This window comes from Bufo bufo, chromosome 2, assembly GCF_905171765.1.
Source record: "Bufo bufo chromosome 2, aBufBuf1.1, whole genome shotgun sequence".
Lineage (NCBI taxonomy): Eukaryota > Metazoa > Chordata > Amphibia > Anura > Bufonidae > Bufo > Bufo bufo.
The window spans coordinates 356,621,080-356,765,258 of NC_053390.1; the positions used below are offsets into that span (position 1 = coordinate 356,621,080).

A 144,179-nucleotide genomic window follows, 5' to 3' on the forward strand; every position below is an offset into this window, starting at 1 on the left:
GGAGACGTTATACTGTATGGGGGCGGCTACAACAAGGAGACGTTATACTGTATGGGGGCGCCACAAGGAGACATTATACTGTATGGGGGCAGCTACAAGGAGACATTATACTGTATGGGGGGCAGCTACAAGGAGATGTTATACTGTATGGGGGGGCCACAAGGAGATGTTATACTGTATGGGGGCAGCCAAAAGGAGATGTTATACTGTATGGGGGGGGCCAAAAGGAGATGTTATACTGTATGGGGGCAGCCACAAGGAGATGTTATACTGTATGGGGGCAGCTACAAGGAGATGTTATACTGTATGGGAGCAGCTACAAGGAGACATTATACTGTATGGGGGCAGCTACAAGGAGACATTACACTGTATGGGGGGCAGCCACAAGGAGACGTTATACTGTATGGGGCCAGCCACAAGGAGACGTTATACTGTATGGGGCCAGCCACAAGGAGACGTTATACTGTATGGGGCAGCTACAAGGAGACATTATACTGTATGGGGCAGCTACAAGGAGACATTATACTGTATGGGGCAGCTACAAGGAGACATTATACTGTATGGGGGCAGCTACAAGGAGACGTTATACTGTATGGGGGCAGCCACAAGGAGACATTATACTGTATGGGGGCAGCCACAAGGAGACATTATACTGTATGGGGGCAGCTACAAGGAGACATTATACTGTATGGGGCAGCTACAAGGAGACATTATACTGTATGGGGGCAGCCACAAGGAGACGTTATACTGTATGGGGGCAGCCACAAGGAGACATTATACTGTATGGGGGCAGCCACAAGGAGACGTTATACTGTATGGGGGCAGCCACAAGGAGACATTATACTGTATGGGGGCAGCCACAAGGAGACATTATACTGTATGGGGGCAGCTACAAGGAGACATTACACTGTATGGGGGGCAGCTACAAGGAGACGTTATACTGTATGGGGGCAGCTACAAGGAGACGTTATACTGTATGGGGCAGCTACAAGGAGACATTATACTGTATGGGGGCAGCCACAAGGAGACATTATACTGTATGGGGGCAGCCACAAGGAGACGTTATACTGTATGGGGCAGCCACAAGGAGACGTTATACTTTATGGGGGCGGCTACAACAAGGAGACGTTATACTGTATGGGGGCAGCCACAAGGAGACGTTATACTGTATGGGGGCAGCTACAAGGAGACGTTATACTGTATGGGGGCAGCTACAAGGAGACATTACACTGTATGGGGGGCAGCTACAAGGAGACGTTATACTGTATGGGGGCAGCTACAAGGAGACGTTATACTGTATGGGGCAGCTACAAGGAGACATTATACTGTATGGGGGCAGCCACAAGGAGACATTATACTGTATGGGGGCAGCCACAAGGAGACGTTATACTGTATGGGGGCGGCTACAACAAGGAGACGTTATACTGTATGGGGGCAGCCACAAGGAGACATTATACTGTATGGGGGCAGCCACAAGGAGACATTATACTGTATGGGGGCAGCTACAAGGAGACATTACACTGTATGGGGGGCAGCTACAAGGAGACGTTACACTGTATGGGGGCAGCTACAAGGAGACGTTATACTGTATGGGGGCAGCTACAAGGAGACGTTACACTGTATGGGGGCAGCTACAAGGAGACATTATACTGTATGGGGGCAGCCACAAGGAGACATTATACTGTATGGGGGCAGCCACAAGGAGACGTTATACTGTATGGGGCAGCCACAATGAGACGTTATACTGTATGGGGCAGCCACAAGGAGACGTTATACTGTATGGGGGCGGCTACAACAAGGAGACGTTATACTGTATGGGGGCAGCCACAAGGAGACGTTATACTGTATGGGGGCAGCTACAAGGAGACGTTATACTGTATGGGGGCAGCTACAAGGAGACATTACACTGTATGGGGGGCAGCTACAAGGAGACGTTATACTGTATGGGGGCAGCTACAAGGAGACGTTATACTGTATGGGGCAGCTACAAGGAGACATTATACTGTATGGGGGCAGCCACAAGGAGACATTATACTGTATGGGGGCAGCCACAAGGAGACGTTATACTGTATGGGGGCGGCTACAACAAGGAGACGTTATACTGTATGGGGGCAGCCACAAGGAGACATTATACTGTATGGGGGCAGCTACAAGGAGACATTACACTGTATGGGGGGCAGCTACAAGGAGACGTTACACTGTATGGGGGCAGCTACAAGGAGACGTTATACTGTATGGGGGCAGCTACAAGGAGACGTTACACTGTATGGGGGCAGCTACAAGGAGACATTATACTGTATGGGGGCAGCCACAAGGAGACATTATACTGTATGGGGGCAGCCACAAGGAGACGTTATACTGTATGGGGCAGCCACAAGGAGACGTTATACTGTATGGGGCAGCCACAAGGAGACGTTATACTGTATGGGGCAGCCACAAGGAGACGTTATACTGTATGGGGCAGCCACAAGGAGACGTTATACTGTATGGGGGCGGCTACAACAAGGAGACGTTATACTGTATGGGGGCAGCCACAAGGAGACGTTATACTGTATGGGGGCAGCTACAAGGAGACATTACACTGTATGGGGGGCAGCTACAAGGAGACGTTATACTGTATGGGGGCAGCTACAAGGAGACGTTATACTGTATGGGGCAGCTACAAGGAGACATTATACTGTATGGGGGCAGCCACAAGGAGACATTATACTGTATGGGGGCAGCCACAAGGAGACGTTATACTGTATGGGGGCGGCTACAACAAGGAGACGTTATACTTTATGGGGGCAGCCACAAGGAGACATTATACTGTATGGGGGCAGCTACAAGGAGACATTACACTGTATGGGGGGCAGCTACAAGGAGACGTTACACTGTATGGGGGCAGCTACAAGGAGACGTTATACTGTATGGGGGCAGCTACAAGGAGACGTTACACTGTATGGGGGCAGCTACAAGGAGACATTATACTGTATGGGGGCAGCCACAAGGAGACATTATACTGTATGGGGGCAGCCACAAGGAGACGTTATACTGTATGGGGCAGCCACAATGAGACGTTATACTGTATGGGGCAGCCACAAGGAGACGTTATACTGTATGGGGGCGGCTACAACAAGGAGACGTTATACTGTATGGGGGCAGCCACAAGGAGACGTTATACTGTATGGGGGCAGCTACAAGGAGACGTTATACTGTATGGGGGCAGCTACAAGGAGACATTACACTGTATGGGGGGCAGCTACAAGGAGACGTTATACTGTATGGGGGCAGCTACAAGGAGACGTTATACTGTATGGGGCAGCTACAAGGAGACATTATACTGTATGGGGGCAGCCACAAGGAGACATTATACTGTATGGGGGCAGCCACAAGGAGACGTTATACTGTATGGGGGCGGCTACAACAAGGAGACGTTATACTGTATGGGGGCAGCCACAAGGAGACATTATACTGTATGGGGGCAGCTACAAGGAGACATTACACTGTATGGGGGGCAGCTACAAGGAGACGTTACACTGTATGGGGGCAGCTACAAGGAGACGTTATACTGTATGGGGGCAGCTACAAGGAGACGTTACACTGTATGGGGGCAGCTACAAGGAGACATTATACTGTATGGGGGCAGCCACAAGGAGACATTATACTGTATGGGGGCAGCCACAAGGAGACGTTATACTGTATGGGGCAGCCACAAGGAGACGTTATACTGTATGGGGCAGCCACAAGGAGACGTTATACTGTATGGGGCAGCCACAAGGAGACGTTATACTGTATGGGGCAGCCACAAGGAGACGTTATACTGTATGGGGGCGGCTACAACAAGGAGACGTTATACTGTATGGGGGCAGCCACAAGGAGACGTTATACTGTATGGGGGCAGCTACAAGGAGACATTACACTGTATGGGGGGCAGCTACAAGGAGACGTTATACTGTATGGGGGCAGCTACAAGGAGACGTTATACTGTATGGGGCAGCTACAAGGAGACATTATACTGTATGGGGGCAGCCACAAGGAGACATTATACTGTATGGGGGCAGCCACAAGGAGACGTTATACTGTATGGGGGCGGCTACAACAAGGAGACGTTATACTTTATGGGGGCAGCCACAAGGAGACATTATACTGTATGGGGGCATCCACAAGGAGACGTTATACTGTATGGGGGCGGCTACAACAAGGAGACGTTATACTGTATGGGGGCAGCCACAAGGAGACGTTACACTGTATGGGGCAGCCACAAGGAGACGTTATACTGTATGGGGGCAGCTACAAGGAGAAGTTATACTGTATGGGGGCAGCTACAAGGAGAAGTTATACTGTATGGGGGCAGCCACAAGGAGACATTATACTGTATGGGGGCAGCTACAAGGAGACGTTATACTGTATGGGGGCGGCTACAACAAGGAGACGTTATACTGTATGGGGGCGCCACAAGGAGACGTTATACTGTATGGGGGCAGCTACAAGGAGACATTATACTGTATGGGGGGCAGCCACAAGGAGATGTTATACTGTATGGGGGGGCCACAAGGAGATGTTATACTGTATGGGGGCAGCCACAAGGAGATGTTATACTGTATGGGGGGGGCCACAAGGAGATGTTATACTGTATGGGGGCAGCCACAAGGAGATGTTATACTGTATGGGGGCAGCTACAAGGAGACGTTATACTGTATGGGGGCAGCTACAAGGAGACATTATACTGTATGGGGGCAGCTACAAGGAGACATTACACTGTATGGGGGGCAGCCACAAGGAGACGTTATACTGTATGGGGCCAGCCACAAGGAGACGTTATACTGTATGGGGCCAGCCACAAGGAGACGTTATACTGTATGGGGCAGCTACAAGGAGACATTATACTGTATGGGGCAGCTACAAGGAGACATTATACTGTATGGGGCAGCTACAAGGAGACATTATACTGTATGGGGGCAGCTACAAGGAGACGTTATACTGTATGGGGGCAGCCACAAGGAGACATTATACTGTATGGGGGCAGCCACAAGGAGACATTATACTGTATGGGGGCAGCTACAAGGAGACATTATACTGTATGGGGCAGCTACAAGGAGACATTATACTGTATGGGGCAGCTACAAGGAGACATTATACTGTATGGGGGCAGCTACAAGGAGACGTTATACTGTATGGGGGCAGTCACAAGGAGACGTTATACTGTATGGGGGCAGCCACAAGGAGACATTATACTGTATGGGGGCAGCTACAAGGAGACATTACACTGTATGGGGGGCAGCTACAAGGAGACGTTATACTGTATGGGGGCAGCTACAAGGAGACGTTATACTGTATGGGACAGCTACAAGGAGACATTATACTGTATGGGGGCAGCCACAAGGAGACATTATACTGTATGGGGGCAGCCACAAGGAGACGTTATACTGTATGGGGGCGGCTACAACAAGGAGACGTTATACTGTATGGGGGCAGCCACAAGGAGACATTATACTGTATGGGGGCAGCCACAAGGAGACGTTATACTGTATGGGGCAGCCACAAGGAGACGTTATACTGTATGGGGCAGCCACAAGGAGACGTTATACTGTATGGGGGCGGCTACAACAAGGAGACGTTATACTGTATGGGGGCAGCCACAAGGAGACGTTATACTGTATGGGGGCAGCTACAAGGAGACGTTATACTGTATGGGGGCAGCTACAAGGAGACATTACACTGTATGGGGGGCAGCTACAAGGAGACGTTATACTGTATGGGGGCAGCTACAAGGAGACGTTATACTGTATGGGGCAGCTACAAGGAGACATTATACTGTATGGGGGCAGCCACAAGGAGACATTATACTGTATGGGGGCAGCCACAAGGAGACGTTATACTGTATGGGGGCGGCTACAACAAGGAGACGTTATACTGTATGGGGGCAGCCACAAGGAGACATTATACTGTATGGGGGCAGCTACAAGGAGACATTACACTGTATGGGGGGCAGCTACAAGGAGACGTTACACTGTATGGGGGCAGCTACAAGGAGACGTTATACTGTATGGGGGCAGCTACAAGGAGACGTTACACTGTATGGGGGCAGCTACAAGGAGACATTATACTGTATGGGGGCAGCCACAAGGAGACATTATACTGTATGGGGGCAGCCACAAGGAGACGTTATACTGTATGGGGCAGCCACAAGGAGACGTTATACTGTATGGGGCAGCCACAAGGAGACGTTATACTGTATGGGGGCGGCTACAACAAGGAGACGTTATACTGTATGGGGGCAGCCACAAGGAGACGTTATACTGTATGGGGGCAGCTACAAGGAGACGTTATACTGTATGGGGGCAGCTACAAGGAGACATTACACTGTATGGGGGGCAGCTACAAGGAGACGTTATACTGTATGGGGGCAGCTACAAGGAGACGTTATACTGTATGGGGCAGCTACAAGGAGACATTATACTGTATGGGGGCAGCCACAAGGAGACATTATACTGTATGGGGGCAGCCACAAGGAGACGTTATACTGTATGGGGGCGGCTACAACAAGGAGACGTTATACTGTATGGGGGCAGCCACAAGGAGACATTATACTGTATGGGGGCATCCACAAGGAGACGTTATACTGTATGGGGGCGGCTACAACAAGGAGACGTTATACTGTATGGGGCAGCCACAAGGAGACGTTACACTGTATGGGGCAGCCACAAGGAGACGTTATACTGTATGGGGGCAGCTACAAGGAGAAGTTATACTGTATGGGGGCAGCTACAAGGAGAAGTTATACTGTATGGGGGCAGCCACAAGGAGACATTATACTGTATGGGGGCAGCTACAAGGAGACGTTATACTGTATGGGGGCGGCTACAACAAGGAGACGTTATACTGTATGGGGGCGCCACAAGGAGACGTTATACTGTATGGGGGCAGCTACAAGGAGACATTATACTGTATGGGGGGCAGCCACAAGGAGATGTTATACTGTATGGGGGGGCCACAAGGAGATGTTATACTGTATGGGGGCAGCCACAAGGAGATGTTATACTGTATGGGGGGGGCCACAAGGAGATGTTATACTGTATGGGGGCAGCCACAAGGAGATGTTATACTGTATGGGGGCAGCTACAAGGAGACGTTATACTGTATGGGGGCAGCTACAAGGAGACATTATACTGTATGGGGGCAGCTACAAGGAGACATTACACTGTATGGGGGGCAGCCACAAGGAGACGTTATACTGTATGGGGCCAGCCACAAGGAGACGTTATACTGTATGGGGCCAGCCACAAGGAGACGTTATACTGTATGGGGCAGCTACAAGGAGACATTATACTGTATGGGGCAGCTACAAGGAGACATTATACTGTATGGGGCAGCTACAAGGAGACATTATACTGTATGGGGGCAGCTACAAGGAGACGTTATACTGTATGGGGGCAGCCACAAGGAGACATTATACTGTATGGGGGCAGCCACAAGGAGACATTATACTGTATGGGGGCAGCTACAAGGAGACATTATACTGTATGGGGCAGCTACAAGGAGACATTATACTGTATGGGGCAGCTACAAGGAGACATTATACTGTATGGGGGCAGCTACAAGGAGACGTTATACTGTATGGGGGCAGCCACAAGGAGACGTTATACTGTATGGGGGCAGCCACAAGGAGACATTATACTGTATGGGGGCAGCTACAAGGAGACATTACACTGTATGGGGGGCAGCTACAAGGAGACGTTATACTGTATGGGGGCAGCTACAAGGAGACGTTATACTGTATGGGACAGCTACAAGGAGACATTATACTGTATGGGGGCAGCCACAAGGAGACATTATACTGTATGGGGGCAGCCACAAGGAGACGTTATACTGTATGGGGGCGGCTACAACAAGGAGACGTTATACTGTATGGGGGCAGCCACAAGGAGACATTATAAACCAATTAAAGGACGGCTCTGCCTCCTGATTTGGGATGGGAAGGTGCACCTATCTGATGTCGCACTCAAAGCACCGGGTAATAATGAAAAAATGAAGATGGGCACTCTAATATCCGGAACCACCGGGTAATATATTTAATGTTTAATAGAATTGATATCAATAAATAATCACAATAGCATAAACACAATATCATAAAATATGTTAAAATTGAACTAATGACAAAATGTAATAAATCTTATATATATTAAATAGCCACTAGACAAAGTTGAGGTAGATAGGGTTAATAGTAGGCTGCCTGTAAGACAAATTCCAATTGCAATAGTTAAATACATCGGGTAAGTATTCAGTGAGTGTTCAGTGAGCACCTGCAGATGCTCATCGCCAGGTGAAGTGGTACATAGAAAGAAAGTTTATAAACGTGACAGGTCTTTCAAATGAAGTACAATCCAAACAGTAAAAAATATGAATATAAGAATAAACAATGGTGATCACTTGCAAATCGTGCAAAGAAAAAATAAAAAAAAATATCAATTTGTGCTGTGAAGTGTTCCTTTGTTACAAAAATAGGAAATAGTCAAAATGTGTATACTACCCGTATTCAAGAGGGGTTTTTCAAAAAACCCCTCTTGAATACGGGTAGTATACACATTTTGACTATTTCCTATTTTTGTAACAAAGGAACACTTCACAGCACAAATTGATATTTTTTATATTTTTTTTTATTTTTTCTTTGCACGATTTGCAAGTGATCACCATTGTTTATTCTTATATTCATATTTTTTACTGTTTGGATTGTACTTCATTTGAAAGACCTGTCACGTTTATAAACTTTCTTTCTATGTACCACTTCACCTGGCGATGAGCATCTGCAGGTGCTCACTGAACACTCACTGAATACTTACCCGATGTATTTAACTATTGCAATTGGAATTTGTCTTACAGGCAGCCTACTATTAACCCTATCTACCTCAACTTTGTCTAGTGGCTATTTAATATATATAAGATTTATTACATTTTGTCATTAGTTCAATTTTAACATATTTTATGATATTGTGTTTATGCTATTGTGATTATTTATTGATATCAATTCTATTAAACATTAAATATATTACCCGGTGGTTCCGGATATTAGAGTGCCCATCTTCATTTTTTCACAAGGAGACATTATACTGTATGGGGGCAGCCACAAGGAGACATTATACTGTATGGGGGCAGCTACAAGGAGACATTACACTGTATGGGGGCAGCTACAAGGAGACATTACACTGTATGGGGGGCAGCTACAAGGAGACGTTACACTGTATGGGGGCAGCTACAAGGAGACGTTATACTGTATGGGGGCAGCTACAAGGAGACGTTATACTGTATGGGGCAGCTACAAGGAGACATTATACTGTATGGGGGCAGCCACAAGGAGACATTATACTGTATGGGGGCAGCCACAAGGAGACGTTATACTGTATGGGGGCGGCTACAACAAGGAGACGTTATACTGTATGGGGGCAGCCACAAGGAGACATTATACTGTATGGGGGCATCCACAAGGAGACGTTATACTGTATGGGGGCGGCTACAACAAGGAGACGTTATACTGTATGGGGGCAGCCACAAGGAGACGTTACACTGTATGGGGCAGCCACAAGGAGACGTTATACTGTATGGGGGCAGCTACAAGGAGAAGTTATACTGTATGGGGGCAGCTACAAGGAGAAGTTATACTGTATGGGGGCAGCTACAAGGAGACGTTATACTGTATGGGGGCAGCTACAAGGAGACGTTATACTGTATGGGGGCAGCCACAAGGAGACATTATACTGATTGGGGGCAGCTACAAGGAGACGTTATACTGTATGGGGGCGGCTACAAGGAGAAGTTATACTGTATGGGGGCAGCTACAAGGAGACATTATACTGTATGGGGGCAGCCACAAGGAGACATTATACTGATTGGGGGCAGCTACAAGGAGACGTTATACTGTATGGGGGCGGCTACAACAAGGAGACGTTATACTGTATGGGGGCGCCACAAGGAGACGTTATACTGTATGGGGGCAGCTACAAGGAGACATTATACTGTATGGGGGGCAGCTACAAGGAGATGTTATACTGTATGGGGGGGGCCACAAGGAGATGTTATACTGTATGGGGGCAGCCACAAGGAGATGTTATACTGTATGGGGGCAGCTACAAGGAGATGTTATACTGTATGGGGGCAGCTACAAGGAGACATTATACTGTATGGGGGCAGCTACAAGGAGACATTACACTGTATGGGGGGCAGCCACAAGGAGACGTTATACTGTATGGGGCCAGCCACAAGGAGACGTTATACTGTATGGGGCCAGCCACAAGGAGACGTTATACCTTATGGGGGGCCACAAGGAGACGTTATACTGTATGGGGGGCTACAAGGAGACGTTATACTGTATGGGACGGCCACAAGGAGACGTTATACTGTATGGGACGGCCACAAGGAGACGTTATACTGTATGGGGGCAGCCACAAGGAGACGTTACACTGTATGGGGCAGCCACAAGGAGAGGTTATACTGTATGGGGGCAGCTACAAGGAGAGGTTATACTGTATGGGGGCAGCCACAAGGAGACGTTATACTGTATGGGACGGCCACAAGGAGACGCTACTGTAAGGAGTCAGGACAACAATTTTTGAAGCCCCCCCTCCTCAGTATAATAGTCTTGTGGCCATCATACAGTAATGTATATTTCTTCTTGCCCTAATGCCTGCTTTTAGAGATCAATGTGCAGCTTGCAGGCAGGAAGGGAAGGACCAGGGCCATAGAAGACAGACACTATCACCTTTAGAGGGACTCGCTCCTGGCAAACACAGCTCTGCTGCAGTGAATGCAGTGGAGCAGACTGTGATGTAATTACAATGTATAGTTATTGCAGGGACTCAGAGAATCGTCTGAGAGTTTATTAGTTAAAAGAATCGAATGAGTCAGAGACTGTGTCACCGAGTCCCTTCCTGCTCTGCTACATGCACCCTGTACACACACAGCCCCACTACATGCTATGCTAATAATGCCCCCCCCTTCCCCCGGACGGACTTACAGAGAGCCGCAGAGCAGGAAGCCTGGCAGGGACTCGGTGACACAGTCTGTGACTCATTCGATTCTTTTAACTAATAAACTGTCAGACGATTCTCTGAGTCCCTGCACTGTGAGTCAGTGCTGGTTACCTCTGATTGGTTGGAGGGCGGGGCAGAGCTAGCTTCCACTGTCGGCTCCTATTACACAGTGCCTGCTGCTGCCTGTGAAGCTGTTAGCTGTGCGAGGTGCAGGGGCAGGCCGCGAACAGACACAGAAGCGGCGCACAGGTATCGGCAGTGGTATCGGGGACATTTGCACGAGTACATGTACTCGTGCAAATGCCCGGTATCGGTCCCGATACCGATACTGGTATCGGGACATCCCTAATATTAGGTATCGCCGCATCCGTATCGACTGGCTCTATAAACATATCACATGACCTAACCCCTCAATAAAATAAAAACTGTGCTAAATAAACAATTTTTTTGTCACCTTACATCACAAAAAGTACAACAGCAAGCGATCAAAAAGGTGTTTGCCCACCAAAATAGTACCAATCTAACAGTCACCTCATCACGCAAAAAATGAGCTCCTACTTGAGACAATCGCCCAAAAAATTTAAAAACTATGGCTCAGAATATGGAGACACTAAAACATCATTTTTTTTGTTTGAAAAAAGCTGTTATTGTGTAAAACTTACATAAATAAAAAAAAACTATACATATTAGGTATCGCCGCGTTCGTATCAACTGGCTCTATAAAAATATCACATGACCTAACCTCTCAGATGAATACCGTAAAAAAAAAAAACTGTGCTAAATAAACCATTTTTTGGCACCTTACATCACAAAAAGTGTAATAGCAAGCGATCAAAAAGTCATATGCACCCCAAAATAGTGCCAATCAAACCGTCATCTCATCCCGGAAAAATCATACCCTACCCAAGGTAATCGCCCAAAAACTGAAAAAATTATGGCTCTCAGACTATGGAAACACTAAAACATGATTTTTTTTTTTGCTTCAAAAATGAAATCATTGTGTAAAACTTACATACAGTACAGACCAAAAGTTTGGACACACTTTCTCATTCAAAGAGTTTTCTTTATTTTCATGACTATGAAGGCATCAAAACTATGAATTAACACGTGGAATTATATACATAACAAACAAGTGTGAAACAACTGAAAATATGTCATATTCTAGGTTCTTCAAAGTAGCCACCTTTTGCTTTGATTACTGCTTTGCACACTCTTGGCATTCTCTTGATGAGCTTTAAGAGGTAGTCCCCTGAAATGGTTTTCACTTCACAGGTGTGCCCTGTCAGGTTTAAGTGGGATTTCTTGCCTTATAAATGGAGTTGGGACCATCAGTTGCGTTGAGGAGAAGTCAGGTGGATACACAGCTGATAGTCCTACTGAATAGACTGTTAGAATTGGTATTATGGCAAGAAAAAAGCAGCTAAGTAAAGAAAAACGAGTGGCCATCATTACTTTAAGAAATGAAGGTCAGTCAGTCAGCCAAAAAATTGGGAAAACTTTGAAAGTAAGGGCTATTTGACCATGAAGGAGAGTGATGGGGTGCTGCGCCAGATGACCTGGCCTCCACAGTCACCGGACCTGAGCCCAATCGAGATGGTTTGGGGTGAGCTGGACCACAGAGTGAAGGCAAAAGGGCCAACAAGTGCTAAGCATCTCTGGGAACTCCTTCAAGACTGTTGGAAGACCATTTCAGGTGACTACCTCTTGAAGCTCATCAAGAGAATGCCAAGAGTGTGCAAAGCAGTAATCAAAGCAAAAGGTGGCTACTTTGAAGAACCTAGAATATGACATATTTTCAGTTGTTTCACACTTGTTTGTTATGTATATAATTCCACATGTGTTAATTCATAGTTTTGATGTCATGAAAATAAAGAAAACTCTTTGAATGAGGTGTGTCCAAACTTTTGGTCTGTACTGTAAATAAATAAAAAGTATACATATTAGCTATCGCCGTATCCGTGACAACCTGGTCTATAAAAATATCACATGATCTAACCTGTCAGATGAATGTTGTAAATAACAAAAAATAAAAACGGTGCCAAAACAGCTATTTCTTGTTATCTTGCCTCACAAAAAGTGTAATATAGAGCAACCAAAAATCATATGTACCCTGAACTAGTACCAACAATACTGCCACCCTATCCCGTAGTTTCTAAAATGGGGCCACTTTTTTGGAGTTTCTACTCTAGGGGTGCATCAGGGGGGCTTCAAATGGGACATGGTGTCAAAAAAACCAGTCCAGCAAAATCTGCCTTCCAAAAACCGTATGGCATTCCTTTCCTTTTGCGCCCTGCCGTGTGCCCATACAGCTGTTTACGACTACATATGGGGTGTTTCTGTAAACTACAGAATCAGGGCCATAAATATTGAGTTTTGTCTGGCTGTTAACCCTTGCTTTGTTACTGGGAAAAATGGAAAATTTGCAAACAAATTTAAATTCTGAAATTTCATCTCCATTTGCCAATAACTCTTGTGGAACACCTAAAGGGTTAACGACGTTTGTAAAATCTGTTTTGAATACCTTGAGGCTGGGTTCAGACCTGAACGTACGGGATGGAGCGCTCTGTATGCGCATTTACAGACGCGGCTCCGGAACAAGCGAACGCCCATTGTCGCGTGTTCCCGCTGAAGTCTATGTACGGGAACGCGCGACAAGACGCCCCATAGAAGCTCCTGTACTTCTTGGGGCGTCGGGCGTTTTACAGCGCGATCGTACGCGCTGTAAAACGCTCAGGTGAGAACCATGCCCATAGGGAAGCATTGGTTCTTGCCTGTTGAGCGTTTTACAGCGCGTAGGAACGCGCTGTAAAACGCTCAGGTCTGAACCCAGCCTCAGGGGTGTAGTTACTTAGATGGGGTCACTTTTATGGAGTTTCTACTCTAGGAGTGCATCAGGGGGGCTTCAAATGGGACATGGTGTCAAAAAAAACAGTCCAGCAAAATCTGCCTTCCACAAACCGTATGGCATTCCTTTCCTTCTGCGCCCTGCCGTGTGCCCGTACAGTAGTTTACGACCACATATGGGGTGTTTCTGTAAACTACAGAATCAGGGCTATATATATTGAGTTTGGTTTGGCTGTTAACCCTTGCTTTGTAACCGGAAAAAAATTATTAAAATGGAAAATCTGCCAAAAAAGTGAAATTTTTAAATTGTATCTCTATTTCCCATTAATTCTTGTGGAACACCTAAAGGGTTAACAAAGTTTGTAAAAATAAGTTTTGAATACCTTGAGGGGTGTATAGAATGGGGTCATTTTTGGGTGGTTTCTATTATGTAAGCCTCGTAAAGTGACTTCAGACCTGAACTGGTCCCTAAAAATTGGGTTTTTGAAAATTTCTGAAAAATTTCAAGATTTGCTTCTAAACTTCTAAGCCTTGTAACATTCCCAAAAAATACAATATCATTCCCAAAATGATCCTAACATGAAGTAGACATATGGGGAATGTAAAGTAATAACTATTTTTGGAGGTATTACTATGTATTATAGAAGTAGAGAAATTGAAACTTGGAAATTTGCAATTTTTTATAAATTTTGGGTAAATTTGGTATTTTCTATAAATAAAAATGATTTTTTTTTACTTCATTTTACCAGTGTCATGAAAAAACTATCTCAGAATGGCCTGGATAAGTCAAAGCGATTTAAAGTTATCAGCACTTAAAGTGACACTGGTCAGATTTGCAAAAAATGGCCAAGTCCTTAAGGTGAAATAGGGCCGAGTCCTTAAGGGGTTAAAGTGCTAGATGACATCCATTCCGGAGAGACGGATCTGTTCGTGCAATGCATTTGTGCATGCAGATTGCCGGATCCCTCTGCCGCAAGTGTGAAAGTAGCCTAACTGTAAATGATAATGTAGACTGTTGCTCTGTTAGGCTATGTTCACACACAGCAGAAGTGCAGAATTTTCTTATCTGATCCCTTATCATTAGCCTGCGCCCTGTACGATGTCACGGACGTGCCGGTAAACGCCGACGAGGACGCAGCGCTCGCATGAGTGCACCAGATCGACACGGATGCCGGAAGTGGGGCCCCCACCTAAGGATCAATGCCAGAGAACCCCTTTAACCAGGGCATGTTCTGATGATCTGCATTGTGGGAAGTGTTTGGTTATTCCAGACCTTGTAGAGCAAATTGCAATATAAAAGATGATGTTAGGGATGCATCTGATGACAAGCTTGCTGACTGTTTCCAGTAATAACCAGCAGACTTGTGACTACTACAGTCTATAGGTCCCACGACGCTCTAGAAGCCAGCAGCCCATGCTGTAGTGGTGGAGCCCCGGGCCCGTACAGCTGACAGGAGCACATGTCACCCTGAAGGACACCAGGAGGTAGACGCCGTCCTAGCTCCCCTCCCCCATGACGCCTGTCACTCCCCCGGGTGACCGGCTGACAGTACACGCCGCCATGTGCTCGCCTCCCATGTCACTCCCTCCCCCGTCAGGTGACCCTCCGCTCATCGCCGGCTCCAGAGCGGGCTGCCTGTTTTCCCGGATCATGCAATCCGCGGCCGAGCCGGATCACAGAGACGTGTGGAGCGGATGCAGTGAGAGCGTGCTCGGGGGCGCCGCCTGCCGCTCCAGCTCCTCATCTTCACGCCGCCCGCTGCCAATCCAGCTGCCGCCGCTGCTATAAGGGAGCGTCTGTGGGGCTGCACGTCTCCTCTGCCGGCCCGGATCAAGCGCCTTCAGCCCGGAGCTAACGTTCGGAAGCCGGAGCCAGCGACCTGCTCGGGCTTTCCCCGGGTGTCCTCCCCCTCCAGCTGGCTCTCTGCGGGGTGCATCGAGATGAACACGTCCTGCTCGGGGTTTGTGCTGTTGCTGCTGCTGCTTGGCACCTGCTGTCTGCACCCGGAGCAAGGCTGGGTTCATGGTGAGTCCTGCCGGGCATGGCTCTGCCCTCAGGTAGTCATGCTTCTGCTGCAGGGAGGGATGGGGCCGGCTGCCAGGGTTAATGCAATGGTATTATGCCTGTCACTGGTGACGCGGGGGTTAATAAGCTCTTGCATTGTGCCACCTCCTAGATGGTAACATGCTGCCTTCACCCGGCTGGCACATTGAGGCTTGCTATAAACGGCTCTGTATGCAATCCTCATTCATCTCTATTAATAGTAGGCAGAAACCAACCTGGTGGCATATGCCAGGCTGGCGAGGGGTTTGGTAAAGGGCAATGCTTGTTCTCAATGGCACTACCAGCTCTGGAGTGAGGGCTCTCCTTTGTCAGTGTTAGGATAGTATGTGTGCCCCCTCTGCCACTGATGGTGCCATACTTTTGGTCTGTACATGTCCTCACCTTGTGGGTAACGGGGGAGCTGCAGTGCTTTGGTAGGATTGGAGAACTTGACCTATAACCGTTGGTGGGCGCTGGAAGATCCACTAATCCTGGTTCTTCAGCTCCTCTAGTGGGTTAACCGTCTGCCTCCCAGTGAGGCTCCAGCCACCTCTCCCTTTGTGTTCTCCATCCTCGGTCTGTCACAGGTTGAGAAGAGGCTGACAATCCAATATATTGCCTCTCATTTGGCTAACAGGCTCCCCCAAGGAGCTGGCCTTTCTGATGACTCGGGCTTGATTCACTATGCAATGGTCAGGTGGTGTCCTACATCCTCACTAATACACTCAGCATCCTATTGTCTTGTGGAAACAATCACCTGGTCACTCCTTCTCTTCTGTTGGGCCTAGCTTTACCAAGTATTATCCATGGTTGGTTCAGGCCAACAAGCCTACAGTTCTTAGAAGACCCGGTTTCAGATCCCTTATTGGGGATTCTAGATGAGAGGGGCTCCCCATTCTGTATCTATCGACCAGAGTGGCTACAAACGACATCTGGAGGGCCCAACATGTCTATGCATTACATGGGGACTGTTTAACCCTTCATTTTCAGGCCCATTTTCTCTGCTGATGGTTGGTATGAACCCCTGGGCATCTTATTGAATGGGGATCCTTATAAAAGAACCACAATATGCTTTTGTATTATGGCAATCTCTATGGTTTCTTAGACAGTCATGTGCTTGTATATCCTGAAGGTTCAACATAAATGAGTAGTCAGAATGCTAATTTACCTATGGAAATGAGAAACGGTTAAAATGTCAGTTCCAGTCCTAAGAGATCCCTGGCTTAGTGATGCCGTAATACGTGGGAGGAAATTCCCTGGAGTCCCTACAACTACGGCCGTGATCTCTTGTGAACCAGCATGGGCCAGGTTACAAGCTCGTTTAGCCAGTCTATAATAATGCATCTGGTTGTCATATGGCGCTTCCTAGTTTGGCTTTTCTGGCAGAGAAGGACAATATTGTAGTGGTGGAGAGCCTTTGAGTAATGTTTATTGTAGGAATGTCAAGAATAATGAAACGGTATCAAAACCATGACTGAGTCAAGTTATAGCAAGTTCTTCATAACATGTGAGGCCCCCCCTAGTTGAAGTGCAGCTGGCTTCACCAATCTGGTTTGTGTTTGCCATGCGTCGGGGGGGGGGGGGGGGGACATTAACGTTCTTACAAAGGAACTCTATGGTGACACTGTATGGCATCGGTCTGAGATGTCCGTATGTTTTTGTATATGTTAAATGGACGGCAAAACATGATGTAAACCCAGCTTTAACTATAACTTGCTCCTTCAATGGCGTTACTAGAACTGACTGGGCCCCACAGCAAATCTTTTTGAATTGGTCCCCCCAGAAACCCTCTCCTGTGCAACCCTCACTCCTGCGGCTAGTCTAGATAGATCTGACCAGGCCAGTCAGCCACTTAGGGTACTTTCACACTAGCGTTATTCTTTTCCGGTATTGAAATCTGGTAAAGGGTCTCAATACCGGAAAACAATCAGTTTTGTCCCAATGCATTCTGAATGGAAAGCAATCCGTTCAGTATGCATCAGGATGTCTTCCGTTCCGTCCCTTGTACGGTATTTGACCGGCCAAAATCCCGGAACACTACCGCACTTGCCGGATCCGGCATTAATTTCTATAGAGATGTATTAATGCCGGATCCGGTACCAAGTGGTCTAGAAATTGCCGCGTTGCTGGATCCGGTTTTCCAGCCTGCGCTGGGATATAGGAGGTGCTAGTTTCGCTTTTGATCTTTAAAAAATTGTAAATACGGCATCCGTTGTTCCGGATGAGATGGATCCGGTAAATCACCGGTTCTGTCTAACTGATCTTGAAAAAAAATATCAGTTTACATACAGTTTTCCGGATTCTCAACGCTGGTACCCTTAGTTTGTTTCCTACGTGTGTGTGTGTGTATATATACTGTAGGTCATGTCATTGTAGAATACTGCTGAGGGGGCTCTGACAATAAAATAATTCAATCCTCCTCCTGGGTGGGCCCCCTTCTAAATTCAGGCCCCATAGCTGCTTCTCCTGCTTTAACTACAGCTACGCCCCTGGGCTCCTTCTGTGTTTTATTGTGATAAAGGGTTGAAAAATGGTGAGTGGAGCAACTTTTTATTTTTGGCATGAACTTCAAGCACTCAGTTTGAGCCCAGGGATCACCATGTTGTGGCTGGTGTGCTTTGTATAGTAAAATCACAGCAAAAGTATTTGTGAAAGTAATAATTTTATTTTCATTCAGTAGACGTGAAATGCGGCTCTTGGTGCGAACGTTTTCGGACGATAATTCAGCCTTCGTCATGCACTAAAATTATACACTAGAACGTAATCAGAATAAGGCTTGTTGGCAAACCTCAATCATGTGGTGATATATAGCATAGAAGGTACATTTATATACTTAAGATAGACCGCCCTATAGTAGTATTTTGCATTTCTATCTTCAAGAAATAAAAAGAAGAAAATAGCAGATCATCTGTGCGCATATGCAAAAAATGCATAAGAAATTCTAAGTATCCAGATGCCCCTAGTCATAAGGTGTTGCTGCTTGATATACAGTCGGGTCCAAAAATATTGGGACATGGACACAATTCTAACATTTTTGGCTCTATACACCACCACAATGGATTTGATATGAAACGAACAAGATGTACTTTAACTGCAGACTGTTAGCTTTAATTTGAGGGTATTTACATCCAAATCAGGTGAACGGTGTAGGAATTACAACAGACCACATCTTGTTGGTTTCCTTTCAAATCCATTGTGGGGGCCGGTATGTCGCGGTCGGTGAGTGGAGAGCACGCTGTGGCTGGAAGGAAGAAGCTCGTGAAACGCACTACCAAAGCGGAAGTGCGTTCCAAAGGCCGACGTGCTGTGAGTGGAGCGCACGAGGTGACGTGCGCTCCATAAACCGGAAGAAGGAACATGTAGGACGCGCTGTCAAGACGGCAGTGCGTTCCAAAGACCGGAAGTAGGGTCCTGTGTTGATTAGGATGAAGAATACTAGTCGGGCTTATTCAGGTGATTATAGTATATTAGAAATAACGACTAAACAAAATGACATGGACGAGAAGAGAAACAGGAGAGAAAAGGAGAAAAACAGGAGAGGATAACATGAGAAAAAGGATACCCTTTGCGGCACTTGGTAGCGAATTCTAGTTTCACGGAGCCTAGAAAAATTTGAGAAAGCTACATTTAGAGCGATATTTCATAATGTACAGTCAATAATAAAAGGATTATATATGGCTGGTGTGCTGCCATTATGGCACGACTAGTGTGGTAGAGTACCACGCGGCCATATGGGCTGAATCATGCTCTTATTAAGCTAATAAAGACAGATCTGTTTAGTCGTTCTGTGTGGTTAACGGCCACACGGTATTAAAGGTGCCTCATGGCCATAAACAATGCAGACTGACTAAACAGGGCGGCCGCCTTTAGTTAACCCCTTCCTGACTGATGCCATACATGTATGGCTCTGAGGGACGTGACTTGCGCTCTAGCACCGTACTACAGGTATGGTGTGCTGATCGGGTGGGTGCAGACACCAATGCCGGTGCTCTAACACTCTGCCGCGGTCAGCGCTGACCACAGTATGTTTGGGGTTTGTGGAGGGAGGGGGCTCCCTCCCAGTCAGGTCCCCACACTGGTGATGGGGACCCAGTGGTTGGGAAGACAACCAAATGCCTTTCACAGGTATCAGGGCTTACCTGCTACGGAAGCCTGTGAGACAAAGCCCCCTGGATCTCATAGATAAGCTACACTGACAGCCAATGCCTTACAATACAGATGCATTGTAGCTGGGATGAGACCCCCCAAAGTTGAAGTCCCAGAGTGGGACAAAAAAAAAGCCCTTTCCCATAATTGTCATATAAAATTGCCACGTCCATATCGAGCAGCTCTATAAAAATATCGGGTGAACGCCATAAAAAGTGCCAGAACAGCCATTTTTGGTTACCTTGCCTCACAAAGTGTAATACCATGCTATCAAAAAGTCGTATGTTTCATTGGTACCTCATCCTGCCAAAAAAGGAGCCCCCACAAGACAATCGACCAAAAAATAAAAACCAATGGCACCCGAAAGCCATTACATCAAATTCTCTGCTCCAAAGCCATATGGTGCTCCTTCCCTTCTGAGTCCTGCCATGTGCCCTACAGCAGTTTACTACCACATATGTGGTGTTGCCGTATTGAGGAGAAAATGGGTAACACATTTTGGGGTGCTTTTTCTCCTGTTACACCTTGTGAAAATGATAAAATGGTTTTGGATTCTAAACCTTCTAACTATATAAAAAAATGACATTTACAAAATAATACCAACAGAAAGCAGACATATGGGGAATGTTAGGCTACTTTCACACTAGCGTTCAGGGCTCCGCTCGTGAGCTCCGTTTGAAGGGGCTCACGAGCGGCCCCGAACGCATCCGTCTGGCCCTAATGCATTCTCAGTGGAGGCGGATCCACTGAGAATGCATCCGCCTGCCAGCGCTCAGCCTCCGCTCCGCTCAGTGAGCGGACACCTGAACGCTGCTTGCAGCGTTAGTGTGTCCGCCTGGCCGTGCGGAGGCGAGCGGATCCGTCCAGACTTATAATGGAAGTCAATGGGGACGGATCCGCTTGAAGATGACACTATATGGCTCAATCTTCAAGCGGATCCGTTCCCCATTGACTTTCAATGTAAAGTCTGAACGGATCCGCTCAGGCTACTTTCAGACTTAGAAAATTTTCTAAGTTATAATGCAGACGGATCCATTCTGAACGGATGCAAACGTCTGCATTATAGGAGCGGATCCGTCTGATGAAACATCAGACGGACCCGCTCCGAACGCTAGTGTGAAAGTAGCCTTAAGTAATGACTATTTTGAGGTGTTACTATCTTAAAAGTAGAGACATAAAAAATTTGAAAAATTATGACTTTTTTCCAAATGTTTGGTAAACTTTTTATTTTATTTCTTTTTTAATAAAGGTGAAATAGCGACTCAAATTTACTGCAGTCATGAAGTACAATGTGACACAAAAACAACCTCAGAATGTCTTGGATAAGTAAAAGCGTTCCAAGTTATTACCACACAAAATAACACAAAAATGGCCTGGGCAGGAAGGTGAAAACTGGCCTGGGGTATAAGGGGTTAAGGGCCCCAGTACATGGCTGCAACATAACTGTCTGGTGTGATCGTACCCTTAAAGTTTCAGTAGCCTTTGTAGACCATCTGACATACGGTAAATGTACTATCTTAGCAGTTTTGTTGCAAAAATTTCTGCCTAAAAATCAATTTAATACATGTGAATGTGGTTTCTGCAGCAGGTACATGGATATTTACAAACCCCATTCAGATGTATGAAACAGTCCCAGAAATCGTCTGCATGTGAATTGACTCCTAAATAGAACTGGTCACTGTAAACTGCAGTGCAATCTGCAGGAGGAGCTGAGCAGATTGCTGAATAATTTTATGGCAAAAAGGTCAGTGTAAGGCCTGCACACAACCATATCTGTTTTTTTGCAGCCTGCAAATCGCTGATCCGCAAAACACAGGTACCAGCCATGTGCCTCCGCAGGTCCCACAGCATGTTGCAAAGGCCTATTCTTGTCCACAAAACAGACAAGAATAGGACATGCTCTAAATTTATTTATTTTTTGTGGAACAAATACTATAGTCGTGTGCATGAGGCCTAACTAATCTTTACATTTTATATCTGTGCTCGTTCTGAGCTCAGTTGTACACAGGTGCCATCTTGCCAGTGACTTGATAGCATCCCCTGTATAACCGATGGCTGTCCGTCACTGATAAGATTAAGATTGCGGTCTGATGACGTCACCAATGCAGTGATGAAACCTGCAGCCTAATATTAACCCAACTATGTTGTTGCCTGGGTACCTTTCGATATCGGCTAGCACCCCGTCTCCTGCCTCTGCTCTCCTTTTTTACTTGGGCTACTTTTTACACTCTTGTTTTGGCTTTCCGTTTGTGAGATCCGTTCAGGGCTCTCAGAAGCGGTCCAAAATGGATCAGTTTTGCCCTAATGCATTCTGAATGGATAAGGATCCGCTCAGAATGCATCAGTTTGCCTCCGTTCAGTCACCATTCCGCTCTGGAGGCGGCCCCCAAAACGGAGCCAAACGGATCTGTCCTGGCACACAATGCAAGTCAATGGGGATGGATCCGTCTTCTGTCACAATCTGGCACAATAGGAAACTGATCCGTATCCCATTGACTTTCAATGGCGTTCATGACTGATCCGTCTTGGATATGTTAAAGATAATACAAACTGATCCATTCCTGCCGGATGCAGACGGTTGTATTATTGTAACGAATCCGCCCAAACCGTGAGTGTGAAAGTAGCCTAATATCGTGCAGCTGTGCTAGTCACTGAACTGGAGCAGCTGCAGTTGGCATCTTTAGGCACCAGTTGTGCGGGTCTAGCACAACTGATATAGGCGAGCAGTTTGGACACCACCTATTCCTGCGATTGTCTTAGTGATATTATGCTATGGTGTGACTTTGCCTTTAACCCCTCTAGACTGATTAGCCAGCCCGGTGTACAAATGAGCTCAGAAAGAGCAGAGTAATGTATAAATGACAAGCTTCTCTGAATCCTCTTCTACAAGACAGTCTGCTCAGCTCCTCCTGCTCTACAACATGGTGCCTGCAGATTGCACTGCATTTTGTGGTGGTAGTGCTGTAAGGTGCCCATACACCTTCAATAGCTGTCATTTAGCTTTGTATGTGTCTTTTAGTGGGGGGTGAGCCACTGCCGGATGCCTGAGATAATCACATCTGTTGGGACGTCCACATACAGAGGAGTTGGCCACCCCCACTGAAACGGACAGGTTAAATGGTCAATATTCTAATGTGTATGAGTGCTCTTAGAACTTCTATAGACCCCAGGGGAATCTGATAAAGTTGGGTGCTATTGGAAAGAGGTCTAGTTTACCTTGTGACCTTGCTCATATGGCTTATCCAGTTGCATATATTCCCCATACAGCTACTTTTTGTTTAGTTGGGGACACTGAGCTACAAGGTCGCCTGTGACTGAGCAGGGTAGATGGCATAGCCAGCATATTGGCTGACCTTTAAGATTCATTCATGACCACTGGAAACGTATGACTGCCCAACTGCTTCATTTAGAGGTCAAATTGTTACACAACAAATATGCAGACATGTCGGTCAACCTTCTGCAGAAGGTCATCAGTTTCCATGTAGCTGCTCCTTACATATTGGAGCCACTGGCAGAATTGTAACACAATGTAGTGATCTTAGTATTAAAAGCGTCATGCTTCCCTTTTGTGGATGCAGGGTTAAGGGTCAATTTCTAGACCAGTGGAGGGGGTCTCTGAGAGGAATGAACAAGTTTAACCAGGAGGCAAAAGGGGCACAGCAGAGGATTCATTGTCATTGGGACACCCACCGTTCAAAACTTCTAATGGCTTCACTGCATGGTCATGCAGTGAAGGCTTCACTCCTGGCACCACCATCGCAATGAGTATAGGGCAGACGAGCCATTAGGGACACGTGCAAGAGAGGACAGACAAGAAGCTGCAGCACAACATCAAGGTAAGTTCTTGATAACGCTGTGCCGTTGCTGAGATAATGCTGCCCCTATGATTGGACATGGACTACTCCTTGATTTGCTGTGGTTGCTGCTCACATGGCAAACGGCGAGTTTTCCATTTAGGGCTTCGCAATTAAGGGGTGGGGGGTTCATATCCTAAGAATGGTGGCTAATTGAAGAAGAACAATCCACCACAATGCTTGTTGGGCCACCAGGAATAGAGCAGTGTACACAAATTACCGGTATATTAAACTGGCACCTTCAATTTTATTTTGTACCTAATTGGTAACAACTTTTCACCACCGTGCCACCTCCTAGACTTCTTGAACTTCAAGTTCTAGACTTGCTTGTAAGCTAACTCTTTCTAGAAATCATTGGGAAATGGTACCTTGTTAGAACTTGGGCTATAAATTCAGGGACAGTTAAGAAAAGTATGTGCTACTATACGTCCTTTGTATAAGCAGCACATATGTAGAGAATTGTTCCCTCCAAGAACACTTGTGGGTAGGATTAACAAGTTTTATCACTTATCCTACTTTGGTGCTAGATAAGATTAGTCTTATTTGCTTACTTTCTAGCAGTGAGAAGGATAAAAAATAGCCCACAAAAGTCCTACATCTAAGGCTACTTTCACACTTGCGTTTTTCTTTTCCGGCATAGAGTTCCGTCACAGGGGCTCTATACCGGAAAAGAACTGATCAGGTATGTCCCCATGCATTCTGAATGGAGAGTAATCCGTTCAGTTTGCATCAGGATGTCTTCAGTTCAGTCGTTTTGACTGATCAGGCAAAAGAGAAAACCGTAGCATGCTACGGTTTTATCTCCGGCTAAAAAACTGAAGACTTGCCTGAATGCCGGATCAGGCATTTTTTCCCACCGGATCCGTCCTTCCGGTATGCGCATGCGCAGACTGAAAAAAAGGTGAAAAAATAAAAGCCGGATCCGTTTTTGCCGGATGACACCGGAAAGACGGATGCGGCATTTCAATGCATTTTTTCGACTGATCAGGCATTTTTAAGAATGATCAGGATCCTGATCAGTCTTACTAATGCCATCAGTTATCATACATTTTGCCTGATCCGGCAGGCAGTTCCGGTGACGGAACTGCTTGCCGGATCTCTCTGCCGCAAGTGTGAAAGTAGCCTTATGCAGCTCGTGTGCTAATCCTCTGAAGGTGACAAAATTATTATTATTTTTTTTGTAAAGGATCAACTGACCAATAATCAATTGCTCATTTGTTGGCAACATGTCTTCCCTTGTAAACATGGGATGTGCTTTCCAACAAATGTAAACTGAACGAGGGCAAGTTCTTATACTATTTGCTTCCATCCGGTAGGATGGTTGTACAGTTAATGTGCTAAACTAGCTGACTGCCATACAGTGTTGCTGATCGGAATTCGTGTACAGACAGCTAATCTGGTGGAAAGCGGACTATACACACTGGATTAATGTTGGTGACTAAATAACTAAGATATGGAGACAGTTGCCCACATTTACTAATGTGAGTGCACTTGGGGATGTATTACCCCAATAAATTATCTGACCAGTTTCTGTCTAATCAGTCCAATAGTTAATGTGTATGACAAAAGATCTGTGTGTAAACGGCCATCGGACCAATGATTGGTCAGATAATCTGTTGGTATAATACAGCCCTTAAATTTTGACTTGACTTGCTCTAAAATGTGGGTTTAGAGAAGCTGTGCCTATCTCAAAAGGGTGTGGTAATGGGTGCAGCCTAAGATGTGACATATTGCACCACAATATCTCAAACTAGGCCAACCAATGGTTGGTATAGAGGTAGAAGTGTCTAGCCATGTGCCAGATGTATCATCCAGCCTGAGCTACTGTGATTATGGTGTGGATCTAGACCTGTGATGGCTAACCTCCGGCACTCCAGCTGTGGTAAAACCAAGACTACCGGGGGCGTGGCCTGACCGGGCATGTAAGCAAACGCATGGTGTTGAGTTCCTGGCTAAGGGTACTTTCACACTAGTGTTAAAGTTTTCCAGTATTGAGTTCCATCCTAGGGGCTCAATACCAGAAAAAAAACTGATCAGTTTTATCCTAATGCATGGTGCCATATGAGCTATATATATATATATATATATATATATATATATATATATATATATATATATATATATATATATATATATATATATATATATATATACACATACACATACACACACACACACACACATCTTATACTAATAAAATAAACACAAACCAAAATTGTGGTAGAAATTGGCCGTGGTCTTTTATTAAGGGTTACATCAATATAATACCATAACCATAATAATTAAATAAATAAATAACCAATAAATAAATACTCATTTTAAAAATTCATAAGTCCACAAATTATCCCCCCAGCAAAGCTGGGTGACTAACCCCCCTTCAATATCAGACCACGACTTCTTCTTCTTAATAACAGGGAGGGTGGGCGGGACGACGTCCTCTTCATCCAAGCTCCGCGGCGGACAGGCTGCGGACCTGCTGCGATCCTCTTTAAATATTAAATTTTCCCGCCCAAGAATAACCACAACCAATCAGGAAGAGGCAGAAAACAGGTACCTCAGCAACAGGTGAGCAACCAGGTACCAATCAGAATCCTCACTTAGAATTACCTCAGAAAATGTAAAAGGGAATTGTATATTAAAATACAAAAGGTGGGAAAATAGTAAAGACATAAATAAATTAACCCTTAAACTAATGCTCAATGGCACCATGGTGGGCATTCAGTATAACTTCTGTGCCCACTATCATTCTGAATGGAGAGCATTCCATTCAGGATGCATCAGTTCAGTCCCTCTTAAATTTTTGGGATGGAGAAAATACCGCAGCATGCTGTGGTATTTTCTCCGTCCAAAATTCCAGAACACTTGCTGGAATGCTGGATCCGGCATCATTTTACATTGAAATGCATTAATGCTGTCTCTAAGTGTTCCAGCAAAACTGATCTGGTTTTGCGCTCTGCGCATGCTCAGACCTTTTAAAGAAGTGATTAAGATAAATACCTGATCCGTTTTTCCAGATGAGACGGAGCCAGTATTGCTATAAATTTGTGAGACTGATCTGCATCTGGATCAGTCTACCAATGTTGTCCGTTTGCATACAGATTGCCGGATCCGGCAGGCAGTTCCGGCGACGGAACTGCCTGCTGGATTCCAGCAACGCAAGTGTGAAAGTACCCCAAGTCTCCTGTATATTCATTGTTTACCTGCTGTTTTGCTGGACAACTTATCACTAGCCTGTGTGGAACTGCTTCCCCTGTGACTCAACACCTTCCAGCGACAACATGACGCGCCAAAAGTCCAAAGAAAAGGAGGGGAAAGAATGCGGCCTTGCTACGCCGGCCAAACATTGTGCCGCGCCAGCTGCGAGGATGTCAGAAGTGGCTGCGCAGCTAGAAAAGTTTACCCGCTCCTCGACACTCGGCAAACACCCCAGATCTGGAGGTAGACAAGGCGTCCGAACTTAGACGCCACTGGGAATGTCTGCTCCTGCCACATACCACTCACAGAGACTGAGTACAGTACTGGACATGGAGGATGCTCCTGAGATAGAACCCACTGTGAGGAATATGGATTAATTTATGTCCGCCATGTTCCCACACTATCAATCAGCTGTTAGATAGCAGAGGTAGTGAACTCCACAGGGGGGGCCCTGCTTCAAAGCCAGCAGATGGCAGAGGACCTCTAGCAGTCCACCAGTGTTTACAACTTTTTACACTTCCATTTAGCCAACTAATAGAACAGGAAAGACCTCTGCAGGAGGTCTAGTCCATTCCCTAGTTAAATGGAAATGATCAGACTTTCTGGGGCCGGCAGTTCATAAGTAATTATGAATCGCCTGGTCATCACAGGCACAAACCGGATACACATTTGTGTCCGTGTCCACGATGAACAGGCCCGTGGTCATGGTTTGGTGGTGGGATGCCAAGGAAGGGAGATGTACATATCTCCCCACAGAAACTAAAGAACAGTACCATGCTTGGACTCTACTTGTAGCCGGAACCCAGGCAGGTCTGTTGGTCCCAGAACCATCTACCTGTGACTTTCTGGTCTGGAGCTATGAACCCTAAAGGGTTTTGTGGGTCATTGAGCTGCCAGGATCAGCAGGGAGGGGGGGACCCTTCCCAGAGTTGGGAAGAGGAGGGACCGGCTACAGTTTAAAAGGCTTGTGCCAGCAAGCGGGCGTGTCTTTTCTCTGAAGGAGGGTCACATCGTGCCATGTGTTTAGAGGAACCTGCTGACATCACTGCCCTCCATGTGACTACAGCTAAGAACTCATCACAACCTAAAAGTACTCATCCATCTGGTAAACTGACTTTTGTTCTCCTTAACCCTGTTTGTACCATACCACCTGTATTTCTAACCTCAGATCACTGTATATATTCCTTGTGTGGATAGTGTATTGTCTAGTGAGCCCTTAAGGCGATTAAATATATAATTTAATCTTGTGCTGTGTTGTATCTCTATCACGAATCCCCACGTCCGTGTTTCGGCCTAGTTATACGCTACAGCAGGTTGGTTTCTTACCCTATATAATCCCGTTAGCGGACCGGACTTGTATCAAACAAGAAACTGGTGGCAGTCTTCCCGGGCTGAGAACGTGCTGTTTCACTGGGGCAGTGAAAAGGCTCTCTCAGCTTGTTGCCTCTGTGCCGGTGTGGACAGGAGGAATCTGTGAAAACTGTACCAAGGCTGACCTTACCCACTCTTCCAGGAGGGTGTAACGTCACTCCTTGGTAACCAGTGACCATACCGTATCTCGTGAGCTCGACGTAGTTGACATCTAACGTCAGTCGGGGTACGGTATTTGTCACACCCACCATCAAGGATGTTTTTGCAGCGGTGGCGCAATGCAATAGGGCACTTACCTCTTTGAATACGCATTTGTGGGGTCTCGGAGGACCTTTTGCTTATCAGACAAGACATGAGGCAAGTGAATAAGCGGATTTGTGAGATGGAGGGCAGATTAAGTACAATGGAGGATCAGGTACCGCCTGTAAAGAGACCTTCAGCGTCTAATACACAATGTCTCGCTGATTGTATCTAAATCTGATGATCTTGAGAATAGAACACGCTGAGGGAGCTGATGCTGTTGCGTTTATGGAGAAATGGCTTGCTGATAAAATTGGAAGAGACTGTCTCCCCTATTCGCTGTTGAGTGGGCTCACCATGTACCATTTCGCCCTCCACCACCAGGGGCGCCGGTGAGACATCTTCCCATCAAAGTTCTGTATGTTAGAGATCGGGATGCGATTTTGAGAGGTGCATGAGACTGTGCAGCTCTTACTATAAATGGCTATCATGTATCCTTGTTTCCTGATTTTTCTGCGGAGGTACAAAAACGAAGAGCACTTCCTGGATGTCAAAAAACGACTGAGGGCTTTACAACTACCCTATTCAATGATCTACCCCGCCAGATTGCATGTGGTGGCAGGAGATACGACACATGTTTGATAATCCAGCAGCAGTGTGTCAGTGGCTAGACACTCATGAGAAGGATCTGCATGGCAACACTTAAAGGGAACCTGTCACCATGTTCTGACATCTAAAACTGAATGTACCTCAATGGTTGATTACCCTGATAGTTCCCAGCGATTGGTCCATGATTCTCAGGACTAACCGGTCCTATTTTATTGCCATATAAAGCTTTCCTGCCGTAAGGCTCATTTGCATAAATAATTCCTTCCCCTCACACCATCATAGCCTGTTTCCCTTCCCCTAAACTTTGACAGCCAATTTCTGCCCTCACTGCTTGTAATCTCGTCCGAAATCGTGCACTTCCCCTTTGTTAGACCAATCGGATAGCTTAGTATATGTCCCCTCCCCCTCACGCCACTACATGCTGGAATGTTCTGCCCGAAATGAATATTGCGCATGCGTGAGATTTTATCTATAGGGGCGTTTCTTAGGCAGAGCTGAGGTGCTTGACTCTGAGAAAATGACTCCTCTGGTTAAGCATGTAAGATATGACTCTATGTTAATTAGCATAAAAGGCAGGAAATCTTTATAGTGCGATAAAATAAGACGGGTTAGTCCTGAGAAGATTATGGATCGATCACTGGGAACTATCAGGGTAAACATGTATTAAGGTACATTCGGTTTTATGTCAGAACATGGTGAGAGTCCACAGTGTCCTTAAAGGGAACCTATGTGGTATTTGAGCTGCATCCAATACTTTGTGGGTTAGCTGGTTACATACCAGTTCCTAATAAGACTGTTGGATAAATGTGGAACTGTTCCACATTGTCTAACCGAAGTGATCCACAGATTCTGTCTGTTTCTGTTGGATAAATGTTGCAATGGGCAGGGGGAGTTTCTTTATTACAGTACCATCCTTTCAACCTTTAGTTTTTTTAGCTGTTTTTTGTCCTGTACTGCGGCAGGTTACAATATTGAGATGTGCCAAAGCAGCACTACTGAGGCAAGCTCTACAGTACATGGAACTCTTCCCTTTGCTGCTAGAGATACTTGTATTAATGGTGAGGGGCGGTTAGTATGTGACTGCTCGATATTCCACTTTAGGCTGATATTTGTGGCGGTGTACATTCCCCCACCATACTCTAGTGAGATTCTGAAAAGAATTCTAGCATTCGCAGCGAAATTCCCTAATGTACCCATTTTGTTGATGGTAGACTTTAATATGTATTTGGATAGGTTCCTTGATAAGTTTGAGCCAGCTGCCTGTGGCCCCGGTAGCTCCCCCACCTCACTGGCTAGGTTGCTATCGGAGATTGATTTATGTGACCTATGGAGAGTTATGCACCAGGGGGAACAGCAGTACTCGTGCTACTCCTTCTCACATAACTTGCTGTCCAAAATAGACCTGGTGACTGGATCCCCATCCTTAATGACTATAACTGAGGAGGTCACTTACCTTCCTAGCAGCATTTCTGATCACTCCCCGGTTCTGTTACAGCTGCGTCTAGGGACTTTGGAGCACAATCCGAGGGCCCCTATGGTGTCTGAAACCGTTCTGGCTTCATCTAGTGAACATGAGTACTGCAATTTCTAGTGCCATTGTAGACTTATTTAGTCACAACATAGGGTCTGCATCTGAACCTATGGTATGGGATGCTATGAAGGCACATGTTAGAGGATTATATATCAAAAGTATTAGTGTGCACAAGACCAAAAGCAGAGCTGTAACAGCAGAACTCTGATAGGGTTTTGTCCATGGAGTGTAAATGGTGTCCCTCACCGGAGAATGCAGCTAGTTGGAAGGAAGCCCAGGGTTTGTTGAAGGAACAGTTGCATGTTAGAGCCGGGGATATGGGGGAGAGCGCTGGTCACTTACTGGCTACTGTCATAAAAACACAATCTGGCCCCTCCTGTGTGACCTCTATTAGAAATATACAGGGGGACCTGGTTATTGGGGATAATGATATCTTGGGAGTGTTCTATACATCCTTGAAATGAGCATGGAAGTCTAAGCTGATGCTTGACTGAACAGACAGATTTATCAGCAATATCCATGCATACTCTCTGTGGAGCATAGACAGCTGCTTGATGGGGAAATCTTGCTGGAGGAACTTGAGATGGCATTGAGGTCTCTCCCTAATGAGAAGGCACCCGGTGGGGATGGCTTGCCAGGAAAATTTTACAAGAAACCTTACTCCCACATCTCAATGATGTCTCCAATGACTCTTCGGACTTGCATTCTTCCCAGCTCGATCAGAGGCGATTGGTGGTCTCCAAACCAGGTAAGGATCCTACACTGGTGGATTCTTACCAGCCTTTTTCCCTGTTGACAGTGGACATTAAAGTACTAGCCAACGTCCTAGCTAATAGGTTGAGCGTCATTAATATTGTTATTCACGAAGAACAATCTGGCTTTATGCCTGGGAAATCCACATCCTTAAATCTCAGACGCCTGTTCCTTTACCTTCAGTTGGGGGTAGGCAAATGGGATGGATGTAGTGCTGTGCCCTCACTTGTCGAATGGGCGTACCTTTGGGCAGTTATGACAAAAATAGGGTTTGGCCCAGTTTTCCTAAAGTGGGTGAAACTGCTTTATAATGAGCCCAGGGCTAGAGTCCAAGTCAATAGGGGCATGTCCCTGGCCTTTAGAGGGGGACAAGGCAAGGCTGTCCTTTGTCCCCTCTTGTTAGCCATTGCCATATAGCCTCTGCTGTGCCTGCTCAGAACTACACTAATAAATGGCTTTAGAAGAGGGGTATAGAGGAGTGAGTCTCGTTATACGCAGACGATATGCTGCTGTATGTAGGAGATCTAGTCTCCTCAATGGAACTTATCATATCTCTTTCTGAATTTGCCAAGCAGTCTGGGTTGCTTATTAATTCGAGCAAGTCGGTGATACGGCTTTTGTCCCCACTTTGAGTCTGTCGTTGTCATCCTTCAAATACTTGGGAGTTGGTGTCCACTAATCCACATGGATACATACAAGACAATGTAATGCCACTACTGGCTAATTTTAAGCTTAAAGCTGCTTCCTGGCATAAGTTGCCACTGTATCTAGTAGGCAGGGGAAATCTGAACAAGATGGTGCTAATGCCGCAGCTCCTATATATCGTTCATAACTCACCGGTATGGATCCCCATGCATTATTTTTACAAAACCCAACACATTTATTTTTTTTACATTTTTTTTGTTGTGGAAGACTAAAAAGTAGAATTGGATATGAAACCCTGCAAAGAATCGGGTAGTCTAGCAATGCCGAACCCTTTATTATATTTTCTCGCAGCCCAACTGCAGCATTTTAATAAAACTTAGCCTGGATTTCAGAGAGGAAGAATTGTGGTTCCACAAGTTGCTTTAATACACTGGGAACTCCAATGACACCAAGTGTAGAAGGCCTTGTGAGCAACAATTCTGACAATCTGGGTTATCGGTCAAGGTAAGAAACAGAATAGTTTGGTTGGAACGTTCTATTGGGTCACATGCTTTGACAAGCTCACAAAGTGCTCATTAAGAGCACGTTATTTCTGTGACTTCAGAATCTTGGCATAGGGAAGATGTTGCCCTTATACATACGCCCATTAGCAGGCCATATGTCCCAGAGCGCACAGCATCATGGGTTACTGTGATACTGTGCATGTTGGGCTGCCCGTGGGACTATTGTCCCGCATTCATAAAAAGTCAGTATCTGGTGTGGCCACCATTTGCCTCACGCAAATGCCGTTCAAAGACCATCTAGGACTCATTTGACATTCAAGGAGTAGTGCTTCAGACTTATCCCAATTGATTTGATAGCCCGAAAGCCCTCCCAATGATTGTATGTCTTGGATCAATGATGGTAGCATGGTCTCAGGGTGTTTAATCAGAAATTTTCTTCGGTGTATGCCTCTATGGAGATTTGATAGTTTAGGCCATAGGAAACTGTTGAGGGGCACGTTTGACGTTTTCAGGTGTGAAGGTTTTATTGCTCTTTGAAGGGGTATTGAGATCTGCATCATTCCAGGAGAGGAACCAGAGGTCAGAGGGTGCAGTGTAGCCACTAGGTGGGTTGGTGTTGGCAATCGGGTATTACATGAAGATGTAATGCCTGAAATCTGTTTCATCTGCAATTCTCACTATTAATCCCAGCAAGCAACTGAGGGAAAGATGGTGGCAATGTCAAGTAACCAGGGCATTCATGTGTCATCTCAAACTAAGGGCAAGCAGGAGGAAGAAAGAAATGGGGTTACAAGCAAAAACTAATACTGTATTTTTCGCCATATAAGATGCACCGGCCCATAAGACGCACCTAGGTTTTAGAGAAGAACAATGAGAAAATATTTTTCATTAGACTTCAGGTCAGACCATCAATTAAACACCCAATGTTAAGACTCCAAGACCTCAGATCAGACCCCAATGTGAATGACCCGCAATCAGGCCCCAGATCAGCCCCATATTGCCTCATGGTAAAAAGGATAAATGGAAGGTGGGCACTTAATTATCTGGTAGAAGGATATGCGTAAATCGTTTATTTATATAAAAAAAAACTTGAATATGCAGTAATAGCCGGCTTAAGATAATAATAGAATAAAATAGCCAACCTAAGATATATTAAAATGCATAAATATAAAAAATATAGAATGCTATTGTTCCTTGATTGTAACTGTATATGGATACTGTACAGATCTAGATAATAAAAATATATAGTTCATACAGCCTATCGGCTCTACTGATCTGCAGAGTGATGGATTGCTGTGTATGAAGTTATCCCAGAAAAATTAGGTGCTTTTCTCAATGTTTTTTTTTTCTCCAGTGTGTGCCAGTGTGCTTTTTATTCCAACAAAATCACATTGCGCAATGTATCTGTCTGTAATCTTGCGTCTGGCGGTATCAACAGTATTCACATATATCCAACTTGGTTCACAAAGTTTATTAGTAGTGTGTGGGGCCCGTTCAACCCACAAATCTCATGAATGTCAGTAACACAATGTGGAGCCTGTTCTTCCCCACAAAGTGGATATAAACAGTTCTGAGTCACTGTGTGACTTGCCACATTGGGTTCTTCTTATAATTGCTGTTAGGTACTGGCAATTTTAAGTAAATGGCTTAAATATGTTGCAGGCAGTGGCGCGGTATTCAAGTTGATCTCGGCAACCTCTAAAGGTGTCTGAGTCTCTCGCTTGTTCGGCGTCCCACGTATCTCGGGACCGCCTATATTTCCTAGTTGGATTAGCTGATTGGGTCAGCTGTTGCCAATTCCGGAGCGCTCCTGTTTGGTGAGGATAAGTGAATATTATTCAATGTTCAACGTGCATGATATCTAACGTGCTGTCACCTAAACCATACGCGTTTCGGGGCACACTTGCTCCTTCATCAGTGGTAGACAGTACGAGTAATCTGGGTGCTCTTTATAGGTAATCTTTAATTGGGGTTCCTTCAGAGACACGTAATATATGGAGTGGATTTGTCTATTTTGATCTTAGGACATGAGGCCTCATTCTTATAAACCCTATGTATTTTTGAATTCGTTATGTGGATAAGTACATATAAGAATCAATAGTCAAGGATAAAAATATCAAGATAGAAAAATATGTATATTCAGTTGCGTTTTCATTGCGTTAGTGGTGTGATATTACTTATAAGTGTTTCTATTTACCATAAATAGATGGCTTTATTACATAAATATGAATTTAGTATGTATTAGTTGGTATGAACAATTGTTACATACCATATTCTCTCAAGATCATGTGGCTACAGTTGGAAAGGGAGGGGGTCCTGACTGGGAGAGGAGATCGAGGTACTGGTAGACATCATCCCTCCTGGAGTCTACAGGAACCCCAAATATTTCTAATTCGGCATTAAGACCAGCGGGAATGATTGTATCGAACTAGAAAATTTTTCATGAGTCTGCCCTTGACATGTTGGCGATGTGATTGCCCCCCTCTTCATGGTCTCTTAATCCTTTCTAGAGCTGCATAGGTAAGTACAGAAGGATCTTTGTTATGACATTCCTTAAAGGGACACTGACAGGCCGTTAGAGCCTATAAAGTGACATATATTCTTCTATTGGTCTTAATATGCTTAATTAAACTAACATTATCTCCCCTCGCTGCCTTTCCGTTACTTATAAAAAGTGTTTTAATCAATATGCAAATTACCATACTTCGTGCCCAAGGGGCTGTCCCTCATTCAGTTCTGTGCCCAGCTGCACCCCAACTGCCGTCTCCTAGTGCCGCCCAGCTCATTAGTATTCACTGCACTGGGGGCGGCTTTTTTTTTTTCTCCCGACGCAGTGAAATCCCGCACATGCCCAGTACTATCTCCTACTGGAACTGGAGGGTGCCGGGGACCTTATCTGGTGCAGGCATGGAGAGACCAGATGAAGCTGATGCCAGGAAGATAGTACTGGGCATGCGCAGGATTTCGCCGCGTCGGGAGAAAAAGCCGCCCAGTGCAGTGAATAATGAGCTGTGCGGCACTAGGAGACGGCAGTTGGGGTGCAGCTGGGCACAGAACTGAATGAGGGACAGCCCCTTGGGCACGAAGTATGGTAATTTGCATATTGATAAAAAGTGTTTTAATAAGTAATGGACAGGCAGCGAAGGGGTGATAATGGTATAGTTTAATTAAGCATATTAAGACCAATAGAAGAATGTCACTTTATATGCTCTAACTGCCTGTCAGTGTCCCTTTAAAGTTTTGTGAAACAGTGGTTTTCAAATCCCTTTTTTATATTTGTAATGTGTTCAGCTAATCCTTTTCTTCAAAGGTCTTTTTTGTTCTGCCCACATTTACGACACTGGCACTCTAAAATAATATATAATTGATGGGACGAGAAGAGTATGGAGAAGGAAAGGAACTGCTTATGATCCTAAGCATACCACCTCATCAGTGAAGCATGGTGGTGGTAGTGTCATGGCGTGGGCATGTATGGCTGCCAATGGAACTGGTTCTCTTGTATTTATTGATGATGTGACTGCTGACAAAAGCAGCAGGATGAATTCTGAAGTGTTTCGGGTAATATTATCTGCTCATATTCAGCCAAATGCTCCAGAACTCATTGGACGGCGCTTCACAGTGCAGATGGACAATGACCCAAAGCACACTGCAAAAGCAACCAAAGAGGTTTATAAGGGTAAGAAGTGGAATGTTATGCAATGGCCAAGTCAATCACCTGACCTGAATCCGATTGAGCATGCATTTCACTTGCTGAAGACAAAACTGAAGGGAAAATGGCCCAAGAACAAGCAGGAACTGAAGACAGTTGCAGTAGAGGCCTGGCAGAGCATCACCAGGGATGAAACCCAGCATCTGGTGATGTCTATGCGTTCCAGACTTCAGGCTGTAATTGACTGCAAAGGATTTTTGACCAAGTATTAAAAAGTGAAAGTTTGTTTTATGATTATGTCCCATTACTTTTGGTTTCTTAACAAGTGGGAGGCACATATGCAAACTGTTATAATTCCTACACCGTTTACCTGATTTGGATTTAAATACCCTCAAATTAAAGCTGACAGTCTGCAGTTAAAGCACATCTTGTTCGTTTCATTTCAAATCCATTGTGGTGATGTATAGAGCCAAAAATGTTAGAATTGTGTCGCTGTCTCAATATTTATGGACCTGACTGTATATATTACATACTACACACTGCCTGTCCCCAAAAAGTTGCCACCAAAAGAAATTCCCAATGGGGTTAAGGTCTGGACTCTGGCCAATCCATGTGTGATGTCTCAGGCTTCCTGAGCCCAATGAATCCTGGCATTGTCCTCTTGGAATATGCCCGTGCCATCAGGGAAGAACAAATCCAATGATTTGACCCTTCTCAAACAGACTAACCTCTTTTCCACGACCACGAGATGTGTCTTTCGACATGGTTGTTTAAGAAATGAGAAGCCACTCATTGCACCAGTTGGGGGTGAATAACTTGTTGCCAGCTGAAAGATAATCGCCCATGCAGTAATTATCTAATAGGAGGCTCATAACTATTTGCTTAGTTAAATTCAATAGGCATGAGGAAGTGTTCTGAGATCAGAGGCACTTCAAGGCCACTGAGGAAGAAGCATTGAGATTCGAAACGTGTCTGCTACCCCCTGCAGCAGCATAAATATTCTTGATATTTCCCAGAAAATAGACATCAGCAAAAGACCGAATATCAGCTCTGTTCCCACTGGGAACAACATAGAAGAATCAGGCCGGCATCTCCATACCCATCTGGAAGCCAGCACACAGTCAAACTCCCGTCCAGAAGCTGGTGAGTACAGCAGTGCTAGCAAATGCCCGCCGCAACAGATTACCCCGATCCAAGCTACATCTGCAAGATGGGTAATGTAACTCAAAGCCTACAATCTATACTGGCTACTTATGTTGTGCTGTGCACAAACACTCAAAATTACCGATCCACATACTATTGCTTACTACAACCAGCTGATGCCCTATCTAAGCCTCACAAATAGGAACATCCACATCATTGAGATAGGCCTCCAGCACTCTGCGAATGGCAGACGGCAACAGGATCGTCTGTCTGCTACCAGACATTGTTGCACAATTACCACTGCTAACGGGTTAATGTGAGTAGTACTACAAAGCCCAGCATTCCTATTTATCAGTGGGAAGACCTCTCTATAAATCGGACTGTCTACAAAGACTACAAAATATTCTACCTTTTTTATAGAATTGTTAAAATTTTTATTAAATTTTATAAATTTCACTATCTTTTACCAGCAATTTTTTTTACACTTTATTTATTTTTTTATTCTAGTTTTAATCTTTTTATTTATGCTAATACATCAAACGTTTCCCATTCTGACGTCATGTGCATAAACACTTAGCAAAAATAAATTTATTTTATAATGGGATATTTTGTATTCAATTGCTTTTTTATATTTTTTTTTATTTTTTAACCTTGAAGTGCCTCTGATCTCAGAACACACTTCCTCAGGCCTAATGACAGCAGATATCCAGTCGCAGATATAGAGTGCCCCACCACACACATACCTTGCAGTACTTCCATTTTCCATGACAGAGGTGAGTCACATGGGGTGAGCACCACACCATTGTTTCCCATAGGTGCAGCCACTAATTCTCATACTCTTTTGATATAATATATCAGTAGAATTACAGATTAAACTGTCTGATTATATTATAGAAAGTGTTCTGCATGGAGTGTATCTACACTTTTTTTTTTTTTTTTTTTTTTTTTTATGGTCGGGGCAACCATTAGGCCTAAATTAGGTGCCCTGGTTTGTTATCTGAGGGGTGTTGGACCTAAGACCTTATCTTTTAAAAAATGGTGCCAATGTTTTCTTATGATTTTATTGATAGACTTGTATTGTGAATGAAATGGGAGTATTATATGTAAATCATCATTTTGTTTGGTTTGGCTCCTTTAATTTGAAAGAGTCCCTATTCATATTTCTGACTTTAAATTAAAGATGTTTCCAGAACTTTCTCTGGATATTGACTATAAATTGTTTGCGTTGGGTAGCTTCCTCAAATTTTTCATTAGAAGTACAGTTTCTTTTGATCCTTCTGAACTGGCTAGTCAGGATATTCAGTAACCAACAGGGGGAGATGACAGCTGGTATATAAAATATACCAATTTTTCATCACTCAGACTTTTTAAAAAATGCAAGAAATTAATTCCGGATCTGTTTTTCCGGATTGACTGAATCCTCTGCCGCAAGTCTGAAAGTACCCTTAATGCCAAATTAGAAATATTTGGGTTCCTGTAGACTCTGGAAGGGGTGCCTCTCGGGGACAGGACATCTAGGTCTGGCTGTCTATCATCCCCTCAATCTCCTCTCCCAGTCAGGCCCCCCTCCCTTGACAACTGTAGCCACGTGATCTTGAGAGAATCTGATATGTTACAAGTATTCATAACAACTAATACATACTAAATTCATAATAATGTAGTAGTTAATCAATCTATTTATGGTAAATGGAAATACTTATAACTAGCTGTCACGAGTAATCGCACCACTAACGCAATGAAAACACAACTGATTACACCGCGCAACAATGACTTTGCTACTGAGAAAAAAATGAACTCTCAAATTGCCTGACACGTCTAGATTTTAACACCTTAAGGACCCTGGTATTTTCCATTTTTGAGTTTGTTTTTCACTTCCTGCCTTCCCATATATTTTTTTCCATTCACATAGCCTTATGAGGGCTTATTTTTTGCGGGACAAGTTGTACTTTCTAATGGCACCATTTACGGTTGCACACCATGTAGTAGGAAGCGGGGAAAAAATTCCAAATGGGGTAGAATTGGGGAAAAAATGAAATTCTGATAAAGGTTTTTATTTTTTACACTGTACATTATGTGGTAAAATTTAGCTGTTATCTTCATTCTCCAGGTCAGTACAGTTACAATGATACCACGCTTGTATAATTTTTCTTGCGTTTTAATACTGAAAAAAAGAACCTTTTGAGGAAGAATTTTTTTAATGACTTTGTAGTTCTGTACAGAGCTGTGTGAGGGCTCATTTTTTGCAGGACAATGTTCTTTTCAGTGATACCAATTTGAAGTGTGTGACTTCTTGATTACTTTTTTACAAAAAATGTTATTGAGCAGTTAAAGTGACAAATGGCAAATTTGGCTATTTTTATTTTTTTCCCGTTACGCCATTTGCTGTATGCCATTAATATTGCTATATTTTAATAGTATGGGCATTTTCGCATAGGGCTATGCCCATGATTTTATATATTTTTTTTTTTAAGTAAAGGGGGTGATTTTAAACTTTTTTAGTTTCAATTTTTTTTTTTATATTTGCAAAAACTTTTTTACTTAAGTCACCTTGTGTGACAATAACTGGCAATCATTAAATTGCCTATTGTGTTAATTGATGTCTGTCTATATAGACACCATTGAACACTTCATTTGCACTATACCAATACAATACGGCCACCTAGTGGCCTGTATTGGTATAGTCATCTAATAGGCACCGAAGCCTGCTTGAGGCTTCAGCCTGTTGGCGCAAGGTTCCCCATGCGCGACTTCAGCTTCCGGACTGCACAGATGCCATGGTCACATTTGACCATGGCATCTAAAAGGGAAAAATTTATGCGATCAGCCTTATTGCTGATTGCATACATGTGCCTCGGGTCTCTGCTATTTAAAATGGCAGAAACCCGGCAGCTATGGCGCCCGGGCACAAGGGTGCCATGTTTGGGGACCGGACTTCCGCCGTACATGTACAGCCCTTTAAAGGGTTAAGTTATACATGCAAAGCCTATTCAGTTATAATATTAATGCATTATATTGGAGATATTCCAATGGACATGTCCAGACCTGCACTGATGCACTCAGGCTGATGTCAGCAGTAAGTATATAAGACAAGCTGGACAGATTTTGAGTGATCCGTTGTAGTGCTAGCAGTTTAAAACTTAAGATGGATAAATGCAAATGTGTTAACGATCCAGACAATCTCTGCTACATATGTGGCAAATACACTGCTTATGATCAGCGCAAGAATCTGATCAAGCGAGTGCGCCTTGCTTACAAGTATTACTTTGACTGTAAAATTGGAGATCAAGATAAAAGCTGGGCTCATGTTTGTTGCACTGTTACACTGGGCTAACGCAGTGGTTGAATGCTAAAAGGAAAGGAATGGCTTTTGGAGTGCCTATGGCTTAGCGTGAGCAGAAAATCATTCAGACTTTTGCATGACTAAAATCGCCAGATATTCAAAGAAGTCACAAATTGTGTATACTGATTAAGTCTACTCTTAAACCAGTACCACAAAATGTGGGAGGGGCAGGCACTGGATTCTCTACAACAGGAACGGCAATTGAAACACTGTTCTGATCCTGATGAAGTTGTTTGTCACAATGTATTTTCCTGATCCAGAACAACTGGAAGGTCAGCTGCACTTGCTGAGCCAATCAGATTTCGATTATCTGGTAAGAGATCTGTCATTATCTAAAGAGAATGCAGTACTGCTAGCTTCTAGACTTCAGTAATAGAATTTGCTACAACGAGGCACCACAACTTCAAATTCATCAACACACCAAGTTAGCTGCATACTATGCAATGGAAAGCGATGTCTGTTTCTGTACTGATGTAAATGGTCTTATGATGGAGTTAGATGGTACACATGTTCCCAATGAATGGAGGCTATTCATGGACTCTAGCAAAACAAGTTTGAAAGCTGTCTTGTTGCACAATGGTGACGAAAAACCATCTGTTCCATTGGCTCATGCTTCTATGGAGTTAATTTTGAAAATGATCAAAAAAAAACAAAAATGGAAAATTTGTGCTGACCTGAAAGTGGTAGCACTGCTGCTTGGCCTACAGTTAGGATACACAAAGCATATGTGTTTCTTGTCCTATGGAACAGTCATGATGACAATCATTACAAAATGAGCTAGTGGCCGCTCAGAGTCGAGCACACAGTTGGTCAGTACAATGTACAACACAAATCACTAGTCGATCCAATTCCAGTTTATCTTCCACTTCACATTACACTTTTTAATGAAAAATGTTGTAATTGCACTTGACCGTGATGGAACTGGTTTCCAGTATTTGAAGGAGAAGTTTAGCACATGGAAAACTGATGCTAAAATAAAGGCCAACATTTTTATTGGCCCCGAAATCAACAAACTAATACATGACACATTCATAACAAAACTCAACTCTGGAACTTTCAGCTTGGGATGCATTTGTGCTAGTAGTGCAGAACATCCTTGGGAACAGACAAGCTGCAAACTATGCTGAATTAGTAGACAACATGCTTACAGCATATGAACAACTTGGCTGCTGAATGTCATTGCAAGTGCATTTCTTACTTTCCCAACTTGACTTTTTTTCCCCACCCAATTTGGGACACGTAAGTGACTAACATGGAGTACAGGTATCAAGGCCGCTGGAATCCCAACATGATGGGGGACTACTGCTGGGTTTTTGCAATGGGGAAAATATCACCGTTAACAAAAGCAGAGGCCTGAAACACTTTACAGTACTGGGCCTTGCTCAAGTAAGACTTTTTAAGACAGACTTTTTGAAATTTTTGTTATTACATTAAATTTTCATACACTGTTTGTTTACTACGCAAACTTTGTAGATCAGGTTATTATTGGAGTAACTCTCGTTCTGTTCAAAATTATTCAATGCTTTTCAAGTGCTTAATTCATTTAGGCAAAATTTTGTGACGTGTTACAACAATTCTGACATCGGATTTGTAATCCGCACATTCGATTTAGTATAGGACAAATGGTTTTTGCCCAGTAGCTGTGTGTGTATAAATTTTATATATTTTCTATTTTTATTCCTTGATATTTTTATCCTTGACGATTGATTCTAATGCATATGATTCCTATATGTATTTATTCACCTTAATGAATTAAAAAATACATTGTTTTATAAAGCTTCTTTCACTCTCGTTTTGTGCGGATCCATCTTGTATCTGCACAGACGGATCAGCACGAATGCGAACGCTTGTTTCATTCAAAAAAAGTCAAAACGGATCCGTCTCGACTTACATTGAAAGTCAATGGGGGACAGATCTGTTTTCAATTGCACCATATTGTGTCACTGAAAAATGGATCAGTCCCCATTGACTTACATTGTAAGTCTAGATGGATCCGTTAGGCTCCACATAGTCAGTCGCCAAAACCCAGCAAGCATAAACTATCTAATATGGGGAAGAAAGAGGGTGAGAATAAAAAAAAAAAAATATCTATAGTTATCGGAATTAGATGGTGGGCTATCACTCCCTTTCTGGGATATTATTTATGTGCACAGGTTCAGTGGTGTTGTAGATTCACTGATAGTTTATTAGCACAATATTTGCAGGTTCTGGGGAAACGAATAGAGAATATTTTTACATGTTTGGAGTCTGGTTATTTGGGGGTGAGGAAGTCCCTATTGATTCCTTGGTCCCTACAAATGGTTTGGAATAAGCTTAAGAGGAATTTGAAAGTCTCTCACTCTTTTTTGCCTTTACCCCTGTGTGGGAGAACAGGAACTTGACTGAATTCTTTAAAATCACAGATTTTGCTTATGTGGACACTTTAAATCTTTCTCTGATTATAACTTCACGGATAACACATTATTAGATGTGTTTATGTATTCACGTTTAAAACACGCTTATGAGGCCTCTAGGAACAAAGGTTATACTTGTCCACTGGAGAATGTATTTTTTGATTTATTGTTACGCCCAGATAGATGAGAGGGTTAAGATAGCTGGCCTATATAGTAAATTTCGAACAGCATAAGCAACTAACTTTTTATAAAAGCTCAAGTAAATTGGAGCAAGAGATGCATTGCTCACCATTACAATGGTCTAGTATTTACAGGACTGTAAGAGAGGCTACATTTTCTAATGCCCATAGATTAATCCAATTTAAGATCCTCCACCGGTTGTACTATACACCAAAAACCCAAGCAAAATTTTCTCGGAGTAAAGGCCGAGACTGCTGCTGCCCGAAATGTGGGTATGTGAACGCTGATTTCAGGCATTTACTCTGGGAATGTAGTAAAATAAAAAGGTATTAGGAACAAGTTTTTGAAGCACTACAAAAGGAGTCCTCCTCGAGGTATAGCCCTGGGATGGTGACAGTGCTGCTGGGAGATTATGCGTTAGATATGGAAGTCCCGGCCTGGGTTAGACAGATCTGGATGAGGGGTTTTATGGTGGCAAAAGTTATTTTAGTCAGACATTGGGGTTCTGTTTCTCCACCCTCAATAAATGGATTCTGTACCTTCAACAAATCAAAGTGTATGAGGATACGGAAAGACTATGTAGGTGAGGAGCGGCGGCGTCCGGAGCAGGAGAGGCAAGTGTTTTTATTTATTTTTATTTTATAAAACATGAGGCAATATAGATAACGAATATTAGGTTTACAGTGACTCAACTGTCACTAAAACACAGAATAGGTGCACTCTGTCAACACCCAATGCCAACTTTAAAATGGTAAAAAGGATAAATGGAAGCAGGGCACTCAATTATCTGGTAGAAGGATATGTGTAAATAGTTTATATAAAAAAATACTCTAATATGCAGTAATAGCCGGCATAGGATAAGATTAGAATAAAATAACAAACCTAAGATAGTCAGGTCCATAAATATTGGGACATCAACACAATTCTAACATTTTTGGCTCTATGCACCACCACAATGGATTTGAAATGAAACTAACAAGATGTGCTTTACCTGCATTCTGAATGGAAGTGCTCATTAGTATTCGCCCCATAAAACACAGGGGCATTTTGCCCCCCCACCCACTTTTGGGGGCAAAATGCGGTACATTTGAAGTGAGAAATTTATATTGTGACCTATGCAACAAAATCTGTGTTGTGAACTCCAGCAGTGGAACAGACTGCCGGGGTTCACTGTATCTGGCATAGCTGGATACCACCAAGCATTGCAGGATCTCTATTCACTAATGGGATCCGGTGGGGATCCAGCTGCTTTCCAGCTTATATGCCAGCATTTGGCTGGACAAAGTGTGTGGCATTTTTGTCCAGCTGAAAGCTGGCATGTACACTGGATACTGTGAACTTGGCCTAAAATCGGTTTTATTCTGCATTAATACTGGCTTTCCTATGCTCCCTATAATTGGGTTAAGCAGGAGGGTTGGCATATCCCAGATCAGTGCCACCTGTGGATCATAAAAAAAACCTGTCTCCTGTTTTCAGACTCTGCTTTGCTCTGTAATTTAACAAGTTGAAACCTGATGGCAGTCATACAGGTGGTGACAGATCAGAATAAACCACTTCATCTTTTGGGTAACAGCTGCCGAAAATTTTTGGAAGATTAAAGGGGTTTTCTGGAATTTTGATACTGATGACTGGGGCTCCTGTGAGGTCATCAGTATAAAAATCCTGGAAAACTGCTTTAATGAAGAGAATGTGTGTGGCATGTGCGCTTGGCAACCTGAAGGAATGTGTTGGGCCCATGTTCATATGTGTCCTCATTGCTGAGAATTTTTTTTAAATATATGCAAATGAGTCTCTAGGAGCCACCGGTGCATTACCGTTACAACTAGAGGCTCGGCTCTCTGCAGCTGCCACGTTTTCTGCAGGACCCATGGCCCTGTCAAAATGCAGAGGGCGTGGCAGTTGCAGAGGGCAGAGCCTCTAGGAGTAACAGCAATGCCCTGTTGCTCCTAAGGGCTCATTTGCATATAAAAAAATGTAAACTTCTAATTTTCTTAAATTTTTCTAAGCAATGCAGGCACATATGACAATGGGACCAACACAGATGCCTTCAGCTCCCAAGCGCACTTGCAACAGGTCAACCAGTTTCATGGCTAAAAATCGGAGATGCCCTTTTAAAGAGCATTTCTCCCTGTTAACACATATAGCCAAGTACTTGAACTGAGCTGTAAAGGACCAAGTTCTAACTGGCTCATGGTGCATGTTGCTGGCTTCTTGAGACTGGAGAGGTCTAATTCTGTATGCTTGTTTTTATGGATAAGGGGTCAGCTGGTAGAGCAAGTGCCAGTGCTTTCGGGAGCTCCGAAGTTAGGTTGGTTATATCCCAACACTGGTTCAGGTATACCAACAAACTGTTTGTTCCTCTGGTCATGATTTTCAAGATCCTCCAGTTTCTCTCTCTCTGGACTGATTTCAGTATTCCTATGTTGGGCGAAGTTCTTGCTCTAGATTGGCCATGGTGATGTCGCAGAGCTGTTTTTCCTGTGACCTATGCGATGGCACCTGACCATGAGATTATCCTTCATGTTTTCTTCAGTGTCTTGTCCCTTCCAGGCGGGAAGAGGAGCAGTTTGGCTGTGTTAGGCTATTGGCATGGCTACAAGGTGTCTGTATATGTACTATCTTGTGGCTACAATTGATCAAGTAGGTCTCCAGTTTAAACATGGGTCTGTGGGGAGATGCGGCAGCTGGACACCCAGTCACTCCAGCTTATATTGGCTAGCCATTGCCTGAGATTCTCGGCTCTGGCGGTCGATGTCATCACTGGGGGTCTGATCAGGCTGTCTACTGCACACTGGCTGGGTGACATATCTGCTTGCGTATGCAGAGATTAGCTGAAATTCTGGCTTAAGGCGGCAGTTGCCCTCTGACCTCCATACAGGTACTTAATTTCCAGTCACTTCTCCAAGCTTTCTGCTGCAGTCATGTTGGAAACTGGAGTGTGGAGCCATCCTTCAGCTTGGCAGTGAGCATGGGGTGAAGGTGTGAGTACTGTATCTGACGATTATTACCTTCTCTTTTCCTTGGTAGTGATAGATGTTGCGATGAAGCCATGTCCTTGAGGTGTGGAGTATGCAGCAGAACTACCAGAGTAATGTATTAAGAATATGTAGGAAATGCACAGATGAACTAGAAAGGGAAGTCCTATCATTAAGATGAAATTAAGGGTTGGTACAACAGGAGATTTGTTCTGCTTTGGCAGATTTTATCTTTACCCGGTCAGCCATCTACCTGTAAATGTAGAACAAAGGATCTCAATCTTCCTCCTCTTCTGAGTGCCCCTCGGACTGGAAAGAAAATTCTAACTGGTAGTGACAGAGTACAAAGGATACCTATTTTAAGCTGAAAATACTAATTAGTTGTTGAAGGTAGTCACTGGAAATTAGAGGCTAAAATACGTACGTGATCAGATGTTTTCTCGTTTAGAGGAAAAAAAATGTGTTCCCAGTCCCCAAAAATCTGCCTTCTCTAATTATGAGGGCGGAGAAGAACCCTAATGGGAAAGTTTTTTTCCCTAGGAACATGAGGTGAAGATTACGATTAAACTTAAGACATGGCACCGTCTGTGTAAGCTGAATCTGGCGGCTACCTCTGTGGCCAGATCTCTTAAGAGTTGGCTTCTGCATCTACGATCGTTACTAAAGGTTGTTGACCCTTATGGTAACTTAGATTCTTTTCCCTTGTTATAAAAAGCAGTGGATTTTTTTTTATTTTATCCGATGCTACGGCAGATTCAGTCAGACTTGCTTCTAGTCCTTGTTAATCAACATTTTGTCCTGGAGTTACAAGCTTCCATTCTTCAGTCTCCCTATTTGAGAATAGTGGTTCACATACAGAGAGATGAGGAATTTCCAATTCCAGGCTCTTCCTTTCAGAGTAACGACAACTCCCAGGTTCACGAAAGCGACACAGGAGATTGCTAGGTTGAAGAAAATTAACCTTCTGATCGTTCCATATTTAGACCATTTTATTGCTGGTAGGAGATTCCAAAATGGATCTGGAGAACAGCCTTTCCAGATCTGATTTTTGGTCAAAGTGTTTCACTCTGGAACCTAAATCTTGTTTTCAGGTCTCTTGTTGCCATTATTTGAGCCAATAGAATCGCGATTGAGACATTTTAGCTGTTAAGACCATGTTTCCGTGTAGCAATAACCTCTGCAATATAGATCCAGTTAAAGAATCTTTTCTGCTAAAGGAGGATAGTGATCTTAAGATTTGATCTTGCATTTCTTCCCAAAACAGTTTCAGACTTTCACAGAATGGAGGAGATGATTCTTCTATCGTTCTGTGGGAATCCCGAAACAGAAGCAGAAAGCTCTTCATAAATTTGATGTGAGGTGTGTGTGCTTATCGTTCACACAGTCCTGGAGACAATCTGATAAAAAAAAAAATTCAGTTCCTAGATAATGGGGAAAGGGGTGAAGGCATCAAAATAGACTATAGCCAGATGGTTAAAGTCTGCCATTTGTGAATCCAAGACAATGATGAAAGATCTAGTGTCTGATTTAAAGAGTAACTAAACTTTTACACTAACTTTTTAATATGTTGTCCCTAACCCCCTAAAAAATCATTTTCTAATATATACTTTATTAATTTTGTATTTTTACCGTACTGCATGTCAGTTCTCTTAGCGGAGCAGGCAGAAGCAGGACTCTGCTCAGCTAATCCTGGCATAGTAGATGGGTACAGGGTGCGCTTTAGGCTTTTTTTTTTTTTTTTTTTTTTGGGGGGTTAGGAACAACATATTAAGTTAGTGTAACAGTTGAGTTACTCTTTAAAGTCTCATTCTACTAAGGCAACGTCTGCTTCATGGGCTGAGAAAGCATCAACTTCTCTGGGGCAGATATGCAGAGCAGCAACCTGGTCAAACGCTCACACTTTTCTGAAACATTACTGGGTGGAGATTGATTCAAACAGGATCTCTCATTTGGTAGGAAGATCCTTCAGGCCAATGTCCCATCCTAATTATGGAATTTTTCTGGTTAGATCTCATGGTCGGGTGCCATTATGGTGAGTGGGAAAAAGCAGAATTAGTGTTGCCAATAATTCCCTTTTCACGAAACCTCCACGATGGCACCACCTAGTGTCCCCCTTCCCCCTAAAGAAATAAAAGTTTATATGTACATAATTTTAGGTTATGTAGATTCTTAGTGGGGCTTTTCTTGTGAAGACTGTAATTTCCTGGTGAGAGAATGGATGTTTGCATGGTGAGTTGTAGGGCCTGTCAAGTTCAGAAGACACTGAAGAGAACATGGTGGGCACTTTTGAACCTTCCTGTACTTGCCTGGTGGGAGGAGGATAATCGGGTGCTTGGAGGTTTCATGAAAAGGGAATTGCCGATACGACTAATTCGGTTTTCTGTGTATTTGAAGTGTTAAGTGCTAGGGCCAAACTGATAGAAGCATGTCATGTGTCGATTTATTTTTAATATCAAACATGGGCATGAGTAGTTTAGATATTTGGGGCATAAAGGCAATGTGCCTGCTACATTAGGTGGGTCTGCTGTGCTATAGGTGCCTCTGTAAACATGATTCCCTATTTGAAATGAGGGTCCCCTGACTGGTTTAGCCATTGTTTTGTTTCTTTAATATTTATTTATTTTTCTTGGTGAAAAATGTTGTAGAGGGTTGTGTAGATGGAGGTGAATGAACTTTGCCTGGAAGACCTCTTTGGTTGTATATTAGATACTTGTACATTACTCTGTAGGGGATAAGTAAACCACTCTAAATGAAAATCTATAAGCAGGGAGGACAGTCTGCATATTCAACGCATTATAGCATAGGTTGTAAGTAGCATAGTGGGCAGCAAATGCGCAAAGCAGGATAGGTAGTTTCTATTGAACATTATGTATCAAAATAAGGATCTGCATGCAGAAAATCGGTGTGTACAGTAACAAATCACTAGTCCTCTTCAAAATAAGTATTTACAGTGGCAATAAGAATACCAAAAAAATACCAAATTTATCAAATGTGGAGAAATTTACAAATTTCAATTTCTTTACTTCTATAATACATAGTAATGCCTCCAAAAATAGTTATTACTTTACATTCCCCATATGTCTACCTTTTTATGTTTGCATCGTTTTGGGAATGACATTTTATTTTTTGGGGACGTTACAAGACTTAGAAGTTTAGAAGCAAATCTTGAATTTTTTCAGAAATTTTCCAAAACCTACTCTTTAAGGACCAGTTCAGATCTGAAGTCCCTTTGTGAGGCTTACATAATAGAAAACACCCAAAAATAACACCATTCTAGAAAATACACCCCTCAAGGTATTCAAAACTGATTTTACAAACTTTGTTTACCCTTTAGGTGTTCCACGAGTTAATGGCAAATGGAGAACATTTCAGAATTTCAAATTTTCCACTTTAATCCATTTTTTATTTTTATTTTTTCCCAGTAACCAAGCAAGGGTTAACAGCCAAACAAAACAATATTTATTGCCCTGATTCTGTGGTTTGCAGAAACTCCCCATATGTGGTCGTAAACTGCTGTATGGGCACAGAAGGAAGGGAAAGCCATATGGTTTTTGGAAGGCAGATTTTGCTGGACTGGTTTTACACCATGTCCCATTTCGAGCCCCCCTGATGCACCTCTACAGTAGAAACTCCAAAAAAAAATGACCCCATTTTGGAAACTACGGGATAAGATGGCAGTTTTGTTGGTACTATTTTAGGGTAAATATGATTTTTGGTTGCTCTATTACACTTTTTTTTTTTTTTTTTGAGGCAAGGTTACAAAAATAGAAATTCTGAAATGTCATCTCCATTTGCCAATAACTCTTGTGGAACACCTAAAGGGTTAACAAAGTTTGTAAAATCAGTTTTGAATACCTTGAGTGGTGTAGTTTCCTAGATGGAGTAATTTTTTTGGAGTTTCTACTGTAGGAGTACATCAGGGGGGGCTTCAAATGGGACATGGTGTCAAAAACCAGTCCAGCAAAATCTGCCTTTCAAAAACCATATGGCGTTCCCCTCCTTTTGTGCCCTGCCGTTTGGCCACACAGCAGTTTACGACCACATATGGGGTGTTTCTGCAAACTACAGAATCGGGGAAATATTGAGTTTTGTTTGGCTGTTACTGCTTTGTTACTGGAAAAATGGATTAAAATGGAAAATTGCCAAAAAAATAGCTGTTTTGGGACTTATTTAAATCGTTGATCTGACAGGTTAGATCGTGTGCTATTTCTATAGAGCAGGTGGTTACGGACGTGACTGCCAAATATGACTACTTTTTGGGGGGTTTTGTTTCAGTTTTACATAATCAAGAATTTTTGAAAATTTTTTATTTTAGTCTCCACATTCTGAAAGCTTTTTTCTTTTTTGCAACTGTCTTATGTAGGGGCTCATTTTTTGCGGGATGAGATGTTGGTTTGATTGGCACTATCTTGGGGGGTGCATATGACATTTTGGTCACTTGCTATTACACTTTTTGTGATGTAAGGTGACAAAATGGCTTGACACTAATATAATTTTTTTTTTTTTTTTTTTTTGCTGTTTACCTGAGGGGTTAGGTCATGTGGTGTTTTTTTATAGAGCAGGTTTTTACGGACGTGGCGATACTACTAAATATGTATACTTTTAAGTTTTACGCTATCATCTTTGAAACAAAAAAAAATTCATGTTTTAAGGTCTCCATAGTCTGAGCCATATCTTATTTTTTTGGGCGATTTTGTCCTATGTAGGGGCTCATTTTTTGCGGGATGAGATGGCGGTTTGGTACTATTTTGGAAGGCATAAAACTTTTTGATCGCTTGCTATTACGCTTTTTGTGATGTGAGGTGACAAAGGCTTTTTTTACACTTTTTATTTTTTTATTTTATTTTTTATTTATGGTATTTACCTGAAGGGTTGGGTCATGATATTTTTATATAGCAGGTTCTTACGGACACGGCGATATCTAATAATATGTAGAAGGTATTTATTTTATTTTTTTTATTTTACTTTAACACCATAACAGCATTTTAGAGAAAAAAAATCATGTTTTAGTGTCTCCATAGTCTGAGATATAGATAGATATTATATATATATATATATATATATATATATATTTTATTTTTTTACTTTTTGGGGCGATTGTCTCATGTAGGGGCTAATTTTTTGCAGGATGAGGTGCCAATTTGGTACCATTTTGGCATACATACGACTATCACTTTTATTAACCTTTTAGGCAAAATTTCATTTTTTAAATTATTTTTTTTTTTTTATATGGCATTCACCGTGTGGGGGAAGTAACATGACCTGATCTATGAAACTGTCATTACGGACGCGGTGATATCAAAGATGTGTAGTGCATTTTATTTTTAATCAGTGATAAATGTGTGTTTTTTTTTTTTTTTTTTGTTTTTTTTTGTTTGTTTTTTTTCTTTAATGTTTTGACCCAGACCCACTTGGTTCTTGAAGATCCAGTGGGTCTGATGTCTGTATAATACAGTACACTATATAGTGTACTGTATTTTCACTTTACACTTGGGCCTCATGCACACAACCGTATTTTTTTCGCGGGCTGCAAAACGGGGTTCCGTTTTTCCGTGATCCGTGACCGTTTTTTCGTCCGTGGGTCTTCCTTGATTTTTGGAGGATCCACGGACATGAAAAAAAAGTCGTTTTGGTGTCCGCCTGGCCGTGCGTCCTGAATTACAATGCAAGTCAATGGGGACGGATCCGTTTGACGTTGACACAATATGGTGCAATTTCAAACGGATCCGTCCCCCATTGACTTTCAATGTAAAGTCAGGAGTTAATATACCATCGGATCGGAGTTTTCTCCAATCCGATGGTATATTTTAACTTGAAGCGTCCCCATCACCATGGGAACGCCTCTATGTTAGAATATACTGTCTGATTTGAGTTACATCGTGAAACTCAAATCCGACAGTATATTCTAACACAGAGGCGTTCCCATGGTGATGGGGACGCTTCAGGTTAGAATATACTAAAAGAACTGTACATGACTGCCCCCTGTAGTTAACACATGCGTGGAGTTGCTCTGCGGGCCATGCTTTGACTATCCCTTTCCACTCCTGATCAAAATTTAATACAGGGAGATGTCGCTGTATATTACAAATCTGTGTAGTTTTTATGGGAAGCTGGACCACAAGTTTTTTCCTTTGGTGTAGAAACCCTAGATGCACTAGTTTACCCCCCACTTTTTAGGCAGATATTTGGCACAGTCACATTAGTAAAAATGAGCCTCTAACAGATGAGAATGTCGATTGCCAAATTCTCAAACTGTTAGGGTCCATTCACACATCCGTGTGTGTTTTGCGGATCCGCAAAACACGGACCACAGCAATGTGCGTTCTGCATTTTGCGGACCGCACATTGCCGGCACTAATAGAATATGTCTGCAATTGCGGACAAGAATAGGACATGTTCTATATTTTTTTTTTTGGGAACGGAATTGCGGACTTCCGGGTCTGCAATTCCTTATCCGGGCAGCACATCGTGTTGCCCCATAGAAATGAATTTCGTTCCGCAAAATTGCGGACGTGTGAATGGACCCTTAATGGTGAGAACTTTACAAGTGAACAGGGCTGGCGAAGGAGGGTTGGAGTCTGTTATCACATGGCTGTTTGCGCCTGCCACCTTGGCTCTGCCTAAGGGCTCATGCACACGACCGTATGGCTTTTTCAGTGTTTTGCGGGCTGTTTTTTAACGGATCCGTTTTTGTTTTGTTTTTTTGTAGCGTTTCAGGTTCCGTTTTTCCGTATGGCGTATACAGTAATTACCCAAAAAATTGACTGGGCATAAAATTTCTAATAGATGGTTCCGCAAAAATGGCTATGGAGTACAATTCCGTATGTGTTCCTTTTTAATTTTTTTTTTTTTCTGACCCATTGACTTGAATGGAGCCACGGAACATGATTTGCAGGCAATAGGACATGTTTTATCTTTGAACGGAGAAACGGAATGCACACAGACTTTTTTTTTTTCTGACCCATTGAAATGTATGGTTCAGTATAAGTAACGCATACTGAACTAATAAAAACTGCCAGTATACTGAACTCTAAACAGTGTGCATGAGCCCTAAAGGAAATGCTGTGTGACACTTGTTTTACAAGAGTATTAAGTATACCATAAAATTCTGTGGTCTGTCTTGTCTGCTCATTTGGCAAAATTAATTAGGCTCCATTCACACGTCCGCATCCGTTCCGCAATTTTGCGGAACGGGTGCGGACCCATTCATTTTCTATGGGGACGGAATGGATGCGGACAGCACACAAAAGATAGAACATGTCCTATTCTTGTCCGCAGGTTGCGGACAAGAATAGGCATTTCTATAGGGGTGCTGGGCGGGTGTGTTGCGGGTCCGCAACACACCACCGACGTGTGAATGGAGCCTTAGTAGTGCAGCTGAAATTAACTGGTCTGTCTACTGATATTAAAGGGGTTATCTGACTCTTTGTAACTCATCGTCATCTCATCAGTGGGGCTTTGTTGGGCTACTTTCTCACTAGCGTTCGGGGCTCCGCTTGTGAGCTCCGTTTGAAGGCTCTCACAAGCGGCCCCGAACGGATCCGTCCAGCCCTAATGCATTCTGAGTGGATGCGGATCCGCTCAGAATGCATCAGTCTGGCACCGTTTGTCCTCCGCTCAGCAGGCGGACACCTGAACGCAGCTTGCAGCGTTCGGGTGTCCGCCTGGCCGTGCGGAGGCAAACGGATCCGTCCAGACTTACAATGTAAGTCAATGGGGACGGATCCGTTTGAAGTTGACACAGTGTGGCTCAATTTTCAAACGGATCTGTCCCCCATTGACTTTCAATGTAAAGTCAAAACGGATCCGTTTGCATTATCATGAACAAAAAGAAAAAAATGTTAGGTTTTTTTTGTTCATGGTAATGCAAACAGATCCGTTCTGAATGGATCTAAGCGTTTGCATTATAGGTGCGGATCCGTCTGTGCAGATACCAGACGGATCCGCACCTAACGCAGGTGTGAAAGTAGCCTTACCCGGGACCCCTACTTATCAGCTGTTTGAGAAGGCACCAGCGCTCCTTAGTGCCGCTGCCTTCTTGCTGCTTAGCCTAGGCCAGTGACATCACAATCATCAGTCATGTGGCCTAAGTGCAGCTCCTCACCATTCACTTGAATTTTATGTGGCTTCCCCCCCTCCCAGTAAAACAGTAGAATACTTTGACATTTTTCCGCTATAGAAAAATGTCCAAACTCCTGTTAAAAAGCTACAGCATGCTTTCAGTACCGAGCCACTTTTAACCTTAAATCCTTTAAAAAATATATATATATATATATATATATATATAATAATAATAATCTGGAATGTCCCTTTATGTGGTAATAACTTTGGAACACTTTTACTTATCTAAGATATTCTGATTGTTTTCTCGTGACACATTGTACTTCAGGACGGTGGTAAATTTTAAGTCTATATTTCACCTTTTACTGTATTCATAAAATAATCAAAAATTCAGCAAAAACATAAATTCACAATTTTCTAAATTAGAATTTCCAATTTTTTTTTTTTTTTTTTTTAAGGCTTTGAATATTAGAAGCAAATTTTCAACAACTTTCAAAACCATTTTAAGCACCAATTCAGTTAACATGATTTTGAGGGGCTTACCTAATGGAAACCACCCATAAATAACCCCATTTTAGAAACTCCACCCCTCAAATTCAAAACTGTTACAAACTGTATTAACCTTTGCGGTGTTCCACAAGAATTAAAGGAAAATGGAGGTGAAATTTCAAAATGTGTTTTTTTTGTTTTTTTTTTTTGTTTTTTTTTTTGGTACAGGGCTCCAGACTAAAAAAATATGAGAGCCCTTTAACCTGAAAAATTTAGGAGCCAAATTTACATTTTTAGTCTCCAAATTTAAAATGCATATAATTACGTCTTACCCTAGGGTTGTCACGATACCCAAATTTTGACTATTTCGATACCATAAAGTATTGCGATACTCTATACCACGTGAAAAAAAAAGCAGCGTGAATTCCAGATTAATAGAACAGTCCTAACCTAATTTTTGGTTACAAAAAAATGGCAAATTGCACTTTTTTTTTTTTTTTCCTTTTTTGTGTTGTGGCGTTCACCGCATAGATTTTTAAATATCGCTGATCGCAGCGCGCAGTCAGAGGCTGGGTGCCGGGTATGGGATATGGCCGGCACCTGCAGCGCAGCCTGCGTTTGTAATAAGCATAAACTTTATTCATTGGTGCAGTGGCCACAGCCCCTCCCCTCCTCCTTGCTTCTATCAGCCCATTGGTGGCAGCAGGGGGGAAGGGACTGCCTCCTTCTCACCTGTCCCTGTTGAGAAGAACATGGCACGCGCTGACAGCAGTGTGTGCCATGTCAGTTTAATGTGAAAGCGGCAGAGCAGTGGAAGGTCTAGGCGCAAATGGTGACAAGACTACAAAGTCTTGTTGCCATTTAGCAATTCTGAGTTGCATAGCCCTGTGGTATTTATTTATTTTTTTCCCCTTAACCGCAAAATAAACCAATATACATTACTCATTCTTCAGTTTACAAAAGTACCCCATATGTGGTGGTAAACTGCTCTATGGGCACATGGCAGTGTTTTAGAAAGAATGGTGCCATATGGATTTGGGAGGCAGATTTTCTAGAATGGTTTTTAGGCACCATTTTGTATTTGAAGAGACTCTGATGTACCCCTATAGTGAAAACCCTCAAAGTGAACCCATTTTGGAAACTACACCCCTTAAAGAATATATTAATGGGGGGTCTGAGCACTTTGACCGCCTAAGTGTTATACAGAATTTGGAAACACTTGGCTGTGAAAATAAAGTTTCATTTTCCTAACACCCCCACAGCGGCACGACAGGAGGATACCCCGCCTCCCCAGGGACAGGAAACAACGTGGAGATCTTTAAATACTCCCCTCCCCTTACCTGCTCCAGTTGTTTCCTGTCCCTCTGTGAGCAAGACGTGGAGTTTCTTTTCGCTGGTGGGATTTCTTTCACCCATCAGCAGGATTGCCGGCAGGTCGTTAGAGGAGCAGGATCACGGGACTGCGGTGTGGTTCTCCCTGTCTCCCAGGCACAAGTCCTCCGGTGGAGGCAGCCCCGGGCAGCGCTTCCTCACTGGTATCGCAAGAAGGAAGCCACAGGATCGCGGGTCACGTGAGCGGAGCTCACAGGCGCCGGAGTTTGACGTCACTTCCCTGCTCAGATTCAAAAAAGCGGCGGGAATCGGCGGCGTCCTGAGATCAGCATGTCGGCATCAGGAGAGGACGCGATGCGCAGACCCTCGGATCCTTCTAAGACCGGCAGCCCGGTAAGCTACCCTCCTCTGGAGGGAAATGATGAATGTACTATCTTGCTGTGATTCACTGTGGGGTTTAGGTTTTCTGACCTTCTGCACTGGATAAGGGACTGTACCTCTCCCTTTCTACAGATTAGGCAGCCCCCCTTAGTTTATTAAACAAATTTTCTGACTTATATCTAATATAGGTCAGGGAAGTTCAGAAGTCAGAGGCCCAGCGTGTCAAAAAGTGTTATAAAAAAGCCCTTTGTGCCAAGTGTTTGGAAAAGATTGTGGCAGAAGAGTCCCCTTCCTTATTGGATAATATTAGAAATATTATTAAGGATGAAGTAACCAGCGCTGTGGATCAAAGACTAGCTGCTACGTCCCAGAAGCCTTCTACTTCTATGACGGCGATACCCGCGACTTTAGAGTCGGAATATCAGGAAGAGGACTTTGATGAAGGGGAGCTCTCAGAGTCTGAAGCTCTTTCCTCTGAAGATGAGTACGGGAAACCTCTTTGTTCCATTGAGGAGACCGAAGTATTATTGAAGACCATTAGGGCAACTCTAAACCTAGAGGAGTCTAAACAGTCCAAGACTATACAGGATTTAATGTTTAAGGGCTTAGGAGAAAAAAGGAAGAGGGTGTTCCCCCTCCACTCTAATATTATAAAGTTAATTAATAAGGAGTGGACCGATGTGGAAAAGAGACCTAGCGTATCTAGGGTCCTAAAAAGAAAATATCCCTTTGAGGAAGATACGTCCTCTTGGGACAAATGTCCTAAGGTGGATGCTCCCGTAGCAAAAATTACAAAAAAGTCAGCCTTACCCTTTGAGGATTTAGGTCTCTTAAAGGACCCAATGGATAAGAGAAGCGAGGCCCTACTAAAAAAAATCTTGGGAGGCTTCCATGTCCATCCTTAGACCTAGCGTAGCCGCAGCGTATACAGCCAGATCTATGTCTATCTGGTTAAGCCAGCTGGAGGAGCACCTAGTATCAGGAACCCCTAGAGAGGATATTTTAGCTTCTCTTCCAGTTCTTAAACAGTCAGCAAATTTTTTGGCCGATGCCTCGGTCGACTCTATTAAGTTAGCAGCCAGGTCTGCGGCCCTCTCAAACTCTACCAGAAGGGCGGTGTGGCTTAGGTCCTGGTCAGGTGATGCGGCATCCCCTGCGAAGGTGATAGGATGTTCGGATCAGTTCTGGACGACATCCTTGAAAAAGCCACAGACAGAAAGAAGGGGTCTCCCTCGGAACAAAAGAATTTTCGTCAGACGGTTTTTTCCCACATCTAGGGGCAGACAAGATCAAAAGAGGATTTTTCCCCCCGGTGGCGTTCGGGAAGAGGAAGAGGTCGAGGTTTTTTTATTCAACCCCTCTGACTCCTCCCAAAGGTCATCAAAGCAATGACACCAGATGCAGGGTAGGAGGAAGACTGAAGTACTTCCTTCCAGCCTGGGAGAATATCTCCAATTCCCCATGGGTTTTGGACGTAGTCTCATCAGGCCTAAAGTTGGAGTTTTCCACTCTTCCCCAGGAGGTGTTCCACATCACCAAAAAAGCCGGTCCAGTCCAAGCTCTAATACTAGATCAGGTAAAAATCCTGTTACAAAAAGAAGCTATAGTGTCAGTTCCCCTAGCAGAACAGGGAACAGGTTATTATTCCCTCTTATTTTTAGTCAAAAAACCGAACGGCTCATACAGAGCCATTATAAACTTAAAGGGACTGAACCAACATCTACTCTACAAACGGTTCAAGATGGAGAGCATAAAATCCACCATAAATCTATTACAGAGAAACACCTTTATGGCAACCCTGGACCTTACCGACTCGTATTACCACATTCCAGTCTGCAGAGAGCATCAGAAATTCCTAAGATTTTCAGTACAACAGGGTTCGGTGGTACTCCACTATCAATTCCAGGTCCTTCCTTTCGGCATTACGTCAGCACCAAGAGTCTTCTCCAAAGTGATGGCAGAGGTGATAGCGGATCTTCATCTAAGGGGCATATTAGTTGTGCCGTACTTAGACGACTTCCTTATAGCAGCTGCATCGGAAAGTCTCCTATTAGAACAGATAGAAATAGTGAAGCAAAGCCTAACAGATCTGGGGTGGCTGATAAACATAGAAAAGTCAGACCTCCAGCCCGAAAAAAGGAAGATCTTCTTAGGAATGCTACTGGATTCAAGCCTCATGAGGACCTTCCTCCCACAGGAAAAAGTCCAGACTATCAAACAAGAATTTACGCTGTTCCGCAGCAAATCAAGAGTGACAATCAGATCAATAATGAAAATCTTGGGTCTAATGTCCTCAGCTATCCCAGCAGTAAAATGGGCTCAGGCTCACTCAAGAACCCTCCAGGCTTTCATGCTCAGAGACTGATGAGGGGACTTTTGCTTGTTGGAAATTTGCGATTTATGTACATCTCCATTTTCTGTCCCTTCTATTCTATTCCTAGCAGGTTGCCCTTGTTTCCCATACAACCAGATTTTTATTCTGTGTATTACCTCTTCTAGTCCTTCATATACCCCAGGAGCAACACACAACCCTCGCAGATACTTATATATAAAAATAGTTTACTGATAACATAGAGATGACAAAGCAATGGACATTATACTTAGAGGACACAACCACACACGGCCACCTCTGTTCCTGCCCTCCCTGGATGCTAAGCAAATGTGGCTAATGTGTATGTATATACAGTATATCCAGAGTCCACCAATTTACATCGTACTGGATCTACTCTTCTAACCAACTCACATCCAGTACCTGACCATTAGTACATGTACATAGACTTGTGCATAAACAGCATATATAATCTACTGGTAATACAATTGCAGACTACAAATATCTATGTACACATATAAAGTCTACTGGGATATTATACTTGTATACATGCACACATATAACTTAACTTGCTCCTGAAATGGTGTTCATCCAAGGGTGATGTTCCTGTGTCCCAGCCCCCCACCGTAGACTGCACCCTGTGACCACCCATATCTCGTGCGGAAATCTCGCCTGTGTGAAAGGGGCCTTAGAATACTAACTGCCCCACTTTGTAGGTGTGACCCAATTGGTTTTTCTCGAAAACCTAAATTTTGCTGTACTCTGAGGTGTATGATATAAACTTAGTCAAATAATTTACTTGTGTTGTAGCAAATTATGCACAGCAGTGTTTGAAACCACTTTATAAGTTGTAAAGAAATAATTTGTTGAATTTGCAGCATATATGTCACATTTACTGAAATCAAAAGCATTGTTGACCCATTCTTTGATATCAACTTCACTATTTACATCCATTGAACTTGTGAGTTTTTGGAGAGTGTCTGCTTTAATTTCTTTGCAGGGTCAGAATAGCCTCCAGGAGCTGCTTTTTTGATAACTGCCCTCCTACCCTCAAATCTTTTGCTTGAGGATACTCAAAGTTCTCAATATGGTTGAGGTCAAGGGTGGATGATGACTACACCAGGAGTTTCTCCTTTTTTTTTTTTTTTTTTATGCCCATAGAAGCCAATGACTTTGTTCCATGGTAAAAAAAAAAAAAGTGGTCAGTCTAACTCATGGACCCTAAAGGGGCCTACCAGCTCTGATTCAGTCCCAAAACATGCCTCCGCCACCTCCTTGCTGATGTCGCAGCGTTGTTAGGACATGGTGGCCAACCATCCACTACTCCGTCCAGGGTTGCACTGGACTCATCAGTAAATAAACTATTTGAAAATTAGTCTTCATGTGTGTCTGGGCCCAGTGCAACTGTTTCTGCTTGTGAGCGCTGGTTAGGGATGGTCTAACAGTAGGTTTATGCATAACTGCAAGCCTCTGGGGGAACCTACGCCTTGAGGTTTGGGACTCCAGAGGCACCAGTAGCTTCAGATACCTGTTTGCTGCTTTGGAATGGCATTTTAGCAGCTGCTCTCTTAATCCGAGGATTTTGTCTGGCAGAAACCTTCCTCATTATGCCTTTATCTGCACAAACCAGTCTGTGTTCTGAATCTGCCGCAAATCTTTTCACAGTATAAAGATCACATTACACTAGGAAAGGGGAGCAAAAGAGTGATAATCCAGCAGTCCAACTGCCCCCCGGAACAATGCCAGAAGAGGCCAGTAGCACAAAGGTTAAGAAATGACAAGCTCAGTCTTCTCTACAAATGCTCGCAGTCTAGGGAATAAGATCAATGAACTTGAGGCTATAATGGCATCTGAGAATATAGATGTAGTGGCTGTTACTGAGACGTGGTTCAAGGGGAGTAATGACTGGGATATATCAATACCAGGGTTCTCTCTGTACAGGAAAGACAGAAGGCAAGAAGGGGGGAGGGGTGGTCCTGTATGTGAAAGACAGCATAAAATCTAATTTGATACAAGTTAGCGAGAACAATTTAGAGTCAGTTTGGGTTACCGTGCAGCTTGATAATCATAAGGTAACTCGTGTAGGTGTGATATATAGACCACCTAGCCAAGTCAATGAATTAGATGATCTACTAGTTGAGGAAATGGCTAAAATGACATTGAAGGGGGATGTTATCATTATGGGAGACTTCAATCTTCCAGATGTAAACTGGAAAACCAAAATGGCTAGTTCTGCCAGGAGTACAGATATTCTAAATTCCCTACTGGGATTATCTCTACAGCAAGTAGTTGTGGAGCCAACCCGGAAGGAGGCCATTTTAGATTTAGTATTCACAAATGGGAATTTGGTATCTGATATTACTGTAGGGGAAAGCTTGGGATCTAGTGATCACCAGTCAGTGTGGTATACTAGAAGTACAGTGACTGAGACACACCACACAAAAACAAAAGTTTTAGATTTTTAGAAAAACTGACTTTTCTAAAATTAGATTAGTGGTATACGAGTCCCTATCAGACTGGAACAGTTTCATTGGAGTCCAGGAGAAATGGGACTACTTAAAAGTGGCACTATTGAAGGCAACAGAAAATTGCATTAGGCTTGTCAGTAAAAGCAAAAAAAGGAAGCGACCACTATGGGACTCGGCAGAAGTGGCCAAAATCATTAAACAAAAATAGCATTTAGGAATTATAAAAAAAAAACGAGGATGACAGACAAATTTATAAGATTAGGCAGAGAGGCCAAACAAGTTATAAGAGCTTCTAAAGCACAGGCAGAAGAGAAATTAGCTCAGTCAGGGAAATAAGGCGAGAAGGCATTCTTCAGATACATAAATGAAAAAAGGAAACTAAAACAAGGAATTACCAAATTAAAAACAAAAAGGAAGGTATATGGAAGAAGATAAAGAACTAGCTGACTGCCTCAATGAATACTTCTGTTCAGTTTTTACAAAGGAAAATGAAGGAGAAGGACCTCAGTTAGGAAAGAAGACTAATGAATCTTTTGATGCATGTGTCTTTAGAGGAAGAGGTTCTAAGTCAGCTGTCTAAAATTAATACAAATAAGTCACAGGGGCCTGATGGGATACACCCAAAGCTATTAAGAGCTCAGCGGTGAACTAGCAAAACCATTAACAGATTTATTTAACCAATCACTGGCAACAGGAGTCGTCCCAGAAGATTGGAAATTAGCAAATGTTGTGCCCATTCACAAGAAAGGTAGTAGGGAGGAATCTGGCAACTATAGGCTAGTAAGCCTGACCTCAATAGTGGGGAAATTAATGGAAACCATACTTAAGGAGAGGATTGTGGAACATCTAAAATCCCATGGATTGAAAGATGAAAAACAGCATGGGTTTACTTCAGGAAGATCATGTCAAACTAATCTTATTGATTTTTTTTTTTTTGATTGGGTGACTAAAATAATAGATGGTGGAGGTGCAGTAGACATCGCTTATCTAGACTTTAGTAAGGCTTTTGATACTGTCCCACATAGAAGGCTTATCAATAAAGTGCAGTCTTTGGGCTTGGACTCCCATATTGTTGAATGGATTAGGCAGTGGCTGAGGGACAGGCAACAGAGGGTTGTAGTCAATGGAGTATATTCAGACCAAGGTCTTGTTACCAGTGGGGTACCTCAAAGATCTGTTCTGGGACCCATATTGTTTAATATCTTTATCAGCAAAATTGCAGAAGGCCTCGATGGTAAGGTGTCTTTTTGCTGATGACGCAAAGATTTGTAACAGGGTTGATGTTCCTGGAGGGATACACCAAATGGAAAAGGACTTAGGAAAACTAGAGGAATGGTCAAAAATCTGGCAACTAAAATTGAATGTTGATAAGTGCAAGATAATGCACCTGGGACGTAAAAACCCAAGAGCAGAATATAAAATCAGTGATACAGTCCTAACCTCAGTATCTGAGGAAAGGGATTTAGGGATCATTATTTCAGAAGACTTAAAGGTAGGCAGACAATGTCATAGAGCAGCAGGAAATGCTAGCAGAATGCTTGGGTGTATAGGGAGAGGAATTACCAGTAGAAAGAGGGAGGTGCTCATGCCGCTCTACAGAGCATTAGTGAGACCTCATTTGGAGTATTGTGCTCAGTACTGGAGACCATATCTCCAGAAGGATATTGATACTTTGGAGAGAGTTCAGAGAAGAGCTACTAAACTGGTACATGGATTGCAGGATAAAACCTACCAGGAAAGATTAAAGGACCTTAACATGTATAGCTTGGAAGAAAGACGAGACAGAGGGGATATGATAGAAACTTCTAAATACATAAAGGGAATCAACAAGGTAAAAGAGGAGAGAATATTTAAAAGAAAAACTGCTACAAGAGGACATAGTTTTAAATTAGAGGGGCAAAGGTTTAAAAGTAATATCAGGAAGTATTGGGTCTATTGCACACGACCGTATGGCTTTTTCAGTGTTTTGTGGTCTGTTTTTCACGGATCCGTTCCGTTTTTTGTTTCCGTTGTGTTTCCGTTTTTGTTCCGTTTTTCCGTATGGCATATACAGTAATTACATAGATAAAATTGGGCTGGGCATAACATTTTCAATAGATGGTTCAGCAAAAAACGAAACTGAAGACATACGGATGCATTTCCGTATGTGTTTAGTTTTTTTTGTGGACCCATTGACTTTAATGGAGCCACGGAACGTGATTTGCGGGCAATAATAGGACATACGGAAATACGGAAACTGAATGCATACGGAGTACATGCGCTTTTTTTTTTTTTTTTTTTTTACGGATCCATTGAAATGACTGGTTCCGTATACGGAACGCAAAAAAGGCCAGTAAACGGGGGGGGGGGAAACTGCCATGTGCAGGAGGCCTTACTTTACTGAGTAGTGGATGCATGGAATAACCTTCCTGCAGAAGTGGTAGCTGCAAATACAGTGAAGGAGTTTAAGCATGCATGGGATAGGCATAAGGCCATCCTTCATATAAGAGGGCCAGGGGCTATCCATAGTATTTAGTATATTGGGCAGACTAGATGGGCCAAATGGTTCTTATCTGCGGACACATTCTATGTTTCTATGAAATATCTAATGTTTTCATACCTTGTCCAAGGCATTGCACTATTTGGCAGCAGAGATCATTTGTCACATATTGCTTGAAACTTGTGGAATCCTCAAATAGTTTTCCTTTAATTGCACTCACCTGGTAATCTCTATTGAGATTGATTTCAGTTATCCAGAGCCTTGAGGCAAATGCCATCCATGAGGTTAATTGAAAAATAAAATAAAATCTTTGACATTTAAATCCAATTTGCATAATTTGGATGTATTACACTAGGGTTGATGCAATACCCAAATTTTGATTAGATTTCGATACCATAAAGTATTGCGATATTCGATACCATGCAAAAAAAAAAAAAAACTCCAAAAAAGCCACGTGCAGTCCGCATTTTAAAAAATGGCGAATCGCGCACATTTTTTTAATTTAAATTTTTTTCTGTTCACCGCATAAGAATTTTTTTATTTTAATAGATTGGACTTTTTGGATGTGGTAATATGTGATATTTATTTATATATTTTATATGTAAAATTGGGAAAGGGGGCGATTTTATACTTGAATGTTTTTGTTTTTTGTTTTTTACTTTTTATTTAATTACTATTTCCCCCCTTAGGGGCTAGAACCTGGGATCTTTTCATCCCTTGTCCTATTCACCCTAATAGAGCTCTATTAGGGTGAATAGGACTTCACTCTCCCTGCTGCCCTGTGCATAGGGAGCTTACCATGGCAGCCAGGGCTTCAGTAGCGTAGCAAATCGGAGCCCCGGGATTACACTGCTGGGGCTCCTATCAAAACTGCCACCAATGAAGAGGGGAGGGCACCCTGTGGCCACTGCTACCAATGTTTTTAATACTGCGGGGGGGGGGGGGGAGGGCGCACTGCGCCACCAATGATTAACCTTTTTAACACAGGAGGCGGGTGCCGGCAGTAGCTCTGTCAGAGGCAGGGTGCCAGCTATGTGATTCTGCTGCCGGCACCCGGGTCCTGTACTAAAGGTTAAAGACCTTTCATGGGTCCAAACATTGTAAACTATCAGGATATGTAGAGCGGTGCCCAGGGATCTCACTGCACTTACTATTATTCCTGGGCGCCGCTCTGTTCACCCGCTTTGGCCCCAGATATATTCTCCCACTCTGTATGCTAATTGCTAGCATCGGAGCAATGGGGAGGAGACTGCCCTTTTTCTCAATGGGCGTTCCTTCTTCCTGGCTGTAGCGATGTCCAATCAAAGCGCTTAGCGTTACAGCCATGGAGAAAAAAAACTCACCTTCCTGGCTGTGATGCTCTGTGCTTTGATTGGACAGCGCTACAGCCAGGGAGAAGGAAAAGCCCATTGGGAAAAAGGGCAGTCTCCTCCCCATTGCTCCGATGCTAGCAATTAGCACAGAGAGCAGGAGAATATAGCGAACGGAGCGGTGCCCAGGAATAAGTGCAGTGAGATCCCTGGGCGCCGCTCTACATATCCTGATAGTTAGTTTACAATGTTTGGACCCATGAAAGGTCCTTTACTATTATTGGCGCAGTGTGCCTGCCCCTCTCCTTATTGGCGGCACAGGGGGGAGAGAGGGTGACTCCTTCTCCACTGTACTGCTGAGGGAACATGAGCGTGCTGACGGCGGTGCGCTCCCTGTTCTCGGATGCTAGGCTGTGCAGTAGGGCAGCCTAGTATCTGTCAAATCCCGGTATCGTATCAATATTTCGATACCCACAACAACACTATATTACACTAACAGACTATCTGATCATTGATCAGATGGATAATTACACACAGCTCTTTTGTTATACACACCAACTATTGGGGTCATTGGCGAGATAACCTGTTGATGTAATACAGCACTTTCACCTCTTCTGAAACTGGTCTCTTTGGGGTTGGATGTGTTTATTCAGTCCTCAATCTAGAACTATGTTTGCCAACCTGTGGTTCTCCAGCTCTTACAAAACTCATTTCCTGACAGTCTGCAGCTTTCAAAGCAAGGTGGGAGTTGTAGTTTTGCAACAGATGGAGAACACTGCTCTAGAATGACAATGTGTATAACTGACTGGGTGCAGAGTCTTCCAGTGCATCTGATCCCTAAGAAATGACTGAACAAAAGACCCTTGGATGTTGTATATAAAAAAAAATTATTGAACCTTCTAGATGGGAGACAAATTTATTTATTTTTTAATATATATAATTTTGATTTTAAGGGACAAAGACACTTTGTGATGAGTCCCATTTTCAGTGTGGAAATGGACGTTGTATTACTTCTCTGTGGCGATGTGATGGCGATGAAGATTGCTCAGATGGAAGTGATGAAAGTTCATGTGGTAAGTCTTGCTACGACTGAAGCTTGATTGTTAACTTCATCTGACAGTGTTAGGTTGGCAACTAATGGTGCAGCTTGTATGAGGATACATTCATGTGAGTGAAAAATGCACTTAAAAACATGAAAATTAGTTATCTACTCATTTTGCATCTGGGTGCATCCATTCCCTGGCCATCTCTCCTTTAACATCCGTTTGTCACCCATTTTGCTTCCATTTTTATTGGCCACTATAAACTGAATAAATTTCACAGCTTTTTTTTTTACACTATATATTTGTCTTTACGCTCACAGTAAAGAGAACCTGTTCAGAGTCTGATTTCGTGTGTACCAATGGCCAGTGTGTCCCACAGCGGTGGCAGTGTGATGGAGACCCAGACTGTGATGATGGCTCTGATGAAACTCCTGAGCTGTGCTGTAAGTGATGTTTTTTTCTTTTTATTATATACGCTATAAATGTGGCATTAACACAAGGGCAGTAACCAGAAACTCCTATAAAACCTCTGAAATGGTGGTGGACACAGTGAGTAAAATTACTAAAGCTGCTGCCATTAGCTTTATATGGGATGACCTCTTCAAGTGGGTGCTTGACAGAACATGTACCGTACTTTAGACTACAACTGAGCCTTAGCTATAAGGTAAAACCCCCAGATGCTCATTCAAAGTCCATGGAATCTGTTACAGAAGGATGGCTCCTGCACAAATCGATAAAAATGGGCAAAAATCTAACCTTTTGTTTTTAGACTTGCAAATACGACTTGCATACATTGACTTGTTAATCTTGGGGCAATTTTTGATTGCATTTTATTCCTTTTTGGCTAAGAATTTTCTCAGTTGGTTCTTATAAAAAGTTTTAGCAGTGATGGTTATAAATCAGTCCATTTGCAGACTGTCCTTCCTGAGTTCTGTCATTTGACAGCTCATGTGAAGCCTTATCTCTGATCTCCTGACCGTTTATAAACACTCAGTTAAACTCTTATCAAACTGGTAAGAATATGGCTTAATGGCTATGTACACCTCTTGGGGCAATTTCTTTTTTATTTTATTTTATTTTTATATAGCATTGCACTCATTGAGCTAAAATAATTTAAGGCTACTTTTACACTATAATATAACAAAACGCTGTTTATCACATCCACACATTTGCTATTCTGTGTAAGATGTCCATTGTGGTCCGCTGCAGGCATCCTCCATTGTATGCATTTTTGTTGGGGACTGCCATTAGCAGCGGACCACAAGTACAGGTTCTGCCCCCCTGGTATAGATGCACCACTGCATATGGGGTTGATCACTTCCTGCTTTTTAATACCACGCCAATCTGTAGTTTGTCTACTTTTACACTATCAGTGGTCTTCTCCCGCGGGCGAACAGCCTGCCGACCGCCTCTACATGTTGTAGTTTTAGGGTAGGACTACATGATGACGTGTTGCGCGATTATTATAATGGTCTATGGCAGGGATGGCCAACCTGCGGCTCTCTAGATGTTGTAAAACTACAACTCCCACCATGCCCTGCTGTAGGCTGAACGCTGTTGTAGGCAGTGTGGGCATGCTGGGAATTGTAGTTTTGCAACGGCTTGAGAGCCTCAGGTTGGCCACCCCTGGTCTATGGTGTCGCGCTGCGACAGTAGCAAAAAATCCATCCAGCATGTCGCAGTGCGGCACCATAGACTATCATAAAAAATATTTGCGAGACCCATGTCGTCGTGTAGCCCTAGCCTTATTCTTGTTGCCTCTCGGCATGTTTGCCGTGCTGTGGCCGGACCTCCGGCCCAGTCCCCGTTATAGTGAATGGGGCTGGAGCGGAGCGGACTTCCAGCAGCTCGCTGTTCCCCCGCTGGAACAGTCTACCGGCGAAGGCTGCCGCTAGTGTGAAACTAGCCTAAGTTGGTCTTTATTAAAAATATGGCATTCTTTTCTCTGTACAGGGCTGATGTGCTCTAGTACTGTGATGGCTAACCTCCGACACTCCAGCTGTGGTAAAACTGACTTGCTTGGCTGTTCCCAGAACTCCATGAATGAAATGAATGGATCATGCTGGGAGTTGTAGTTTCACCACAGCTGGAGTGCTGGAGGTTAGCCATCTCTGCTCTAGTAGCACCATTTGGATTGTGTTTTCCAGGAGACCATGAGCAGACGGACTCCTCTTATCTTACTGAAAACTAGTTTAGTGCTCTCATTAAAAGAAACAAAATAAGAGTATTGCAGGTTTGATAACTTTTTAATGTCTAGCAAAAATAGAAGCAATGATGTTAAATGGCAAGCTATTGAGACATCACCAGTCCCTTCATCAGGCATACTACAACCTGCAATACTCTTATTTTGTTTCTCTTAGGGCTCAGTAGTGTTTTGCGACCCGCAAATTGTGGATCCGCAAAAACGCGAATACCAGCCATGTGCATTCCACATTTTGTAGACCGCACGTGGCTGGCACTATGATGGAAATGACTATTTTTGTCCGCAACCATGGACAAGAATAGTCTTTTCTCTTTCTTGTGGGGCTGCGGAATGGAACTACGGAGGCGGACAGCAGACTGTGTGCTGTCAGCATCTTTTGTGGCCCCATTGAAATGAATGGGTCCGCACCCGTTTTGCAAAATTGCGGAACTGATGCGGTTCCATTTATACAGTTGTCTAAATGAGCCCTTAAGGAGGACCTTTCACCGCTCCTGACATGTCTGTTTTAATAGCTTCATGCATTCCCAATGTAATAACAATTCTTATGGTTCTATGTTGTGCCATTCCTCTATTATTTCTACTAGAAGTTATGAATGAATTGTTAGCAGTCTGCAGTAAGGGTACAGAGGGGAGGTTTCCAGTTGGGGGGGGGGAGGGAAATACCTGCACTGATTGGAGAGTCTTTGCAGGTACACGCCCCCAACATGTTACCACCCCTCCGTACTGTTAATGAAGGCTAGGGCTACATAACGACGTGTTGCATGGCAATTTTTATAATGATAGTCAATGGTGTCGCACTGTGACATGCTGCGACTGTGAAACAGTAGCAAAGAATCCATCCAAGATATGCAACACATGTTGCAGTGTAGTTGTGCCCTATGTGTCTCATGACGTCGTCGTGTAGCCCTAGCCTAATAGCAATTCATTCATAACTTCTAGTAGAAATAGAGGAATGGCACAACATAGAGCCATAAGAATAGATGCTCCAGAATTATTACATGGGAATGCATGACACTATTAAAACAGACATGTCGAGCGGTGACAGGTCCTCTTTAATGAGAGCATTACACTAGTTTTCTACTGGCTAACCATGGTACCAGCCTTTTTTTTTTCCTTTTTCTTTTATCTTGCTGATAAGAAAGTGGCTTAAGTGTTTATGACCTCTGTAGTTTAGAGATGAGGTTTATTAGATGACCTGCAAGTGAAAGTAGGAGTCACACAGCTAGAAAAAGTAAACCCCTTTGACAGTGGCTCTATAGAATGTATAAAGCTGAGTGTATGTCCGCTAAAGGAATCCGCACCGTCGCATTTACAATCGTGAAATTTGGCACACCGGTACATCAGGTGTCCGGGAAGGTTTTAGATCGGGTCTCTGCTCTCTAGGACGTACCGTTCCTGAGATTCCCAAAAAATTCATTAGCCAATAGAAGTTTGGTCACATGACCCATATCTGCCAATAGAAGCTCGCAGGCCATTAGCCTCCACATACACACAGCTTAACACCAGGTTTCCATAACAACCCAGCCATTTTTCTTCACTGCTGTAGGTGAGCTTTAAAGGAAATCTGTCACCAGGATAATCGCTATTGAAGTAAAGCCATGGCCTAATAGCACTTAGTACCTTATTTCAAGATGTGCCTTTGTTCCAGCAATAGATGTTTTATCCTCTGAAAATCCAGTTTATTTGGTATGCAAATGAGCCAGTAAGGTGCCCAGAGGGGCGTCACTCTTGCAGGAAGGCATCTAGACACGCCCCCTGCCACAATGTGTCCACCCTCAAAAGACTAATTTAAAGGGAACCTGTCACCGGGATTTTGTGTATAGAGCTGAGGACATGGGTTTCTAGATGGCCGCTAGCACATCCACAATACCCAGTCCCCATAGCTCTGTGTGCTTTTATTGTGTATAAAAACCGATTTTATAAATATGCAAAATAACCTAAGATGAGTCCTGTCCCTGAGATGAGTCAGGGACAGGACTCATCTCAGGTTAATTTGCAGATGTATCAAATCCAGTTTTTTTACACCATAAAAGCACACAGAGCTATGGGGACTGGGTATTGTGGATGTGCTAGCGGCCATCTAGCAACCCATGTCCTCAGCTCTATACACAAAATCTTGGTGACAGGTTCCCTTTAAAACCCCACCCCTGATCCGGTTAGACCATGCCCCCTCCCACTCAGCCGACGGGGATTGAAAAAATTAAGTTAAAAATCAACTGTCAGCTTCAGGGGTGGTAGGGACGGTGACTTTCTTCCTGCAGCTCACACTCAGACAGCACAGTGCTGCTGTCTGAGAGTGAGCTGTTCAAAAGGACATCCTTGTGTCTGTCCAGGCCCTGCGCCAGACTGAGGACAGGGAGTCTGAAAGCCGGACTGTCTGGGCTAAAACTGGACCTCTGGCCACCCTAGTGGCAGGCTGCTGTGGAGGTCACAGTTAAGGGATGGTCTGCTATGGAGGTCAGTGTTAAGGGGCAGATTGCTGTAAAGGCCACTGTTAAGGGAGCCCGTCCCTGTGGAGGTCACTTTCAAGGGGGTGGTGTGCTGTGAAACTTACTGTTAAAGGGGAAGGCTGCTGTAAAGGTCAAAGTTAAGGGGGTGGGCTGCTGTGGAGGTCCTTCAGCTAGTTTTTAATGGAGGCCAATTGAATAAAATGATTTTTTGCCAAAATGAGTAACATGCAATCATAAAACAAAAAGCCTCCAAAGGTGTACATGGCCTTTAAGGTGGATTTAGACGAACCAATAATTGTCCAGATTATCTGGAACGACCATTCCTGTGAATGCTTGTTCCCGCTAATCTGGCCATGTAAATGTGCCGCCGATTAACAAGCAAAACAATTGTTCATCGGGTTATCCTGTCCATGCAGGCACCACCAATCATCATTCTGGGCAGCAGGTAAACGGCAATATGCTGCCCAGAAACAATGATTCTGTATGGGGATGAGGGATCACTATAGAGATCCCTCATCCTCATACTGTGAAGGAAATCGCTGCATGTAAATACAGCTGTCTCCTTCACTGAACGAGCAACCAACTGTCGGGAAGCAACGCTTCCTTCCCCCAACAATCTGCCACTCCATCTGACGCCTTAAAATAAGTTTGAGTTCAGGAGATAAGGCTTCATAAGCATTCATCTGACGGAACTAAAGGAGTCTGAAAATAGGTGTTTTTTGTTTTTTGTAGGACCCATAGAAAAAAATTGGCCAAAAATGTGTAAAATGCAATCATTATTAATAAAAGGCCCAAAGGTCTCCATAGTCCTTAAAGGGGTTCTCCGGACCCTACTTGAAAATTGGCCATCTTCATAACCTGTGGAGAGAAGGTTATTACTCCAATACTTGCCCTCCACAGCGCAGCCCTTCCTATGATCCTCTTCACGGTCACGTGACTGCTCCTGAATCATTTTGAAATCTTCCGGTCCAGCGTTTATCTTTTACTGGAATGTCATGACTGACGTCACCACCTCCTGCCAGCCTTCCTCGGTCCCGTCGCTTGCACACTACTGCACATGCGCCGGGATTGCCAGCCATCTTCTGAGTGTACAGGCTTCTATTTAAAAAAAATAAAAAATTGGAAAATTAATAAATTTACTGAAAATGCCACGTAAATGTGTATAAACTTTGGAATTGTAGTATTCCAGTATAAATCGTTGTGTTCCGTACACTTTATAGGCTTTTTCTTAAATTGTAGATATGAGAACATGCCGAGGGACTGAAATCAGCTGTGGGGCCAGCTCACTGCAATGTATCCCTATCTCTTGGCTCTGTGATGGTGACCCGGACTGTGACACTGCAGAGGATGAAGAGAACTGTCGTAAGTGCATGATTGGCGTAGTAGATAATTGAGAGCTGTGAGACATGGAGCAACACTGATCCTCAGCCAAGCCTTTAACGGTTATGCTGCATGCCCATAAATCACTAAAGAGGTGTTTTTTTTTTTTTGTTTTTTTTTCAAATGTTTTAACACCTCAAAAGTAAACTCTAACAAGATAAAGGAATTTGGGAAGGGGTGAGTTTTTTTTTTACGAGCAGGCTACAAATGAGTATTTTAACTGGGCATCATTTATTTAGCAGTCTTCACTGCCAGCGGGGTCACAGTATGGCAGTGAAGTGGAAAATGATTTTGCTGACATGGTTTTAAAATTTTCTTAGGCTCCTCAGCTGACTTGGCGACAATATGAAATATGTAGCTGTGCCTGGGGGATTGCATCCAGCTGGGGTTAAAATTGGGGCACTGCTGCATGTCTCCTATTGAAGACACTGATTAATTCATTAACTGTTTGCCAAGTTTTGCGGTACTGGACATTTGCAAGCTTTTAAGTGGATTATCCATAGAAGTGCTCGCTCGTTTTGTGAGTGAGATTCCTGGGGGGGCAGGGGGGCAGGCAAATTTAGTGTTTATTTTAAAGAGAACCTGTTTGTGTGTGTGTGTATACAGTTCTGTGTGAGGGCGTCGCGCTATAAATCAATAGCTTTGTAGGAGGATTTGGGGTAACTTACTGACATCTCTACTCACCTTGAGTCCAGTGGGCAGGCCTTAATCAGTAATTGACAGCTGTATGTGCGTTATACAAGACTGTCAATCACAAAGATGGTCTACAGGATCCCGAAGCCTAAAAGGGCAGGGGTTTCAATAAATGTAAGTTGTGCTAAATTTGTTTCCACAAACCTATATCAATTTGCTCAGTTCCTTCTGATGTCAGTAGGCTGGAGAATATCTTGATGGTGACAGGTTCTCTAGTAATTAGTATGCTGTGCTATATTTACTACTTAATGAACAGGGCACTCCCTCGGTTTCCAGCCTCACTAGCCGCTTAAACTGCTTAGGGGATGATTTGACTCTAATTCAGAAAGTGCTTACATGGTTTTGGATATCTCTAGGTCACTGTCTTCTGCATGATATACTGTACAAAAACAGAAGTGATCAGCACTTCATTTGTCTGTTTTTATTATTTTTTTTCTCCTCCTAGGGAATGTGACCTGTAGTCCAGCTGAGTTCACTTGCTCCAATGGTCGCTGTATTTCCAGTAGCTTTTACTGCAATGGCCACAAAGACTGCAGTGATGGTAGTGATGAAGTGAACTGCACCCCTCCCACATGTGGGTCTCATGAATTCCAGTGCAAGAACTCCTCCTGCATACCCCTCAGCTGGGTGTGTGATGATGATGCAGACTGTGCAGACCACTCGGATGAGTCTCTGGAACAGTGTGGGCGCCAACCACTCACACCCCAAAGGTGTGCCTTTAGTGAAATTCCATGTGGTTCTGGGGAGTGTATTCACAAGAAGTGGCGCTGTGATGGGGATGCAGACTGCAAGGACAAAAGTGATGAAATGAATTGTCGTAAGTTGTCTTTTTGTTTTTCATTTAATAGAAAATTCGTAAAGGATTGCAGAACATTTAAAAAAATAAAAAATAAATCATAGCAATATATCAAAGGTTTTGATCAGTGGGAGCAAGTGCTGAGATTCTGGAGCACTTTAGTTGTCCCCATAAGGACCCCATACAGCCATTGTACTGTGATGCAAGGGAGAGATGTGTGGCTAACAAAATGTGAGCTGGAAATAAGTGATAAAGGTACACAGGGTATAAACTTGACCATACGGTGCGTGTGAAGCCAGACACAAATGCCCTTTAGGTGTTGTGGTTCTGCAAAGGGCTGGGTTTAACCTTTTGTCTCCTACTGAAGGGAAAGTAGTGGGAGAAGGCTTATTCCAGGGTTGGACTGGGAACTTAAAGTGGCCCTGGGGAAAAAAAGCCTAAATGTAGCCCCCATGTTGTAGGCGGGTCTAAATTGATAGAAGCGAAACAACACGGAAGGGCGAGGTCACCAATGTCATAGTACAGCACAAATTCCAAGTTGCCAACTGTGGTGCAGGCCTCTTCCATCCTGCTTCCCTTTGCAATTTGTACAGTGCCTCATATGGGGGCCTGACTGAACAGCAGGGCAGAGAGCCATGGGCTTCTGTGCCCTGCTGCAGTATTCAATTGGATTATCCTGCTGACAGAAATAGAATTAAATTTAGTAGGGTTCCTGTGAGCACTGTCTAGGTGCAAAAGTAACGCTCCCAGCTTTAAGTGCCAGATCCCCATCTACCCGGCCAGCGGCAGTGAGTAAAACTCTTGGGTGCTGGTCCACCAGGAAGTTTCCCTGTAGGGTCTCTAGTCAGTTCTCCGCTGGCTCATTCTACAGCTAGACCTAGGATGAAGAGGGGTTGGTAAAATTCTGGGAAACTCTTAGGAGGCTGTATTCCGTTGTGTGGGGATTGTCCATCACAAAAACAAACTCTGACGCATACGACAATGGTGTATTGACTCTGAATTCAGATTAACCCATTAAAGTATTTATGTACTCCTATTTTTCTGTTTCTGGCACTTTTTGCTGGACAGAATAGTGTGATAGCCAGACGGAATAGCACAGTCTAACATTCCAGAAAGCAATGGTGAAACAGATTCCAAAGATGAATCCTTTAAACTCCTTTAACCTACTAAGTAACCCATAGGTCAATGTGCCATGCAAGATATAAATCTGAATACAGTTTTCAGGTATTCAGCTGTATAGCCCTGACAAAGACCTGCGGAGGGCTAAAATGCTATCTGAAAGCAGCCCAAGAATTCAGAGGAATCTTTGAGGCCTGTTTTTCTCTGTTAGAAGTTGCACAGTGTTGGATAAATTTAGCTCAACTTCTTAATTATACCTTTCTGTGTAGATATTTTATGCCAGTTTTTTTTTTTTTAATGCCACTTTACTGGAGTAAGTGTGCTTTCTTTGTGACTTGTTAAAAAATCGCTAAATCTGGAGTACATGTAATTAACATGGCTAACCATGCCTACATTCCCACCCACTTTTCCAAAATGGCAAGAGCAATGTAAAATCGATCTCTAAAATTATGCACAACAATGCAGAATTCTCACTTCCCCCTATAAAGTGTTGGTCTGCTTATGCTTTGATGGGCACTTTATCTACTAAAAAATCCTCCACTGAACAATGTCATATAGCTGTATTTTTTTAACTCTAACCTGAGTAACTTTTTTTTTTTTTTTTAGCCTCTCGTACCTGCCAGCCAGATCAATTTAAATGTGAGGATGGGAACTGCATACATGGTTCTAGGCAATGCGATGGTGTGAGAGATTGCCTTGATGGCACTGACGAAATCCGCTGTAAAAATGGTGGGCACATAATAAAGTGGCTTTATTTGCAGTGTTGTCTGTCCAGTAAAGCAGTAAGTGCCTATCTCACAGTTCTTCCTCATTTCCCTTGTACTGACTGGCATCTTCAGTCAATCAGTGTTCAGGATCCGGCAAATTCAAGTGCAAATCTGGGGAATGCATCGATATACATAAGGTGTGCAACCAGAAAAATGACTGCAAAGACTGGAGCGACGAACCTGCAAAGGAGTGTAGTAAGTTGTTGTGTGTTTTTTTTTTTGTTTTGTTTTTTAAAGCTATGCCTTTTTAAAATTACTCATGACTAGAGTTGAGCGAACACCTGGATGTTCGGGTTCGACGAGTTCGGCCGAACTTTCGAAAAATGTTCGGGTTCGGGATCCGAACTCGACCCGAACTTCATCCCCAACCCGAACCCCATAGAAGTCAATGGGGACCCGAACTTTTGGGCACTAAAAAGGCTGTAAAACACACCCGGAAAGGGCTAGAGGGCTGCAAAAGGCAGCAAAATGTAGTTAAATCCCCTGCAAACAAATGTAGATAGGGAAATGATGAGTTAACATAAAATAAATAAAAATTAAACAATATTAATTGGAGTGAGGTCCCATAGCACAGAATCAGGCTTCAAGTCACCCACCAATGGAGAAGGTCACTTACTATTATTTTGACCACAGCACCCAGACAAAGGAGAGAGGTCCCACAGCAGAGAACCAGGCATCATATCACCCACCACAGGAGTAGGCCACCATTTAGTTACTTTGACCCCTACACCCAGACGGAGGAGAGAGGTTACACAGCAGAGAATCAGGCATTTAGATCACCCACCACAGGAGTAGGCCACCATTGAATCAGACCCCGGCAACCATGTCAGATGGCACAAGCATAAGCTTTATATCAATCAGCACAGGAGAAGGCGACTTTGACAGACTTTGACCCCTACACCCGGACGGAGGAGAGAGGTTTCAAAGCAGAGAATCAGGCATTTAGATCACCCACCACAGGAGTAGGCCCCAATTTAATGGGACCCCGGCAACCATGTCAGATGGCACAACCATCAGCTTCATATCAATCAGCACAGGAGAAGGCGACTTTGAAAGACTTTGACCCCTACACCCAGACGGAGGAGAGAGGTTTCACAGCAGAGAATCAGGCATTTAGATCACCCACCACAGGAGTAGGCCCCCATTGAATCAGACCCTGGCAACCATGTCAGATGGCACAACCATCAGCTTTATATCAATCAGCACAGGAGAAGGCGACTTTGAAAGACTTTGACCCCTACACCCAGATGGAGGAGAGAGGTTTCACAGCAGAGAATCAGGCATCATATCAACCACCACAGGAGAAGCCACCATTTAGTTACTTTGACCCCCGCACCCAGGAAGAGGAGAGAGGCACCACAGCACATATTCTGGCATCATATCAGCCACCACAGGAGAAGCCACCATTGAGTTACTTTGACCCCCGCACCCAGGAAGAGGAGAGAGGCACCACAGCACATATTCTGGCATCATATCAGCCACCACAGGAGAAGCCACCATTTAGTTACTTTGACCCCTTCACCCAAACAGAGGAGAGAGGTTCCACATCAGAGAATCAGGCATCATATCAACCACCACAGGAGTAGGCCACAATTTAGTTTATTTGACCCCTGCACCCAGGAAGAGGAGAGAGGCCCCACAGCACATATTCTGGCATCATATCACACACCACAGGAGAAGGCCTCTTTCAGTGATTTAGGCCTTTGGACCCAGACAGAGGAGAGAGGTCAGAGATTAGCTTCATATCCCCCAGCACAGCAGAAGACCGCTTTATTTGACTTAGGCCTCAGCACCCAGACAGAAGACAGAGGTAGCATGGCAGAGGTTATGGCTTCATGTCACCCGTTAGTTTAACCGGCCACTTTCATCTGGTTAGGCCCCGGCGCCCAGACAGAGAAGAGTTTCATTCAACTGTGGGTTTCATAAAATTTGTATCAAATAAAGAAGTGGCTCGTAGCACAACAAGACATGTTTTAGGCAGTTAATAAGGACTACTCTGCACAAGGGAGGGACAGGTCCTGTGGGATCCATGCCTGGTTCATCTTTATGAAGGTCAGCTTGTCCACGTTGGCTGTGGACAGGCGGCTGCGCTTGTCAGTAATGACGCCCCCTGCCGTGCTGAATACGCGTTCAGATAAAACGCTGGCCGCCGGGCAGGAAAGCACCTCCAAGGCATAACATGCTAACTCTGGCCACGTGGACAATTTCGAAACCCAGTAGTTGAATGGGGCCGAACCATCCGTCAGGATGTGGAGGGGTGTGCAGACATACTGTTCAACCATGTTAGTGAAATGCTGCCTCCTGCTAACACGTTCCGTATCAGGTGTCGGTGCAGATAGCTGTGGCGTGGAGACAAAACTTTTCCACATTTCTGCCATGCTAACCCTGCCCTCAGATGAGCTGGCCGTGACACAGCTGCGTTGGCGACCTCTTGCCACTCCTCTGCCTTCACCTTCCACCTGTTCCCCTGTGACATGTGGGAATGCTCTCAAGAGCGCCTCTATCAGCGTGCGCTTGTACTCGCGCATCTTACGGTCGCGCTCCAGTTCAGGAATTAAAGTGGGCACATTGTCTTTATACCGGGGATCCAGCAGGGTGGCCACCCAGTAGTCTGCACACGTTAAAACGTGGGCAACTCTGCTGTCGTTGCGCAGGCATTGGAGCATATATTCGCTCATGTGGGCCAGGCTACCCATGGGTAAGGACAAGCTGTCCTCTGTGGGAGGCGTATCGTCATCGTCCACCGTATCCCCCCAGCCACGCACCAGTGATGGGCCTGGGCTGCCACCCCGCTGTGAACTTGCGTCATCCTCGTCCCCCTCCACCTCCTCGTCCTCCAGTACAGTGCCTTGGCTGGCGACTTGTGAACCTGTCCTCTGCTGCTTAAACAAACCTCCCTCTGAGCCACTTCGAACAGACTGGCCCGAAAGTGTTAGAAACGAGCCCTCATCCTCCTCCTCCTCCTCCTCCACCTGGGCCACCTCCTCTAACATCATTGCCCTAAGTGTTTTCTCAAGGAGACATAGAAGTGGTATTGTAACGCTGATAACAGTGTCATCGCCACTGGCCATGTTGGTGGAGTACTCGAAACAGCGCAGCAGGGCACACAGGTCTCGCATGGAGGCCCAATCATTGGTGGTGAAGTGGTGCTATTCGGCAGTACGACTGACGTGAGCGTGCTGCAGCTGAAACTCCACTATGGCCTGCTGCTGCTCGCACAGTCTCTCCAGCATGTGCAAGGTGGAGTTCCACCGGGTGGGCACGTCGCATATGAGGCGGTGAGCGGGAAGGCCGAAGTTCCGCTGTAGCGCAGACAGGCGAGCAGCGGCAGGATGTGAACGGCGGAAGCGCGCACAGACGGCCCGCACTTTATGCAGCAGCTCTGACATGTTGGGGTAGTGGTGAATGAACCTCTGCACCACCAAGTTCAGCACATGCGCCAGGCAAGGGATGTGCGTCAAACCGGCTAGTCCCAGAGCTGCCACGAGATTTCGCCCATTATCGCATACCACCAGGCCTGGCTTGAGGCCCACCGGCAGAAACCACTCGTCGGTCTGTTGTTCAATACCCCGCCACAACTCCTTTGCGCTGTGGGGCCTGTCCCCCAAACATATGAGTTTCAGAATGGCCTGCTGACGTTTACCCCGGGCTGTGCTGAAGTTGGTGGTGAAGGTGTGTGGCTGACCGGATGAGCTGGTGGAAGCAGTGGAGGAGGAAGCCGAGTAGGAGGAGGAGGCTACAGGAGGCAGAGAATGATGCCCTGCGATCCTAGGGGGCGGAAGGACGTGCGCCAAGGAACTGTCCGCCGGGGGCCCAGCCGCCACTACATTCATCCAGTGTGCAGTTAGTGAGATATAGCGTCCCTGGCCGTGCTTACTGGTCCACGTATCTGTGGTTAGGTGGACCTTGCCACAAATGGCGTTGCGCAGTGCACACTTGATTTTATCGGACACTTGCATGTGCAGGGAAGGCACGGCTGTCTTGGAGAAGTAGTGGCGGCTGGGAACCACATACTGCGGGACAGCCATGGCCATCAGCTGTTTGAAGCTGTCTGTGTCCACCAGCCGGAATGACAGCATTTCAAAGGCCAGCAGTTTAGAAATGCTGGCGTTCAGGCCAAGGGCTCGAGGGTGACTCGGGGGGAATTTGCGCTTCCTCTCTAAGGTTTGAGATATTGAGAGCTGAACGCTGCTGTGTGATATAGTGGAGACGCTAGTTGACGGTGGTGGTGGTGTCGGTGGCACATCCTCTGTTTGCTGCTCGGCAGGTGGCAACATTCCTCTCGAGGCGGAAGCCGAGGCAGCAGCGGTAGAGGGAGCAGGGGGAGCCTCAGCGAGTGCCTGGTTTTTAAGGTGTGTACCCCACTGCAGTTCATGCTTTGCATGTAGATGCCTGGTCATGCAGGTTGTGCTGAGGTTCAGAACGTTAATGCCTCGCCTCAGGCTCTGATGGCAGAGCGTGCAAGTCACTCGGGTCTTGTCGGTAGGACATTGTTTAAAGAAGTGCCATGCCAGGGAACTCTTTGAAGCTGCCTTTGTGGGGCTGGGTCCCTGTTGGCGATGTCCAGTAGCAGGCGAACTCTGGGGGCGGCGGCTCGTCTGCTTTGGCCCCCTGCTCCCTCTTTGGCTTCGCTGTTGTCTCGGTCTCACCACTACCTCTTCCTCTGAACTGTGAAAGTCATCGCCACGACCTTCAGTCCATGTGGGGTCTAAGACCTCATCGTCCTCTGCATCGTCTTCCACCCAGTCTCCCTCCCTGACCTCCTCCTGTTCAGTCTGCACACTGCAAAAAGACGTGGCAGTGGGCACCTGTGTTTCGTCATCATCAGAGAGTCGGTGACTCTGCTGTGGTGGTATTCCCATGTCCTCTTCATCTGGAGACATAAGTGGTTGTGCGTCAGTGCATGGTATGTCTTCCTCCACTGGGGAAGGGCTAGGTGGACGCCCCTGGGAAACCCTGGAAGCAGAGTCTTCAAACAGAAGAAGAGACTGCTGCATAACTTGTGGCTCAGACCGTTTCCCTGATATGCTTGGGGGTGATGTGACAGACTGATGGGCTTGGTTTTCAGGTGCCACCTGTGCGCTTTCCACAGAAGACTGGGTGGAAGACCATGTGGTGAACGTGCTGGAAGCACTGTCGGCCACCCAATCGATTAATGCCTGTACCTGCTCAGGCCTTACCATCCTAAGAGCGGCATTGGGCCCCACGAGATATTGCGGTACATTCTGCCGGCTAGTTGAGGGAGTTCGTTCCCTACTGTGTGCGCCTGGGGCCGAACGGCCACGTCCTCTACCAGCAACAGAGGCTCCACGGACACCACCACGACCGCGTCCTCGTCCCTTAATAGTATTTTTCTTCATTGTTGCGATTCAACTCGCACCACAATGAAATATATTATTTTTTATAAGAAATCCCCTCACTGGAATACTTTCAGTCTTTTGACTGTATGGATTACAGATGGAATGACTGTTATATGTGAGTACCGCTTTCTTTGACAGATTCTAGTATGGGTACATATGTTTTCCCAACCCCAGCACATTAGTTTGCTAATTCCAGATGTATGAAACGCAGGCCTAACTGTATCTAGTATATTGAACGCCAGATAAACTAACTTGGCCTTTTTTAAATAAAAAAAAAATTCCCTCACTGGAATACTTTATGGCTTTTCACTGTATGGATTACAGGTGGACTGGTATTAGTAGGGGTGACACAAGCACACCCAAGTCCCTGATGTAGGATTTCTATGGCACAGACCACTATTACAAGTGATTAATGGACGTTGGGAGAGATTGTGCTGCAGCACTAGTCCCAAGATGGCCGCCGCCTATCAGCCCAGTAACATGTGCCACAAAATGGTCTGCACAACCTTTAAAAAAAATAGCCTAGACTGTGCTGCTAAATCGCTATTGGTCTGAATCCCAGGTGTAGATGTCTGACTTGTTTGGAGCTTTGGAATGCACACTGTGGCAGCTTCTGCTGCAGCACTACAAGTCGCAAAATGGCGGCCGGCGGTCAGCCCAGGTACATGTGGATGGAAAAATCACTCTGGCCACTCTAAAAATAGACAATCCCTATCAAAAAAGCAGCTCAGCTGCAGTTGTTCAGATGAATCACAGGTGGAGGAGAGAAATTTGCTTCCAGTTATTCAATTATCCCTGCCTATTCTCGCCCTAGCATCAGCTGCGTCTAACCCTGTTCTATTCACATCGGGAGTGAGCACGTCCCGACGTGCGCACAAGCTTATAAAGAGGCTGAGTCACATGCTGCACTTGGCCAATCACAGCCTTGCCAATAGTAGGCATGGCTGCGATGGCATCTTAGGGCAAGTAGTATGATGCATGTTGATTGGCTGCTTTGCAGCCTTTCAAAATGCGCCAAAATACATGCCGAACGACGAACCCGAACTTTTACGAAAAAGTTCGGGTTCGGGTCCGTGTCACGAACACCCCAAAATTCGGTACGGACCCGAACTATGCTCGAACTGTTCGCTCAACACTACTCATGACCCAACATGTAGTAATTGCTGGCCTTAGACTTCTATTATGATGGAATGCCTCTTAAAGCTTCCGTGATGCATGCCATCATAGGATTCTGTTATAGTACTTGGTAACGGAATTCTTAAATAACCTGAACGTCAAACTTGCAAATTGCAAGTTCGCTCAACACGAACTACCAGATTTGCCGAATGCAGATGTGAACTTAGCCCATGCAACTTTAGATAGTCGGCACATAACAGCGGGATAGTATTTGCCTCTGTTAAAGTGGTTAAAACGGTGTGCCAGCCTTTGCCTTCCTGTTAAAGAATTACAGCCTCTGGCATATGTGAGATGTTAATATTGTGAAGTCTTAATTCAACTGGCATGTTGCTCACCACACCCAAAACTTGCAGTGTATGGTATGCAATCACCCGTAGCCAGGCTCTGAAAGCCATGGCTTGGCTTTTCTGCCTCCAGGTATGTTAGCCATCTCTAGTCTAGATTCAAAGCTTTCATTGAGCTCCAACCAGAACCTGTGTAAGACATTCTTCTCAGTTGTCTTAACTGGGCTTCTCCAAAAACTTGTTGGTTATGAGCATTTAAAATGCACACCTCAGTTTTTTTGTTTTTGGAACATTAACTGTTAAAAAAAAAAAAGCATTACTTTGCTAGAGCATTACTGTAGTTTAATTCTTTATAAACCAAGTTGATATGAGGCAACCTTAAAATGCATTTAGGCTACAATTAAAATCTCATTTATTCTAGATTTAAATGAATGTTTGTTGAATAATGGCGGCTGCTCTCATTTGTGTCGTGACTTGGTGGTTGGATATGAATGCGACTGTCCAGCTGGCTTTGAATTGATTGACAGAAAAACATGTGGAGGTAAGTCTGTGCCATGATTTACATTGGTCATATGACGTAAAAAGTAATGACAGTATGCTGGAAACTCCTATGTTCCTCTGTTGGTGACTGTAGATAGACCATTCGCGCTAAACACGCAGGTTCAGAATTTATTGTGGATTAAATTATCTACCTACTTAAAGGCTAAGTACAACTTTGGGGGGCATTTTATTGTATTGTACTTATGAGGTAAAAACATTATTTTAAATGGTCTTTATTAAAAATATGGAGCCCTTTTCTCTGTACAGGGAGGGATAAGAAGCTGTACTAGCAGGATCAGAATTTTCTTTCTCTTTAGGCTACTTTCACACTCGCATTTTGGGCGGATCCGTTACAATACAACCGCATGCATCTGTCATGAATGGATCAGTTTGTATTCTGTAACATAGCCAAGACAGATCCGTTATGAACTCCATTAAAAGTCAATGGGAGATGGATCCGTTTTCTAGTGTGCCAGATTGTGTCAGAGAAAACGTTTGGCTCAGTTTAATCAGACGGACACTAAAACGCTTCAGGCAGTGTTTTGGTGTCAGCCTCCAGAGCGGAAGGGAGACTGATCAGAGGCAAACTGATGCATTCTGAGCGGATCCAGGGCCGGCGCCACCAGTAAGGCGACTTAGGCAGCCGCCTAGGGCGCCATGCAGCAGGGGGCGCCCGTTGCGGTAAAAAAATAAAAATAATAATTGCTTATATAAGTTGGGGGCGGCCGGCGGCGCCCCTCATGCGGCGCCGCCTGAGCGGCTGAGGCTGAGCGCTTGCCGCTTTAAAGAATCCTGCTCTGTGTTGTTGTTAATGTCGCGTGGCCGAGCTCTGTTCGGTCCGCGGTACAGGAGCTTTTGTTTCCTGTACCCGGCCGGACTGACAGGAAGTGCTCACTTAGTGTGCACTTCCTGTCAGTCCGGTCGGGTACAGGAAACAAATGCTCCTGTACCGCGGATCGAACAGAGCTCGGCCACGCTACACCAGAGGTGGGGGTAGAATGAGTGACAAGGGGGGGGGGGAGAATAACGAGTGACAAGGGAGTCCCCAGAGCCAGACTGCAGCCAGAGACCAGACCATCTTATTGTCCTGGTGGTAAGTAGACAATGCAATATGTTTATTATGGAATTGTTTAGTTATTAATACTACATTGGAAACTAATTTACCTCACATCCGTGTGTGTTTTGCGGATCCACAAAACACGGACAGCGGCAATGTGCGTTCCGCACTTTGCGGACCTCACATTGCCGGCACTATTGCGGACAAGAATAGGACATGTTCTATTTTTTTTTCAGGATCGGAATTGCGGATCCGGGTCCGCAGTTCCAGATCGGGGCCGCACGTTGTATGGGCCCGCAATTCCTTTCCGCAAAAAGACAGCTACAAGAAGCTGGATTAACCCTAAGGGAAACATAGCAGTTCTTTTAATTAAAAAACTGAGAAAGGGGTGGAACATGATATGGGCAGATCATCTGATAAGGGGGGGGGGGGGGGCGTCAATTTTTATCTTGCCTAGGGCGGCAAAAATCCTTGCACCGGCCCTGAGCGGATCCTTTTCCTTTCAGAATGCATTAGGGCAAAACTGATCCGTTTTGGACCACTTGTGAGAGCCCTGAACGGATCTTGCAAACTGAAAGCCAAAACGTGAGTGTAAAAGTAGTCAGGCAGAGATCTCATTAAAGCTCAATCTTTATCTTACTGATAAAAATGGCTTAAAGTGTTTGACCTCTTGGTAATTGAGGGTCATTGGATGACAGCACAAAGTGAAGTAGGAGTCACACAGCTAGAAAAATTGTTAACCCTTTGACAGCATGGCTCTATTTTTAATAGACCAATTGAAAATAATTATTTTTAGCTGAGTAAAATTGTCATAACAAAATTGCCTCTGAAGGTCTATATAGCCTTTAAATATATGGTCAGATGATAATGTTTTTATAATTGTGTATATTTGTGATGCGGAGGGGAGAAAACTCCAAGAAAATTGAGATACATAATGTATTGTGATATACCAATTTTATTTGAACAATAAAAAACGATTTGATTGAAAAAAAAAATTTCACTTGTGCAGACAGGTGATTGCAGTTTGCTCTGGAGCTATTTACACTCGTGACGCTCAGTTTGTATCTTTAGTAAGCTGGGTTCTTAAATACCAAAAGCCATCTTTGACCATAGTATACCTTTTTGTTCTTGGGTTACACCAAATAGCAGCACAAGTGTTTTTTGTGCAGTGTAAAATGTGAAGAATTAAATATTGTAATTTGTGGGTTTTTCGTAGATATTGATGAATGTCAAAATCCAGGAATTTGCAGTCAGATATGTGTCAACCTGAAAGGAGGATACAAGTGTGAATGCAGCAAAGGTTATCAAATGGATCTTTCAACTGGTGTTTGCAAGGCAGTAGGTGAGTCTAGGAGGAGTCATCAACTTCTAGACCTCCAGAAAAAGATGGTGTGCTACTTGACTTTATTTCAACTGGATAATTTTATTCTCCTTAGGAAGGGAACCTTGTCTGATATTCACAAATCACAGGGATATCCGTAAGTTTGGACTTGAAAGAAAGGAATATATCCAGCTAGTAGAGCAACTGCGAAACACCGTAGCACTTGATGCAGATATCTCTGGACATGGTCTGTTTTGGGCTGACACTATTCAAAAGTCAATATTTCGGTATGTTAACTCGTGATAATCGTTCAACTATATTATCCTGCATTTCCTTAGGCCTCATGCACACAACCGTATGTTCTGCGGTCTTGAAAGCATGCAGATACCAGCCCTGTGCATACTGTATCTTTTCATTGCTAACTGTAGAAATGGCTATTTTTGTTTGCAAAACTGACAGGATTAGGATATGTTCTAAAATTTGCAGGATGGACATGACATCCATATGCAGTCCACACTTTTTGTGGTCCCATAGAAACAAATGCATCCAGACCATTTTGAGAAAAAAAACTAAATCGGACAGGTACTAACACTACAGTTGTGTGCATGAGGCCTTAGGCCGAATGCACACGGCCGTGGTCCGTGGTAACCCGGCCGGGATTCCTTCTGACAGCAGGAGCACATGGCGTCATTGGTTTCTATGACGCCGTGCGCTTCATGCCGCCGCTGCTATACAGTGATACACTGGTATGATCTATACGAATGTATCACTGTACAGCAGCAGCGGCGGCATGAAGCGCACGGCGTCATGGCAACCAATGACACCGTGCGCTCCTGCTGTCAGCAGGAATCCTGGCCGGGTTACCACGGACCGCTCTCTAGGGTAACATGGGGACTGGCATAAGAACCAGAACATTTCTCATTGTACGACTGTATTAAAGTTATTAAACCGTCTTTGGTTTTGGCTGTCAACTTTGTAGTAAGGTGCCTTTATCGCTTCTACTTATGTGTAAGGAATGGGGCTTGGCATTTTCATGTCACCACTTACACCTGAGGAAATGGACTAATCTTCCCCACCCAAACTCTGTAACTAATGAAACTTCTGCCTGAACTTACAATCTGCAGTACATGCAGAAATTTTCCGCTAAAATACAATTTTCAGTCAGTACTATAAATGGTAATCTGGAGCGGTTTCTATGCAATTTGTACAATATCACTGTGGTCTAACCTTGATTACATTTAATCAGTGAAGCAGAGCTTAGTGAGTTCAAGTTATTCTTTTAGTGCAGTAGGAGCCTCAGCTTTTATTTGCTTCCGTTTGCACCTATTTTGAAAATGGGTGTATGTCTCTATCCACAGAGCATATGTAACAGACGAGCAAATATTTACTGTGGAATCTCTGCTTATCTCTGGGCAAGTGTCCTAATACAACAGATTGGGAATTGTAGTTGTTAATCTTTAGCTGTTATTTGTTGCAGGAATCTAAAATCATCTCTTACTATCTTGTAGCGCCTCAGTTGATAGCCGTGATGGAATAGGAAGCCATATAAAAGTTGTAGATGGGCTCAATAGTCCAGCTTCCATTGCTGTTGACTGGATCTACAAGAACATTTATTGGATCGATACTGGATCAAAGACTGTGTCAGTTTCAAACTTTGATGGGTCAAAAAGGAAAGTGCTATTCAACACTGGCTTGAAAGATCCGTCCTCTATTGCTGTTGATCCAATTTCTGGGTGAGTAAAACTGAGAATTTGCTTATTCAATACAACAGTCAGTGGGCATTGCTTTAAAGGGCTTGCCTACTTTGGCCAACTTATATTTGAGTGCACTTTTGCTGTAATTTAGTATGAGGGAGAAATTGATAGCATATGTCCAATTCCCCTGCTGCGCCTGAACAATACATATCACATTGTTCCCTTTGACGTTAGTGCATCATCTCTAACAATGTGCCCATGACTTGCATTAAGGCTGGGTTCACACCTGAGCGTTTTACAGCGCGTTCCTACGCGCTGTAAAACGCTCAACAGGCAAGAACCAATGATTCCCTATGGGAATGGTTCTCACCTGAGTGTTTTACAGCGCGTACGAACGCGCTGTAAAACGCCCTATGCCCCAAGAAGTACAAGAGCTTCTTTGGGGCGTAGTGTCACGCGTTCCTGTACATAGACTTCCGGGAACGCGCGACAATGGGCGTTCGCTTGCACAGGAGCCGCGTATGTGAGACGCCCGTAGAATCGCGCATACAGAGCGCTCCATCCAGTACGCTCAGGTCTGAACCCAGCGTAAAGTGTACCTAAACTTTCACACACTTTATTAAAACCTGCTCTAAATGTAATGAAAATAATTTTTGCAATGTACATTACCTTTTACTTAAGTTCAGGTGCCCATTGCACTTTAGAATTCGTACTCTTGTATACTGGTGTAGAGAATTGCTTCTGGCAGCACTGAGCAGGCTGTGGCATCGTTGCTCTACCGTACCTGTACCAGTGCTGCTCTTCTAAAGCCTGTCTGGCATACATGGGTCTGGAACTGTTTTTAGGCCAAACAGCTAATGTATCTTAGTCTGACTGGAGGTGTTTCACCTCCACAAATCCTCCGCTGTAAAATCCGTAGCTTTTGATTCTTTATGTGCTATGCAGGATATTAGTACTCTGCTAAACACTTACACTAATATCTAATGAACATCTAGCTTGCTACATTAGAAATATATGCAAAGTTGGAGGGTCTGTGCTCTAAATTGTAGTATACAAGCTACTTCTAAGCATGACTCTGCATAATGGTGTTGGACCGCAATAGATTTTATCCTGGCAATACAGCTCTTGCCCTTAACTGTCAGTTATGGTTTTGACCTTGGTGCTAGGTTGTGGTCATGGCATAACAGCTCCAGATGCTGGGCTATTTGTGGCCTCTAAACCATTGGTTGGAAAACGCTGGTTTAGGTCACTACAGTAAGTTGGCGCTGTAACTGATGTGTTTTTTTTTTCCCCTTTTCCTTTTCCAAGGTTTATTTATTGGTCAGACTGGGGCGAACCTGCAAAAATTGAGAGAGCTGGAATGAATGGAATAGACAGACAGCAACTAGTGACAACTGACATCCAGCGACCAAGTGGCATTGTGTTGGGTAAATATCTTGTAATAGTTGTAAGTTATGGAGTCGTAAAAGTCCTTTAATGGTACAGGGTTGGCTAACTTGGTGATTGTGGGGTTCATTTGTTTTTTTGTTTTTTAGATTTGATAAAAAGTCGTCTTTACTGGCTTGATGTGAAGTTGCATCAACTCTGTAGCGTGGACCTTAGTGGACAAGATCGGCGGATTATCCTGAAATCTTATGAATTTTTAGCTTATCCTCTTGCACTTACTATATTTGAGGTAATAGTTAGACTTGCAGTTCCTGCCAAGATAATTTCTACTGCTCTTTACCACTTGTGTACATATAAATATGTTCTGTTTCCAGGACAGGGTCTATTGGATTGATGGTGAGAATGAGGCAATCTATGGGGCCAATAAGTTTACAGGGGAAGAATTGGAAACCTTAGTTAACAACTTAAACGATGCTCATGATATCATTGTCTATCATGAACTCATCCAGCCTCCAGGTAATGTGCTTTCTGGATTTCTGGTCTATTTCATAGTGTAAAAAAATGAGGCTTTACCCTTAATGCAAATTGATGCTTAACAGGAAAAAACTGGTGTAACGAGAGACTTGACAATGGCGGATGTGAGTATTTATGCCTGCCTGCTCCACAGATAAATGATCGCTCTCCAAAATATACCTGTGTGTGCCCTGATGGCTTGCAACTTTATGACGATCGACGGTGTAGAAGAGGTATTGTGTACATTTTGGACATTATGCATGCAAATCTGTCACAAATTGGTAGTTGGAGTGGAGTAGTCAACTGGGATATGTCTTGTAATTGACCCTGCTAAATGCCTGCTGCAAAAACACTTGTAGAGGCGTTGACCAATAATTTCAGTTGGTTAACATGACTGCCATACCATAACTACCATAGTTATTGTTGTTTGTAAGTGGTTTTCCAGCTGATCTCCTTTTTAAATGTATACTGTCAGTGCTCGTCTGTCCACTACTCATTGACATTTATCAGTAACATGTACAGTACAACTTGGCACAGCATAACTTGAAAATTACTGTTCACATTGGTTTACATCTATTTGTGTTGAGGTCCTTGACTGTCTTACTTTTTGGCATCAGTCACACTGGCAGGGATTACTGTGGGACTGTAGGTTGGCATATCCTACCTTATGGCTGGTGCTTTTTCCTAGTGGTGTGGTGTACTTTACTTTCATGAGCATTGTACTATATTGTTCACTAGCATGTATTATGGCTGGTGATATCACATATTTTCCAGGCAGTGAAATTTGTCTGGCCCTAATAACTTTTTGTAATCCTTTACTTAAAAAGAAAATCAACTTTGTTTTAAGGTAGTAAAGAAGACCATACTGCCACCCCTACAGAACTGCATCCTGGCAAAGCACTTCCAGGGGGTAAGTGCTTAGTATGACTCTATAGCTACCATTTCGGTAAAAAGTTTCATAAACTGTCCTGACCTAATTCAGATGTGGTCAAGTTTTCTCCATTCTCCCTATAGCATACAGACATGTTTGGCCAGGACTAATATCTGTGTATAGGGGAGCCAGGGGGGAGATGGGAGAGAGCTGTTGACAGACCGCCGATTCAGCCAACAGCTATTGAGTGTAGCCACCTTAATTGCATTACCCTCTAATTTTTAGATTGTCTCGCCTTTTCACAGAAGTGTGCCATATTCCTTGTAAAAAAAAAAAGTGAATTACAGTAACCATTTGTTTAAGTCTATAAATGTACAGAAAATTGGATTCTCTTGAAAGCATAACTAGGCATAATGGTGTGACTTTTGCCAACCCCCCCCCCCCCTCAACCCCCACCCCATCCATGTGTTATCAGTGTTTGTGGAAATTGTCAGAGCCTGTCTCACAAGCCAGATACCACATCCTCATTCAGACTGAAGGTTTTGTGTTGTGACTAATGCCATTTCCACTTTAGTAATCTTAAGGTAGCCATACACATTAGATAGAAATTGGTCAGTTGAACAATGATCTGATGAACACTGGCTTTGCAGACATTAGCAGCCAATATTGTCTAAAACATGTATGGTAAAGGTGTTCAAACTGGCCGTACACTTTCAGTTAAACCAGACGATAGACAAAAGATCTTTCTGGGAACCTTGTTTCAAAGAGCTTTTGGCAAACTATCTTTCTTTTGAAGGAAAGTTATAAAATACGACCAACTTTCTAAATTCAGGACTGTGAGTTGGCTAAAATGAATTTAAATATTTTTATTTTATTTTTTTTATATATATTGAAATGTCCATTTTGATCAACTTTAGACTAATGCGTATGGCCACCTTTTTAGTCTTGGGTTGCTTTTGCTTATCTGCCATATTGAATTTCTCGCTTCCATATAGTAATGTTTGTGTTTGCCTTTTTAGATGCCAGTAGTAACACCTCATTATACGAGGGAGGTTCCAGCAAGGGTGCATCTGCAGCTTGGGTAATTCTTCCCATCTGTAAGTATCTGGGAGATATAAAGTGCATCGGGTTCCAAATGATTATGCAAATTGGATTTAAGTGTCATAAAGATGTAATTTTTCTGTTTTTCAATTAAACCTGTATGTGGTGCCCGGGCATATTGGGGGGGGGGGGGGGGGCCCATTATAGGGGTTGGATAACCCCTTTAACCCTTAGGTAACCGGAGGTTTTTTCGTTTGAGTTTTCATTTTTCTTCCTTATTTTCCGTGAGTCATAAAGTTTGTTTCCAGTCACACAGCTGTATAAGGGCTTATTTCTTGCGGGACAGGTTGTACTTTCTAATGCCACCATTAATTATGGCATAAAATGTGGTGGGAAGCCGTAGAAAAATTCCAAATGGGGTTGAATTGGGAAAAACAAAACACAATGTGATCACCAGTCAGTGTGGCTTACTAGAAGTACAGTGACTGAGTCACACCACACAAAAACAAAAGTTTTAGATTTTAGAAAAACTGACTTTTCTAAAATTAGATTAGTGGTATAAGAGTCCCTATCAGACTGGAACAGTTTAATTGGAGTCCAGGAGAAATGGGACTACTTAAAAGTGGCACTATTGAAGGCAACAGATTGCATTAGGCTTGTCAGTAAGAGCAAAAAAAGGAAGAGACCACTGTGGTACTCAGCAGAAGTGGCCAAAATCATTAAAAACAAAAAGATAGCATTTAGGAATTATAAAAAAAAAAAACTAAACGAGGATGACAGACAAATTTATAAGATTAGGCAGAGAGAGGCCAAACAAGTTATAAGAGCTTCTAAAGCACAGGCAGAAGAGAAATTAGCTCAGTCAGGGACAAAAGGCGATAAGGCATTCTTCAGATACATAAATGAAAAAAGGAAACTAAAACAAGGAATTACCAAATTAAAAACTAAAGGAAGGTATATGGAAGAAGATAAAGAACTAGCTGACTGCCTCAATGAATACTTCTGTTCAGTTTTTACAAAGGAAAATGAAGGACCTCAGTTGGGAAAGAAGACTAATGAATCTTTTGACGCATGTGTCTTTACAGAGGAAGAGGTTCTAAGTCAACTGTCTAAAATTAATACAAATAAGTCACAGGGGCCTGATGGGATACACCCAAAGCTATTAAAAGAGCTCAGCGGTGAACTAGCAAAACCATTAACAGATTTATTTAACCAATCACTGGCAACAGGAGTCGTCCCAGAAGATTGGAAATTCGCAAATGTTGTGCCCATTCACAAGAAAGGTAGTAGGGAGGAATCGGGCAACTATAGGCCAGTAAGCCTGACATCAATAGTGGGGAAATTAATGGAAACCATACTTAAGGAGAGGATTGTGGACCATCTAAAATCCCATGGATTGAAAGATGAAAAACAGCATGGGTTTACTTCAGGGAGATCATGTCAAACTAATCTTATTGATTTTTTTGATTGGGTGACTAAAATAATAGATGGAGGAGGTGCAGTAGACATCGCTTATCTAGACTTTAGTAAGGCTTTTGATACTGTCCCACATAGAAGGCTTATCAATAAAGTGCAGTCATTGGGCTTGGACTCCCATATTGTTGAATGGATTAGGCAGTGGCTGAGGGACAGGCAACAGAGGGTTGTAGTCAATGGAGTATATTCAGACCAAGGTCTTGTTACCAGTGGGGTACCTCAAAGATCTGTTCTGGGACCCATATTGTTTAATATCTTTATCAGCGAAATTGCAGAAGGCCTCAATGGTAAGGTGTGTCTTTTTGCTGATGACACAAAGATTTGTAACAGGGTTGATGTTCCTGGAGGAATACACCAAATGGAAAAGGACTTAGGAAAACTAGAGGAATAGTCAAAAATCTGGCAACTAAAATTTAATGTTAAGTGCAAGATAATGCACCTGGGATGTAAAAACCCAAGAGCAGAATATAAAATCAGTGATACAGTCCTAACCTCAGTATCTGAGGAAAGGGATTTAGGGATCATTATTTCAGAAGACTTAAAGGTAGGCAGACAATGTCACAGAGCAGCAGGAAATGCTAGCAGAATGCTTGGGTGTATAGCAAGAGGAATTACCAGTAGAAAGAGGGAGGTGCTTATGCCGCTCTACAGAGCATTAGTGAGACCTCATTTGGAGTATTTTGCTCCGTACTGGAGACCATATCTCCAGAAGGATATTGATACTTTGGAGAGGGTTCAGAGAAGAGCTACTAAACTGGTACATGGATTGCAGGATAAAACTTACCAGGAAAGATTAAAGGACCTTAACATGTATAGCTTGGAAGAAAGACGAGACAGAGGGGATATGATAGAAACTTTTAAATACATAAAGGGAATCGACAAGGTAAAAGGGGAAAGAATATTTAAAAGAAGAAAAACTGCTACAAGAGGACATAGTTTTAAATTAGAGGGGCAAAGGTTTAAAAGTAATATCAGGAAATATTACTTTACTGAGAGTAGTGGATGCATGGAATAGCCTTCCTGCAGAAGTGGCAGCTGCAAATACAGTGGAGGAGTTTAAGCATGCATGGGATAGGCATAAGGCCATCCTTCATATAATATAGGGCCAGGGGCTATCCATAGTATTTAGTATATTGGGCAGACTAGATGGGCCAAATGGTTCTTATCTGCCGACACATTCTATGTTTCTATGTTTCTAATTCCTCCACTGTTTTACAGATTTTGTTTCCACGACGTTTCATTTACGGAAAAACTGACCCATGCTTTTCATTCTCTGGTTCAGTACGATTACGATACTCCATATGTGTAGGTTTATTTATGTCTAAATCAGGGGTGCACAACCTGTGGCCCACAGGCTGCATGCGGCCCCCGGAGCCAAAGTTTGCATTCCCCTGGACAGAATCAGATCAGCTATGTTTCTGCCATGAGCGCCGCACACATTACGGCTCCTGCTCTGTAGCAGGAGCAGGACAGGTCCTCAGCTGTCAGTGACGGCACGAGACTGAGGAGAAGGCAGAAGCAGTGTATCAGCACTTCTTCCTTCTCATATAGGTGAGCAGAACGCTATGCAGGGTGGACCTGGCTTGGGGACAGGAGCGCAGAGCTGCAGGGTCGGGAGGCTGATTTCCTCTGTAACTGGGGCTCTTTTGGGAGATGAAAAAAAGTTTGGGAATCAATATATATGAATAAACTACCGATCCCATACAGCAAGTTAAAAATCAAACCTCCAAATAAATGGAGTGTACGTCTGCTGGTAGAGAGGGGTACCAAGATGATGGGACCACCCAAGGGCAACCTCAAAGATTGGAGGTAAAGGTAGTGCAGGGTAAAGATAAAAATCCCTGCACATGGGACGCCAACTAAACTGGTGCTCCCACCTCATTTAAATAATCGCCTTGCTCTGTCTGCCGCCACATGTGATACCCATAGCCAATGAGCACACACTTCTGTCTGCACGGCGTGTGCGCTCATCATGAGTCCAGAGCGAGGCATGGAGCGCAGGAAAGCGCAAAGAGAAACTGAGCACTCCCGCGCATGCGCGATCTCGCACTGAATATTGTGTCACTCTGCCGGCCGAAACGACCATAGCATTGGGGGTGATTACCGATACAAATTACTCCTATGTGCTCACAGGTTGCGAGGCAATGGAACGTCTTGCCGCAACCGGAGCACACTGGTCCGCGATCAGACCCGAAACATGGTATTTAAGGCAATTTGTGATCAGTGCAGAGGAAAAACTGGGTAATAGCCTAACAGAAACTGACCATTGACAGTGACTGATAAGCATTATAGTGGTTAAGAGGTTTCTCCAGAAAATAGAAAAATAATAAATTAAGCCATGAGTGGTGGCAAAATCCGGGCAAAAGGTAGGAGACCATCACTAATGTAGGGGGAAGGAATTGTCCCTAATTTACATGGTACAGTATCAGATCATGGGTACTGGGGGGGGGAGAGAGGTACGCATCTCTCCGTTAGAGAAACAGTCACCAAGGGTCACAGATTATTGGACAGAAAACAACTAAAGCTAAGTTGTTCACTAAGCCCTGTCAGGGTGACCGTCCGTAGGAGAAAAATCCAACGTGCCTCACGCTGTAATAAAATCTTATCCCAGTCCCTCCCGCGTTTAGGGGGACTGACCGTTTCAATGCCCATGACTGATAACCCTGGGGTCTCCCTGATGGAAGTCGCAAACATTGCGCGTGACCACTGTGTCCCGGCTATTTTCAATATCCAAGAGCTGTTCTCCTACTCGTCGACGAAGCTCCAGTTTCGTTTTGCCTATGTATTCTTTTTGGCAAATGCACGTAATTTTATATATTACACCAGAGGTCCGACACAAAATAAAATCCCTGATGTTAAAGTTGCGTTTTAGATTGCTGCTGTTAAGTTTTGCCCGTGGTGATACTATCACAGGCCACACAGCCACTGCACTTAAAGCATCCTATAGGTCAGCGACTCAACCAAGTATTTGGTGTAACAAGCTGAGAGAAATGGCTGTGTACTAGTAGATCCTTGAGGCTCTGGCCCCTTCTGAAGGTTACCTGTGGATACTCGTGTAAGACATCACGAACATCTGGGTCCATCAGAAGAATCTGCCAGTATCGCCCAAGGATCTCACGTGATTCATTAGAGGAACCATCAAATGTGGTAATGAATCGTATCTTATCTCCTGCTTCCTTCTTTGAGTGTCAAGAGTGTACTTCTTGGAGTATTGACTGCCCTCTGAAAAGCCTTTTTCAGAACCTGATCAGGGTAACCCCTAGCACGAAATATTTGTCGGATCCTGGCTATCGGTGACTGCCTGATCCTGGTCATTAAGTCTCAGACACTGGGTTTTTGAGGGGTTAAACTTTATAGTTTTAATTTTGTATATATTTACTTTTTGTGATAAATTTGAAGCTCCTATATCGGCCTATAAATGTTTTTTTTACTTTAGATTTTTGTTCTATTCGGGATTTTTAAATGGACATTAAAACCCTAATTTGCTCATTTCTTATGGCCTGCCATCTGGTGGCCAAAATAAGAATTGTAGCATGAACACTTTTAGCCTCGCTGATGAGGCTGAAAGTGTTCAGCACAACTACCGATGCCCAAATTGGCCACATGGGGCATCGGTAGGAAGCCAGTTTTTCCGCATTTAGATGCCATGATCTTGATCATGGCATCTAAAGTCTTCAATTACTGTGATCGGCATTATTGCCGGTCATGGTAAGTATCCGCATGTACGGCGCTGGTAGAGAAGGGGTTTAGCGTGATCATTGTACTGTGAAGAGATTTGTGGCAGATTCTGAGCACAGACAGGTTTGTGCAGATAAAGTCATCATGAGGAAGGTTCCTGCCAGACAAATTGGATGTAGAGCAGCTGTTAAAATGCCATTACAAAGCAGCCAACAGGTATTTGAAGCTGCTGGTGCCTCGGGAGTCCTACGAACTTTGCAGTTGTGCATAAACCTACTATTTGGCCATCCCTATCCCTCACAAGCAGAAACTTGCAGTGGGCCCAGACATACATGAAGACTAACTTTCAAACAGTCTTTACTGATAAGTGCTGGGCAACACTGGATGGCCTCTTAAGAGGTTTTTGATTGAAATGGCTTTTGATTTCAGTAAATGTGACTTCTTAATGCTGCCGATTCAACAAATGACCATTTTCTGTTCTTTATAACTCTAAAATGTTTTGAAACTGTTGTGCATACATTGGAACAGTGCATTTTTGAGTTTAGTTCATGAAAAAAAATCCTGTTATTTGGCGCTTTGTTCAATTTGCTTTATACTCTTAACATTTGCATGCTTTGGAATGTGGTGTAAACAGCCGAAAATTTGGATCATGAAGCCTGTTTGATATGGCTGAGATCTTTCACCTTGTTGCTTCACTGGGGCTAAGGCTTGGAATTTTGAGGATGTGATTGAATATAGATTATAATTTTCTGTATGTTAACTCTTCTATAACTTGTTTTCTAGTGTTACTTGTTATGGCAGCAACAGGAGCTTACCTTATGTGGCGTAACTGGCAGCGGAAGAACATGAAAAGCATGAATTTTGATAACCCTGTGTACTTAAAAACCACTGAAGAGGACCTAACAATAGATATCGGAAGGCACAGTGGCAACATAGGACACACATATCCAGCAGTAAGTGCTTTACACACTTTCAGGGCTCCCTTCAGTGCCTTCATGAGTTCTCGTTTAAACAGCCCTGGTTTGTTAGAAAGGTCCCTTGCCAATTAGCTTGTAATTGTCCCCTGGTGTTAACCTGTAACAGGTGTACTGAAAATGTTCTCCCTTTTGCATAGGTTTTCTCTGGGTGCTCAGCAGACAGCCGAACTTTTTTTTTTTTTTTTTTTACGGCCATATTGGAAAACCATTATGAATTTTATAAAGATTATAGGTTATACATGTCTCTAGCTCAATATACTGATATTGCCTCATTACCAGCAATTGCTGAGAGTTGTAAAATTGCCACAAAATATTCTAGTAAAGTATGTACAATCAGCCTAAAAAGAAAACTCTATTTTTCCTCATGGACACAGGAAAAACGATTGCATATTTTTACAGACTGTCCAGAAAATTCTGAGCACCAGGGTTCCCAACCGTCCAGGTCATCTCCCACACCCAAAAAATACAGATGGGTTAAGTTATAATTTTAGATTGGACTACTGATTTACTGTGTAATAAAGGAAAGAGTGGAAAACGGAGAATGATGCTCCTGAATAAAGGATCCCCTCTTTTAACCCTATTAAGTCTGGTTATCTATACAATATGTATTCTGACTTCTTCAATTTTGCATCTCTGTAGAGTTTAAAACGTGTAATCACTACTGGCTTATCTTCTAAGAACACTGCTTTTCATTGCTAGGCATTTCTAGCTAACAAGCCTAAGAGGGCCATTGCAACATTGGGCCACTCACTTTTATTACAAAAATGTTATCCTTTAAAAGTGCAGTGTCAGGGGACCTCTTTTTTCTTATATTAAATTTTTTAAAAAAAATATTTTATAGGCCAAAATATAAGGTATGGCAATGCAAAGAATTTTTTTTTTCCAAAGGTTTTTTTTTAAAAGTGAAAAAACCTATAGAAGTTAGGTATAGCTGCATTGATATTGAGCAGCAGTATAAGGCCTCTTTCACACTACCGTTTTTTTTCCGTTTTGCGGGTCATTTTTTGCGTTACGTATACGGAACCATTCATTTCAATGGGTCCGCAAAAAAACGAAATGTACTCCGTATGCTTTCCGTATTTCCGTTTTTCTGTTCCGTTGAAAGATAGAACATGTCCTATTATTGCCTGCAAATCACGTTCCGTGGCTCAATTCAAGTCAATGGGTCCGCAAAAAAAGAACACCTACGGATGTATTTCTGTATGGCTTCCGTATCCGTTCCGTTTTTGCGGAACCATCTATTGAAAATGTTATGCCCAGCCCAATTTTTTCAATGTAATTACTGTATATGCCATATGGAAAAACTAAACAAACAAAACAACGGATCCGTGAAAAACGGACCGCAAAACACTGAAATAGCCATACGGTAGTGTAAAAGAGGCCTAAGGATGTCAGGTCATTTTTAGCACATAGTGAACACTGTCTACCCCAAAAATCTTGGCAGAATTATTATTATTTAGTTATTTTTTTGGCCCCACAAACCATTTTTTTCCTGATTTTTACAATACGAGATATGGTAAATTACAGGGTGGCAATAAAAAAAATCCATCTTGTCCCGCAAAAAAAGCCCTCATATAGCTTTGTGAACGGAAAATAAAGTTATGGTTATTGAAAAGTAGAAAAATCCTAAATGCAAAAATGAAAATAAGCCTTGACTAGAGGAGCGATTTTCTGTTTATGAAATTCAGTCACACTTCGTTAGTTAAGGTTACTTGCGTTATGGATTCCGTTACCATGGACCATAATGCAATTCTATGACTGAATGCATAACGTAATGCCTTTAGATTTATTCCGTTATAATAGAAATCTATGGGCTGCAAAAGGGGTCTTTCCCGTTTCCGTTATGCAGGAGAGGACTCCACTGCATAACTGAAATGGAATGGATCTGTTTTGCAGCCCATAGACTTCTATTATGACGGAATGAATCTAAAGGCATTACGTTATGCATTCAGTCATAGAATTGCGTCCTGGTCCGTGGTAACGGAATCCATAATGCAATTCACCTTTTACCAGCAAACTAAGTGTGAACAAATATTTTAAAATATGAAATTCGCTCATCTCTAGCCTTGACCAAGTGCATGCTTTTACATATTCAGATGTCACTTGTAGATTTAATATAATTATTTTTTTCTCTAGATATCTGTTGTAAATACAGAAGACGACATGTCATGAGCCTGGCTATACATAGTTGGCATTCATCATCCTCATCCAGTCTACACTGCATTAACAGGATAATTTGGTTCCAGATGGTGACCAGTCCAGACGCTGAACGCATCCTGCCCCTTTACTATGGAAGTGTGAATATTTTGTATGTGACACAGCTGTTATGATTGGAACTTGCAGTGGAAACCTTTTTGTATATATTTCTTAATAAGCTTGTTCAGCTTTTGAAAAGGTTACCATTTTGTCCATAGCCCCCATGCCTTTATTTATTTTCAATATTTGTAATCCTTCACTCCCACATAGGCTAAGTACTGTATAAAAACACTTTCCATGAAAGCCATATCCCAGCAATGAAATTTTGTGCTATATATAGTGAATTTACCTGTACATACTTGTATAGGCAGTTGTACATATCCTTGGAGACAGTCACTATTCTGAAGCACTTTGAAGTCTTTTTGATTGTAAATATGTTTCTGTACACTTTTACACTTTGTTTTTTTTTTTTTGTTTCGACTGGTTGGGGCAATGGCAATAGACTAAAAACAAAACGGGTTATTCATATGAAATTGCCAAATAACTTCTTAACCTTAAACAATTTTGTATGTTTGAATGCAGCTGTAAATGTGTATGGACTGACCTTTTTTAGAGATACAGGGGGTGAATTCCCTATCAGAACCACTGGAGATTCCTTTGAGAATAAAAAAAAAGATTTACTATAAATGTGTTTATTACACTGACCGTTGTTGGCAAGTACACAATTAAATCGGTACTGCATATAGCAAGAGATTCCGTCATTAGTAATGGTATCTAATTACTTAAGTCTCCAATTCATTGCAGCTTTCTCTGATCTCTGTCCTCTTTCATGCAAAATCAAGGCAAAGTGAAATGGATTTCTTCTTGGCAGGACAAATGTAGCAAATTGATCAGTAAGCCACGTGAATATGCTCCAGTTCCCAAAGTCATTAATGCTATTCATTCCGCAAAGTGCTGAGACTCAAATTATTTCATGCATGGCAATGCCAACCAGCATGCTTGAGTGTGAGTTTTAATAGGCTTTTTTTTTATAAGAAAAGAGTCTAGTTTTATTACTGTTCTTTAGGTCTAACCTGTTAATGGAACCCAAAGGAAACTTTAAATGTGTTCTTCAGGGATGGTACTTTGTAAAAAGATTCATGCCTGCCTGCCCCCATTCTGTGTCTCTGCTGTGTCCTTGTTCCGGTCCCCAGCTTGTCTTGATGCTGCATAGTCACGTGCTCCACTGTGGCCAATGACTGGCTTAAGTGGCAAAGTGCTACTTCTGGCCATGTTACCGTTGAAGCAATTCACTGGCTGCAGCGACCATGCCCATGAAGTTCCAGGGAAAAAAAAGCCAGGGACCGGAACATGGACACATCCCAGGCATTGTGGTGGGGAGCAGATAAGTGCAAGTGTGAGAAAAATCTGTATTCCTGAAGAACCCTTTTCAAGCTATGAGCATTGGCTTCTTAGGTATAGCCTACCGATATGGCTTACTTCCAAAAAAATACACTGCTCAAAAAAAATAAAGGGAACACTTAAACAACACAATGTAACTCCAAGTCAATCACACTTCTGTGAAATCAAACTGTCCACTTAGGAAGCAACACTGAGTGACAATCAATTTCACATGCTGTTGTGCAAATGGGATAGACAACAGGGGGAAATTATAGGCAATTAGCAAGACACCCCCAATAAAGGAGTGGTTCTACAGGTGGTGACCACAGATCACTTCTCAGTTCCTATGCTTCCTGGCTGATGTTTTGGTCACTTTTGAATGCTGGCGGTGCTTTCACTCTAGTGGTAGCATGAGACTGAGTCTACAACCCACACAAGTGGCTCAGGTAGTGCAGCTTATCCAGGATGGCACATCAATGCGAGCTGTGGCAAGAAGGTTAGCTGTGTCTGTCAGCGTAGTGTCCAGAGCATGGAGGCGCTACCAGGAGACAGGCCAGTACATCAGGAGACGTGGAGGAGGCCGTAGGAGGGCAACAACCCAGCAGCAGGACCGCTACCTCCGCCTTTGTGCAAGGAGGAACAGGAGGAGCACTGCCAGAGCCCTGCAAAATGACCTCCAGCAGGCCACAAATGTTCATGTGTCTGCTCAAACGGTGAGAAACAGACTCCATGAGGGTGATATGAGGGCCCGACGTCCACAGGTGGGGGGTTGTGCTTACAGCCCAACACCGTGCAGGACGTTTGGCATTTGCCAGAGAACACCAAGATTGGCAAATTCGCCACTGGCGCCCTGTGCTCTTCACAGATGAAAGCAGGTTCACACTGAGCACATGTGACAGACGTGACAGAGTCTTGAGACGCTGTGGAGAACATTCTGCTGCCTGCAACATCCTCCAGCATGACCGGTCAGTAATGGTGTGGGGTGGCATTTCTTTGGAGGGCCGCACAGCCCTCCATGTGCTCGCCAGAGGTAGCCTGACTGCCATTAGGTACCGAGATGAGATCCTCAGACCCCTTGTGAGACCATATGCTGGTGCGGTTGGCCCTGGTTCCTCCTAATGCAAGACAATGCTAGACCTCATGTGGCTGGAGTGTGTCAGCAGTTCCTGCAAGACGAAGGCATTGATGCTATGGACTGGCCCGCCCGTTCCCCAGACCTGAATCCAATTGAGCACATCTGGGACATCATGTCTCGCTCTAGCCACCAACGTCACGTTGCACCACAAACTGTCCAGGAGTTGGCAGATGCTTTAGTCCAGGTCTGGGAGGAGATCCCTCAGGAGACCTTCCGCCACCTCATCAGGAGCATGCACAGGCGTTGTAGGGAGGTCATACAGGCACGTGGAGGCGCCACACTACTGAGCCTCATTTTGACTTGTTTTAAGGACATTACATCAAAGTTGGATCAGCCTGTAGTGTGTTTTTCCACTTTCATTTTGAGTGTGACTCCAAATCCAGACCTCCATGGGTTGAAAAATTTGATTTCCATTTTTAATTTTTGTATGATTTTTGTTGTCAGCACATTCAACTATGTAAAGAACAAAGTATTTCAGAAGAATATTTAATTAATTCAGATCTAGGATGTGTTATTTTTGTGTTCCCTTTATTTTTTTGAGCAGTGTATATATAATAAAGCCAAATTAGTAGTTTTACTTTATTTCCTATTCAAGATTCTCATATAATGATAAAACTGTAATTCAAAGCCACATTCCCTACCACAGCATGCAAGCTTTTAAGATATTCATGATCAGATTATCATGCAGCCAGAGAAAAAGGGCAAGTGTGTGTGATTAAACCCATGGCAATATGCTGCCATAGGACTTTGGGCAATGGGAGAAGGAATTCTTTTGGCTCCTGCTTCAGGATCTTGTGGGAACAAGTACAGCCAGCAACAAAATCCCATATGTCCTTGGACATAGTGGGCCACCAATAATATCAAGCTACGAGTTCAGATGTTTAACGAAGACCAGGATGACCTGTGACTTTGGAGTGAAGACCCCAGGACAGGACCCATTTCCTCATGTCCAGTTGCAAGTTATTCCACTTGGTAAGTCATTTGTTCCTATGCCTAAAAGCAACAGAACCAATACAGGCAGGATCAATGATGTGCTGAGGCTCCTCCACTAAATCACCAGGGTTAGAGGAACAGGGCATCCACCTTGGTATTATCTGCAGAATGAAATATAAAATTAAAGCAGCCAAAAAACAGACCAAAGGGCTTTATGAAGGTTGTCATTGAGCAGACCGGAGATGTCAGATTCTTGTGATTGGTGTAAATAACTGGCACCCTTTAACAGATGTCATTCTGCAAGGGGCAATTTGACAGCCAGGAACCCCTGTTACCCGATGGAATAATTTTTGTTCAGCAGAGGAGGAGATCTTTGAGGATGTACAACTGCTTACCATCTTCTCTGAGTACAGCTCTGACCTTCATGGAGGATTCTTCCACCTCAGGGAAGAATTGTTTGGTGACATCCAGGCATTGAAAAATAGAGGCTGAGGTGAAGGCTTGTTTAAGAGACAGGAAAGCTGTCCAGTTCTTTGCACCTCTCTGCTGTTACTCAGAAGAGGGTGAATGCTGTCAGGGAAGAGAAGTGAGGAATAAACTATAGTAGCTGGCAAGACCCTGGAATCTCTGAAAGGTTCACAAGCCAGGAGGATAGGGATAATGCAGTACAGCAGACAATTTCTGTGGGTCCATCTTGATACCAAGTTTTTTTTTTTGGGGGGGGGGGGTTTTCAGACATTTTTCAAATTTAGCATAAAGCCTGTTTCTCAAGCGCTGAGGACCAGTGTGAACAGGTCTTCGGTGGAGGATCAGATCTGGTGAGAATATTAAGAGGTCATCCCAAATAAACACAAATACATAAACTATAACTGACAAATTACTGGAATACTGCAGGAGGATTACTGAGGCTGAAGGGCATGGTATTGGTAATGGCTGTCACAGGTATTTAAAAGTAGTCTTCCGCTTGTCCCCATCTTGAATCCAAATTAAGTTCGAGCTGCCTGGAAGTCCAGCTTACTGCGGATTCTGGTTCCACTGAGTCTGTCAAAGAGTTCAAGAACCAGGAGCTGGAGATACTTGTTTGACTAATCTATTTACACCACGATGGTCAATACATGGTTGGAGAGAGCCATCCTTTCCACTTCACCACCATGACGGTCCAGAGAGACTGACCCCTGACCTCTGTAGGGGCAGGAACAGAGGTTTAAAAGGACCCCTCCCACCACCATTCACCAGTGTGTTCCTGCCCCTATAGCGGCCAGGACAGAAAAGTCCTCTCTGGCTTCAGGGAGGTGAAGTGGACCTCGTTTTTTATTTTTAAGATACCTGGGTGACCGCATCGGCGGTCCTTGTGGCCTCCCTTACGGGTCCATCATGCAGAAAAGCGTCCCCTGCTCTCCGGCGGACTAGTTCTAAAGCTGGCAGGGTGACGCCGGGGTCACGCTCCCTGCTGAGGGAAGCCTGCCCTGAGCTGCCGCAGGTCGCCTTCCTCCCTGTGGGGGAGCCGACCGGAAGGATGTTCTGCGCAGTCGTGCGCGTCTGACGTTACTTCCAGGTTGCGGGGGAAACCCGGAAGTTGACGGGGCCTCTATAATAAAATGCTCCCAGCACTCTTCCCCGCTGCGCTCTCTGCATCGCTCGCTGACCGGACATGTCTGATCAGGAGAAGGAGCCGCAGCTGAAGGAGCAGACCACTCCAGAGCGCCCCTGCGTGAGTAGCCCACCTGGGCAGCCGGCAGCTTCACAGATGAAGGGGGGGGGCACCCTAGTGTATTCACTGTTCCCCTCCCCCTGGGGGTCTGCTGTTATACTGCATCTATGTTATGCTCCTATACCAGACTGGCATAAATTTAATGGACTGCCTCTCTCACTTTAGGCCAAACTAACTTTAAAAAATTCAAAGACCGCCAGATGCATCCAGTGCTCCGTCCGGCTTCCTGATGACTATACTAAAAAACTTTGCATGGATTGCATTGCCAAATTAGTGAGAGAGGAACAGCCCTCAATTATGCAGGAGTTCAGATCCATGATTCAGGAGGAGGTTAAGTCTTCCCTGGCCTCCCTCCGTGAGGATATCCGGGGGTCTCGCCCACCTAAACGGCCCAGGATGGCGGATATTTCTGACTCCGAAGATTTAGAGGACGATGCCTCATCCTCTAAAAAAGAGGACGACGACCCCCTATCTGAGGGGGAGATCGTCGAGGACAATAAAATATTTCTTTACCCCCAGTGAGATGAGTGACCTTTTAAAGGCTGTCAGGGATACCATGGGGGTGGAGGACATCCAGCGACCCCATACGGTTCAGGAGGAGATGTTTGGTGGATTAAAGGTCAAACGCTCCAGGGTCTTCCCCCCCCATAAATGAAAATATTAAGGAAATGGTGATGGACGAATGGGCCCATCCTGAAAAGAAACTGGGAATTTCCAAGGAGTTCAGGAACCGCCTTGTGTTTGACCCGTCAGATTCTAAGATTTTTGACGAGGTCCCTAGAATTGACGTCCAGGTGGCCATGGTCAATAAAAAAACCTCACTTCCATTTGAGGACTCCTGTCAGTTAAGGGACACTATGGAAAGGAAAGCTGACAGTTTATTAAAAAAGTCTTGGGAGGCAGCCATGTTTAATGTCAAGACAAACATAGCTGCTACTTCAGTCGCCAGGTCTATGTACCTGTGGCTGAATGAATTAGAAAGTCATCTAGTTAACAAGACATCTAGGGACCAGATACTCGATACTATTCCCCTACTAAAATCCGCCACGGGTTTTCTAGCGGATGCCTCTGCAGAGACAATTAGGTTCTCAGCCAAGGACGCCGCTTTGTCCAATGCTGCCCGGCGGGCACTTTGGATGAAATCTTGGTCGGGCGACATCTCTTCCAAGATGAAGTTATGTTCTATATCCTTCTCAGGGGAATACGTGTTTGGTCCTGTACTGGACAAGATCCTTGAGAAGGCTACGGATAAAAAGAAAGGGTTCCCTGAAGAGAAGACCGCTAAAAAGAAAACTTCCTTTCGTAGTCAATTTTCCCAAAATAGCTCTTTTCGTGGTAAAGGTAAATCCGGACGTTGGAGTTACCCAAAAGGGGGGAGGGGTAGAGGATTCCTCCTTAATCCCCAAAACAAGGGAGGTGAGAAGCAGTGACGCCAGGATAGGGGGAAGACTATCCCAGTTTTTTGCTCAGTGGCAGCAGACTTCTCCCAGCCTCTGGGCTCAAAATCTTGTCAGAAACGGATACAGGATAGAGTTATCTCCCCCCCCTTCCTCCAAATGTGTTTCTGATTTCTCACCACCCTTCTCCTTGTCAGCACAGCCAGATCTGGAGGGAGATTCAGAATCTCCGGGACTTGGGAGTAGTGATTCCTGTTCCCGAGCTTCAACGGGGGCAAGGTTTCTACTCCAGCCTTTTCTTAGTAAAGAAACCGGGGGGTTCCTTCCGTATGATCATAAACCTCAAGAGGCTAAACAAATTTATCTACAAAAAATTCAAGATGGAATCTCTAAATTCTACCATTCCTTTAATTCAAAAAGATGCGTCCCTCTGTACAATCAACTTAAAGGACGCATACTATCATGTTCCTATTCACTCCCAGTCTCAAAGGTTCCTGCGGTTTGCAATAAGGGATCACAGAGGGTCTTCACCACTTCCAGTTCGTGGCTCTCCCCTTCGGGCTGGCCTCTGCCCCAAGAATTTTTACGAAGCTGGTGGTAGAGATGGTCGCCTCCCTGAGGTCTCAGGGTGTGACGGTCGTTCCTTACCTAGACGACTTTCTACTGATTTCCAACTTGGTAGATCAGTCTATAGCAGACCGAGACATCTTCTGCTCCCTTCTGACATCTCTAGGTTGGGTGATAAACCTAAAAAAGTCATCCCTAGTTCCAAATACCAGGGTAAAATTCATAGGGGTTCTCTTAGATTCGGAAAAACAAACAACCTTTCTTCCAGCAGAAAATTCAGAACCTGCAGTCAGCGAACAGGGCCTTCCTGGGACGTCGCTCCTTCTCGTGCAAAGAAGCGATGAGTCTCTTAGGTCAGATGACAGCCTGCATAGTAGCTGTCCCTTGGTGCCAGGCCCATTACAGAGCCCTTCAGTCCTGGCTTCTAAGGAAGTGGGACAAAAATCTATCCTCTTTGGACAGGAAAATCCTGATCCCGGGCCACATAAAATCCTCAGTCCGGTGGTGGCTTCAAACAAAAAACTTAACGAAGGGCATGGTCTGGTTCAGAACCCCAGCAGTGCTTGTTTATACCGATGCCAGTGTAAAGGGGTGGGGCACAATTTTTTTTCCCCGATCTCTACCAGGGAGACTGGCCTCAAAATATTGCAGCTCAGTCTTCAAACTACAGGGAACTCAGGGCAGTTTGGGAGACAATACAAGTAGCCGCTCCAAAATTAAGAAACCAACATATAAAGGTCTTCATTCAGACAATGTAACGACCGTGTCCTACCTCAAACATCAGGGGGGCACACGTCTCAGAAACTAGAAGGTCTGTCCAAAAAAATCTTCCTCTGGGGGGAAAAGAATGTAAAGTCGATATCTGCAATTCATTTAAAAGGAAGCCTAAACTGTGCAGCGGACTTCCTCAGCAGGACTACCATAGACCAGGGAGAATGGTCTTTAAACAGGGACGTCTTCAATCTGATTGTCCAGAGGTGGGGCCTCCCTCTGGTAGACCTATTGGCTACAGGAATAAACGCAAAGGTATCAACCTTTTTTTTTGCTCCCTAAACCCAAGGGACAGGCCCCTAGCGATCGACGCCTTCTCCCTACACTGGAACTGGGACATTGCATATGCCTTCCCTCCGTTCCCATTAATCCCAAAAGTTCTCCAAAAAATCATCAGGGACAGAGCCAGAGTAATCTTGGTCACTCCGTACTGGCCCAAGAGGAGCTGGTTCTCGATTCTAACCAAACTCTCCCCACAAGAAGCTTTTATTCTCCCAAAGAGGAAGGATATCCTGATCCAGGGGCCGGTTCTCCATCCCCATCCAGAAATCTTCAATCTCTCGGCTTGGATCCTGAGTCCAACCTTCTAAGACGTAGAGGTCTCTCTGAAGGGGTTATTTCTACCTTGAAGGCCAGCAGAAAGAAGGTGACAAACGCCATTTATTTTAAAATCTGGAAGAAATTCTGTACCTGGTCAGGCGACGAAGCCCCAGACCAAACCAAACCGAATATACTGAAGATTTTGGATTTCCTGCAGAAGGGCCTAGGTTTTGGGTTAAGTCCTTCTACCCTTAGAGTCCAGGTCTCAGCACTTAGTGCATATTTTGATTCCGAATTAGCCAGCCATAGATGGATCCAAAGATTCCTGAGATCTGCAGCCAGACTAAGACCTTCTCTCAAATCAAGGGTGCCTACCTGGGACTTAAACACTGTCCTTAACGGACTCACAGGTCCGCCTTTAAAAACCCTTGGACTCAAGTTCTCTGAAGCATCTTTCTCAGAAGGCGGCTTTTCTTATTGCTATAACCTCAGCAAAAAGATTGAGCGAGATCCAAGCATTGTCAATAAGACAACCATACCTCACAATACAAGAGGACCGTGTCACCTTGAGGCTAGACCCGACGTTTTTGCCAAAGGTAGTAACAGACTTCCATAGGAACCAGGAGATCATTCTTCCCTCCTTCTGTGAAAACCCTAAGAATTCTGGAGAAGAACGTTTCCATACCCTGGACGTTAAACGAACAGTGCTAAAATACCTAGAGGTCACTAGAGACCTGAGGAAGGTGGACAACTTACTAGTGCTCTTCTGTGGTAAAAATAAGGGGAAGGCAGCTTCCAGATCTACCATTGCCCGATGGGTAAAACAGACTATTACAGACTGCTACAAGATCGAAGGCATCAGTTGTCCAGAGGTCATTCGGGCTCACTCTACGAGAGCCATGTCGGCCTCTTTTGCTGAAAGGGCAGGAGCTTCCCTAGATCATATATGCCAGGCTGCAACCTGGTCTAGTGTAAACGCCTTCATTAAACATTCTAGACTTGACTTATTCAGGTCCTCAGACCTGGCTTTTGGTCACAAGGTCCTACAGGCCGTTGCCCCACCCTAAGACGTATATAATTTGTTATGTCTCTCTGGGCCGTCATGGTGGTAAAGTGGAAAGCTGGAATTAGACTTACCGGTAATTCATTTTCCACGAATCCACCATGACGGCATGATATCCCACCCCAAAAATACATTTTTACTTCAATAATTTGGTATGACTTAAAAAAAAAAAAAAAAAAAAAAAACACTTTGTTGGTTCACTTGTTAACCGGTAATTGTGGCACTATAATCTGGAATTCACTGGTGAATGGTGGTGGGAGGGGTCCTTTTAAACCTATCTCTGTTCCTGCCCCTACAGAGGTCAGGGGTCAGTCTCTCTGGGCCGTCATGGTGGATTCGTGGAAAATGAATTACCGGTAAGTCTAATTCCGGCTTTTTCTTGAGGGTTTTTTTTGTGTATTGAGCAAGGACAACAGATACATGGCCATGAGGAGCAGTATTTCCAAGTAATAGGTCAATGGGCTAGTTGTAAGGACGATGTGGTGACTGGTTCTCTGCCTCCTTATTTAAGTCATCTGTGTAACAGGAGTAGGCTGGAGGTAGGCCCAGGAGATTCGGAGAAATGGGTGGGACTCGAGTAGGCTTTACAGAGGTCAGGCAGCATTCTAAGGCCTCATGTACACGACAGTATTTTTTCACGGTCCGCAAAACGGGGTTCCGTGATCCGTTTCCGTTTTTGTTTCCGTGTGTCTTCCTTGATTTTTGGAGGATCACCAGACATGAAAAGTGAAAAAAAAATCTAAGTCAAGTTTGCCTTGAAAATGATATGAAAAAAACGGACACGGATCACTGACGCGGATGACAATCTTGTGTGCCTCCGTGTTTTTTCACGGACCCATTGAATTGAATGGGTCCGCGAACCGTTGTCCGTGAAAAAAATAGGACAGGTCATATTTTTTTGACGGACTGGAAACACGGATCACGGACGCGGATGACAAACGGTGCATTTTCCGAGTTTTCAACGGACCCATTGAAAGTCAATGGGTCTGCAGAAAATGACGGAAAACTGAACAACGGACACGGAACACAACAACGGTCGTGTGCATGAGGCCTAAGGGTGATGGCACACGTGCAGTTCCGACGTGCATTCAGGATGCAGTTTTTAATATAGCCAGTTTAAAAACCAATCACAGTTCGGGCGGCCATTCCATTTTGATAGGCTTGGCTATCAGTCTGTAGAGTGAGTGTAAGGGTGAGGTTTTTCTTCCCTCCTTAGCCTACCCAGCCTAATTGATATATTGCTTTGTATGGCACAACTGCATCCTGAATGCATGTCAGAAATGCACTTTGTGCCATCACCCTAATGCAGAATCTGTTCCTAGTTCCAATCTAGGACAAGACTCTGTAGACAAAGCCAGGGCAGTCCCAGCAAACGAGGTCTGGTAGACACAGAGGACATAAAATATTTTGTTTGTGTGAAGTATTCCCACTTGAAGCTCCCTAGATGTGATGACATACTGGATTGTTTTTAGGAGTGCCATCCCTTTGCCAATTGTCACCACCAAAGAGTTCTCCCAGTGTAGGGTAGGTATGCAGTATTGGTGTTGTGGCAAACCACTCTGAGACACGCAGTCTTCAGGAAGAATAAGGTTTATTGCAGCTACCCGGGAGCATTAACAGCTTCAATTGCACAAAGGAAAATGCTCAAAGGGGGAGAGGCCCACACATCTTATACACGTAAAGGCTACTGTCACACTTGCGTTTGGTGCGGATCCATCATGGATCTGCACAGATGGATCCGCACCGATAATACAAGCATCTGCATCCATTCAGAATGGATCCATTTGTATTATCTTTAACATTGACAAAACGGATCCGTCTTGAACACCATTGAAAGTCAATGGGGGGCAGATCCATTTTGCATTGTCAGTGAAAACGGATCCGTCCCCATTGACTTACAGTGGGATGCGAAAGTTTGGGCAACCTTGTTAATCGTCATGATTTTCCTGTATAAATCGTTGGTTGTTACGATAAAAAATGTCAGTTAAATATATCATATAGGAGACACACACAGTGATATTTGAGAAGTGAAATGAAGTTTATTGGATTTACAGAAAGTGTGCTATAATTGTTTAAACAAAATTAGGCAGGTGCATAAATTTGGGCACCACAAAAAAGAAATGAAATCAATATTTAGTAGATCCTCCTTTTGCAGAAATTACAGCTTCTAAACACTTCCTGTAGGTTCCAATGAGAGTCTGGATTCTGGTTGAAGGTATTTTGGACCATTCCTCTTTACAAAACATCTTTAGTTCATTCAGGTTTGATGGCTTCCGAGCATGGACAGCTCTCTTTAAGTCACACAGATTTTCAATTATATTCAGGTCTGGGGACTGAGATGGCCATTCCAGAACGTTGTACTTGTTCCTCTGCATAAATGCCTTAGTGGATTTTGAGCAGTGTTTAGGGTCGTTGTCTTGTTGAAAGATCCAGCCCCGGCCCAGCTTCAGCTTTGTCACTGATTCCTGGACATTGGTCTCCAGAATCTGCTGATACAGAGTGGAGTCCATGCGTCCCTCAACTTTGACAAGATTCCCAGTCCCTGCACTGGCCACACAGCCCCACAGCATGATGGAACCACCACCATACTTTACTGTAGGTAGCAGGTGTTTTTCTTGGAATGCTGTGTTCTTTTTCCTCCATGCATAACGCCCCTTGTTATGGCCAAATAACTCAAATTTAGTTTCATCAGTCCACAGCACCTTATTCCAAAATGAAGCTGGCTTGTCCAAATGTGCTTTAGCCCACCTCAAGCGGCACTTTTTGTGCTGTGGGCGGAGAAAAAGCTTCCTCTGCATCACTCTCGCATACAGCATCTCCTAGTGTAAAGTGCGCCGAATGGTTGAACGATGCACAGTGACTCCATCTGCAGCAAGATGATGTTGTAGGTCTTTGGTGCTGGTCTGTGGGTTGACTCTGACTGTTCTCACCATTCGTTGCTTCTGTCTAGCTGAGATTTTTCTTGGTCTGCCACTTCGAGCCTTAACTTGAACTGAGTCTGTGGTCTTCCATTTCCTCAATATGTTCCTAACTGTGGAAACAGACAGCTGAAATCTCTGAGACAGCTTTCTGTATCCTTCCCCTAAACCATGATGGTGAACAATCTTTGTCTTCAGGTCATTTGAGAGTTGTTTTGGGACCCCCATGTTGCTACTGTTCAGAGAAAATTAAAAGAGGAGGGAAACTTACAATTGACCCCCTTAAATACTCTTTCTCATAATTGGATTCACCTGTGTATGTAGGTCAGGGGTCACTGAGCTTACCAAGCCAATTTGAGTTCCAATAATTAGTTCTAAAGGTTTTGGAATCAATAAAATGACAACAGTGCCCAAATTTATGCACCTGCCTAATTTTGTTTAAACAATTATAGCACACTTTCTGTAAATCCAATAAACTTCATTTCACTTCTCAAATATCACTGTGTGTGTCTCCTATATGATATATTCAACTGACATTTTTTATCGTAACAACCAACGATTTATACAGGAAAATCATGACGATTACCAAGGTTGCCCAAACTTTCGCATCCCACTGTACATTGTGCTGCCAGCAGCGTTTTGGTGTCCGCCTCCAGAGCAGAATGAAGGCAAACTGATGCATTCTGAACAGATCCTTATTCATTCAGAATGTATTGGGGCAAAACTGATCCGTTTTGGACCACTTGTGAGAGCCCAGAAACAGATCTCGCAAGCGGAAACCAAAACGCCAGTCTGAAAGTAGCCCAACCATCCTAAACTTTACATGCTTGTCTTATCCTTATTGGATGGGTTAAACTCTCTCTACATCCCCATTGGACATCTCCATGCATGGACAATGCGTGCTTGCGTCATGTTCTTCTTGGCCTCTGGCATTCTGCAATTCAATATATGATGTTCTCCTCATCCAATGAACAAAGTTCACACTCCGGATCCTTGACTTCCTCTGTAGCAACGGGTGCGTAGATGAGCATGGTGGCTTTCAAGAACAGACTTTTACAACACAAATACAACAATAGGCCTACAAGACACAATAAGGCTGAGTTCACACGGGCGAGATTTCCGTGCGGATGCGATGCGTGAGGTGAACGCATTTGCACCTGTACTGAATCCGGACCCATTCATTTCTACGGGGCTGTGCACATGAGCGGGGATTTTCACACATCACTTGTGTGTTGAGTGAAAATCGCAGCATGCTCTATATTGTGTGTTTTACACGCAACGCAGGCCCCATAGAAGTGAATGGGGCTGCATGAAAATCTCAAGCAAGTGCGGATGCGGTGCGATTTTCACGCACTGTTGCTAGGAGACGATCGGGAGGGGGACCCGATCATTATTATTTTCCATTATAACATGGTTATAAGGGAAAATAATAGCATTCTGAATACAGAATGCATAGTACAATAGGGCTGGAGGGGTTAAAAAAAAATAAAAAAAATTTAACTCACCTTAATCCACTTGTTTGCGCTCATCACATGATCCATCTCCATGCGCGGTGACGTCATCACAGGTCCTTTATCTCACAGATGAAGACAGAAGAGATGCCGGCTGTGCGAACAAGTGGATTAAGGTGAGTTAAATTTTATTTATTTTTTATTCCCTCCAGCCCTATTGTACTATATATTCTGTGTTCAGAATGCTATTATTTTCCCTTATAACCATGTTATAAGGGAAAATAATAATGATCGGGTCTGGGTACCACATAAATTTTTTTATCATGCGCGTGCAAAACACATTGCACCCACGCGATAAAAACTGAACAACGGAACGCAATCGCAGTCAAAACTGACTGCAATTGGGTACCTACTCGCCCGGCTTTGCCACAGTACACCCGGGACGCATCCTGAACAAATCCGTCACGCCCAGCCTAAGGCCTCATACACACGACCGTTGTGTGCATCCACGGCCGTTGTTCCGTTTTCATTTTTTTTTTCGTGAACCCATTGACTTTCACTGGGTCAGTGGAAAAATCGGAAAATGCACCGTTTGGCTTCTGCATCCGTGATCCGTTTTTCCAGTCCGTGAAAAAAATATGACCTATCCTATTTTTTTCACGGACAACGGTTCATGGACCCATTCAAGCCAATGGGTCCGTGAAAAATCACGGATGCACACAAGATAGTCATCCGCGTCCGTTTTTCCTATCATTTTCAATGGAAATTTGACTTAGTTTTTTTTTTTCACTTTTCATGTCCGTGGATTCTCCAAAAATCAAGGAAGACCCACGGAAGAAAAAACTGTCACGGAACAACGGAAATCCGTTTTGTGGACTGCAAAAAAAACGGTTGTGTGCATGAGGCCTAACAGTACTGGAGCACATGCAAGCATGACAGTCTTCAGTAATGGCAAGAAATAAGATGTAAGATTCAAAGACCACCCTGAGAACCAGTCACCTGTAACGCCAGCTTCATCAATCATCTGCTTATTCAAGGAATGGAGGTGCTTGATGACCTAACAAGAGTCCCATTTTGCTCATCATTTGCTGGGATGAAAGTTGGCAAGAGTCTCTAACTGCACAAACGCCTCCTCGAAAAGCGAGAATCATGTTGAGATTATATTGGTTCTGTACCGCTGTCAATCTCAGACCTCTGAGCTCCTCCTTGATGGCATTCAAGGTCTCATCTGTAATAATTATAAACTTTAATAGCTCCTATCAGTTTTTCTGAATCCATTTAGCATTTGCCGCTGCTTGTACTCCAGGAGTGAATTAACTTGCAAAAAAAACCATGCATGCTTAGTTTAAAGGGCTTCTGTGACCCCCCCAACCCCCAATTTTCAGTTTTTGACTTATTATATTTGTTAATGTAAGCAGATTCCATATATGCCCCTCTTACCTCGGGCAGTGCAGTAATTACAGTAAAAAACATACTTTTATTATATGTAAATTTCTTCACTACCAGCTAATTGGGCGGACTTGCTGGTAGCCGCCGCATCTTCTGTTTGAAAAAACGCCCCCTCCTCCACTTAATTGACAGGGCCAGCGAGCGCTCTCCTCCTCTCGCTGGCCCTGCCTGCAGCCTCAAATCCTGCGCCGTACCGGTCCTCATTCGGCGCAGGCGCTCTGAAAGAAGGACGCTTGCTTGGCCGCTCCTTCCTCAGTGCATCTGCGCCGATGACGTCAGCCCTACACCCAGAAGAGAGGTCTTCTCTTCCGGGTGTAGGGCTGACGTCATCGGCGCAGGCGCACTGAGGAAGGAGCGGCCGTCCTTCTTTCAGAGCGCCTGCGCCAAATGACGACCGGTACGGCGCAGGTGCGGGATTTGAGGCTGCAGGCAGGGCCAGCGAGAGGAGGAGAGCGCTCGCTGGCCCTGTCAATCAAGTGGAGGAGGGCGCGTTTTTTCAAACAGAGGATGCGGCGGCTACCAGCAAGTCCGCCCAACTTGCTGGTAGTGAAGAAATTTACATACAGTAAAAAACTTACTTTTATTATAATTACTGCACAGCCCGAGGTAAGAGGGGCATATATGGAATCTGCTTACATTAACAAATATAATAAAACTGAAAATTGGGGGTTGAGGGGGTGACAGAAGCCCTTTAACCATTGGCGTATACCAGACTCCCTGGAGACTGCTCAGGTGTGTGCTCAGACTACCACATTGCCAATATACATCCATTAGCACAGCAGTCCCTTGACTCAAATATTTCTCATATTTGACCAATTTATATTGTGTTTGTTCCCAACCTTTGTCCATTCCCATCATTAGAATAACCTATATTAAATTCCCTCTTCTCTGTGACTTTGAGACCTTTCTCTTCTGGATCTTTACTCCATGTTAATGAGGTTACAAAATCTCCCCATACTTTTTTACACAGGTTGGTATCGTTTACCAAACTGGAATCGGAAGTGAAGTTCTAGAGAGTCTGGCTTCCACAAGCCAAACCTCGAGCGTAAAGAAACCACCCATTGTTTTGAAAATGATTTCCTAGAACTAATAACCAAAGAATTCACCCAAAGTTCTTCCGCTGCAATATCATAGGGCTGAATTCGCCCTCCTAACTTACAAATAACCATATGCAATAAGCATTGAGAGTCCATGTGACTTATCTCTTCTGACCGCATCAGTTGTTGTCTTCCTGCTGCATGAGGCAATAACGCACAAACATAACATGATTCATTATGTACACTACTAACTACTTGTTTCATATGTCTATACCATAAATTCTCCTCAAAATGATTACTATTACTCAACTCAACTGTAATACTATCAGGGTTCACAATACTTCTACGATAGCTAGAAAGGTTCCTAAATCTACATACACCTAAATCTGAAAATACACAAGTTATATAAACATCATTATAAATCAATAGTACTAATAAGGCTAGCACAATTATAAAAAGTAAACTACATTTACAAGTGTGCCTATTGTCAGTATATTAACAGTTTGAGAGGATGCACCACCTCCGTCTTCTGGATCTCTTCTGCAGTGAGTTAGATGGATCCATGCTGATCTCTCTTTCACTTTGACAGCTGTTGGCATTGCAAGAACTACTACAAAAGGGCCCAGGAACTTTGGCTGCTTCCACCCACTTTTCTGGTTTCGAATATAAACTTTATCTCCTGCGTTCACTGGTAGAGGTTCCCTCTTGCTTGGATCACTGTTTACTGGTCACCTGCTGGAAACAAAATCTAGTAGCTTTGGTTAATTCCTTCAGTTATATTTGAATTTCATCAGCTAAACAATTATCATCCCCCCTTCCTTTAATCCATGTCAACTGAGGAGACCTCATAGGCCTTCCTGTCACTATCTCATGGGGGGTAAGATGATGATCCATGCCCCTTATGTTTCTCAAAGACATAAGGGCCAAAGGCAAGCAATATAACCAATTTCTCCCAGTGGTCTTACATAGTTTACATAATTTTACCTTAAGCGACCCATTCATTCTTTCCACCAGCCCTTTGGATTGGGGATGATGAGCACTGGTTAATTTATGTGTTATACCTAATTGCTTGCACACCTCTGTCATTTCATTCGAAAAATGGGGCCCATTATTTGATCTTTAGAGTTGAGCATATTTCAAAACGAGAAAACACCTCTTTCAATAAATGTCTAGCTACAGTTTTTGCATCTGCCTTCACACAGGGAAATGCCTCAACCCACATAGAATATTGACACACTAACACAAGTATATATCGATAAGCTTTCTATTCTTTCTCCCATGTCTATAAAATCCATATATAAAAATTTTGAAAGGGTCCACTGATAGGGTTGAGCGAACCCGAACTGTAAAGTTCAGGTTTCTACCGAACTTTAGGATTTTTATCCGTCTGTTAGTTAGGTGGGCGTCGGCGGCCATTTTGTGCAAGTTCAGTGCAGCAGCACTGCATATGTGCCAGGGACAATAATTTAACATAGTTCTTTTAGTTCAGTGGGCAACATATACCCATGGGGAAGGGAAAATAATATAGGGAATCGGTATGTGAGTTCAGGGACCCAGGGGGTGACATTCACATTTTTTTTTCTGTAAAGTACAATCCAAGTAAATCCATCTGTTAGATTCTGTGGGGACAAATTATAATTTTTTTGCTAAAAAGTACATTTGCCCCCTGCACTTCATTTGTGATAGTCCAATACAAGCGTTAAATACCACTGGTATATTCTGGTAAAAAAAAAAACACCCATTTTGTGCAAGACACTACATTTGGGGCCTTTGCTGCATTTGTGACAGTCCAATACAAGCTTTAAATACTGCAGTTATATTCTGGTTTAAAATAAAACTGCCATTTTGTGCAAGACACTACATTTGGGGCCTTTGCTGCATTTGTGACAGTCCAATACAAGCGTTAAATACTGCTGTTATATTCTGGTTTGAAAAAAACTGCCATTTTGTGCAAGACACTACATTTGGGGCCTTTGCTGCATTTGTGACAGTCCAATACAAGCGTTAAAAACTGCTGTTATATTCTGGTTTAAAAAAAAAAGCCATTTTGTGCAAGACACTACATTTGGGGCCTTTGCTGCATTTGTGACAGTCCAATACAAGCGTTAAATACTGCTGTTATATTCTGGTTTGAAAAAAATACCCATTTTGTGCAGGACACTACATTTGGGGCCTTTGCTGCATTTGTGACAGTCCAATACAAGCTTTAAATACTGCAGTTATATTCTAGTTTTAAAAAAACACCCATTTTGTGCAAGATACTACATTTGGGGCCTTTGCTGCATTTGTGACAGTCCAATACAAGCGTTAAATACTGCAGTTATATTCTGGTTTAAAAAAAAAGCCATTTTGTGCAAGACACTACATTTGGGGCCTTTGCTGCATTTGTGACAGTCCAATACAAGCGTTAAATACTGCAGTTATATTCCGATAAAAAAAAAAATTAAAACACCCATTTTGTGCAAGACACTACATTTGGGGCCTTTGCTACATTTGTGACAGTCCAATACAAGCGTTAAATACTGCTGTTATATTCTGGTTTGAAAAAAACACCCATTTTGTGCAGGACACTACATTTGGGGCCTTTGCTGCATTTGTGACAGTCCAATACAAGCTTTAAATACTGCAGTTCTATTCTAGTTTTAAAAAAACACCCATTTTGTGCAAGATACTACATTTGGGGCCTTTGCTGCATTTGTGACAGTCCAATACAAGCGTTAAATACTGCAGTTATATTCTGGTTTAAAAAAAAAGCCATTTTGTGCAAGACACTACATTTGGGGCCTTTGCTGCATTTGTGACAGTCCAATACAAGCGTTAAATACTGCTGTTATATTCTGGTTTGAAAAAAATACCCATTTTGTGCAGGACACTACATTTGGGGCCTTTGCTGCATTTGTGACAGTCCAATACAAGCTTTAAATACTGCAGTTATATTCTAGTTTTAAAAAAACACCCATTTTGTGCAAGATACTACATTTGGGGCCTTTGCTGCATTTGTGACAGTCCAATACAAGCGTTAAATACTGCAGTTATATTCTGGTTTAAAAAAAAAGCCATTTTGTGCAAGACACTACATTTGGGGCCTTTGCTGCATTTGTGACAGTCCAATACAAGCGTTAAATACTGCAGTTATATTCCGATAAAAAAAAAATTTAAAACACCCATTTTGTGCAAGACACTACATTTGGGGCCTTTGCTACATTTGTGACAGTCCAATACAAGCGTTAAATACTGCTGTTATATTCTGGTTTGAAAAAAATACCCATTTTGTGCAGGACACTACATTTGGGGCCTTTGCTGCATTTGTGACAGTCCAATACAAGCTTTAAATACTGCAGTTATATTCTAGTTTTAAAAAAACACCCATTTTGTGCAAGATACTACATTTGGGGCCTTTGCTGCATTTGTGACAGTCCAATACAAGCGTTAAATACTGCAGTTATATTCTGGTTTAAAAAAAAAGCCATTTTGTGCAAGACACTACATTTGGGGCCTTTGCTGCATTTGTGACAGTCCAATACAAGCGTTAAATACTGCAGTTATATTCCGATAAAAAAAAAATTTAAAACACCCATTTTGTGCAAGACACTACATTTGGGGCCTTTGCTACATTTGTGACAGTCCAATACAAGCGTTAAATACTGCTGTTATATTCTGGTTTGAAAAAAACACCCATTTTGTGCAGGACACTACATTTGGGGCCTTTGCTGCATTTGTGACAGTCCAATACAAGCGTTAAATACTGCAGTTATATTCTGGTTTAAAAAAAAAAGCCATTTTGTGCAAGACACTACATTTGGGGCCTTTGCTGCATTTGTGACAGTCCAATACAAGCGTTAAATACTGCAGTTATATTCTAGTTTTAAAAAAACACCCATTTTGTACAAGACACTACATTTGGGGCCTTTGCTGCATTTGTGACAGTCCAATACAAGCTTTAAATACTGCAGTTATATTCTGATTTAAAAAAAATAAAAAAACACCCATTTTGTGCAAGAACCTATATTTGGGGCCTTTGCTGCATTTGTGACAGTCCAATACAAGCGTTAAATACCACTGTTATATTCTGGTTTGAAAAAAACACCCATTTTGTGCAGGACACTACATTTGGGGCCTTTGCTGCATTTGTGACAGTCCAATACAACCAGTCAATACTGCTGTTACATTGTTGGTTGACAAATTAAATTGTTTTTGTGACAGTGAAGTAATTGTATAAAATTCGCCTGTCACACTTGTGTGAATTTTTCCTCTTTATGACATCGGTACTGCCTTACTGTCAGTGAACTTAATTGTTGACTATTGGCGGTTACATAGTCGCCTGACATAAACCATCTGTTAGTTTGGTTGGTGAACGCAAAGAATAAGGAGAGCATCAAATAAGGGATGTGGCCCCGGTCGTGGTGCTGCTGGTTTTGGTGGAGCTCCTGTTGCAGGGAGAGGACGTGGTCGATCTGTGCCAGCTACACACACAAGTGAAACACCTTCCTCGGGTGCGAGTAGGCGACAGAACCTTCAGCGTTATTTGGTCGGGCCTAAAGCGGCTCTACGAATGGTGAGGCCAGAACAAGTACAGGCGATAGTAGATTGGGTGGCTGACAGTGCCTCCAGTTCCTTCACATTGTCTCCCACCCAGTCTCCTGCTGAAAGATCAGAGTTGGCACCTGCAGCCCATGGCCATCAGTCTTTCACCTCACCCCCTTGCAAATCAGCCAAGCAGTCTGAGCCCCAAGTCATGCAGCAGTCTCTTCTGCTTTTTGATGACTCTGCTATCAGGGTTTCCCAGGGCCATCCACATAGCCCTGCCCCAGAAGTGGAAGACATTGAGTGCACCGATGCCCAACCACTTATGTTTCAGGATGAGTACATGGGAGGACCACAGCAGCACGTCTCGGATGATGACGAAACACAGGTGCCAACTGCTGTGGCTTTCTGCAGTGTGCAGACCGACAAGGAGGGCAGGGGTGAAGACTGGGTGGAAGATGATGTGGAGGACGATGAGGTCCTCGACCCCACTTGGAATCAAGGTCCTGCGAGTGACCTGTCTAGTTCGGAGGAAGATGTGGTGGTGGCACAGAGCCACCAGCACAGCAGAAGAGGGAGCAGGGTGCAAAAGCGTCTGTTACATTCTTGGGTGACATTTTACCATTTTGGCCATGAATAAACCCCTGCTCTGCATAGGTGACAGGGACCTAAATTTAAAAAAAATCGTCTGTTACATTGTCAGGTGGCATTTTACCATTTTTGCCGTATACAAACCCCTGCTCTGCATAGGTGACAGGGAACTAATTTTTGTAAAATCGTCTGTTCAATTGTAGGGTGACATGAACCCAGTTTTGCTGTGAATAAACCTCTGCTCTGCATAGTTGAAACAGACCAAAAAAAATTTAAATCGTCTGTTCCAGTGGTGTGTTACATTAACCCATTTTTGCATATGAAAAACCCAGCTCTGCATAGGTGACAGGGACTTACATTTATAAAATTCATCTTTAATTAACACGCGCCCCCTCCTTTCATTCGATCCTTCCGCTTTAACAACTTGCCCCACATTTCCGCTCGATCACATTTCAGCCATTGACCTCCCTTGGATGTGGTATCCCTTTCTCACGCTCCCTCTCCAGCATGGAACCCTGATTCCCCGTTACCCGTGATCACCATGGTAGGCGCATAAAAGAACATCAAAAGTTGATAGAGAAGATATCCAATTGGATCGTGGACGTCACGGGGACGTGCGATCAGGCAGAAGTTATCTAGAGTCAACAAAGCGGCAGCAGGGCCTCTCCTGTCTAACGTTTCCAAATCCAAAATACCCCAGTGACATTCCCTATAATTTTTTATTAATTATTACAATAACAGGGCATCTTAAGAGTCCTGTATTGTTATTTATCGTCACTACCTCCTCGACTCGGGAGTGGGTAATTGCTGCGCGCCCCTACTTTACTTTGATGCTTCTGCTTCAATAATTTGTCCCACATTTCCGCTCGATCACATTTCATTTCATTCATTGGCCTCCCTTGGATGTGGTATCCCTTTCTCAGGCTCCCTCTCCGGCATGGAGCCCTGATTCCCCGTTACCCGTGATCACCATGGTAGGCGCATAAAAGAACATAGAAAGTTGATAGAGAAGATATCCAATTGGATCAAGGCCGTCACGTGGACGTGCGACATGGTTGAGCAGACTGATTGGTCTGCCCCCTTCAACTTCTGGGTCTCCAAATTGAGCACATGGCCTGAGCTTGCCCTTTACCCCTTGGAGGTGAACCAGGCAGGGATCCCACAGGACTTGTCCGTACCTTGTGCAGAATAGACATGTATACCGGCCTCACCCAGCCATTGTTGTACTCCAGTGCACTTTCTCTTTGTTTTATTTTTTATATTTCCCAATGTTTTGGGGTCTACCCAAATTTTAAAAAAAATAAAAAATAATAAAGTAAAATAAAAAACAAAAAATAGTGTTGGCTACCTCCTCCTCCTTCACCAACGCTTCCACCTACACCGCCACATCCACCGCTTCCTACTCCATATGGACCTCCTCTTCTTAGATCAAGATTATTATTTTTTTATTTTTACGTATTTTATGTTATTTGAAGTCATTTCCCTATCCACATTTATTTGCAGAGCACTTGCCATGCTCTTAACCACATTTTGCTGCCCTCTAGCCCTTTCCATGACTTTTTTAGAGCCATTTTAGTGCTCCAAAGTTCGGGTCCCCATTGAATTCAATTGGGTTCGGGTCCCGAACTCGAACTTTTTTGTGAAGTTCAGCCGAACCAGTCAAACCCGAACATCCAGGTGTCCGCTCAACTCTATCTACTGAGTTTAGGAATTTGGGCCCTTACAACCCTTTCTGTAGATTGGGATGAATATGTTTGGCAGACACTACAATGTTGAAGATAATAAGAAATTTTGTCACTTAGATCTGGGACATACTAAGTCTCTGAAATGGCATTATACATTGAATTTTTACCCTCATGTGTAGGCAAATGTAATTTTGGCAAAAGAAGTTGTAAAATGTTCTCTGGTAAAATTGCTTTCCCACTCTTAATTTTCCCCTTTTTAACCGTTCCCATAGCGCTGTAGCCGCAACACAGATGATTAAAACGGTACCTTTATATGCTTTTGTGGACTTGTAAAACTACCAAAAATGAACTTTGATGCATATGTAAATGAGGGCTCGCAAGTGCCCAGGGGCGGCATCCTGCCTCTTCGGGTCTTATCCCTGCCCAGCCTCTTCCTCTGCCCGCAGTAGCTTATGCGCAGGCTAACGGATCATACAGAGAGGTAAATGTATCTATATGATCCGTTAGCCGGCGCATGCGCATAAGCTACTGCGATGCCGTACCAGCAATGGGTATCGCAGTGCGCATGACCCGGCCAAGGAAGTCAGCGCACAGGCGCGGGATCTCGCTGAGGGGGAGAGAAAACAGATGGGCGGGCAGAGGAAGAGGCTGGGCGGGGAAAAGAGCCGAAGAGGCAGAGATGCCTGGGCACCAACGCGGTGGACGCCGCTCCTGGGCACTTGCGAGCCCTCATTTACATATGCATCAAAGTTCGTTTTTGGTAGTTTTACAAGTCCACAAAAGCATATAAAGGTACCGTTTTAATCATCTGTGTTGCGGCTACAGCACTATGGGAACTGTTAAAAAGGGGAAAATGTGCTGACAGACTCCCTTTAACTCACCATACTCCAGTTAATTTGTCTACCTGCCCTCCCCTATCCTTCCATTTTTCCTTTTCTGCAACAGAAACTGCTTCTTGGGCCTCTATTGACATCTGAATTGACAAATCTGCATCTATATTTAAAGAATAAGTTCTTACTGACATTTGGAGTACAGAGGGATATGGTGTTACCATATGCGCTGCTTCCTTGGCGGCCGCATCAGCCAACATATTGCTTCTAGATACAATACTTCAGCTTCCTTTCCGCCCTCCTTCTCTGGCTGGTCACTTTGTTTATGTTCAGACTCTAGCACAGATCCATCCCCCTGCCTTAATGCAAAGGGGTCAGGGAGGTCAATAGGAGACAGATGAGGGGGAGGGGAGGTAGAACATGGAGAGGGCTTTGATACTTTAAGAGTCTGTGTAACTCCAAACTCTGTGACATTTGAATCAGGGAGACCTGATTTATCTGGCTTTGTCCCCTCACACAGACTGTTTTTAAGTAGTATAGTCAATTGCTTTACTGTCGCCAGGGGTCTTTTAAGAGAAACTAAACCAGAAACATTGACCCATATATTATCTCTTAACTTCCCCAAACCTGACAAATCCCCCTCTTCTTCTCAAGAAGAACAGCTATCTTCCTTTTCTGTGTTTTTACTTCCCATTTCAACCTTGGCTCTGATCTTAGAATCCTTTACAATTACTGGGGGATTCTTATATCCCTCAGCAGGTAGTGGTGTATCTCCCATGTGTTCCACCGAGTCACTTTCAGTAGATATTTATTTAGCTTGCACTAACAGTTCACTATAGTTGGGGGTTTTATGATATGGGGGTCGGGCAGATGGGGCTACAGTAGGCTTTTGTTCTTCACCATCTGTAGATGGTATACATGAAGCCTCTTGCTTTTCCATTTTTTCAGCAACTGTATTTTTGTTGCTGGTCTTTCCCTGATGTGGTGGCTTCAATATACGTATGCAAGTGATTCAAATGGACCTAAGGGCTCTTTCACACTTGCGTTATTGTCTTCCGGCATAGAGTTCCGTCGTCGGGGCTCTATGCCGGAAGAATCCTGATCAGGATTATCCTAATGCATTCTGAATGGAGAGAAATCCGTTCAGGATGCATCAGGATGTCTTCAGTTCCGGAACGGAACGTTTGTTGGCCGGAGAAAATACCGCAGCATGCTGCGCTTTTTGCTCCGGCCAAAAATCCGGAACACTTGCCGCAAGGCCGGATCCGGAATTAATGCCCATTGGAAGGCATTGATCCGGATCCGGCCTTAAGCTAAACGTCGTTTCGGCGCATTGCCGGAGCCGACATTTAGCTTTTTCAGAGTGGTTACCATGACTGCCGAGACGCTAAAGTCCTGGCAGCCATGGTAAAGTGTAGCGGGGAGCGGGGGAGCAGCATACTTACCGTTCGTGCGGCTCCCCGGGCGCTCCAGAGTGACGTCAGGGCGCCCCAAGCGCATGGATCACGTGATCGCATGGATCACGTCATCCATGCGCATGGGGCGCTCTGACGTCATTCTGGAGCGCCCCGGGAGCCGCACGGACTGTAAGTATACCACTCCCCTGCTCCCCGCTCCTACTATGGCAACCAGGACTTTAATAGCGTCCTGGGTGCCATAGTAACACTGAAAACCAGGGCTGGGACAAGGCCATTTGGTGCCCAGGGCGAAGATGGCAAACTGCGCCCCCCCCCCGTTTTTAAGAAAGAATCAATGTTGTTTCAAAACAAGAATATACTTAAAGCAATAGAACAAAGGACTGTGGGACTTTGAAAGTATTCATTTTAAAACACGTGTGTAAACACGAATATGAACTTTGCCCCACGATAGCTCTTTTGTAGAACCCCCATAAAAACTTACAGTTACTTGACTTGGCCCTTGGGGATCTCGGACGCCACTTCAACACTTGGCTGGGGGCTCGGCGGAGCTGATGTTGTGCTTTATCCTAATGAGAAAGATTTCATAATAAGGATTTGGAGAAGGGGCAGAGGAATAGCAGAGCAGGGAGAGGCTGGTGCTGCTACTAGGGGGTCATACCATGGGGGAGTAATAAAGCCCACCATAATGCCCCCCCAGTAGTAATAATTCTCCTTATAATATGCAAAACATACCCCTTTGTAATGCCCCCAGTTGAGCTAATGTTCCCATAATGTGCCAACATAAAATACCCCTTCTCAGTGCCCCCGTAGATGACCCCCATAGTGCTCCCCCCTTCCCCATAGTACCCACCATAATGTGTCCCAGTATAAAATGCCCCTATACAGAGCCCCCCATATAAAATATCTTCTTTTTAGCCTCAGTAGATGCCCCTAAATAATCTGCAGTAAGATGTGCCCCCATAGATGCCCCCATATCATGTGCCAGTAGCCAGAGCCCCCCCCATATCATGTGCCAGTAGCCAGAGCCCCCCCCCCCCATATCATGTGCCAGTAGCCAGAGTGCCCCCATATCATGTGCCAGTAGCCAGAGCCCCCCCCCCATATCATGTGCCAGTAGCCAGAGTGCCCCCATATCATGTGCCAGTAGCCAGAGTGCCCCCATATCATGTGCCAGTAGCCCCCCATATCATGTGCCAGTAGCCCCCCTTATTGCCAATAGCCCCCTTATGGGCCAGTAGCCCCCCTTATGTGCCAATAGCCCCCCTTATGTGCCAATAGCCCCCCTTATGTGCCAGTAGCCCCCTTATGGGCCAGTAGCCCCCCTTATGTGCCAGTAGCCCCCCTTATCATGTGCCAGTAGCCCCCCTTATCATGTGCCAGCCCAGTAGTCCCCCCCTTATCATGTGCCAGCCCAGTAGCCCCCCTTATGTGCCAGCCCAGCCCAGTAGTCCCCCCTTATCATGTGCCAGCCCAGTAGGCAGCCCCCCTTATCATGTGCCAGCCCAGCCCAGTAGTCCCCCCTTATGTGCCAGCCCAGCCCAGTATTGTACCTATATAAATAAAATAAAAAATAAAAAAAACTTATACTTACCTCCAGCAATGTGATGCGATGCAGGCCGCCTCTTCCGTCTGTGTCCCTCGCTATACGGCAGTCAGGCGACGCGATGACGTCATCGCGCCGCCTGCACCGGCCTCTGATAGGCTGCCAGCATTAGGCCGGCAGCCTATCAGAGGAACAGGAGGGGACACACCTCTCCCTCCTCTGCCGCAGCGCAGGCATCTGTATTGCAGTCCTGAGGACTGCAATACAGATGACTATGGAGATGAGCGCTTCCGCAATGGAAGCGCTCATCTCCTGCTCTGCCCTGCCGCCGGCCGCGGCCGCCCCCACTTGTCACCAGGGCCGCGGCCTTGCGGCACTCAGGCTTGCCGGCCCACCTGCGCCCCCCTCCTTGTAGCGCCCAGGGCACCCGCTCCTTCGGCCCCTGCCTTGTACCGGCCCTGCTGAAAGCATTTGGAAGACGGTTCCGTCTTCAAATGCTTTCAGTACACTTGCGTTTTTCCGGATCCGGCGGGCACCTCCGGCAACGGAAGTGCATGCCGGATCCCAACAACGCAAGTGTGAAAGAGGCCTTAGAAAATTTTCCTGCCTCTGGCCAGGAGATAGTAAGCGATAATGTCCCTTTGTGCCACTTCCCACACCACTTCTCTCCTTTTTATTGTCAGGGTATTCCTGACACATGACTGTTAATGGATATGTCATGGTCTTATCACAATCTCAAATCGCAAAGAAATTAGAAATTGGTGTCCCTAATGGAGGAGTAACTCAAGTTCACAAACACTCCAATCACAGTAATACGGCACCAGTTAGTACAATAGTTAGTTTACATCATTTCACTTGCCTTTCTCAGGGTAAAGTCTACTGACACCACTCACTGCATAGGAAGTGTCCCCTTACCTTAATGCATGCTGAGGTATCAACACAGTCACGGATTCTACTCCTCCACAGTGCTCACAGTAAAGTCCAAAACACCACACCAAAGGTGTGTCTGCTTACCAAAACGTGGAGTTTCAATCACTCAGCGTATGCAACAAATGGTTAGTACAGACAGTTAACATAACAATCACAACCCAATTACAATGATATATACAAAAGAATACATCACCCAAGGGATTTTTGGTGCGCTTTCTGGGTCTTTTGCATCGGTTTAAAGAGAACCTGTCATGTGGATATTTGATTAGAATCTAACTAATTATATACAGTCGTGGCATAAAGTTTTGAGAATTACATAAATATTGGAAATTGGAAAAGTTGCTGCTTAAGTTTTTATAATAGCAATTTGCATATACTCCAGAATGTTATGAAGAGTGATCAGATGAATTGCATAGTCCTTCTTTGCCATGAAAATTAACGTAATAACAAAAAAACCTTTCCACTGCATTTCATTGCTGTCATTAAAGGACCTGCTGAGATCATTTCAGTAATCGTCTTGTTAACTCAGGTGAGAATATTGATGAGCACAAGGCTGGAGATCATTATGTCAGGCTAATTGGGTTAAAATGGCAGACTTGACATGTTAAAAGGAGGGTGATGCTTGAAATCATTGTTCCTCCATTGTTAACCATGGTGACCTGCAAAGAAACGCGTGCAGCCATCATTGAGTTGCATAAAAATGGCTTCACAGGCAAGGATATTGTGGCTACTAATATTGCACCTCAATCAATAATTTATAGGATCATCAAGAACTTCAAGGAAAGAGGTTCAATTCTTGTTAAGAAGGCTTCAGGGCGTCCAAGAAAGTCCAGCAAGCACCAGGATCGTCTCCTAAAGAGGATTCAGCTGCGGGATCGGAGTGCCACCAGTGCAGAGCTTGCTCAGGAATGGCAGCAGGCAGGTGTGAGTGCATCTGCACGCACAGTGAGGCGAAGACTTTTGGAAGATGGCCTGGTGTCAAGAAGGGCAGCAAAGAAGCCACTTCTCTCCAAAAAAAACATCAGGGACAGATTGATCTTCTGCAGAAAGTATGGTGAATGGACTGCTGAGGACTGGGGCAAAGTCATATTCTCCGATGAAGCCTCTTTCCGATTGTTTGGGGCATCTGGAAAAAGGCTTGTCCGGAGAAGAAAAGGTGAGCGCAACCATCAATCCTGTGTCATGCCAACAGTAAAGCATCCTGAGACCATTCATGTGTGGGGTTGCTTCTCATCCAAGGGAGTGGGCTCACTCACAATTTTGCCCAAAAACACAGCCATGAATAAAGAATGGTACCAAAACACCCTCCAACAGCAACTTCTTCCAACAATCCAACAACAGTTTGGTGAAGAACAATGCATTCTCCAGCACGATGGAGCACCGTGCCATAAGGCAAAAGTGATAACTAAGTGGCTCGGGGACCAAAACGTTGACATTTTGGGTCCATGTCCTGGAAACTCCCCAGATCTTAATCCCATTGAGAACTTGTGGTCAATCCTCAAGAGGCGGGTGGACAAACAAAAACCCACTAATTCTGACAAACTCCAAGAAGTGATTATGAAAGAATGGGTTGCTATCAGTCAGTTATTGAGAGCATGCAGCAAGTTGATTGAGAGCATGCCCAGTCGATTTGCAGAGGTCCTGAAAAAGAAGGGCCAACACTGCAAATACTGACTCTTTGCATAAATGTCATGTACAGTCAGGTCCATAAATATTGGGACATCGACACAATTCTAACATTTTTGGCTCTATACACCACCACAATGGATTTGAAATGAAACAAACAAGATGTGCTTTAACTGCAGACTGTCAGCTTTGATTTGAGGGTATTTACATCCAAATCAGGAGACTGGTGTAGGAATTACAACAGTTTGCATATGTGCCTCCCACTTGTTAAGGAACCAAAAGTAATGGGACAGAATAATAATCGTAAATTAAACTTTCACTTTTTAATACTTGGTTGCAAATTATTTGCACAGTCAATTACAGCCTGAAGTCTGGAACACATAGACATCACCAGACGCTGGGTTTCATCCCTGGTGATGCTCTGCCAGGCCTCTACTGCAACTGTCTTCAGTTCCTGCTTGTTCTTGGGGCATTTTCCCTTCAGTTTTGTCTTCAGCAAGTGAAATGCATGCTCAATTGGATTCAGGTCAGGTGACTGACTTGGCCTTTGCATAGCATTCCACTTCTTTCCCTTAAAAGACTCTTTGGTTGCTTTTGCAGTATGCTTTGGGTCATTGTCCATCTGCACTGTGAAGCGCCGTCCAATGAGTTCTGAATTTGGCTGAATATGAGCACATAATATTGCCCGAAACACTTCAGAATTCATCCTGCTGCTTTTGTCAGCAGTCACATCATCAATAAATTCAAGAGAACCCGTTCCATTGGCAGCCATACATGCCCACGCCATGACACTACCACCACCCTGCTTCACTGATGAGGTGGTATGCTTAGGATCATGAGCAGTTCCCTTCCTTCTCCATACTCTTCTCTTCCAATCACTCTGGTACAAGTTGTTCTTGGTCTCATCTGTCCAAAGGATGTTGTTCCAGAACTGTGAAGGCTTTTTTAGATGTTGTTTGGCAAATTCTAATCTGACCTTCCTGTTTTTGAGGCTCACCAATGGTTTACATCTTGTGGTGAACCCTCTATATTCACTCTGGTGAAGTCTTCTTTTGATTGTTGACTTTGACACACATACACCTACTTCCTGGAGAGTGTTCTTGATCTGGCCAACTGTTGTGAAGAGTGTTTTCTTCACCAGGGAAAGAATTCTTTAGTCATCCACCACAGTTGTTTTCCGCAGTCTTCCGGGTGTTTTTGGTGTTGCTGAGCTCACCGGTGCGTTCCTTCTTTTTAAGAATGTTCCAAACAGTTGTTTTGGCCACGCCTAATGTTTTTGCTATCTCTCTGATGGATTTGTTTTGTTTTTTTCAGCCTAATGATGGCTTGCTTCACTGATAGTGACAGCTCTTTGGATCTCATCTTGAGAGTTGATAGCAACAGATTCCAAATGCAAATACCACACTTGAAATGAACTCTGGACCATTTATCTGCTCATTGTAATTGGGATAATGAGGGAATAACACACTCCTGGCCATGGAACAGCTGAGTAGCCAATTGTCCCAATACTTTTGGTTTCTTAACAAGTGGGAGGCACATATGCAAACTGTTGTAATTCCTACACCAGTCACCTGATTTGGATGTAAATATCGTCAAATTAAAGCTGGCAGTCTGCAGTTAAAGCACATCTTGTTAGTTTCATTTCAAATCCATTGTGGTGGTGTACAGAGCCAAAAATGTAAAAATTGTGTTGATGTCCCAATATTTATGGACCTGACTGTAATTGTCGATAAAAGCCTTTGAAACGTTTGAAGTGCGTGTAATTATATTTCACTACATCACAGAAACAACTGAAACAAAGATCTAAAAGCAGTTTAACAGCAAACACGACTGTACAATCATTAACTACTAAAAAGTGCCTTAGATGTATTCACTTACTGGTGTGACAGATGGTTACCTCATAATATACACAAAAAGATGCTGCATGCTAATGAGCTGATTTGAGTCCAGCGTGATGTCAGTGAGTCCAGCGTTTTTTAATTCAGAGCTATAGCCACTGCCCTTCCCCTGCCCACCTGCTGCTGATTCATATGGAAAATAACTGTCAATCAGCAGCAGGTAGGCGGGGAGAGTCAGGAGCTCATGCATATTCATCATTATCAGCTGAAGCTTTTCAATACAAGATGTTGGCAGACTGACTGGGTCAGTTAAAGAAAGTGACCCAGCATTTTGCTAAGAGAATCAGTCACTTATTTATGTTGCCCTTAGTTAGGACACCATAAAACTGGTGACAGGTTCCCTTTAAGTAACCAATGAGCCGTGCCGCTAACCTTAACTGATGCCTTCCTACTTTGGCCCAAATCAGAGTTTTGGTCCATAACCAATAGGATATCTCTTTCTCTCATACAGGTCTTTTGCACTAGTTTATGTAACCAATAAGCCGTGCCTCTAACCGTAACTGACCTCTTCCTACTTTTGTCCGAAACCGAGGTTTTGGTCCGTAACCAATAGGGTATCTCTTTCTATCACACAGGATTTAGAACCAGCTCTGGACAGTAGTGGATCTCCCTATCTGTTACCCGTGTCTTCGTATCTTTAGGGGTTTAGAACCAAATCTAATCGAAATTGGACCAAAAAAATATATTCAATCAATTAATCATTAATTAATTGATTAATTAAAAATATATCTAATCCAATTTTAGATTTGGACAGCAGTGACGTGAACTTGACTGTTACCCTTTACTAATAAATATTAAATATTCTATTAATAAACGTCATTCTTCCTCAGAAAGGTTGCGTCTTCACCCAAACTAACTCCCCACTTACTGGAATATGGTGGCCACAGGAAAAAACTGTGCGGACAGACTTTGGCAAAGCAAGGTGTCTGCTTACCTGTAAATTGTGCAGGCCTGCACTGCTGAGATTTTCCTCATGGTCACACTGCCAGCACGTAGGGTTCGAGTATCTGGGATCACGTCGAGGTCACCAAGACATGTTGTGGAAAACCCCTCAGGAAATGCAGTCTTCAGGAAGAATAAGGTTTATTGCGGCTAGCCGTGAGCATTAACAGCTTCAATCGCACAAAGGAAAATGCTCAAATGGGGAGAAGCCCACACTCATCTTATACACATAACCATCCTAAACTTTACATACTTGTCTTAACCTTATTGTATGGGTAAACTCTCTCTACAACCCCATTGGACATCTCCATGCATGGACAATGCGTGCTTGCTTCATGTTCTTCTTGGCCAACATCTGTTATTCATTACCAATGCTTGCTTCATCCTTTCTAATCTATAGCCCCCACCTTAGGAATGTGTACACACACACACAAGATTTGAGAATGTATTGTCTGGTATAATCAGGCGGCATTATACTATATATTTTTCATTTTCTCCTTCATTGGTTTCTGGAGGCCTGATGCAGGAAGTTTCCTGCAGAGCCACAATCCAGTCAAGCCTGCACTGTAAACTAAGGATACTAAGTATTAACATAGTATCCTTTTGGCTCTGCAATATATATGCAGGTTGTTAGTGTCTATGTTGGTGCTGTTCTTCAGACAGTATGACAATCACAGTATGACACTCCTGGACAGGAGCTATGGATCTCGAAAACAGTGCTAGTTTGAGAGTTCTCCTTTCCCGTACAGACTCCATGCGTTATTTCCTGAAGTGAAAATCTGTGCAGGTAGCAGGGGAGATCAAATTGTCCAGTGTGGATGGGACTTCCCACCAATTCATCTTTAAAACGTCTGGAAAGACAATTCTGTGGCAAGTGTTTGGAACTGATTGTCAAGCTGCCCACTGACTGAGACACAGAAGTGAAGCCATGCAACTAGGCTCCTCAAAAACCTTTCAGAAGCTTGCCAGCTTGGACCTGTCAGTGGGAAACTGGTGGGTGAGCAGTTCTCAGTATATAGTACACTGGTTGATGAATCCTATGTCTCGTGGGGGTCCCCATCCTAACAAAGGCAGAGACTGATGCAAACTGAGGCTGCTTAGTGGTTGTTTCAGATGTGGCTGAAGGTTGCAGTACCGTAGTGGCAGTGGTAAAGGCATCCAGGCAGGCAGAAATATTATACAGATGAGACAGGAGCTGCTGCTCCTGGCTCCTACACTGGTTCTGCAGCTCCTTGAATACCTTAGGCAGACCCATCTGCAGAGGGCCAGCGGGTTCCACACCCGGAGCAACCTGTACGGCTGTGGTTGTAAAATCACTGTGCCAACCAATGGATTTGACTTATGGCTAAACCTAAGAGCGTTATCCTGGCAGTTCCCTAGTTCTCATCTTTTAACCCTTATTCACTGCAGGGAATGCACCAGGCTGGTTCCTCTTGGAGTTTGTCCACTTGGTTGGCCACTGAGCCAGGGAGTTAAAAGACACTGAGCATCACAAAAGGGACAAGTGAAACTTGTAGTCAGTAACAGACCCAGGTCTGGGCAGGCAGAGTATGTGCAAATCCTATACAGTCCAAAAGGCAGGTAGCGGTAGTCGGGCACAGGTCGGGGTCAGGCAACAGAGGATCAGGCAGAAGTTGGTACACCTTTGCAGGAATTAGCAAGCTAGACTAACCTATCGCTGAGGCTCTCTCCCAAAGGAGGAGGTGCTTGAATTGCCAACAATTGGCTGATGCATATTGAGGCACATGCACCCTAAGGGCTAAATTATAGAAGCCCAGCTGGTAAGCACAGGCAGTGGTCTGCCCAAGAAGACAAACCAGAAAACTCTGGCCAGATGTAAAGAAGCTGTGGGGAGTTAGCAGGTCCCTGCCACTGAGGAAACAGCAGCAGTGGGGTGAGTATATAGTTAGGTCCATATATATTTGGAAACTGACACAAATTTAGTGTTTTTTTTTTTACCTGTTTACTAAAACATATTCAAGTTATAGTTATATAATGGACATAAAGTCCAGACTTCTAGCTTTCATCTGAGGGTATCCACATTAAAATTGGATGAAGGGTTTAGGAGTTTTGGCTCCTTTACATGTGGCATCCTGTTTTTAAAGGGACCAAAAGTAATTGAACAATTGACTCAAGGGCTTTCATGGGCAGGTGTGGGCAATTCCTTAATTATTTCATTCTCAATTAAGCACATAAAAGGCCTGGAGTTGATTTAACCACCTCCGGACCGCTGTACGCAGATTCGCGTTCCGGAGGTGGCAGCCCTGCGCTCAGCGACGCATATACGCGTCATCTCGCGTGAGCCGGGATTTCCTGTGAACGCGCGCACACAGGCGCGCGCGCGCTCACAGGAACGGAAGGTAAGAGAGTTGATCTCCAGCCTGCCAGCGGCGATCGCTCGCTGGCAGGCTGGAGATGTGTTTTTTTTAACCCCTAACAGGTATATTAGACGCTGTTTTTATAACAGCGTCTAATATACCTGCTACCTGGTCCTCTGGTGGTCCCCTTTGTTTGGATCGACCACCAGAGGACACAGGTAGCTCAGTAAAGTCCCACCAAGCACCACTACACTACACTACACCCCCCCCGTCACTTATTAACCCCTTATTAGCCCCTGATCACCCCATATAGACTCCCTGATCACCCCCCTGTCATTGATTACCCCCCTGTCATTGATCAACCCCCTGTAAAGCTCCATTCAGATGTCCGCATGATTTTTACGGATCCACTGATAGATGGATCGGATCCGCAAAACGCATACGGACGTCTGAATGAAGCCTTACAGGGGCGTGATCAATGACTGTGGTTATCACCCCATATAGACTCCCTGATCACCCCCCTGTCATTGATTACACCCCTGTCATTGATCAACCCCCTGTAAAGCTCCATTCAGATGTCCGCATGATTTTTACGGATCCACTGATAGATGGATCGGATCCGCAAAACGCATACGGACGTCTGAATGAAGCCTTACAGGGGCGTGATCAATGACTGTGGTTATCACCCCATATAGACTCCCTGATCACCCCCCTGTCATTGATTACACCCCTGTCATTGATCAACCCCCTGTAAAGCTCCATTCAGATGTCCGCATGATTTTTACGGATCCACTGATAGATGGATCGGATCCGCAAAACACATACAGGCGTCTCCCTGGAGCCTTCCAGGGGGGGTGATCACCCCATATAGACTCCCTGATCACCCCCCTGTCATTGATCACCCCCCCCCCTGTCATTGATCACCCCCCCCTGTCATGCTGCATTCAGATGTCCGTATGATTTTTACGGATCCACGGATACATGGATCGGATCCGCAAAACACATACGGACATCTGAATGGAGCCTTACAGGGGCGTGATCAATGACTGTGGTGATCACCCCATATAGACTCTCTGATCACCCCCCTGTCATTGATCACCCCCCCTGTCATTGATCACCCCCCCTGTCATTGATCACTCTCTGTAAGGCTCCATTCAGACATTTTTTTGGCCCAAGTTAGCGGAATTATTTTTTTTTTTTCTTACAAAGTCTCATATTCCACTAACTTGTGTCAAAAAATAAAATCTCACATGAACTCACCATACCCCTCACGGAATCCAAATGCGTAAAATTTTTTAGACATTTATATTCCAGACTTCTTCTCACGCTTTAGGGCCCCTAGAATGCCAGGGCAGTATAAATACCCCACATGTGACCCCATTTCGGAAAGAAGACACCCCCAGGTATTCCGTGAGGGGCATATTGAGTCCATGAAAGATTGAAATTTTTGTCCCAAGTTAGCGGAACGGGAGACTTTGTGAGAAAAAAATAAAAAATATCAATTTCCGCTAACTTGTGCCAAAAAAAAAAAAATTCTATGAACTCGCCATGCCCCTCATTGAATACCTTGGGGTGTCTTCTTTCCAAAATGGGGTCACATGTGGGGTATTTATACTGCCCTGGCATTCTAGGGGCCCCAAAGCGTGAGAAGAAGTCTGGTATCCAAATGTCTAAAAATGCCCTCCTAAAAGGAATTTGGGCCCCTTTGCACATCTAGGCTGCAAAAAAGTGTCACACATCTGGTATCGCCGTACTCAGGAGAAGTTGGGGAATGTGTTTTGGGGTGTCATTTTACATATACCCATGCTGGGTGAGATAAATATCTTGGTCAAATGCCAACTTTGTATAAAAAAATGGGAAAAGTTGTCTTTTGCCAAGATATTTCTCTCACCCAGCATGGGTATATGTAAAATGACACCCCAAAACACATTCCCCAAATTCTCCTGAATACGGCAATACCACATGTGTGACACTTTTTTGCAACCTAGGTGGGCAAAGGGGCCCATATTCCAAAGAGCACCTTTAGGATTTTTACAGGTCATTTACCTACTTACCACACATTAGGGCCCCTGGAAAATGCCAGGGCAGTATAACTACCCCACAAGTGACCCCATTTTGGAAAGAAGACACCCCAAGGTATTCCGTGAGGGGCATGGCAAGTTCCTAGAATTTTTTATTTTTTGTCACAAGTTAGTGGAATATGATGATTTTTTTTTTGATTTTTTTTTTCATACAAAGTCTCATATTCCACTAACTTGTGACAAAAAATAAAAACTTCCATGAACTCACTATGCCCATCAGCGAATACCTTGGGGTCTCTTCTTTCCAAAATGGGGTCACTTGTGGGGTATTTATACTGCCCTGGCATTCTAGGGGCCCAAATGTGTGGTAAGGAGTTTGAAATCAAATTCTGTAAAAAATGACCTGTGAAATCCGAAAGGTGCTCTTTGGAATATGGGCCCCTTTGCCCACCTAGGCTGCAAAAAAGTGTCACACATCTGGTATCTCTGTATTCAGGAGAAGTTGAGGAATGTGTTTTGGGGTGTCTTTTTACATATACCCATGCTGGGTGAGATAAATATCTTGGTCAAATGCCAACTTTGTATAAAAAAATGGGAAAAGTTGTCTTTTGCCAAGATATTTCTCTCACCCAGCATGGGTATATGTAAAAAGACACCCCAAAACACATTCCCCAACTTCTCCTGAATACAGAGATACCAGATGTGTGACACTTTTTTGCAGCCTAGGTGGGCAAAGGGGCCCATATTCCAAAGAGCACCTTTCGGATTTCACAGGTCATTTTTTACAGAATTTGATTTCAAACTCCTTACCACACATTTGGGCCCCTAGAATGCCAGGGCAGTATAAATACCCCACAAGTGACCCCATTTTGGAAAGAAGAGACCCCAAGGTATTCGCTGATGGGCATAGTGAGTTCATGGAAGTTTTTATTTTTTGTCACAAGTTAGTGGAATATGAGACTTTGTATGAAAAAAAAAAAAAAAAAAAAATCATCATTTTCCACTAACTTGTGACAAAAAATTAAAAATTCTAGGAACTTGCCATGCCCCTCACGGAATACCTTGGGGTGTCTTCTTTCCAAAATGGGGTCACTTGTGGGGTAGTTATACTGCCCTGGCATTCTAGGGGCCCAAATGTGTGGTAAGGAGTTTGAAATCAAATTCTGTAAAAAATGACCTGTGAAATCCGAAAGGTGCTCTTTGGAATATGGGCCCCTTTGCCCACCTAGGCTGCAAAAAAGTGTCACACATCTGGTATCTCCGTACTCAGGAGAAGTTGGGGAATGTGTTTTGGGGTGTCATTTTACATATACCCATGCTGGGTGAGAGAAATATCTTGGCAAAAGACAACTTTTCCCATTTTTTTTATACAAAGTTGGCATTTGACCAAGATATTTATCTCACCCAGCATGGGTATATGTAAAAAGACACCCCAAAACACATTCCTCAACTTCTCCTGAATACAGAGATACCAGATGTGTGACACTTTTTTGCAGCCTAGGTGGGCAAAGGGGCCCATATTCCAAAGAGCACCTTTCGGATTTCACTGGTCATTTTTTACAGAATTTGATTTCAAACTCCTTACCACACATTTGGGCCCCTAGAATGCCAGGGCAGTATAACTACCCCACAAGTGACCCCATTTTGGAAAGAGACCCCAAGGTATTTCGTGATGGGCATAGTGAGTTCATAGAAGTTTTTATTTTTTGTCACAAGTTAGTGGAATATGAGACTTTGTAAGAAAAAAAAAAATCAAAAAAAAAATCATCATTTTCCACTAACTTGTGACAAAAAATAAAAAGTTCTATGAACTCACTATGCCCATCAGCGAATACCTTAGGGTGTGTACTTTCCGAAATGGGGTCATTTGTGGGGTGTTTGTACTGTCCGGGCATTGTAGAACCTCAGGAAACATGACAGGTGCTCAGAAAGTCAGAGCTGCTTCAAAAAGCGGAAATTCACATTTTTGTACCATAGTTTGTAAACGCTATAACTTTTACCCAAACCATTTTTTTTTTACCCAAACATTTTTTTTTTATCAAAGACATGTAGAATAATAAATTTAGAGCAAAATTTATATATGGATCTCGTTTTTTTTGCAAAATTTTACAACTGAAAGTGAAAAATGTCATTTTTTTGAAAAAAAATAGTTAAATTTCGATTAATAACACAAAAAGTAAAAATGTCAGCAGCAATGAAATACCACCAAATGAAAGCTCTATTAGTGAGAAGAAAAGGAGGTAAAATTCATTTGGGTGGTAAGTTGCATGACCGAGCAATAAACGGTGAAAGTAGTGTAGTGCTGAAGTGTAAAAAGTGGCCTGGTCTTTCAGGGTGTTTAAGCACTGGGGGCTGAGGTGGTTAAGGTATGGTGCTTGGATTTTGAAGATTTTGCTGAGAAGTAAACATGGGGTCAAAGGAGCGCTCCATGCAGGTGAAACAAGCCATCCTTCATCTGTGAAAACAGAAAAAAAAATCCGAGAAATTGCTATACTATTAGGAGTGGCAAAATCTACAGTTTGGTACATCCTCAGAAAGAAAGAAAGCACTGGTGACCTCAACAATGCAAAAAGACCTGGACACCTACAGAAGACAACAGTGGTGATGATCGCAGAATAATTACCATGGTGAAGAGAAACCCCTTCACAACAGCCAACCAAGTGAACAACACTCTCCAGGATAATAGGCGTATCCATATCCAAATCTACCATAAGAGAAGACTGCATAAAAGTAAATACAGAGAGTTCACTACACGTGCAAGCCACTCATAAGCCTCAAGAATAAGAAGGCTAGATTGGGCTTTGCAAAAAAAAAAAACATCTTAAAAAATCAGCACACTTCTGGAAGAACATTCTTTGGACAGATGAAATCAAGATCAACCTCTACCAGAATGATGGAAAGAAAAAAGTATGGTGAAGGCATGGTACAGCTCAAGATCCAAAGCATACCACATCATCTGTAAAACACGGCGGAGGCAGTGTAATGGCTTGGGCATGCATGGCTGCCAGTGGCACTGAGTCCCTAGTGTTTATTGATGATGTGACACAGGACAGAAGCAGCCGGATGAATTCTGAGGTTTTCAGAGACATACTGTGCGCTCAAATCCAGCCAAACTGATTGTCCATCTGTATTATGAAACGCCATTCAATGACCCAAAACAGAAAGCCAAAGCAACCCAGGAGTTTATTAAAGCAAAGAAGTGGAATATTCTTGAAGGGTCAAGTCAGTCACCTGATCTGAACCCAATAGAGCATGCATTTCACTTGTTAAAGACCGAACTTCAGACAGAAAGGCCCACAAACAAACAACTGAAAACCGCTGCAGTAAAGACCTGGCAGAGCATTAAAAAGGAGGAAACACTGCGTCTGGTGATGTCCATGAGTTCAAGACTTCAGGCAGTCATTGCCAACATTTTTTTTTACAATTATTTAATATGTCCAATTACTTTTGAGCCACTGAAATGAAGGGATTGAGTTTAAAAAATGCTTTAGTTCCTCACATTTTTATGCAATCATTTTGTTCAACCCACTGAAATAAAGCTGAAGTCTGAACTTCAACTGCATCTGAATTGTTTTGTTCAAAATCCATTGTGGTAATGTACAGAACAAAAATTTTAAAAATGTTGTCTCTGTCCAAATATATATATATATATATATATACATACATATATGGATCTAACTGTAGTTAGATAGTTAATATGGTTGAAAAAAGACATAAGTCCATCAAGTTCAACCAAGGGATAGGTGGGGATGCGAATCCCAGAAGGAAGTGAGACTCAGATTTCTGCACATTTTCATAAGCATTAATGTCACTTAATTTTATGAATTTAAAACTGTCCACTGTTCCTGCTGTGACCATGTTCTGAGGAAGTCTATTCCACAGATTCACAGTTCTTACAGTAAAGAAGTTTTGACACTTCTGGAGACTGAACTTTTTCTTCTTCAGTCGGAGGCAGTGCTTCCTTGTCTTTTGAGGCCATTTGACATAGGACAGTTTTTCACCATATTTTTTGTATGGCCCATTTATATATTTGTGTAAGTTAATCATGTCCCCCCTTAGACGTCTCTTCTCAAGACTAAATAAATGTAATATTTTTAATCTTTCTTCATAACTAAGACCTTCCATGTCGCTTGTCAGTTTAGTCGCTCTCCTCTGTACTTTTTCCAGCTGCAGGGCGTCCTTTCTATGGACTGGTGCCCAGAACTGAACTGCGTATTCAAGATGAGGCCGCACCAACGCTTTGTAAAGTGGTAATATTACATCCCTGCCCTGTGAGTCCATGCCTCGTTTTAATGCATGACAATATCCTGGTAGCCTTAGAAGCAGCTGATTGACATTGTATGTTGTTATTTAATCTATCTTCTACAAGGACACCCAAATCCTTCTCTACAAGTGACTCCCCCAGTGTTACATCCCCTTGGACCAGTGGCGTAACTACCGGGGAAGCAGCTGCTTCGGGGCCCGGCAGCGTGTGTGACAGTTTATTTTCAAGTTAGTTAAATATCGATTCTTGTCTTAATGTTCAGGGCCCCTTCACAGCAGCAGCGGCTGACCAGGCCCCCTCGCTAATGTGATCTAATCTTACTGTCTCCTAAAGTCTCCTGATGTGTCTCACATCAGGAGACTTTAGGAGACAGTAAGATTAGATCACATTAGCGAGGGGGCCTGGTCAGCCGCTGCTGCTGTGAAGGGGCCCTGAACATTAAGACAAGAATCGATATTTAACTAACTTGAAAATAAACTGTCACACACGCTGCCGGGCCCCGAAGCAGCTGCTTCCCCGGTAGTTACGCCACTGGTCCAAGGGGATGTAACACTGGGGGAGTCACTTGTAGAGAAGGATTTGGGTGTCCTTGTAGAAGGTAGATTAAATAACAACATACAATGTCAATCAGCTGCTTCTAAGGCTACCAGGATATTGTCATGCATTAAAACGAGGCATGGACTCACAGGGCACAACCTCCAATGTATCAGTGGCAAAGCATTTACCCTCACAGCCATAAAGGCTGCATTGCAACTGATTGAAAAAATATGAGACTTCTACTGTTATAGCTGGCTAAGTGTACATCTATACACATGACAGCTGCCCCAACACACCCAGCACTGCTATATCTCTATATGACAGCTGTCCCAGCACACTCAGCTCTGCTATATCTCTATATATGAGCAGCTGTCATGTGTATAGATGTACACTTAGCCAGCTATAACAGTAGAAGTCTCATATTTTTTCAGTCAGCAGCAAGGCAGCTCTTATGGTCTTGTGGTTAGGCGCTTTGCCTCTTATACAGAAGGTCATGGGTTCGAATCCCAGCAGAAACTTTTCTGAAATACAAGCACTGACTCCATATATGGACATACAGGGCGGGACACAGGAAGAGGCTGCATCGCATCGCTGACATGGAGGTAAGTAGAAGTGTTTATTTTTTTTTTTTAATACCCGACTGTTACTGCCATGGGGGAGCGGGAGGCACTTGATACTGGCACATGGGGGGAGGGGGGTTGGCACCTGATACTGGCACATGGGAGGGGGAGAGAGGCACCTGATACTGGCACATGGGGGGGAGAGGGGTTGTCACCTGATACTGGCACCTGGGGGGGGAGGGGGGTTGGCACCTGATACTGGCACATGGGGGGGGAGAGAGGCACCTGATACTGGCACATGGGGGGGAGAGAGGCACTTGATACTGGCACTTTTTTTGTGGGGGGGGGATGGCACTATGATACTGGGACATGGGGGGGAGGAGAGAGGCACTTGATACTGACACCTGGGGGGAGGAGGGGTTGGCACCTGATACTGGCACATGGGGGGGGGAGAGGCACCTGATACTGGTACCTGGGGGGGAGGGGGGTTGGCACCTGATACTGGCACATGGGGGGGAGAGAGGCACTTGATACTGACACCTGGGGGACGGGGGGTTGGCACCTGATACTGGCACATGGGGGGGGAGAGGCACCTGATACTGGCACCTGGGGGGAGGGGGGTTGGCACCTGATACTGACACATGGGGGGGAGATGGCACTATGATACTAAGACATGGGGGGAGGAGAGAGGCACTTGATACTGGCATGGGGGGGTTGGCACTTAATACTGGCACATGGGTGGGTTTGGCACTATGATACTGGCACATGGGGGGGAGAGGCACTTGATACTGCCACTTTTTTGGGGGGGAGATGGCACTATGATACTGGGACATGGGGGAAGAGAGAGGCACTTGATACTGGCACATGGGGGGGTTTGGCACTATGATACTGGCACGTGGGGGGTGGGAAGGAGAGAGGCACTTGATACTGGCACATGGGGGGGAGATGGCACTATGATACTGGAACATGTGGGGGGGAGGAGAGAGGCACTTGATACTGGCACATGATTGGTGGGCATCTATGGGGACACTTACTGGCACATTATTGGGGGGCATTATGGGGGACACTATATCGGCAGCCTATCAGAGGCCAGACACTGAGGGGCATCTACTGGGGCACTATATATGGGGCATTTTATACTGGTACATTATGGGGGGCACTAGCAGGAAGGGGGAGAGGAGCACTATGGGGGAATTTACTGGGGGCACTATATAGGGGTATTTTATACTGGGACATTATGGGGGCACTATGGGGACATTAGCTCAACTGGGGGCATTACAAGGGGGTATTTTTGCACTGTCACATTATAAGGAGAATTATTACTACTGGGGGGGCATTATGGTGGGCTTTATTACTCCCCCATGGTATGACCCCCTAGTAGCAGCACCAGCCTCTCCCTGCTCTGCTATCCCTCTGCCCCTTCTCCAAATCCTTATTATGAAATTTTTCTCATTAGGATAAAGCACAACATCAGCTCCGCCGAGCCCCCGGCCAAGTGTTGAAGTGGCGTCCGAGATCCCCAAGGGCCAAGCCAAGTAACTGTAAGTTTTCATATGAAATATGTTTATGTTATACACATATAGCATCCACTGTGCCACACAATATACAGTATACCTCTACACTGTGCCACACAATATACAGTATACCGCTACACTGTGCCACACAATATACAGTATACCTCTACACTGTGCCACACAATATACAGTATACCGCTACATTGTGCCAAAAGAATGGGGTTTACACAGGAGGAGGGAGGTGCGAAGCGCGCTGGAGGGGCCCTTACAAATATTTGCTGTGGGGCCCAGTCACTTCTAGTTACGCCCCTGCCTTGGACATATGATGCACTGAGATTATTACTACCAAGATGTATAACTTTACATTTATTCACATTGAACCTCATTTGCCAAGTTGATGCCCAATCACTCAGAGTGTTCAAGTCAGCTTGTATTTTATGGACATCTTCCATAGACTGTACAGTACTACATAGCTTAGTGTCATCTTCACAAATAGCAATGGTGCTATTAATTCCGTCCTCGATATCATTAATAAATAAATTAAATAATAGAAGACCCAGCACTGAACCTTGGGGTCCACCCGGGACCATTCTGAATAGGAATCATTGACCACAACTCTCTGGACATGGTCCTTTAGCCAGTTTTCAATCCAATTACAAACCATACTTTCCAAGCCTATAGAACTTACATTACCTATTAAACGTCTATGAGGGACAGTATCAAAAGCCTTTGCAAAATCCAGAAACATTACATCCACAGCCACCCCTCTGTTCAGGCTTCTACTCACCTCCTCATAAAAATAAATCAGGTTAGTCTGACAACTTTTGTCCTTGGTAAACCTATGTTGGTTATCACTTACAATATTTACAGTCACATACTCCTTTATATAGTCCCTTAAGAGTCCTTCAAACATTTTTCCCAAGACAGAAGTTAAACTAACTGGTTAATAATTACCTGTGGAGGACCTAGATCCTTTTTTGAATATGGGCACCACATTTGCCTTGTGCCAATCACTTGGCACTGTACCAGTTCCTAGAGAATCTTTAAAAATTATAAACGGGCACATCAATGATTGAACTGAGCTCTTTAAGAACTCTTGGGTGTGATCCATCTGGACCCGGAGCCTTGTTCACATTTACCTTATTTAACTTATCTTGGACCATATCTACACTTGGCCAATTGAGTACAGTACTGGATGTACTAACAGCCCCAGCACCACAGATATCAGCTCCTTTCTCTTCTTTTGCCTTTTCCTTATCTTCAGTGACTAACCACCCCTTTGCCATTATTTAGGAGACCTACCTGCTCAGACCTTGGTTTTTTAGCATTGATATA

General features: G+C 43.9%; 1 protein-coding gene across 2 annotated transcripts; it reads left to right on the forward strand.

Moving 5' to 3' along the window:
- Nucleotides 1-15,364: 15,364 nt before the first annotated feature.
- Nucleotides 15,365-99,810, forward strand: VLDLR (very low density lipoprotein receptor). Of its 2 annotated transcripts, none has more exons than XM_040417118.1 (19): nt 15,365-15,876; nt 66,224-66,343; nt 66,634-66,756; nt 72,206-72,328; nt 73,485-73,856; nt 75,561-75,683; nt 75,794-75,916; nt 82,963-83,082; nt 85,355-85,480; nt 85,575-85,746; nt 86,968-87,192; nt 88,462-88,580; nt 88,689-88,828; nt 88,914-89,055; nt 89,139-89,177; nt 89,900-89,962; nt 90,943-91,020; nt 96,902-97,071; nt 99,232-99,810. In XM_040417118.1, the coding sequence occupies exons 1-19, from the start codon at nt 15,792-15,794 to the stop codon at nt 99,265-99,267; spliced, it is 2,499 nt and encodes an 832-aa protein (XP_040273052.1). In that variant the 5' UTR covers nt 15,365-15,791; the 3' UTR covers nt 99,268-99,810. The 2 variants fall into 2 exon arrangements, with proteins under 2 accessions (XP_040273052.1, XP_040273051.1); XM_040417117.1 differs by having other exon boundaries at nt 15,370-15,876; nt 89,139-89,285.
- Nucleotides 99,811-144,179: the final 44,369 nt, after the last annotated feature.

What these genes read in the sequence shown, in the direction of transcription:
- VLDLR (XM_040417117.1), top strand. Translation starts at nt 15,792, where the DNA reads ATGAACACGTCCTGCTCGGGGTTTGTGCTGTTGCTGCTGCTGCTTGGC. An exon ending in CGAAATCCGCTGTAAAAATG is followed by an intron (nt 75,684 to 75,793) that starts GTGGGCACATAA and finishes TGGCATCTTCAG; the next exon opens with TCAATCAGTGTTCAGGATCC. An exon ending in ATTCAAAAGTCAATATTTCG is followed by an intron (nt 85,747 to 86,967) that starts GTATGTTAACTC and finishes ACTATCTTGTAG; the next exon opens with CGCCTCAGTTGATAGCCGTG.